We start from the raw sequence: 144,179 nt of genomic DNA, 5'->3' as shown, positions 1-144,179 counted from the left end.
TCCCTGGGCTGAGGTGGAAGGAGTTCCACAACAGCCTGGGCAACACAGTGAGACCCGGTCTCACAGAGTAAAAACAAAACACAGGTTTTCAGAACCCTAAAATTAACCAGACGCTTGCAACCACAGGAAGAGCCTTTCTTCAGCCCAAAAGGTGGAATCTCAACATGGCCAGCAAGCTCTGTGGTGTTTCAACTTGCCCCATCGCCATCCCCCACCCTCGCCTCCACAGAAGCCTTGAAACCAGCAATCTTACTCTGTGGGAGCTCAGGACTGGAGCATCTGTCTGCCACTGGAGGGGCGGCTGCCCTCAGATCTCTATTCCGACCCAATTGTCACTGCTCCACATGCAGGACGACCCCTGAAAAGCGCCATTCTCAAGGCTGTTCCAGAGAACTCGCTGGGTGGGAACAGCTTCACCTGCCACCTGCAGGTGCGAGCTGGGAACCCCTGGAGCATAGTGGTCCACACAAGAAAGACAGTGGCCGTCATCGTCTCACTTGGACCCTATTAGGATTGCTTCTAACATTGTGCCTGGGAATAATGCGTACCTTTGGTTCTGGGAAGCGTGCTTCCCAACAAGTCCTTTATTTTTTGAAGCCTCAGGTTTTTTTGTATCGTATTATTTATTTATTTATATGTGTGCCGGGGATCGAACCCAGTGCCTCGCACAGGCTCCACTAGTGCTGTAGCACTGAGCTACAATCCTAGAATCCCAGCCCCTCCCTTTTTTTTTTTTTTCCGTTTCAGGAATTGAATCCCAGGCTGCTTTCCCACTGGGCCACATCACCAGCCCCCTCCCCTTTAAGATTTTATCTGGAGACAGTTCTCCCTAACTACCTCTTGGCCTTGTTAAATTGGTGCAGCGGGCTTTGAATTTGCAATCCTCCTGCCTCAGCTTCCTGAGCCCCTGACATCACAGGTGTGCGCGATGCACCGGGCTCGCACAAATGCTTTATTTTTTTCCTCACGGGGAGTCGTGGGATTTGATCCTACGAATTTTTTACCCGGTAGGAAGATCCACCAGCGTCTTCCGTCAAGTCGGGTGGCACTTGCACTACCGGTCGGCTCCAAATTTACGCTTTTATCCCGCTCAGCTGAAGAGGTACTGGTTCCTTTGGAGATGTTTCTTGTGGCAGTTGTCAGGGAAGGTTGTGCCTGGAGGGCGCCAGAGACAGGGAAAGGGAAAGTGGCGCCCCCCCCCGTTTTCTGTGGCTGACACAGAGGGTCTGCTGGTCACCGCGTTTGTCCCCCACGGAGCTCTGGGCACTGCAGGCGGCTCCCCCAGGACCCGGCTGGGCAGGGCGCAGAGGCCAGCCACACTCTGGTTCCAGCGACTTCCCTGGGTCTCCCTTGGCAGGCATGTACCAGAGGCTTCCGGAAAAACACCCCCCATTGACCCGCAGATGCCCCAGGGGGCGCATTCTAGAAAGCCCACTGCGAGGGTGGGGGGGTGTGCCCCAACCTCACTGCCCTTTGGGGAGGTGCTTCATCCCAGGCTCCCTTACAAGGTCGGCATTTCAGCTGTGGAGCGGCCACTTTTCCTGGGGTGCTGTCCTTCAGCCCAGGAGGTGTGCTTATTACGGGGGTCTCAGTGCAGTCTGGGGTCCTATACCTGGGGAGGTTCTGCTCAGCCCTATATGGACGCCTGGTGAGGCGATGCGCTCAGTCCAGGAGGGCTTTCCCTTGGCACCCCTTTTCAGCTCTGCAGAGGTCCTCAGGAAGCCCCCACAGTTCTGGGAGGGACACTGTGCTGGTGACGCTCTCACTATCTCTCTCTACACACACACACACACACACACACACACACACACACACCCACCCACCCGTGTGGCAGTTCTCTGCAGGCGAGCAGCCATCCTTAAGGGGGCAGTGTTCCTGGCGTCCTGGGTGAGCCCCACGAGGGGACTCTTCCCTTCCTTCCGTGCTGCCTGGCCACCAGGGCTTCGCTCCTTACCTTGGGACTGCTCCCCGAAGTGTGGATCTCCACACAGAAGGGGCTTCTTTCCTGACGGCTCTTAGCCCCAGGTGAGGTGCATTCCTTGGCCAGTCCAGCTCCGCGGCATGGGGGTGGCGGCGTCATCTCGCCTGCCTTGGGTCTCAGCCACTGTCTGTCTGGTGGGGATTCCCGCCGCCCTTGCCCGGGGCACATTGTCGGCGAGCAATCCTGCACCTCTGGGCTGTGGCGAGGGGTTGCTGGGCCTCAGCCCCCACGGAGCTCTTCCACCGTGGCCTTGGGCGCCTGGGTGTGAATCTGGGTGTCGGAAGGTTCCAGTAGCCCCTCATACTGGAAGCTGCGCTGCCCAGTCAGTCACGCTGGAACATCCGCCACCCTGGCGGGTGTGCAGCCATCCCCTCTGTCTGCACTTGCATTTCTCTGCTGGTTGATGAGTTTGAGGAGGGTTTCAGTGTTCAGGACTTGTGCACAAACTCCATTGGCGTGTTTGTACTTGCAGGAGTGGCGAAATATGTAGCTCCACTATGTCAGGGTTCCACTCAGATTTTTTCACTTACATACTTTTATGTACGTAAGCACATCGACAAAAGCACAAGTTTGAGTTTTGATTCAAATCTTTGTTTTCGTCTTACAGTGTTTTTTTCCCTGGTACTGGAGATTCAATTCAGGAGTACCCTACCACCACTGAAGGACACCCTAAGTCCTCTCTTATGTGTTAACTTTAAGAGTTTGAGCCAGGCTGGTTGGTGCATGCCTGTAATCCCAGAGGCTCAGGAGGCTGAGACAGGAGGATGGCAAGTTCAAAGCTGGCCTCAGCAATGGCGAGGCGCTAAACAACTCAATGAGACCCCGTCTCTACATAAAATACAAAATAGGGCTGGGGATGTGGCTCAAGTGCCCCTGAGTTCAATCCCTGGTACCCAAAACAAACAACAACAACAACAACAAACCCGAGTTTGACACAGGCATTTGCTTAATTGCCCAGGCAGCCTGACTGGGATCAACCTGCCTCAGCCCCCTGGTGTGTGTGATTACAGGCGAGCGCCAACACGCCAACCATAAATGCTGTCTTTTACCGGCACAGAAACTACCCATGTAATTATTCAGACTAGTTTTTATGGTCGGTGATTGTATTCTTTAAAAATCTATCTTTGGCCCCCACCCCCATCAATGAGGGTAACCCCCTGCTTTGGCTTCCAGTGGGGTTGTGGGTGTGGTTTTGCTGGTCTCTACGAAGTGAGCTGGTTAAAAGGAGGGTGGTGGGCTGCAGGCGCAGCTCAGTGGTAGAGGCCCCCGCAAGCATGCGTGGGAGCCTGGCTTCGGCCCCGCACCTCAAATGAGTAGCCCGGGAAAAACACGCCTATTTGTCTCACAAGGGTTTTCTGGCCCCAGGGCAATAAATACAGCTATTTTTTATTCACAATCTTGTTGTGAGACTCTGTGCTGCTCTCTATATCTCTATCTATGCCTAACTTGCTCCAGGACCATGCGATTGGACTTACATTAGCTTTTATAGTAAATCTAGTATCTAGAAGTATGTGTCTTCCAACCGTTGTTTAATTTCTTAAAGACTGTTTGGATTGTTTCCATTTTTGTATTACCAGCTTGTCTGTGCAAAATGAGCATGGTGAGATTTTAGAGAAGATTGCCAGAATCATTCTGGGAAGAACAAGAAAGCTTGTTTGTTTGTTTGTTTTGGTTTTGGTTTTGGTTTTGGTTTTGGTTTTGGTAGAGGGGATTGAACTCGAATTCGATGGTGCTTGTTGCCCAGAGCCACATACCCAGCCTCCCCTATTTATATTTTATCTAGTGACAGGAATTGCAAAGTTTCTCAAGGCCTAGCTAAATTGCTGTAGCTGGCTTTGAATTTCCGATCCTCCTGCCTCAGGATCCTGAGCTGCTGGGATTCAGGCATGCATGACCACACTTGGTGACCGGAAAGTTTGAATAAGGATTGAACTCGGGCATGCTTTCCGACTGACCCATCTCCCCAGACCCCCCCTTTTCACATTTTATCTAGAAACCGGTCTTGGTAATTTTACCAAGGCCTCATTAATTTGCTGAGGCTGGTTTGCAATTGAGATCCTCTTGCCCCAACCGCCCAGGCTGCTGGGATTTGGGCATGCGCAGCGCCCCCTCCCCACCATTAGGCTTTAACAAGGACTCATCCCAAGCACAGAAAGACCACTTGTCTCCACTTAAGCAGCTCTTCAGTTTCTCTCGATGATCTTTTCTCTTCGTGGAATGCCCCAGCACATCATCATTACATGTGTGCCTACATTTTCAGTGATTTGGGCACTGTTTTCAGTGGGGCTTAAATTTTCTTTCTGGTGACTTGGTGCTCTTATACGGATGTGCTGGTGGTGTTTGAAGAGTGTTGCTGGATCCAGCAACTTCCTACAGTCACTTCCTACCTGCAGTGGCTTTGTATCCTTCCGAATATTCTCCCTACATAGAAGTGTCCTCAGAGAAAGATTGAAAGTTCCACTTGAAACATTATACGGTTCTGTTTATCTGGCTGTAGTGCACTTGGGGGACCTTCAACACCTTATTGACTATATGGTAGACACCCTCATCTTGTTGACGAATTTAGGGACAAAATGAACAATACTTCACCTGTAATTTGGGTGGTTCCATGTTTGTTTGTTTTTTTTTTTTAAATTTTCATTGAATTGTTTTGGGGTGTTTGTTTTTGGAGGTGGGGGAGAAGATTTTTCTTAGGTTAAGGAAGTTTCCTTCTATTATAAGATACTGATAGTTTTCAATCATGAATAGGAGTTGCAAATTAACCAAAATATAAAAATGATCATGTGAATTCCCTTATTTCCTTCTGCTTCTTGTTGTTAATGTGGTTAACTCTGACTGATTTGAGGATGTGGACAGGTCTTGCCTTCCTGCATTACAAGGTGCCATGCCTTGATGTATGTGTTTTTATCTATCATTGCACTGGGTTGGCTTTTATTTTACTTAGGATTTTCATCAGTGTTGTCAGGACAGATGTTGGCCCATGGTTTTCTTTCCTTCTAATGTCCTTGCTAGCTGTTGGCATCAAGTTGACATTGGCCTCACAAAGTGAGCCGAAAACTTGTTCCTTTTATCTACTCTACAAAGGAGTTTGTGTAAAACACATTTCTCACCTGAGTATTTGGAGGACTCATTAGGGAGCTGTCTGAACTGGAAGGTGTGCATTTTTTCTTTGTTAATAATTTTACCATCCCAGTGGCTCAGGGAGGCTGGAGCAGGAGGATCTCGAGTTCAAAGACAGCCTCGGCCACTTTGCAAGGCCCTAAGCAACTCATTGAGACCCTGTCTCAAAATTAAGAAATAAAAAGGCTTGGGGGTGTTGCTCAGTGGTTAAGCGCCCATGGGTTGAATCCCTGGTACCATGACAAAAATTTTACCAGACATGAGAGCATTCAGATTTCCTCTTTCACATGGGATTGAATTTTATTTTTTTTCTACAAGTGTTTTCTGCTCCATCTCATTTTTCAAATCTGAAGTCATAATTTTCACATTAATCCCAACCTCTTCTTTTCCTTCTCTTAGCATGCTTTATTTTCAGGTAAAATTTTCCTTTTTCTCTCTTCTCCTTAAAAATTTATGGAATGTTCCACAAATTTGCATGTCATCCTTGCTCAAGGGCCATGCTAATATTCTCTGAGTCGTTCCAATTTTAGCGTACGCACTGCCCCGGGAAGCACTAAGATTTTTGTTGCTTGGTGAAGTCAGACATGTCTACCTTTGGTGTGTGTTTTAAAAGATCAACTTTGCCAATGTTGGTCTTTGCTATTGTTGCTTTCTCATTCCATTTCATCAGCTTTGCTTCCCCTTAAATAGTAAAGTGGGGCTGGGTGTGTAAGTTAGTGGTGTTAGTGGTAGAGCCCCTGCCTGCCTGTGCTACAACCCCAGCTTCCCCCTCATACCCACCCCCCGCCAATAAAAGTAAAGCTCCTTCTCCTATTTTCTTTGCATTTGGATTTCCTGTACTCCTCTTTTACCTTACTGAAACTCACAGCTTAGGAATTTTCAGAATTTTTTTTTTCTTTTCTAATACTGCATTCCACGTGTTATGTTACGAGATATATTCCTCGGAGCTCGATTACTTCTGTTGATTTCAGTTTAATTTATATTTTTGAGATGGGGTTTCGACATGTTGGCCACGTGGGCCTCACACTCGCTGCTTAGGATGAATGGGGCTGGGGCTGGGGCGGGGTATGAGACAGCAAGAGGGAGAGGGAAGAAATGTGTGTCACTGTAAAGGCCCACGCCCAGTGACCCATGGCTTCCAACTCGGCTCCACCTCCTAAGGTTTCTAGCACCAACCAATAATGAACCCCACTGAGGACCAAGCCTTTAGCCCATGGCTTGGGATCAAACCATAACAGGCAGGAAGAACCCACGGGGTTGCCATGTTCCCTGGCTGCAGATGGAGTCACTTGGTGGTGGTGATGTCTCTAGGGGCTGCTCAGCTCTCACATCACCACCAGAGACTCGGGCTGATGTGCAGCCTTTTGGGTTCAAACTTCAGTCTAGCAGCTTCCTGGGGCTTGAGAATTCCAACAAGTGTTGATTCACACAGAAATGTCACAAGAGCTTTCCAGAGAGCCAAAATGCCCAGGGTGGAGTGAGAAGCCTGGTACTGCTGGGCAGACTGCATTGCTCTTTTGCTCTATCCTGCTTCCTAGGTGCCTGGCAACTGTCACTGAATGAAGCCCCTGGAGCCTCCTCCTGTGCAGTTCAGCAGTCCTCCATTTCCTTTCTTGCTGGCCTCAGGGCTGACCACCCCTGTCACTTATCTTCCTGTCTTCCCCAGATGTTCCTCCTTCACGTCCAGAGGGGTTTGCTTAGCAGGTGATTCTTGGGGCAGAGTTCTTGTGACTGGAACAGTTTACCTGTAGGACAAGCCATCCCTGCCAAGGGGGCTGAACCTTCCTAACCACTAAATCTTCTCTTCCCAGAATTGTGCTTTGCCAAATAGCCAGCTAAGACGTGGAAGGCATTGGAACAAGTTATGCTGTGTGCGTGGAGGAGGATATGAAAACGCACCTCATTCTTATGTATAATTCTAATCCACAAGGAAAAGTAATGACAAATAAAACAAGGAATTCCTGGCCGTTATTCAATGACCTCTGGAAAATTCTTCCCTCCTCTTTTGCACTCCTCTTCATGGGTAATACAGGAGGCTCACAAAACGTGTTGTACTGATTTTATTCCAGTAATGCTGGGGAGATTCTTGGGTTTCGCCTGGACAATAGGGCCTTACGTTAAGTCTTCTCTGTCACTGCCTCTCACCTTTACCTGCCACCAACACTGCATGGTGCACATGCAAGCTTTTCAGTGCCACCGTTGTGGTATGTAATGAACTCTCTCTCATGAGAACAGGAAAAGGAATTCCATCTCCAAACATGGGTAGCCACAGAATAGTGGGGAGTTACTCACTGAGGTCACTGTGTGTTCCAATGTGGTTGCTGATATCCGCTCATTCCACAAGTACTAATTAATCATGAGCCATGTCTGGGTGTGAGCAGCACCTTGCATGTCACCTTCCTCCACGATCCACCTAGACTGGCCTAACATTAGGTTAGTTTTCTGAGAACAGTGTTTGTGAGGTATGGCCAAACTTGGCCCACGGGTGAACTCACATGGGGACACAAGCACACAATTCTTTCTGCATGCAAAGTCTGCTGGCACTTATGTGATGGTCACATTTAGTAATGAGCAGAATGTATCCACTGGTGTGTTTCAGAAAACCATGGCTAACAAAGCAGATGAATTCTCGGGCGGACCTAGGCCGAGTCCTAGACCACACAAGCGGAGGCGCACTATGTCCCTGATGTCAGTGCCGGAGGAAGGAGAGGGCCACTCCTGTTGGAAGGACTCCACCAAGCCCCAGGGAGATGGTAATTGCGTCCTGGGTGGGTGGACAAGCCTGCAGTTGGCGTGTCAGATGCAGTACCTCCGAGAACAGGAACCTATTGGGAGAGGCTGCAGGAGGCCAGCATGAAGCAGCTTCCTGCAGGGCAGGATGGGGGCAGCAGCAAAGGAGGATGCATGGGAAGGCCCTCTCTGCCTGGCTCTTCTGTGGGTCAGGACACAGCGCGCCCTCAATCTGGCCTCTCCTCACACTGTCCAACAGGGGCTTCGCCTCCTGCCTCAGCACGCCACAGAAACCAGGGTGGAGAAGGCCAGCTTGGCAGCTGGCATTGCCAGTCATTTCTCAGCTGCATTTGACCCGTTGTTCACTGGCTCCGTGATGGGGACGTTCAGGGATTTCCATCTCTCCAGGCTTCTTTCTTCCTTGAGGTGGATCCTGATCTTTCGTTTATCTGCCTCTCCAATCTCACTATTGTGATGACTTTAAAATCACACCATGTTCCTCCTCGAGTCTTTGCTCCTACTCTGACATGATTGATTGCCACTATGTTCCAGTAACATTTTCCCGTCCTTGTGCTTCTCATTCCTCCCCTTTCACCCCTCCCCTCTCCCCCTGCATCCAGACTGATGGTGTCAGCAGGTAAGGAATGGGCCCGTTGTGTGTCCTTCCTGGAAGAGCATCGTCCTCTATGTTCCCAAGTACACAGAACACAACCTCAAGTCCTGGTCCTGATGGTGGACCACAGTCTCTGCGTGGTTCTGGGGGCCTCCTCCTCTGTCTCTCTGCTTCTCTCCTCCACTCCTTGGTCCTCAGCAGGTCCCCCTCTGACCCTCACCCTTACTGCAGCCTGAACTGTCCCTCTAAATCTGCACAAGCCTGCTCTGTCTCCTCCTCAGGCTCTGCTCAGAGGACACCACCCAGAAGGCCCTGCCACCACCCTCAGCCCTGGAGTCTCCTCTGCTGCTCCCTCCCACTCCCCTGCCCACATCTCCCCCAACAGGAGTCCAGCTGGGATGGCCTGTTGCTCTCCATGCACTTCCTCTCTGACTTCCCATCTCGGTGTAGGTTCCATCAGGGCAGGTGCAGTTTCTGTCTGCTTCACTGCTGGTGGCCAGCTCCTGGCACCAAGGGGGTGGCGTAATTAGAGGTGTCGCACTTGAGGGACATAAATGCCTTTTTCTGATACTCCAAACATGAGTGAGGAGGGTCTGTCCTCTTGACAGGGATCTCTGGTGACTAAGCGTGAATCCCATCAGGCATCTTGACACCACATGAACCTTCCAGCTTTTTGACACCTAAAGTACATCACAGGGCACAGACTCATGAGTGCCATGGCTCTGTGAATGTTTTACTGATAGATGTCCCGTCCCCTGTGTTTCTACATGCAGTCACAGAGCCACAACTTAGGAGGTGCTTTCCCTGTCCTCTGTGTCGCGATGTCCACTTTTGAGGTCCAAGAATTCTCTGGTGCTCCCAGCTGCTCTGAGAAAAGTAATCGCAGGACACGAGCTTGTAAATGTCCCGTGTAGGGCGTAGGGGGGTGAAGCCCACCTGCCTCATAGCTGAGCCTCTCCATTGGTTTCCAGATGCTACTGCCAGCCACGTTGTCCCTGAGGAGACAGTGCAAAGTGGTCCCACCACAGTGAGAGGCTCCTTGGCCACAAGCATGGCAGCTGGCAGCGTCCCCTTCTATCCGCTGGCTTCTCCACCTGATGCCTCCACTGGTCCCAGTCAAGGGGGGCTGCTTCTCCAGGCTGGTGGGGACCCCTTTGGGGCAGGATTCGTGAGCAGCGGCCCCTCTGCACGTGGCGCTGAAGTTCCTGCCATGCGCATGGTGGCGGTGGTGCCTGATCCATTTCCACAGAGTATTGAGGAAATCAACGTTGGTATCAAACATCAGCTCATGAAGGAAGTTCGACAGTTTGGACGAAGTAAGTGGCGGGAGGATGGTAGCGATGAAAACGCAGGAAGGCTCTCTCAACCTGTGGTTTAGAAGAGCTTGGAACTGCCCGAGTGGACTCGGCCTCGGCCAGAGTTGAGTCCTCGCTAATTTCAGACGGTTCCCCTCCCCTCTACTTTGCTTAGTGTGTCCCCCATACCTCTTTCCTTGTCTTGTCTTTGATGGTGGCTGTTTCCTAGAACTCTTTAGTGGCTGTGTGCAGAGGTCTCCATTTCAGCATTTCAGCCCCACACACTCTGTACCTTTGCAGCCCAGAGGGCATGGTTAGTGAGGGCCACAAACGGCAAGACTGAGTTCTGTTTCTTCCTCAATATTGAGGTGTTCTTAATACCTTCAGAATACGAAAAGATCTTCAAGTTGCTTGAAGAAGTGCGAGGCCCTGTGGAAGTCAAGAAGCAGTTTGTTGAGTTTACCATCAAGGAAGCAGCAAGGTGGGTGGCCGAGGAACTGGTGGAGTTCTTTCAGCAGTTGGGCTGGGGCAGTGTGGGGGCTGAGTGGTGGGGGCAGGGCCTGCCCCTGCTTGAGCATCCTGGGTCCTGCCCCCACTCACACTTAAGGCTTGCTCTGTGTTGTTCAGCCTGTGTCCTCTGAGTCTGACTCGCCCTCCCACACCCACTGGGCCTGGCCATCTCGCCATGGTCTGGGCTGGTTGCCGGCCCCCGTGGACACTCCTTGTGCACCTGAGCGTCTCTCCCCAGGTGTGTGTTCCTTTCCTTCCCGTGTAGACCGTGAGCTCCCTGCCTGTCTGCCACAGTGCCCCCCACTTCCTGGTGTCTTTGGGATTCCGCTGGGTAATGGCATGTCTCTTCATTTTCAGATTTAAACGCCGTGACTTAATTAAGCACCTTGAGAAGATCCTGGAGAAAACAGGTTCTGGCAACTAAGGTATCGGACCTGAACACAGTCCTGCTCTCACAATGATCAGATAGAAACCAGAACCCATTCGCTGTGCTTGAGAACGCAGCAAGATGTCACTGAAGCCTCGTGGCCTGTGTTGCTTAGGAGACTTGCCTTCCAGAGGCTGAGTCGAAGGGGCGGAGCATTTTGATGTTATGAATTTCCATTAGTAAAAGTTGGCTTTTGCCCTCATTGTTTGGAAAGAGTCGTTTTTTTGTTACTCATCTGAGCTGGGGATGTTTTTATCTCAGCAAGCCAGATGCACCTTAGTCCTCAAGTGTCAGTCAGCTTGTCATCATTGTGACCAAAGTACCTGGCAAGAACAACCTAGAGCAGAAATTTCGTTTGGGTTCACAGTTTCAGAATCTCAGTCCATGGACAGCTAGCACCGTCCCTCTGGGGCTGAAGTGAGGCAGAACATCATGGTGGACCGCCACGGTGGAGGAAAGTTGCTGTGTCCAGACAGCCGGGAAGCAGAGAGTGAGACAGACAGAGACAGAGAGAGCAAGGGGCCAGCAACAAATAGGGCCCAGAGCTCGTGCCTTTGAGGTCTATCTCCTCTAGCCACGCCCCACCTGCCTGTAGGTACTACCCAGTTAGTTGATTCAGTTCATCCACCAGATGGATCAGTCCGTGGCTTAGGTCACAGCTCTCATAATCATCTCACCTCTTGCATCAGCACAGGGCTTTTGGAGGGACTCCTCCTTCAAACCAGAACACCTCGTTTCTGTAGAAGGTCACAAGGTGATAGCTGCTATTTATAACCATCTTCTGCACTGCCTATTTCTTATTCCTTTTGCCCTGGGACAGCCCCACAGCAGGCCCTGGTGCTTGGGGTGGCAGGATGACATACAGAGTTCTTACTGAAGGCTCTGTGCCACTACATTTCCTGCTGAATTGGCTTCTTGCCCTATTCCATGGTCTCTAGTCACAGAACCCGTCAGTACTAAAAAGGGCTATGGATGTTCTACACACATTTCCTCCTTGGTCTCTGTTTGGCAGCATCCCATTCCCCTCTGATGGTCATTCCAGACATTAAGGAAGCCTTCCTTGGTATCTGTTGATTGACAGGGAGGAACAATCCACAGTGATGAACTTGCTCAATGCCTTAACTTCCATTTCAATGGAGTCATTTTTGTATCCCACTATGAAAAGGGATCCAATTTGCAATGACAAGATGTAGTCTACAGGAGCCAAGTTGTTGGTATGGGAAGTAAAAATTGTGCTCCTGGATACTCAGTAAGTAGAGGAGACTTTGCATTGCTTTCATTGCTGAAGACATGAATATACCAATGTGAGCAACAGCTTCTCATCCTGGATGGAAGAGTGGGGGTGGTAGTGGTGGGTGGAGACCCAAGAGAATATTATCTCCTATATTATTTGATCCAGCTCCAAAATCACTGCCATAAATCTAGAACTATAAGTGAAACTTTATAAGATTTTCCTATAGTTTAGAATGGTGAGAAATTTAGCCAGTCTAGTGAATAATCTGTTAGCACGAGCCCATTGCTGTACTTCATTTCCTATTAGCAAGTTCCATATTTAGATGTGGTGCACTGTCAAAAGACCATCATGGAGGATTTGCCCTTTCCTAAGAATGTATTTTGAAAGTACATTAGGTGTGAATGAAAATCCATATTTAGAGTGTGTGTCTACTCTAGTGAAAAAAAAAAAGCTACATTTTTCCTGATGGACATAGACCAAGCTAAGTTGTAATCTGATATCTCACTGACCACACTGGGCTATGGTGCCTATTGAGGGTTCAGTATTTGTTTCTGGTCCTGGTAAACTGGACAGTTGACAGTGGCTATGCCAACATCAATCTTGGTAAATAGAAATTCATTTTTATGGGCCTATGTATAACTTCTGTTCCTGACTCCATGAACATGATGCACCACTACTACTTAGAATATTCAGGGGTGTACGTAAGGAGATATAATCTTGGTTCTAGGAGCTTAGATTGGCCTCAGTAGAAATAACAATGAAATGGGGACCTTGATCTTATAACATTAAGAACCTAGACCTGCCAGTAATGCAAATGAGCTTTAAAACATTTGTGTGTGTGTGTGTGTGTGTGTGTGTGTGTGTGTTTGTCTTTTAGTCATGGTTCTCCAGAGACAGAAACAATAGGAAATATAGAAATGTGAAAATAAATTTATTAGGGGAAATTGCTCACTTGATTATGGAGACTGAAAAGTCCCACATTAGGCCAAGCTGAAACACTAGGAAACCCATTACCATGACTCAGTCTAAATCTGAAGGCCTTAGAACCAGGGATGCCAATGTGTATATTTGTCAGGCCAATGTTACAGATCCCAGAGCCTGGGCTGGAGGAGGCTGGTGTGGTTGTGGTGTGCAAAGGCAAAAGAATATGAAGTTCTAAAATCCAAGGGGAGGTGAAAGATGTCCTCATTTCAAAAACAGAGTTCACCCTTTTCTGTTTTCTTTCCCATCCAGGCCTCCAGCCAATTGCATGGTGCCTGCCCATATTCAGAGTGTATCTTCTCTCAATCCACAGACCCACAAGCCAATACCATCTGGAAATACCCTCTCACACATACCTGTGGTAGTCCATTCATTCTAATTCAATGTCAACCCCCCTGGATTTCTCTCAATAGAAGAGGGACAGGCTCAATGCCCACTGAAGCATTGAGAATCATTAATGCTTTACTAGCTATCTTGGTGTCATTTAATCCAGTCATTAACATCCAAAAATCAACATCGTACTGAGTACTCAGTCACAAACCTGATTAATGCCTTGATGTCGATTTTGTGAGACCCTAAGCAGTTTTTCCAGGAATTCTGACCTACAGAACTGTATATTTGTGGCTTTGTAAGCTGCTAAATTGGGGCTATTTTGTTATTCAGTAATAGAAACCTAATACAAGAGGTATGTGTGTATTTAGAAGAAATTGAAAATCAGGTGCAATGTGTTTTTATTTCCCAATTGACGGGTAATAGGGAACTCCCTGTGAGGCCACAGAGAATTTTTCTCTCAATCTGGACTCTACTCTAAGCTAGCAGGCTTTCAAGTGACTTTCCAATTTGTCAATGTAGCACAGAACATTAAATTTTATGTTACTACCAGCATCTAATACGCCAACTTATTGTTGCTTCCTTTTTTTTTTGCAATAAGAAGGTTCAGCTATATCAGTTTGCTCTTTAGCTTCTAACTATCTCGACATGCCCGTAGTCTACTAGGTCATCAAAAATTTCACTCATTCACAAGGCTCTGATGATGTGTGGAATTGATGTCCCAAATTCTCTTGCAAGCATGCTGTTGATGTGTGTGTGAATTAGTTGCTACTTTCTTCTTAATCAGAATCATGTCATTGATGTTGCAGAGTGATGTTATGTGTGGTATAAGGGAAAGATGATCAAAATCCCTAAGGAGTAGTTCATGACATATGTCTGGAGAGTTAATATCAATCTGAAGTAGTAAGTAATGGTGTATTGCTACCCTTTCCATGAGAAGCCAAACTCTTCCTTGTGAAAATTACTGAAAGGAAAACAAAAATCACATTTGTCCAATAAGTACATGTTTATCAGGTGTTCAGGGATGTGTTAATTGCCCAAGCATCAAAACCACAGGTAGAACAGCAGTGGTTACTGAAACAAATAGCAGATTTGATTTATAATTGCTTGTCATTCTCCATGATCCAACTGTTTCTGCATAGAAAAAATAGACAAGTTTAAATGGATGGTGTAGTAATAACTACCCTGCATATTTCAAATCCTTGATAATATCACAAACCATCACAGGGCAGATTTGGGGAAAACCTAGGCCTACTATAAGGCATAACTGAGGCAAAAGTCCTTGATCACCTGACTTCCATAAGCCTCTACTTCGACTGGGGGCCTACAGTGTCATATTGGCACCCTTGAAACTAGTGCCATTCAGATCCAGCATCTGTTACCCCTGAAAATTGGGATACTTAACTTTCTACCATGTACTGACACACTATTAATTGGTCACAGGTCCATTTGAGGAAGGTTGGGACAATTAATAGCATAAACATTTGGCAGTGCAGCATGGTATATTAGTCAGCTGCATATTATTATAAGGAGATACCTAAGGTTTTTAACTTATAAAGGAAAAAGTTATATTTTGTCTCATGGTTGCAGAGGTTCTAGTCCAAGATCAGGATTACCTGATCAGGTGATACCTTTGCTTTGGATGTCTGGTGAAGGTAGCACATCATGGCAGGCAGGCATAGTGGGGTAACTCTACTGACATCACAATCCAGGAAGCAAAAGACAAGATGGATTGGGGTCCTACATTCCCCTTCAGGAGCACATCCCCAAAGACCCAAACACTGCACTCAGGGCCTCACCTTCTAAAGGTGCCACCACATTTCACTCTGAAAAACCAAGCTTTTAACACATGAATTTTTAAAATTTTTTTTTAGTTGTAGATGGACACAATACCTTTATTTTATTTTTATGTGGTGCTGAGGATGGATCCCAGTGTCTTATGTGTGCCAGGTGAATACTCTACCACTGAGCCACAGCTCCAGCCCTAATGCATTGATCTTTGGGGGACACTCATACAAACCATCACACATGGTCCTTCCTGAAGGGCAGGACCACAGCAATGTATGACCAACAGAACAAAGCCACCACAGGGGTCACCACAGATACCTGAGATTGCCTTAGAAAATCATTTACCATAATGTTTCTGAAAGTCACGTCCTTTAGCCCTAGATGGATTAGTCCTGACCCTGAGGCTATAGGAGAAAATGTGTGTGTGTGTGTGTGTGTGTGGGAGGGGGGTTGGGGAGCATTTTAGGTTACTATTTCACAGCGATCACAGACTATTTCATTTCACTTATGTGGACACTTTGCTGGGAGTGTAAAGCCCTTGGCTCATCATTTTCTTCCTCCAGAGCTCCAGCACATCAGCGATAACCAGTCATCTCCATTAGTCTCCTCAGTTTAGCAATATCACAGGTATTACGCGCTGTTAGGACCTTCAGCTTTAAGAGAGACTTTGAAAACAGGAAGAGGCAAGGTAACTAGCCCCAGGTCATAGGTAAATACGGGCATACTTGGAGCAACACTTCAAAGCCAGATCTGCCTCAACCCAAAGTACTTTCCACTCCAACTATGTGGCCTTACCAGACTATAGACCCTCAGGCTTCCCCTGACCTACTGTCTCCTATGGGTTCTTATTCATCAAGTGACCCTGGATTCAGAACATTCTCTACTTATTTTCCCTCCTTGATAGGATCTTCCAGGAGAAGAAAGGGCAAGCACTCCCCTGTATCAGCTTCTGCCGCAGCCTGTCAGCTCTGATCTCCCAGGAAGCTGCCCCTGCCAGGATGGGCCCCACTATTCTCACTCAGTTTATCCTTGGCCATCCCAGCTGGCCTCTCTCTATTCCCTCAAACAGACACTTGAAATCAATCAGTGACCCACCTTGAATTCTCTGTCCCAGAACTTGCAGCCTCCACTAGGTACTTGACCATGACTCTTTTTTTGCATCAAGAATATTGAGAATCTTACTACACAGTAGGCAAGAGGCTATGTTCTACCACCCCTTGTGCTCCACAAATACTCAACTATCATATTAGCAGGAAAAATGTTTATTCAAAGCTATCTTTGAAGGAAGATAGAGGAAACTTGTTTCACATCACCATTATCAGAGAACTTAAGGGTAAGGGACGTTTTTATAGAAGAGATGGCAAATTGGGAGAAAAGACAGGAAATATATATGCAAAATTAGTTAACCCAGAACCTGTCAGTCTTAATTTCCTAGGTATTTGGAGTATGGTGTGCTCTTCAGCTTCCACTTTCAGTATGCAGAAGTATAGAAGTTAAAACCATGGAAGTTTCTCTTAATTTCAGAAGGAGTCTATTTCAGGAGGACATATTCCCATGTAACATGCAAAGCATGCCAGGCACTGGTCATCCCATTCTGCCATCATGTTCACTTTAAACCCTTATACAACCTTTTGAGGGAGGGGCTATGATTTCCCCTTAACAACTGAAGAAACTGAGAGATTCAGTCATCCCATAAGATCAGATGCCTGACTGGCAGTGGAACCCAGACTTAAACCCAGTCTTTCACTGCTGCCCATCTCTAAAGAACTTTACAACAATGTGACTGTACTACATAAAAGGAAGACTACATTCTTTACTAAACTGAGAGATTAAAAACTCAAAAGTGCAAAAGGTTTGCCTTACCAGGTGAAGTCCATGGCAAGAACCTTTTTCTTCTCAAAGCACAATGCAACTCTCTCCTGGGTATAAGAGAATACAATACAAGGGCAACATCGGCAATTTGGACCTTTTCAAGGAAGAAAGGAGGTTCTCATTACTAAAAACTTGCCCTTGGTATGTGTAACTTGCACTTACAACAAGTCTCCTCTCAACAGGAGGTACTCATAAAACCAATTCATACCATACAGCAGAAATTCCGCTTAAAGCTATGATGTAATATCTCAAATCTGGTCTGTTTTCCTGCCTCTAAAATGTATGGTCACCTGTCTCCTGGCTGCCCTTTGTGACAGACATCTCTACCCCCTTCCCCATTTCTCCTTCTGTGTTCAGACCTCACCAGAGTCTGCTGTCCTGTGATCATTACACAGCAATGAGGAGTCCAGGCACCCTGGGGCAGAAGAAAGGCATGACTATGGAGGAAATTGCAAGAGAACCTGTTTTTTTTGTTTTAGTTTTTAGCCTGTGGCCCCTACCTGCCTCCTTTGCACACATGACTTTCAGATTGTGCAAGTGAGATCCTGTCTTTATTTATAATTTAAATGTTTTGCTCATCGTGGGTGTTTTGACTTTTAAAAAATTACAATAAACTATTATTCATCTTAATTACCAAGTGCTAAATTTTGCACCTGAGGTGAGTGGCTCACTCCTCCCAACCTGGACCCTCCTGCCTGTCAGCCTACCTACCTCTCTGGGGACTTGTCAATGGTGAGCCCCTGAGAAACCCCAGGCAGACTGTTTGCTTATTACACCCAGCTGCACTCCTAAGTCACACCACTACTGAACTGTGGGATGAGAAAGCCAATCACCCAATATCTTTGTCACTATCTCCCCAGCATGTAGGAGAAAACCCAACCATAGAAGACTCTCCAGAAACATTTGCCTAGTAAAGGAAACACCATAACACATGTCTGAGGATTATTTAAGTTGCTCACTTGGATTGATTGCCAGTAAAGTGACTTTCAATCTTTAAAATAAAGGAATTACAGAGGAACACTACTCTTGTGAATAGGGGAAGCAAGGTCCCCAGACAGGAATATCAAGACTGCAAGGACTTTCAGACATTGTCTGTATTGGAGTCACCATCTTACAGAGCTACAAATGAGGTCCCAATAAGGAAAGGTTGCACCTAAGATAAAGGCATCTAGGGCCAGAGCAGAGTTTAGAAGCCAAATGCCAGAGTGTGTGCTCTACCACTGAGCTGCATCCCCAGAAATTTTTATTTATTTTTATTTTTTACTTTAAGAAAAGGTTTTGGTAACTTTCCCAAGCTGGCCTTGAACTTGCCATCCTCCTGTCTGAGCCTCCAGAGTTGCTGGGATTACTAGTGTGCACCATCACAACCAGATTCTTTCCCACCAGTTCTTACTCAATCTTTTAATGTCAAGAACACAGTACATTCACACTAAGTCTGTTAATATCAAGATCACAGTTTACTTGATCTTGACATTAACAGATTAATTATGGATGAGTGGGAAAGTATCTAGACTCCAGAGTCAGAATGCTATGGGTTCAATTCCTAGCTTTATCTCTTCTAAGCTATCACTCTGGCAAGCTGTTGACCACTGTGTGCTTTAATTTCTTTATTTTTCCACAATATCTTTATGTATCTTATCTGTTTATTTTTATGTGGTGCCAGAGATCAAACCCAGTGCCTCACACATGCTAGGGAAGCACTCTACCACTGAGTCACAACCCTGGCTGCCTTTAATTTCTTCTTATTGGAGAGAACAGAGTAAGTCCCACCTTGCAGAATGGTTCTGAGAATTAAATGTGATAGTTCAAAATGATACTAGGTATGTTATCAATGGCAGATACTATTTCATTCAACAACCACAATCTTGAATCAAAAGACTTGCACATTCCACATAAGCTCTCTTGTATCATATTTTACTTTTTAAATACAATGGACTGATGCAGGTGATGTCAGCAAGACTTCAGAATGGGAAGCTCTTAGAGCCTCTCTCCCCTGTCCTCCACAATTAACAATAGACAAAAAATTACCACTCTCAAAAATACAGAAACCAGTTAAGTTTCTGCACCCCAGGTGAGCATAAAACCAATCACATTTAAGACTAGCAAGAAAGTTTATGACATTCCCTCTCATCAGAGAAACTCTCCCTCGACCCTGGGGCAGTTCAGCAAATTTTGGAGGAAATCCTCAACTGCCATCTTCTCCCTAGACAGGGGAAAATGTGAAATATATGTTCGATGTTCTGACTCTTTGGGGGCTGCCCAAAGGACCAGTTTCAGTCTCGCCTGAATTCAAGCACTGATTACAACTGGGCTCCAGATTGGAGTTTGCTGAGGTCAGCATGCACCGGAGTCTACAATATCATAGATAGACACTAGGTGGAGGGCGTGTACCACGGAGTAGCGTGGCATCGGTGAGGCTGCAGTACCACGAATAGGCACAGGGGTACTTCAGAGTAGAAATCAGCAAAACAATTAGGATTCATCCACAGAAAGACTTAGGAGGGTCCCGCATTGATACCCAGAAAGAGTAGATAAAATCTTCTTTCTCTGAATGCAGACCACAAGGTCTGGGATAAATGGTTGATTTTTCAAAAGCTGAAATCCTAACAGAAGGCAATGAGAGACACAAAAATAAACAAGCAAACATGGCCCTCTTAGAGTAGTTGATTAAATCTCCAAAAACAAACTCTAAAAAAAACCAGGAATATATTAGTTGTCTGACAAAAATTCAAATAACAATCAGAAAGGATGTTTAATGAATTCAAGAGAATACAGAGGGACCCATAATAGGCAAAAGAATTAATGAACTTAAAGTTAAGACTTTTGAAATTACCAAAGTAGAGGATCAATATATATATATGAAGAAAAATGAAGAGATCCTAAGGGATTTATAAGACTACCATCAAGCAGAATAAAGTATCTGGAACAAGGTACTAGGGAGTCTCAGATTACGAAAAAAGAGTGAAAGGGGCAGAAAAACAATTTAAAGACCTATCAACAACACCAACAACAAAATAAAAACCAAATCTAAGGACAGACATGGACATACTAATAGAAGCCCAAAGAGTTCCAAATATAAAATTAATGTAAAGTGACCTATACTAGGACACATCATAATCATACTCTAAAAGTCAAATACAGAGAGCACCTTGAAAGCAGCAAAAGGAAAAGCAATTTGTCACATATAAGGAGGCTTTAATCAGATCATCTGCAGATTTCCCAGAAAACTCCTTGTAAGCTAGAAGGGAATGGGATGATATATTCAAAGTCTTCAATGAATAAAAGCTGCCAATCAAAAATACTGTATATGGCAAAACTGTCTTTCAAAAACAAAGGAGCAATGGGACTTTTGTCCTGGGTGAGCAAAAGCTGAGGGAGTTTGTCACCACTGGAACTGCCTCCCCCCATCCACACTACACACAAAATTCTGAAAAGCCCTTCAAGATTCAATGAGAATGTGACACACAGAAATACACAACCATATGAAAATATAAAATTTCCTGGTGAAGGTATATTAGAGAATTCTGTAATACTGTAACACAGGTACATGAGTCATATTTAAATTTGGCATAGACTTTAAAAACAAAAAACATAAAGCATAATTACCAATTTATGTTAATGGATGTACAATATAAAAAGAGGTTATTTGTGTCATCGATAACAGAAAGGGAAGAGTAAAAATTGGATTAGCATTTTCTTTTTATTTATTTATTCTAATTTATTGTATATGACAGAAGAATGCATTTCAATTCATATAGAGCACAATTTCTCATGTCTCTGGTGTTCACACAATAGAGTCACACCATTCGTGTCTTCATACATGTACTTGGGGTAATAATGTCCATCTCATTCCACCGTCTTTCCTACCCCCATTCCCCTTATTACCTTTCCCTCCCCTTTGCCCTATCTAAAGTTCTTCCATTCCTCCCCCTATCCCTATTATGGATCAGCATCCAAATATCAGAGAAAACATTCAACATTTGGTTTTTCAGATTGGCTTACTTAGCACAGTATTCTCCAACTCCATCCATTTACCTACAAATGCCATGATTTTATTCTCTCTTAATGCTGAGTAATATTCCATTATGTCTATATATCACAGTTTCATTATCCATTAATTTACTGAAGGGCATCTAGGTTGGTTCCACAATTTAGCTATTGGGAGTTGTGCTGCTATAAATATAGATGTGGCTGTGTCACTATAGTATGCTATTTTTAAGTCCTTTGGGTATAAACTGAGGAGTGGGATAGCTGGGTCAAATGGTGGTTCTATTCCCAGTTTTCCAAGGAATCTCCATACTGCTTTCCATACTGGCTGCACCAATTTGCAGTCCCACCAGCAATGTATGAGTGTACCTTTCCCCTCACATCCTCGCCAACACTTATTGTTGTTTGTCTTCATGATATCTGCCATTCTGACTGGAGTGAGATGAAATCTTAGAATAGTTCTGATTTGCATTTCTCTGATTGCTAGAGATGTTGAACATATTTTCATGTATTTGTTGATTGATTGTATATCATCTTCTGAGAATTGTCTGTTCAGCTCCTAAGCCCATTTACTAATTGGGTTATTTAGGCTTTTTTGCTTCTTTTTTGGTGTTAAGATTTTTTTATTTCTTTATATTATATATTGTATTTATATTTTATATTTATATTTTTTGATTAGTGTTCTATCTGAAGTGTGTGTGGTAAAAATTTGCTCCCATTCTGTAGGCTCTCTATTCACCTCACTGATTTTTTCTTTTGCTGAGAAGAAGCTTTTTAGTTTGAATCCATCCCATTTATTGATTCTTGGTTTTATTTCTTGTGCTATAAGAGTCTTATAAAGGAAGTTGGAACCTAATCTGATATGATGAAGGCCTGGGCCTACTCTTTCTTCTATTAGATGCAGGGTCTCTGGTTTAATTCTTAGATTATTGATCTACTTTGAGTTGAGTTTTGCGCATGGTGAGAGACAGGGGCTTAATTTCTTTTTATTGCATATGGATTTTGAGATTTCCCAACCCCATTTATTGAAGAGGCTATCCTTTCTCCAATATGTTTTTGACACCTTTGTCTAATAGGAGATAACTCTATTTATGTAGTTTTGTCTGTGTGTCTTCTATTCTGTACCATTGGTCAATAAGTCTACTTTGATGTTAATAATATCATGCTGCTTTTATTTCTACTGCTCTGTAGTATAGTTTAAGGTCTGGTATAGTGATGCCACCTGATTCACTCTTCTTGATAAGGATTGCTTTGGCTATTCTGGGTCTCTTATTTTTCCAGATGTGTTTCACGACTGCCTTTTTTACTTCTATGAGGAATGTCATTGGGATTTTGATGGGAATTGCATTAAATCTATATAGTGCTTTTGGTAGTATGGTTATTTGGACAATATTAATTCTGCCTATCCAAGAACAAAGGAGATATTTCCATCTTCTAAGGTCCTCTTTAATTTCTTTCTTTAGTGTACTGTAGTTTTCATTGTAGATGTATTCCCAAGTATTTTATTATTTTTTTGAAGCTGTTGTAAATGGGGTAGTTTTCCTAGTTTCTCTTTCAGTGGATTCGTCACTAAAAAAGAAAGTTAAAAGGAGCTAGGGGGAGGAACAGAGGAATGAATGAGTGTTCAGTAGGCATAGAATTTTAGTGTTGCTGATGAAAAAGTTCTAGAGATCTGTTGTACAATGATTTGAATAAACTTAACATTACTAAACTATTCACTTAAATATGATGGAGAGCCAGGTGCGGTGGTGCACACCTGTAATCCCGGCAGTTCAGGAGGCTGAGGCAGGCAGATCACAAGTCCTCGGCCAGCCAAAGCAGCTAAGCAGACCTTAAGCAACTTAGTAAGATCCTGTCTTTTAAAAAAAGCAAAAAGGCTGGGGATGTGGCTCAGTGGTTAAGCATCCCTGGGTTCAATCCCCAGTAACAATAAACAATGAATAAAGTGGTTAAGGTGGAAAATTAAATGTCATGTGTTTTTCACCAAAATAAAAATATGATGAACATGAGGCAAATGCACATGAAAGTTAGTTCCTTCATCCCCTGAGTGATCCTGACAGGGCAAGAATAGAGAATGTTCTGGACTATTGTGAGGTGGCCAGCAGCTCACCAGGGTAATTTTTCCTGCTCAGAAGGGGATCGTTGAACCCTGATGGAAAGAAAAGAGCACTGACTCCAATTTTAGATCAAATTAAAACAAGCTTGTATTTGTGTACACAAAGAGAGCTGAGTAGCAGCTGTCTCTCTTAATGCAGGGTAGAGATTAGCAACTCAGCTTTCCAGGAACAAAGTTTTATAGCACAAAATGTTGCAAAGGGGGGGGTGTCTTGAGAACTTACAGCTAACAGGAACTTGACAAGCATAATACAAAGGCAGATAGTAGGTTAATGATTTGCATGGCATGATATTTCAAGGTAGGGAGTAAATTCAGATCCCATCATCAGAACTTATGAGGCACCACTGAGGTTTTAGAGAGGGTTATTATCTGGTCAGGGGGAGCCAGGATTTATGAGGTGCCGCTAAGATTTTAGAGAGGGTTGTTATCTGGTCAGGGAAAGCCAGGCATGGGTGAGTTCAAGGCATGGGCAGGAATTCCAAACAAGTTTAGAAATCATAGTAATTTATAGTAAAACAGAAATTAACTTTTCATGACTTTGTGACAAGATGACTCCCAATCTTAAGCTGGAATTAGGCTGGGTTCAGAGTCAGAAAATTTGTTTTTAAGGGAAAAATGGAGCACCTGAAAGTTTCTTCCAGTTTTCATAGGAGCTGAAACAGAACAGCTAAAAAATAGCTCCAGTTCTTTAAGGGAGTACTTCAAAGGCAGGGATAAGGTTTTAGCAGGTGGAATCTCACTTTATGGTGTCTTGCAGTCAACAGGTTGATTGGCATCTTGTCAAGCCACCCATCTCTGAGAGGCTGTGTATCTATGTGGCTGTAGAAGGTCACCCCATCTCCGGCATTGTGTGGGACCTTTGGCAGAGCTGGGTGAGACCTTTGGCAGAGCTGAGTGGGAGTTCACTTGTATTTGGGCCATCTCAACAATAGGAGTGCTGCTGTGAGTTTTCAAACACCAGACTTTTCCATTCACTGGCTTCCATGCCGATCTGTTCCATGCACATTTCACAAATGACTCCTGACACTAGACTCAGGATCACTTGATGAGTAGAGACCAATAGGTGACAATGGGTTGGTGAGCAGGAGTCTATGCCTGTGTAGTCTGGTGAGGCCACATTGGATGAATGCAAAGTACTTTGGGTTCAAAACAGACCTTGTTGGAAGTGTTTTTCCAGGTATGCCTTTATTTACCTGTGACCTGGGGATAGTTACCTTACCTCTTTGTGCTTCCATACCCTCTTGTGTAAACTGATGGTGATGGAAGCTTCTACCGCTTAGTCCTATTATAAGAATTAAAAATCATTTATTCATTCTACATCTATTGAAGACCCAAGGGCCATGCAGTTATCTAGGCAGGAAGAAACAGTGAACAGACCACCATTTCCATGGACCTTGGGTTCCAACTGGGAGATAAGACACTGAGCCGCCAGAGCCAAAGTGAGATCAGGTGGGTGCACTGCAAGAAGGATGAAGTTGGGTGAGGAGCTGGGAAATGAGCAGATGGTGTGATACCAACAGGTGACTGGCAGCGAAGGAGACCTCCCTGAGAAGACAGCTACTGAGGAAGGAGAGGAGGGCCTTGGGCTCTTCGTGCTATTGTGAAATGCCTCCTGGGTTCAGAATACTCTTCCCTGAGGTCAGTGCAAAAGGAAAAGAGCCCGTGTCCTTTGGCGGGGGCTCCAGTTCGTGTGCATGGATTGTGGCCTGCTCCCTGTCTTTTCTTCTTAGAGTTCTGCCCTGCCACCGCATCAAGTGAGGGGATATCGACCAGACAAGGATTGCTTCTGCCATTGCACAAGGCCATTTCCCTGTGACAAATCCATAACACAAACACATGTGTATGCTGAGAGCCACGGCCGAGTCTGTATGGCCCCTGGCATTTTGCCAACAGTATTGATTGACAGGCGAGGCATTACTATCCGCCTCTGCCGCAACTTTTGAGTTCTCGCACTATTTTGGAGTTCTCGTGGGGATTTCCGGGGATTCCCCGAGAGTTCCCATTGGTTGGGGAAGTGCAGGAGGAGGGATTTCTGGGAGAGATATTTCCAGCTGGGGGTTCCTGGACAAGCCTCGTGGCGTTCGGGAGGATTCCCCGGGAGCTGTTTGAAGTGTTTTCCTGCAGTTTAAAAATAAAGTTTGTTCCTGCTTCAGTGGCTCGTGATTTGTGCCCAGCCAGACTGCGGCATGTGTACATGTATGCATGATCATATATGTAGTTATATACATATGGACACACATATTGTCTTCTGATATTGTTATCTACTGATTTCCCTTTTCTGATTAAAGCCTAACTAATAGAGACTCTGATACTGAAAGACATTTTAGAGAACAATATTAAGGATGAGTTTCCTGAAATTACTTTGGGTTTCTGGAAAACCTTCTATAATCTGATTTAAATTATATTTAAAGGCATTAGTGACCTAGTTCCCAATGGTAAAGGGGGGCTCTTAGTCTATGGCAGGATGTACCAAGAGAGATTCTCAAATAATCACATTTTAGATACCTATAGTCTATCACAAAATGCAAGGGTCTAGGTGATAAAGTAGGTGCTCCCTGGGAACACTGTAGTCACAATGAGAAAGATAATATAGATGACTTTTTGTCTCTTAATGTGCTGGAGTCTCAGCAGCAACCTGTGCTGACCAGATGAACTGGGCTCAAAAGATCTGGCTGCGACATTAAGCTAAGAAAACAGCAAGAAAGCACAGGACACAGAAGTAATTTCATATCAAGGGCGGGACTGCTCTGCAACCTTAAAAGTCAGCTTCCGTGCTGGAAAGAGCACTAGAAAAGAGCATGAACCCAGAATCTATTTTTATAGGGGGACCCACAAAGGAGTTTCCATAGAATGTTTTTCACCAAATAAGGCAGGGATAAGGTTTCAAGGGGGGTTGTCCAATCCCATTGGGTAACGCCCAAGTCCAGAGCTTCAGCAAACTTCTTTGCTGAGCGAAGGTGGAGGCCACTTGCATCGCACAGCACAAGGCGTGCAATGCCAGACCAATGCCCCCTTACTCAAGGCTGAGGGAGGCTGCTTAGCTTATGGGGGGGTGGCTTCCCAAACTGGAGAACCAGCTAAAGAAAAACATGTGTTCAGATATTTCATGTTCCATATCAAAATCTACATGAAGAGCCTGAACCTATTACCTCCTATAGCTGTGGTATTGAGATATGGGAAAACCAAACCCAAAGGCTAATCATGTGATTAGGTAAATTATAACACATATTGAATTTTTAACCTCAGGGGGTCCATTCTGTTAATCTTAGGGCACTTATTGGAAATAAACAGGATCATGAAAATTTATGGGTAGAACCACAATGAAATATCACCTCATTTCTGTCAGAACTGCTTTATTTAAAAAAAAAAAACCCAAAACAAAATAAGAAATAATAAATATTGCCAAGGATGTTCAAAGAAGAGAACCCTGTGGAAAGAAGGGCACACTGTTGATAATTTTGTGAATTAATACAGCTATATAAAAAACTAAAAATATCACTACTTATGATTTAGCAATCCCACTTCTGAGTATATATCCAAAGGAGATAAAATCTGGATCTTGAAGAGATGTCCACACTTTCATGTTCACTATGGCAGTTGTTTACAATACCCAATTTGTGGAACCATCCTACATGCCCGTCAACAAATGAATGGATAAAAAAATGTGGTATAGGGCTGGGGTTGTGTCTCAGTGGTAGAGCACTTGCCTAGTATGTATGAGGCACTAGGTTCAGTTCTCAGCACTGCATATAAATAAATAAAATAAAGGTCCATTGACAACTAAACAAAATTTTAAAATGTGGTATATACATAATGGAGTATTATTTATCCTTTAAAAAGAAGGAAATTTTGTCATTTGTCATAATATGGTTGTAACTGGAAGTCATTATGCTAGCTGAAAGACAAATACTGTATGATTTCACTCACATGGAGAGTCCAAAAAGTAAAATTCATAAAAGCAGACAGAATGGTGGTTGCCAGGGCCTGAGGGTTGGGGGGATTCAGAGATGTTGGTCAAAAATCAAAATTTTAGTTAGGAGCAATAAGTGCAAAATATCTATTGTACAACCTGATTATAGTTGATAATAATTTATTGCAATAGCAATGTATAGTATACTTAAAAATTGCTTAGAGATACCAAACGAAAAAAATATGTGAAGTGTTTTTGCCAGTAGAAAAACACCTTCTCCTTGTGTTTGATGTAGTTATTTCTCCATTATCTGAAGAACCTGTAATTAACTCACCTGAAGTAGTGTTCTTGCAGGGCACTACTGATCCTCTTTAGGACCAACACTCACCACCTCTTATTGTTTTGAAAATATTTAATGAGCCTCAGATTCCCAGAGACCAAACAAGTTGGAGGTAAAGTTTTGACCCTTGTGGAGGTATAGAATGCACTGAAGAGATCAATTATTTTTAAAACCAATGCATATAGACAACAAAGTCAGGAAAATTTGTGTGGGAATGGTTCTTGAGGGTTGAATATGAAGGTGGGAAGAAATTCATATCAAATGACACCGAATTTATTGTTATGGGCTCATATCAATGCTAAATATTATACATAATATCTGGATTCAATGGTTTAATTTCAGATGTTAGGGAAACTTCTCATAGTTCACTGGTTTGGTCAGCCCAAAGGTGTCCAAATTAAACTCAAATGTAAAAAATTGGTGTGCACAAGAAGAGATATGAATGCTTTAGGAGATCGCAATGCTAGAGGGAATTGATCATGCAAGAACTTTTCACCAACCTTGGTAGGCCTGGAAGACATGACTTTCAGCAAGGCAGTGGTGAATGACTTCACAGAGCCCAAGCATCTGTGAAGAACTCTGGTGGTTCTGCTCTGTTGGTAAGAAAATACTGTGTACTCGATTTTGAGGAAGAATTGCTACCAACATAGCTAAATAATTATGCTGTTTAAAACATAGAAAATTTTATTTATATATTATTGTGTTAATTTGTTTTAATTTGCGTGGATCAAAAAATAAAAAAATCCTGAGGCAAAGTGTTCATCTGTCTTTTGCATAACTCAGAACATGTGGGGAAAGTAGCAGTACTGGTTGCAAAAGCTATAAGGCATTTTGGAAACTTACAGATGCTTGTGGTATAAGATATTATGGATTGTGGTATAAGATATTATGGATTATGGTTGGAAACCCAATATTGTCTAAGGGAGAATATGGGATGGGACATTTTGAGAAATGAGAAATAATTATGCTGTTTATTGTCCCAACCTTCACCAAATGGAATTGTGACCAATTACTAGTGTAATGATGTATTTATTAAAAGGTAAGTGGACTCCTTAAGGTTATCCAGAGAAATAGAACCAATAAGATATATGACTATAAGATATATACATATATGGATATATCTTATTGGAGAGAGGGAGTTTTATATTCTTTGTACCAAAGAATGAACCCAGGGGTGCTTAACCACTGAGCTAAATTCCCATCCCTTTTCTTATATATTTTAGAGACAGGGTCTCACCAAGTTGCTTAAGGACTCACTAAGTTGCTGAGGCTGGCTTTGAACTCATGATCCTCTTTCCTCAGCCTCCTGAGCCTCTGGGATTACAGATGTGTACTGAGGGGAAGATTTTATTTTTTATGAAGAATTGGCTTATGCAGTTATGCAGGCTGAATAGTCCCACAAGCTGGAGACCCAGCACAGTTTGTGAGGTAATTCAGTCTGAGTCTGAAAACCTGAGAACCATGGGAGCTATACCAGTGTAAGAATATTGAAAGGTGGGACCTTGAACAGGTGATTACACCATGAGGTCTCTTTCCACAGAAACAGATTAATGTAATTATTGTGGAAGTGAGTTATCACCAGAATTGTTTTGTTACAAAAGCAAGTTTGGCTCTTCCTTGATTTCTCTAGCCATTTGATGCTATCTACCATGTCATGACACAGCAAGAAGGTCTTCATCAGATGTGAGCCACTTGACCTTGGACTTCCCAGCTTCCCAAACTGCAAGAAATAAATCTCTATTTTTAATAAACTACCTAGTCCCAGATATTCTGTTATAGCAGCACAAAATGGTCTAAGATGGAAGGGCAGTCTACTTTACTGAATGTACCAATTCAAATGCTAGTCTAAACCAGAATCATCATAAATTCATTCAGAAATAATGTTTTACCCATAGTACAGTCAGGTTGATGCACTATTATTACAGAAATAATCTGAATTCTCAGGGATTATTTGATACTGGCTCTGAAATAGTACTAATTTCTGAGGAGCCAAAATTTCACTATGGTTAATGGATCACTCTAGTAGCTTATGGAAGTCATGTGATCAACCTAGTTTTACCTCAGATCCATCTCACTGGTTGGTCCCTGAATTCACCCTCATATGTCCCCAGATTCAGAAGGTATCATTAGAGGAGATGTGTTCAGAAAATGGCAGATTTCATACTTTGGTTCACTCACCTATGGAGTGAAAGCTATTATGGTAGAAAAGGTCAAATGTGAACCACTAGAACAGCCTACCCATAATTACAGTAAACTAAAAGCAACACATCATTCTCAGAAGGAATGTAGTGATTGGTGACATCATCAAGGATTTCAAAGATGAAGGTTGGTGATCCTTATGCCATGTACAGAAAAACATGAATCATAGTGAATGATAATGATTATAATAATCTTGACCAGATGATTACTGAAATCACAGATGCCCTTCTATATGTGGTTTCCTTATTTTAGTTATCAATACACTCCTGTGTACCTAATTATAATAAAGGAAGAGTTTGGCTTCAGTTGGAAAGGGCAGCAATGCTCTATCACTACTTTTTCCATAGCTTTATTGAGGTAAAATTGAAGTACAATAAAACACACACATTTGAAGTACGCAATTTGATCAGTTTTGAGATGTATGTAACCAATGAAATAAATTTAAAATTTCCATTACTTTTTAAAATTTGAAATCATGCAGACTATTTCCTGCACGATTTATTACATTAGAAATCAATCACCTTAAGATATATAGAACCCCATCCCCACGTGTCAATTATTTCAAAATTAAATGGCACACTTATAAATATCTCAGTAGTCAAGGAAGAAAGCATAAGAAAAACAAATTAAAAAATGTTTTGAACTAAGCACTATCACTTTTTACCTCAGGGTTATATCAACTTTCTAGATTTACATACAAAAGTTCATTAGGGTCCTTGATCACTTTTCCCTTATACCATACATAACATCATTTCTTTTTTATTGATTTTTTAAAATAATGACACCAGAATGCATTACAATTCTTATTACATGTATACAGCAAAATTTTTTTCATATCTCTGGATGTATATATAGTATGTTGATACCAATTCATGTCTCCATACTTTGGATAATGATGTACATTACATTCCACCATCCTTGCTAATCCCCTGCCCCCTTCCATTCCCTCCTACCCCTCTGCCCTATCTAGAATTCATCTATTCCTCCCATGTTCCCCCTCCCTACCCCACTCTGAGTCACCCCCTTTATATCAGAGAAAACATTCACCATTTGGTTTTTTGGGATTGACTAAATTCACTTAGCATTATCTTCTCCAACGCCATCCATTTACCTGCAAATGCCATAATTTTGTTCTCTTTTATTGCTGAGTAAAATTCCATTGTGTGTATATGCCACATTTTTTATCCATTCATCCACTGAAAGATATCTAGATTGGCTCCACAGTTTAGCTATTGTGAATTGTGCTGCTGTAAACATTGATGTGGCTATGTCCCTGTAGTATGCAGTTTTTAAGTCTTTTGGGTATAGACTGAGGAGAGGGATAGCTGGGTCAAATGGTGGTTCCATTCCCAGATTACCAAGGAATCTCCTTACTGTTTTCCGTATTGACTGCACCAATTTGCAGTCCCACCAGTAGTGTATGAGTGTGCCTTTTTCCCCACATCCTCACCAACACTTATTGTTGTTTGTCTTCATAATAGCTGCCATTCTGACTGGAGTGAGGTGATATGTTAGAGTAGTTTTGATTTGCATTTCTCTAAAGATAGCATCTTCAACAAATGGTGCTGGGAAAACTGGAAATCCATATGCAACAAAATGAAATTAAGACCCTATCTCTCACCATGCACAAAACTCAACTCAAAGTGGATCAATAATCTAGGAATTAAACCAGAGACCCTGTACCTAATGGAAGAAAGAGTAGGCCCAAATCTTTATCATGTCAGATTAGGCCCTAAATTCCTTTATATGACTCCTATGGCACAAGAAATAAAATCATGAATCAATAAATGGGTTCAAACAAAAAAGCTTCTCCTCAGCAAAAGAAAAAAAATCAGTGAGGTGAATAGAGAGCTTACAGAATGGGAGCAAATTTATACCACACACACTTCAGATACAGCACTAATCTCTAGGATATATAAAGAAATAAAAAATCTTAACACCAAAAAAAAAAAAAAAAAAAAAAAACCAAAACCAAAACAACAACAAAAAACAACCCAATCAATAAATGGGCTAAGGAGCTGAACAGACAATTCTCAGAAGATGAAATACAATCAACAAATATATGAAAAAATGTTCAACATCTCTGGCAATCAGAGAAATTCAAATCAAAACTACTCTAAGATATCATCTCACTCCAGTCAGAATGGCAGTTATTAAAAATACAAACAATATGAGTTGGCAACAATGTGGGTACAAAGGCACACTCACACATTGCTAGTGGGACTACAAATTGGTGCAGCCAATATGGAAAGCAGTATGGAGATTCCTTGGAAAACTTGGAATGGAACCACCATTTGACCCAGCTATTCCACTCCTCAGTTTATACCCAAAGGTCTTAAAAACTGCATACTATAGTGACGGAGCCACATCAATGTTTATAGCAGTACAATTCACAATAGCTAAATTGTGGAACCAACCCAGATGCAGATGAATGAATAAAGAAACTGTGGTGTATATATACAATGGGATATTATTCAGCATTAAGAGAATAAAATCATGGCATTTGCAGGTAAATGGATGGAGTCTGAGAATATTACACTAAGTGAAGTAAGATAATCCCACAAAACCAAATGCCGAATGTTTTCTCTGATATGAGGATGCTGATCCATAATGGGAATGAGGGAGAGAGCGTGGGAGTAATAGATGATTTTTAGATAGGGAAAAGGGGAGGGAGTGGAATGGAGGGGGAAAGAGGGCAAGACAGACAGTGGAATGAGACAGACATCATTACCCCAAATACAAGTATGAATACACAAATGGTGTCACTCTACTTTGTGTACAACCAGAGAAGGAAAAATTAAGCTCTATATGTGAACTATGAATTGAAATGCATTCTGCTGTCATATATAACAAATTAGAATAGAAAATTTTTAACAAAAGATAATTCTTGCAAGGTAAAAAACAAGTTCCTACATTTTGCCTTTCTTATTACCACTAAAAGGGAATACCGCAATGAGTTGCCTAATAGTTCTGGTAGTAACATATACCCTATAGTTGTGCACTACTATGGCAAATTGATAAGTGTCCTGAAATCCTGCTAGAATGGGGTCCAGAAAAAAAAAGAGCTTTTCTGGCATTATCTGTGCTCTTATGTATAATTTCCTGTCATCAATTTACTAGAAAAACCAAGAAAAACAAACAACAACAACAACAAAAAGATCATGCCTGGTTTTCAGTTGTTACTTCATGTTTGCAGGCATCATCTGCATCATTTTCCTACTGCTACAAAACAAACTACCTGGAACAACAAAAGAGTACTACAACAAAATTACATAAACAGACATTTATGCGTGCCTCAGCTTCCATTATCACAGAATCAAAGTGAAGGTATCAATCAGGCTGATGATTAAGGGAGATTCAGAGATAAACAATATGCAAAATAATTCAGGGTACTGGTAAGTCTAATTTTTAAGGTTACAGGTATTAAAAAAACAGTCTAAATTACAGGGCCACACCTATACTTCCCTAAGTGCACATCTGAATCTTTCTCATATTGTATTTAGTGAATGGTGGCAAGGATGGAGGTTAATTAACTTCCATGCCAAGATCAATCCTACCACAGACACAGCTAACTATACAACCTACCACCATGAGTAATCAACACTGAGGAACCAATAATGAATTACCTTCCAGAGTGATTAATGGGCTTCCAGGAGGTAGGCTGATTATTTTGGAAGCTGACCAAAGAATTTTTGTACGTACTTCAATAGACATTTATGCAGTGCATAGAATTTCCTTCTCAAATGTGTATAGAGGAAATGTGTGTAGAACATCCATAGCCCTTTTTAGTACTGACGGGTTCTGTGACTAGAGACCATGGAATAGGGCAAGAAGCCAATTCAGCAGGAAATGTAGTGGCACAGAGCCTTCAGTAAGAACTCTGTATGTCATCCTGCCACCCCAAGCACCAGGGCCTGCTGTGGGGCTGTCCCAGGGCAAAAGGAATAAGAAATAGGCAGTGCAGAAGATGGTTATAAATAGCAGCTATCACCTTGTGACCTTCTACAGAAACGAGGTGTTCTGGTTTGAAGGAGGAGTCCCTCCAAAAGCCCTGTGCTGATGCAAGAGGTGAGATGATTATGAGAGCTGTGACCTAAGCCACGGACTGATCCATCTGGTGGATGAACTGAATCAACTAACTGGGTAGTACCTACAGGCAGGTGGGGCGTGGCTAGAGGAGATAGACCTCAAAGGCACGAGCTCTGGGCCCTATTTGTTGCTGGCCCCTTGCTCTCTCTGTCTCTGTCTGTCTCACTCTCTGCTTCCCGGCTGTCTGGACACAGCAACTTTCCTCCACCGTGGCGGTCCACCATGATGTTCTGCCTCACTTCAGCCCCAGAGGGACGGTGCTAGCTGTCCATGGACTGAGATTCTGAAACTGTGAACCCAAACGAAATTTCTGCTCTAGGTTGTTCTTGCCAGGTACTTTGGTCACAATGATGACAAGCTGACTGACACTTGAGGACTAAGGTGCATCTGGCTTGCTGAGATAAAAACATCCCCAGCTCAGATGAGTAACAAAAAAACGACTCTTTCCAAACAATGAGGGCAAAAGCCAACTTTTACTAATGGAAATTCATAACATCAAAATGCTCCGCCCCTTCGACTCAGCCTCTGGAAGGCAAGTCTCCTAAGCAACACAGGCCACGAGGCTTCAGTGACATCTTGCTGCGTTCTCAAGCACAGCGAATGGGTTCTGGTTTCTATCTGATCATTGTGAGAGCAGGACTGTGTTCAGGTCCGATACCTTAGTTGCCAGAACCTGTTTTCTCCAGGATCTTCTCAAGGTGCTTAATTAAGTCACGGCGTTTAAATCTGAAAATGAAGAGACATGCCATTACCCAGCGGAATCCCAAAGACACCAGGAAGTGGGGGGCACTGTGGCAGACAGGCAGGGAGCTCACGGTCTACACGGGAAGGAAAGGAACACACACCTGGGGAGAGACGCTCAGGTGCACAAGGAGTGTCCACGGGGGCCGGCAACCAGCCCAGACCATGGCGAGATGGCCAGGCCCAGTGGGTGTGGGAGGGCGAGTCAGACTCAGAGGACACAGGCTGAACAACACAGAGCAAGCCTTAAGTGTGAGTGGGGGCAGGACCCAGGATGCTCAAGCAGGGGCAGGCCCTGCCCCCACCACTCAGCCCCCACACTGCCCCAGCCCAACTGCTGAAAGAACTCCACCAGTTCCTCGGCCACCCACCTTGCTGCTTCCTTGATGGTAAACTCAACAAACTGCTTCTTGACTTCCACAGGGCCTCGCACTTCTTCAAGCAACTTGAAGATCTTTTCGTATTCTGAAGGTATTAAGAACACCTCAATATTGAGGAAGAAACAGAACTCAGTCTTGCCGTTTGTGGCCCTCACTAACCATGCCCTCTGGGCTGCAAAGGTACAGAGTGTGTGGGGCTGAAATGCTGAAATGGAGACCTCTGCACACAGCCACTAAAGAGTTCTAGGAAACAGCCACCATCAAAGACAAGACAAGGAAAGAGGTATGGGGGACACACTAAGCAAAGTAGAGGGGAGGGGAACCGTCTGAAATTAGCGAGGACTCAACTCTGGCCGAGGCCGAGTCCACTCGGGCAGTTCCAAGCTCTTCTAAACCACAGGTTGAGAGAGCCTTCCTGCGTTTTCATCGCTACCATCCTCCCGCCACTTACTTCGTCCAAACTGTCGAACTTCCTTCATGAGCTGATGTTTGATACCAACGTTGATTTCCTCAATACTCTGTGGAAATGGATCAGGCACCACCGCCACCATGCGCATGGCAGGAACTTCAGCGCCACGTGCAGAGGGGCCGCTGCTCACGAATCCTGCCCCAAAGGGGTCCCCACCAGCCTGGAGAAGCAGCCCCCCTTGACTGGGACCAGTGGAGGCATCAGGTGGAGAAGCCAGCGGATAGAAGGGGACGCTGCCAGCTGCCATGCTTGTGGCCAAGGAGCCTCTCACTGTGGTGGGACCACTTTGCACTGTCTCCTCAGGGACAACGTGGCTGGCAGTAGCATCTGGAAACCAATGGAGAGGCTCAGCTATGAGGCAGGTGGGCTTCACCCCCCTACGCCCTACACGGGACATTTACAAGCTCGTGTCCTGCGATTACTTTTCTCAGAGCAGCTGGGAGCACCAGAGAATTCTTGGACCTCAAAAGTGGACATCGCGACACAGAGGACAGGGAAAGCACCTCCTAAGTTGTGGCTCTGTGACTGCATGTAGAAACACAGGGGACGGGACATCTATCAGTAAAACATTCACAGAGCCATGGCACTCATGAGTCTGTGCCCTGTGATGTACTTTAGGTGTCAAAAAGCTGGAAGGTTCATGTGGTGTCAAGATGCCTGATGGGATTCACGCTTAGTCACCAGAGATCCCTGTCAAGAGGACAGACCCTCCTCACTCATGTTTGGAGTATCAGAAAAAGGCATTTATGTCCCTCAAGTGCGACACCTCTAATTACGCCACCCCCTTGGTGCCAGGAGCTGGCCACCAGCAGTGAAGCAGACAGAAACTGCACCTGCCCTGATGGAACCTACACCGAGATGGGAAGTCAGAGAGGAAGTGCATGGAGAGCAACAGGCCATCCCAGCTGGACTCCTGTTGGGGGAGATGTGGGCAGGGGAGTGGGAGGGAGCAGCAGAGGAGACTCCAGGGCTGAGGGTGGTGGCAGGGCCTTCTGGGTGGTGTCCTCTGAGCAGAGCCTGAGGAGGAGACAGAGCAGGCTTGTGCAGATTTAGAGGGACAGTTCAGGCTGCAGTAAGGGTGAGGGTCAGAGGGGGACCTGCTGAGGACCAAGGAGTGGAGGAGAGAAGCAGAGAGACAGAGGAGGAGGCCCCCAGAACCACGCAGAGACTGTGGTCCACCATCAGGACCAGGACTTGAGGTTGTGTTCTGTGTACTTGGGAACATAGAGGACGATGCTCTTCCAGGAAGGACACACAACGGGCCCATTCCTTACCTGCTGACACCATCAGTCTGGATGCAGGGGGAGAGGGGAGGGGTGAAAGGGGAGGAATGAGAAGCACAAGGACGGGAAAATGTTACTGGAACATAGTGGCAATCAATCATGTCAGAGTAGGAGCAAAGACTCGAGGAGGAACATGGTGTGATTTTAAAGTCATCACAATAGTGAGATTGGAGAGGCAGATAAACGAAAGATCAGGATCCACCTCAAGGAAGAAAGAAGCCTGGAGAGATGGAAATCCCTGAACGTCCCCATCACGGAGCCAGTGAACAACGGGTCAAATGCAGCTGAGAAATGACTGGCAATGCCAGCTGCCAAGCTGGCCTTCTCCACCCTGGTTTCTGTGGCGTGCTGAGGCAGGAGGCGAAGCCCCTGTTGGACAGTGTGAGGAGAGGCCAGATTGAGGGCGCGCTGTGTCCTGACCCACAGAAGAGCCAGGCAGAGAGGGCCTTCCCATGCATCCTCCTTTGCTGCTGCCCCCATCCTGCCCTGCAGGAAGCTGCTTCATGCTGGCCTCCTGCAGCCTCTCCCAATAGGTTCCTGTTCTCGGAGGTACTGCATCTGACACGCCAACTGCAGGCTTGTCCACCCACCCAGGACGCAATTACCATCTCCCTGGGGCTTGGTGGAGTCCTTCCAACAGGAGTGGCCCTCTCCTTCCTCCGGCACTGACATCAGGGACATAGTGCGCCTCCGCTTGTGTGGTCTAGGACTCGGCCTAGGTCCGCCCGAGAATTCATCTGCTTTGTTAGCCATGGTTTTCTGAAACACACCAGTGGATACATTCTGCTCATTACTAAATGTGACCATCACATAAGTGCCAGCAGACTTTGCATGCAGAAAGAATTGTGTGCTTGTGTCCCCATGTGAGTTCACCCGTGGGCCAAGTTTGGCCATACCTCACAAACACTGTTCTCAGAAAACTAACCTAATGTTAGGCCAGTCTAGGTGGATCGTGGAGGAAGGTGACATGCAAGGTGCTGCTCACACCCAGACATGGCTCATGATTAATTAGTACTTGTGGAATGAGCGGATATCAGCAACCACATTGGAACACACAGTGACCTCAGTGAGTAACTCCCCACTATTCTGTGGCTACCCATGTTTGGAGATGGAATTCCTTTTCCTGTTCTCATGAGAGAGAGTTCATTACATACCACAACGGTGGCACTGAAAAGCTTGCATGTGCACCATGCAGTGTTGGTGGCAGGTAAAGGTGAGAGGCAGTGACAGAGAAGACTTAACGTAAGGCCCTATTGTCCAGGCGAAACCCAAGAATCTCCCCAGCATTACTGGAATAAAATCAGTACAACACGTTTTGTGAGCCTCCTGTATTACCCATGAAGAGGAGTGCAAAAGAGGAGGGAAGAATTTTCCAGAGGTCATTGAATAACGGCCAGGAATTCCTTGTTTTATTTGTCATTACTTTTCCTTGTGGATTAGAATTATACATAAGAATGAGGTGCGTTTTCATATCCTCCTCCACGCACACAGCATAACTTGTTCCAATGCCTTCCACGTCTTAGCTGGCTATTTGGCAAAGCACAATTCTGGGAAGAGAAGATTTAGTGGTTAGGAAGGTTCAGCCCCCTTGGCAGGGATGGCTTGTCCTACAGGTAAACTGTTCCAGTCACAAGAACTCTGCCCCAAGAATCACCTGCTAAGCAAACCCCTCTGGACGTGAAGGAGGAACATCTGGGGAAGACAGGAAGATAAGTGACAGGGGTGGTCAGCCCTGAGGCCAGCAAGAAAGGAAATGGAGGACTGCTGAACTGCACAGGAGGAGGCTCCAGGGGCTTCATTCAGTGACAGTTGCCAGGCACCTAGGAAGCAGGATAGAGCAAAAGAGCAATGCAGTCTGCCCAGCAGTACCAGGCTTCTCACTCCACCCTGGGCATTTTGGCTCTCTGGAAAGCTCTTGTGACATTTCTGTGTGAATCAACACTTGTTGGAATTCTCAAGCCCCAGGAAGCTGCTAGACTGAAGTTTGAACCCAAAAGGCTGCACATCAGCCCGAGTCTCTGGTGGTGATGTGAGAGCTGAGCAGCCCCTAGAGACATCACCACCACCAAGTGACTCCATCTGCAGCCAGGGAACATGGCAACCCCGTGGGTTCTTCCTGCCTGTTATGGTTTGATCCCAAGCCATGGGCTAAAGGCTTGGTCCTCAGTGGGGTTCATTATTGGTTGGTGCTAGAAACCTTAGGAGGTGGAGCCGAGTTGGAAGCCATGGGTCACTGGGCGTGGGCCTTTACAGTGACACACATTTCTTCCCTCTCCCTCTTGCTGTCTCATACCCCGCCCCAGCCCCAGCCCCATTCATCCTAAGCAGCGAGTGTGAGGCCCACGTGGCCAACATGTCGAAACCCCATCTCAAAAATATAAATTAAACTGAAATCAACAGAAGTAATCGAGCTCCGAGGAATATATCTCGTAACATAACACGTGGAATGCAGTATTAGAAAAGAAAAAAAAAATTCTGAAAATTCCTAAGCTGTGAGTTTCAGTAAGGTAAAAGAGGAGTACAGGAAATCCAAATGCAAAGAAAATAGGAGAAGGAGCTTTACTTTTATTGGCGGGGGGTGGGTATGAGGGGGAAGCTGGGGTTGTAGCACAGGCAGGCAGGGGCTCTACCACTAACACCACTAACTTACACACCCAGCCCCACTTTACTATTTAAGGGGAAGCAAAGCTGATGAAATGGAATGAGAAAGCAACAATAGCAAAGACCAACATTGGCAAAGTTGATCTTTTAAAACACACACCAAAGGTAGACATGTCTGACTTCACCAAGCAACAAAAATCTTAGTGCTTCCCGGGGCAGTGCGTACGCTAAAATTGGAACGACTCAGAGAATATTAGCATGGCCCTTGAGCAAGGATGACATGCAAATTTGTGGAACATTCCATAAATTTTTAAGGAGAAGAGAGAAAAAGGAAAATTTTACCTGAAAATAAAGCATGCTAAGAGAAGGAAAAGAAGAGGTTGGGATTAATGTGAAAATTATGACTTCAGATTTGAAAAATGAGATGGAGCAGAAAACACTTGTAGAAAAAAAATAAAATTCAATCCCATGTGAAAGAGGAAATCTGAATGCTCTCATGTCTGGTAAAATTTTTGTCATGGTACCAGGGATTCAACCCATGGGCGCTTAACCACTGAGCAACACCCCCAAGCCTTTTTATTTCTTAATTTTGAGACAGGGTCTCAATGAGTTGCTTAGGGCCTTGCAAAGTGGCCGAGGCTGTCTTTGAACTCGAGATCCTCCTGCTCCAGCCTCCCTGAGCCACTGGGATGGTAAAATTATTAACAAAGAAAAAATGCACACCTTCCAGTTCAGACAGCTCCCTAATGAGTCCTCCAAATACTCAGGTGAGAAATGTGTTTTACACAAACTCCTTTGTAGAGTAGATAAAAGGAACAAGTTTTCGGCTCACTTTGTGAGGCCAATGTCAACTTGATGCCAACAGCTAGCAAGGACATTAGAAGGAAAGAAAACCATGGGCCAACATCTGTCCTGACAACACTGATGAAAATCCTAAGTAAAATAAAAGCCAACCCAGTGCAATGATAGATAAAAACACATACATCAAGGCATGGCACCTTGTAATGCAGGAAGGCAAGACCTGTCCACATCCTCAAATCAGTCAGAGTTAACCACATTAACAACAAGAAGCAGAAGGAAATAAGGGAATTCACATGATCATTTTTATATTTTGGTTAATTTGCAACTCCTATTCATGATTGAAAACTATCAGTATCTTATAATAGAAGGAAACTTCCTTAACCTAAGAAAAATCTTCTCCCCCACCTCCAAAAACAAACACCCCAAAACAATTCAATGAAAATTTAAAAAAAAAAAACAAACAAACATGGAACCACCCAAATTACAGGTGAAGTATTGTTCATTTTGTCCCTAAATTCGTCAACAAGATGAGGGTGTCTACCATATAGTCAATAAGGTGTTGAAGGTCCCCCAAGTGCACTACAGCCAGATAAACAGAACCGTATAATGTTTCAAGTGGAACTTTCAATCTTTCTCTGAGGACACTTCTATGTAGGGAGAATATTCGGAAGGATACAAAGCCACTGCAGGTAGGAAGTGACTGTAGGAAGTTGCTGGATCCAGCAACACTCTTCAAACACCACCAGCACATCCGTATAAGAGCACCAAGTCACCAGAAAGAAAATTTAAGCCCCACTGAAAACAGTGCCCAAATCACTGAAAATGTAGGCACACATGTAATGATGATGTGCTGGGGCATTCCACGAAGAGAAAAGATCATCGAGAGAAACTGAAGAGCTGCTTAAGTGGAGACAAGTGGTCTTTCTGTGCTTGGGATGAGTCCTTGTTAAAGCCTAATGGTGGGGAGGGGGCGCTGCGCATGCCCAAATCCCAGCAGCCTGGGCGGTTGGGGCAAGAGGATCTCAATTGCAAACCAGCCTCAGCAAATTAATGAGGCCTTGGTAAAATTACCAAGACCGGTTTCTAGATAAAATGTGAAAAGGGGGGGTCTGGGGAGATGGGTCAGTCGGAAAGCATGCCCGAGTTCAATCCTTATTCAAACTTTCCGGTCACCAAGTGTGGTCATGCATGCCTGAATCCCAGCAGCTCAGGATCCTGAGGCAGGAGGATCGGAAATTCAAAGCCAGCTACAGCAATTTAGCTAGGCCTTGAGAAACTTTGCAATTCCTGTCACTAGATAAAATATAAATAGGGGAGGCTGGGTATGTGGCTCTGGGCAACAAGCACCATCGAATTCGAGTTCAATCCCCTCTACCAAAACCAAAACCAAAACCAAAACCAAAACCAAAACAAACAAACAAACAAGCTTTCTTGTTCTTCCCAGAATGATTCTGGCAATCTTCTCTAAAATCTCACCATGCTCATTTTGCACAGACAAGCTGGTAATACAAAAATGGAAACAATCCAAACAGTCTTTAAGAAATTAAACAACGGTTGGAAGACACATACTTCTAGATACTAGATTTACTATAAAAGCTAATGTAAGTCCAATCGCATGGTCCTGGAGCAAGTTAGGCATAGATAGAGATATAGAGAGCAGCACAGAGTCTCACAACAAGATTGTGAATAAAAAATAGCTGTATTTATTGCCCTGGGGCCAGAAAACCCTTGTGAGACAAATAGGCGTGTTTTTCCCGGGCTACTCATTTGAGGTGCGGGGCCGAAGCCAGGCTCCCACGCATGCTTGCGGGGGCCTCTACCACTGAGCTGCGCCTGCAGCCCACCACCCTCCTTTTAACCAGCTCACTTCGTAGAGACCAGCAAAACCACACCCACAACCCCACTGGAAGCCAAAGCAGGGGGTTACCCTCATTGATGGGGGTGGGGGCCAAAGATAGATTTTTAAAGAATACAATCACCGACCATAAAAACTAGTCTGAATAATTACATGGGTAGTTTCTGTGCCGGTAAAAGACAGCATTTATGGTTGGCGTGTTGGCGCTCGCCTGTAATCACACACACCAGGGGGCTGAGGCAGGTTGATCCCAGTCAGGCTGCCTGGGCAATTAAGCAAATGCCTGTGTCAAACTCGGGTTTGTTGTTGTTGTTGTTGTTTGTTTTGGGTACCAGGGATTGAACTCAGGGGCACTTGAGCCACATCCCCAGCCCTATTTTGTATTTTATGTAGAGACGGGGTCTCATTGAGTTGTTTAGCGCCTCGCCATTGCTGAGGCCAGCTTTGAACTTGCCATCCTCCTGTCTCAGCCTCCTGAGCCTCTGGGATTACAGGCATGCACCAACCAGCCTGGCTCAAACTCTTAAAGTTAACACATAAGAGAGGACTTAGGGTGTCCTTCAGTGGTGGTAGGGTACTCCTGAATTGAATCTCCAGTACCAGGGAAAAAAACACTGTAAGACGAAAACAAAGATTTGAATCAAAACTCAAACTTGTGCTTTTGTCGATGTGCTTACGTACATAAAAGTATGTAAGTGAAAAAATCTGAGTGGAACCCTGACATAGTGGAGCTACATATTTCGCCACTCCTGCAAGTACAAACACGCCAATGGAGTTTGTGCACAAGTCCTGAACACTGAAACCCTCCTCAAACTCATCAACCAGCAGAGAAATGCAAGTGCAGACAGAGGGGATGGCTGCACACCCGCCAGGGTGGCGGATGTTCCAGCGTGACTGACTGGGCAGCGCAGCTTCCAGTATGAGGGGCTACTGGAACCTTCCGACACCCAGATTCACACCCAGGCGCCCAAGGCCACGGTGGAAGAGCTCCGTGGGGGCTGAGGCCCAGCAACCCCTCGCCACAGCCCAGAGGTGCAGGATTGCTCGCCGACAATGTGCCCCGGGCAAGGGCGGCGGGAATCCCCACCAGACAGACAGTGGCTGAGACCCAAGGCAGGCGAGATGACGCCGCCACCCCCATGCCGCGGAGCTGGACTGGCCAAGGAATGCACCTCACCTGGGGCTAAGAGCCGTCAGGAAAGAAGCCCCTTCTGTGTGGAGATCCACACTTCGGGGAGCAGTCCCAAGGTAAGGAGCGAAGCCCTGGTGGCCAGGCAGCACGGAAGGAAGGGAAGAGTCCCCTCGTGGGGCTCACCCAGGACGCCAGGAACACTGCCCCCTTAAGGATGGCTGCTCGCCTGCAGAGAACTGCCACACGGGTGGGTGGGTGTGTGTGTGTGTGTGTGTGTGTGTGTGTGTGTAGAGAGAGATAGTGAGAGCGTCACCAGCACAGTGTCCCTCCCAGAACTGTGGGGGCTTCCTGAGGACCTCTGCAGAGCTGAAAAGGGGTGCCAAGGGAAAGCCCTCCTGGACTGAGCGCATCGCCTCACCAGGCGTCCATATAGGGCTGAGCAGAACCTCCCCAGGTATAGGACCCCAGACTGCACTGAGACCCCCGTAATAAGCACACCTCCTGGGCTGAAGGACAGCACCCCAGGAAAAGTGGCCGCTCCACAGCTGAAATGCCGACCTTGTAAGGGAGCCTGGGATGAAGCACCTCCCCAAAGGGCAGTGAGGTTGGGGCACACCCCCCCACCCTCGCAGTGGGCTTTCTAGAATGCGCCCCCTGGGGCATCTGCGGGTCAATGGGGGGTGTTTTTCCGGAAGCCTCTGGTACATGCCTGCCAAGGGAGACCCAGGGAAGTCGCTGGAACCAGAGTGTGGCTGGCCTCTGTGCCCTGCCCAGCCGGGTCCTGGGGGAGCCGCCTGCAGTGCCCAGAGCTCCGTGGGGGACAAACGCGGTGACCAGCAGACCCTCTGTGTCAGCCACAGAAAACGGGGGGGGGGGGGCGCCACTTTCCCTTTCCCTGTCTCTGGCGCCCTCCAGGCACAACCTTCCCTGACAACTGCCACAAGAAACATCTCCAAAGGAACCAGTACCTCTTCAGCTGAGCGGGATAAAAGCGTAAATTTGGAGCCGACCGGTAGTGCAAGTGCCACCCGACTTGACGGAAGACGCTGGTGGATCTTCCTACCGGGTAAAAAATTCGTAGGATCAAATCCCACGACTCCCCGTGAGGAAAAAAATAAAGCATTTGTGCGAGCCCGGTGCATCGCGCACACCTGTGATGTCAGGGGCTCAGGAAGCTGAGGCAGGAGGATTGCAAATTCAAAGCCCGCTGCACCAATTTAACAAGGCCAAGAGGTAGTTAGGGAGAACTGTCTCCAGATAAAATCTTAAAGGGGAGGGGGCTGGTGATGTGGCCCAGTGGGAAAGCAGCCTGGGATTCAATTCCTGAAACGGAAAAAAAAAAAAAAAAGGGAGGGGCTGGGATTCTAGGATTGTAGCTCAGTGCTACAGCACTAGTGGAGCCTGTGCGAGGCACTGGGTTCGATCCCCGGCACACATATAAATAAATAAATAAATAAATAAATAAATAAATAAATAAATAAATAAATAATACGATACAAAAAAACCTGAGGCTTCAAAAAATAAAGGACTTGTTGGGAAGCACGCTTCCCAGAACCAAAGGTACGCATTATTCCCAGGCACAATGTTAGAAGCAATCCTAATAGGGTCCAAGTGAGACGATGACGGCCACTGTCTTTCTTGTGTGGACCACTATGCTCCAGGGGTTCCCAGCTCGCACCTGCAGGTGGCAGGTGAAGCTGTTCCCACCCAGCGAGTTCTCTGGAACAGCCTTGAGAATGGCGCTTTTCAGGGGTCGTCCTGCATGTGGAGCAGTGACAATTGGGTCGGAATAGAGATCTGAGGGCAGCCGCCCCTCCAGTGGCAGACAGATGCTCCAGTCCTGAGCTCCCACAGAGTAAGATTGCTGGTTTCAAGGCTTCTGTGGAGGCGAGGGTGGGGGATGGCGATGGGGCAAGTTGAAACACCACAGAGCTTGCTGGCCATGTTGAGATTCCACCTTTTGGGCTGAAGAAAGGCTCTTCCTGTGGTTGCAAGCGTCTGGTTAATTTTAGGGTTCTGAAAACCTGTGTTTTGTTTTTACTCTGTGAGACCGGGTCTCACTGTGTTGCCCAGGCTGTTGTGGAACTCCTTCCACCTCAGCCCAGGGAGAAGCTGGGACCACAGGAGGGCGCCCGTCCCTGGGGAAAACATTTACTCAGCTGATATTTACCAGTATTTTTACCAGTGATATTTACGACTGATATATGCCAGTTTTTGCCTTGTTTTTATGCAACAGTGGCTCCCCGTCCACCATCCCTCCCACTTTCTCTGTAGATTTGCCAATTCTTTATATTTTAACACAAATGGAATCACAACTTGTGCCCTATTTTGATTGTCTTCTTTTACTAGCATAATATATTTAATATTCACCTACTTTGTGGCATGTATAAATACTTTATTTCCTTTTATGACCACGTGCTATCCCGTTGTAAGTATATATCACATTATGTTTATCTAATCACCCATTGCAAGACATTTGTACTGTTTCTACCTTTTTGATTTTGTGAAGAGCGCTATTATCAATTGTGAAAAGAATTTTGTGTGCACCTGTTTTTCAAGTCTTTAGAAAACATATGTTGTAATAGAATTTCTGGGTCATACAGGGAACCTATGTATAACTTAAAACTAAGTATCAAAATTTTTGTCCCAGGGGGCTTTACCATTTATTTTCTCAGCAGGAGTGTATGAGGATTCCAATTGGGGCTGGGGCTGTAGCTCAGAGGTAGAGCACTTGCCTAGCATATGTGAGGCACTGGGTTCTATTCTCAGCACCACATATAAATAAATAAAATAAAGGTACATTAACAACAACAAAATTTTTTTAAAAAATTATGGTCATTATATGTGAGCTTCTACCTTGTTGTAATTTTGATATGATTATCCCTAATTACTAAAGATTTTGTGCGTCTTTCATGTTTGTCAATTTTATATATTCACTGCGGTTTTCTTCATCTTCTTTGCCTGTGATACATTGGGTCATCTTTTTGTTGTGAGTTGGGAGAGTTTTTTAAATATTATGAATGCTTGATCCTTATCATATGTATGCATTGCAAGTATTTTCTCCCATCCTGTGGGTTGTCTTTCACTCTCTTGATACAAAAAAAAAAAAAAAAAAAAAAAAACCTAACATTTTTTTGATGCAAAAATGTTTCTACCTTTGTTAAAATCAAATTATCTCCATTTTTCTTTTTTTGCTTGGGCTTTGATGTCCTATTTGAGAAATCATTGCCAAATTCAAGGGTATTAACATTTACTCCAAAGTTTTCATCCTAAGAGTTTTATGGTTTTAGTTCTAATGTTTAGGTATTGGTATTGATCCATTTTGAGTTATTTTTTTTGTATGATGAGGTAAGTGTCCAACTGCTCTTGATTTTTAGTTTGACTCTCTTTTAATCAAATAAGGTACTTTTTCAATATTTTAAAATTTGTTTTTACTTGTTTTGTGGCCTAATATATCAATCCTAAAGAATACTCCATGAGTTTAGAAAAATGAGTAATTGATTTTTGTTGGGTGGATTGTTTTACAGGTATCTGTTAGATATAATTGGTTATACTATTATTCAAGTCTTCTATTTCTTTATTTGTCTTTTCACTAGTTGTTCTATCTATTCTTGAAGTCCCAACAATATTATAGAACAGTGTATTTCTCTCTTCAATCTGTCAATTTTTGCTTCATTTATTCTGACACTCTCTTTTGAGTAGATGTTTATAATTTTTACATTTTCTTGATGGATTAACCTGTTTATCAATATATAACATCCCTTTTTGTCTCTTATAGCAATTTTTTACTTCAAGGTTTTTTTTTTTCTGATATTAGTATAGCCACCCATCTCATTTTCAGTTATTTGTGTGGATTTTTTTTAATCCTTTCAGTTTCTCTCTACTTGAGGCTTCAAATCTACAGTGAGTCTCTTTTACATAGCATGTAGTTGAATCATATCCTTTTTAACCATTTTACTAATCTTTAGCAAACAACTTTTTTGAGACATGATTCACATCCAGTAATTCAGCCATTTAAAGTATATGATTCAATGCCTTTTGGTAGATTACCTAGTTAATGTTTTAAAAAATTGGTTGAAATATATAATCTAAAATTTGCTATTTTAACCAATTTTAAGCATACAATTCAGTGCCTTTGATTACATTCACAATGCTATGCAAACATCACCAATGCCTATTTCCAAAACTTTTTCATCACTCAAGCATAAACTATGTAACCATCAGCAACAACTCTACATTATCTCCTCCCCACAGCCCTAATCAAAATCCCTTTCTCGTAGGGAAAGTCCACTAGTAATGAACTACCTTTGTTTTTCTGATAATGTCTTAATTTCTCCTTCCTCTTTGAAGTTTACTTTGGCCCAGGACAGACAACTTGGTTGAGGTTTTCTTTTTTTTTTCTTTTTTTTGTTTGTGTGTGTTTGTTTTTTTTTTGTTTGTTTGTTTTGTTTTCAGTGCTAGGAATCAATCCTGGGTCTCATTCTTGCTAGGCAAGTGCTCTACCACTGAGCTACACCCTCAGCCCCATTTTTAGAATTTTAAACATCATTATATTGCCTTCTGACCTCCCATGCTTCTGATAAGAAATTAGCTGTTAATCTTGGTGTTGATCTCTTGTTATGACAGGTGTTTTCTCTCTGGCTGCCTTCAGGAGTCTCTTTGTCTTTGAGCATTTTGATTATAATATCTCTCAGTTTGTCTCCAATGCAGTTCTTTGAGCTCCTTGGGTATATGGATTCATGTATATTATTAAACCTGGGAGTTCGAGGCCAACATTTACTTAAAATTATTTCCCCCCATCTTTCATTCCATGCTTGATGATGTTATTTGGGCTAAGTTTCTTAGGTTCTATTTGTTGTTGAATTTCTGTTTTCTTTATGCTCCTCATGCTGGATAATTTCTGAGTCTTTCTTCTGTCTGCTCATATCTGCTATAGAACCCTCTGAGAGAATTTTCCATCTCAATTATTGTATATTCCAGGTCCATAATTTTTATTTGGTTCCCTTTATTCATTTTGCTTTGTTCATCATTCTCCTGGTTGTTTGGTGTTTATGCAGGGTTTCCCTTAGCTCTTCAATCATATTGAAGACAGTAAAGACATTTGTTTAAAGTATTTGTTTATTGAGTTCAATTCCCATGCCTTCTGAGGGATACTTTGTGTTAATTTCTTCCTCTCCCCCATTGTTTTTAAAATATTTTTAGTTGTTGATGGACCTTTATTTTATTTATTTGTATGTGGTGCTAAGAATCGAACCCAGTGCCTCACAGATACTAGGCAAGCATGCTACCACTGAGCCACAATCCCAGCCCCTTATCTCCCTCATTATTGGTCCATACTTTTTTTCTCTGCAAACCTCACATTTTTTTTTTATTAAAAACTGGCCTTTTTTAATATTATGATATAATGACCCTGGAAATTCTGACTCCTCCCAGGGTTTATTGTTTACTTGTGGGTTATTTTGTCTTATTTCTTGCCGCAGTCTGGCTGAGCACAAAATAACCGAGCCACCACGAGTCACTTGTAGGTTCAAAACAGAAACTCCTTTATTATCCGAACTCCCTCAAACGCCACCCACACAGCCCATCCAGGAACCACCAACCGGAAATCCCTCCTCCGCACTTCCCCAACCAACTCGAACTCTCCAGGAATCCCCGGGAGAACTCCAAAGTAGCGTGAGAACTCCAAAGTAGGCGGACAGCAGGGGTCTAATATACAATTGAATACACAGCTTAACATAACCATCATCATCTCAATGGCTCGCTGGCATCACCTCTCAACCACTCACTTCTGGCAAAAATGCCATGCATCATTCCGACTCGGCTGTGGCTCTCAGCAATTTTTTAAAATATTTTTTTAGTTGTAGTTGGACACAATATCTTTATTTTTTATGTGGTGCTAAGGATCGAACCCAGTGCCTCACATGTGCGAGGCAGGCACTCTACCAATGAGCCACAGCCCCATCCCTATTTTGTCAATTATTTATTAACTTTTCTAAACTCTTTTTAAGGACTATATTCTTTGTCATGTATAGTCTCTGAAGTCTTTGTTCCTATAACTTGGAGGTCATCTAGTAGTTCAAAAGGTTTTCTCATGAACCTGGAATAAAAAGAAAAAAAATATTCTCCAAGTGATAGTATATTAGCTGTCTATTGGGATGCTTCTTCAACACTTAAACAGGTTGTTTACAACTTTGCCTTATTTTACCCTTCATTTCCTGCTTGAACTGGGTCTAAAGATCAGACAGAGGTGAAATCTGTGCTCTCAGGTCTTTTATAGATAGGAGTTCTAACTTTGGGTATGTATATGGTTTCCTAGATTTCCAGGTATATGTGGGAGAATTTTAAAGCCCTAATTCTCTAAAGTGTCATATAACCCCCAATTTCCTCCCAGCCTTTTTCCATATTATTTTCTGCAGCTTATTCGTCTGCCTTGAAATATTTTTGAGAAATATCCTCCACATAGATGCTGAGAGACTTTGGAGTTATGTAAAACAAAGGCAATTAATCCCTTTTCGTCAGTTTAGGGAGTCCTCCAGACAGGTGCAAACATACACTCCCTCCAGAAACGGGAGCCCAATACTTGGAATGCAGGCTGCCATCTTCAAAATCACTGCCATGCCATGGTGGGGGGGGGGAGGGGGAGGCATGGACAAGGGTAAACTGAAATGCATCAAAGTTCTTATCATACTCAATGGTTTTTCTCATGATATAGCATTTGCTTGGTTGCTATAAACTTTTTACTTATATTCTAGAAATTCAATAAACTTGATTCTGACAGTTTTTCCTCTTCAGTGTTTCTTAGGAGAGACTGGCCTCCCCAGTACTTTCACTAACATCACTCAGTCCTGTGAGTGATATTTGGAAGCTTAAAGCCTATGTTAATATCTTAATCATTGAATAGTAAGCACTTTTCTGAAAATGACACAAGAATTACACCACTAGAAATTTCTCTATCATCAATAAACTGTGAAAATCAATAAAATGATTTATTTTTTATATGCAAAGTCAAAAATCTCTTTGAATACTTAAATTTTTACAAATAATACAAACATAACAATACTGTTCCATATAAACTTTTATATAAACATTAAAGGACACATACACATTTTTTTTTCTTTTAGTGCTTCCAAAGCACTTAAGTCCACCTGAAGATGTTCTGTTATCACATGCAAGAACAAAAGCCAGAGCATAGGGCAGCCTCAGGTGCACTTTGTAATGTCTTTAGACAAAATACAAGAGAGTTGGAGGTAGATTGTTTGGTGACTCTCCCTGCCCCTTCCCACAGAGAAATAAGTTACCCAAATAGCAGCTTCTTACTCTTTGATTCAAACTTTCCAAAATATTGCATGGTTTAAAAGGCACAACTAGGAATTGTTGAAAGTTCTGTTTAGCACACACATGACTAATACTTGGATTCTGTAAGCTTATTCTTTCTAAAAGACATTGTAAGAACATCAAGTGGTGTTCCACTTGCAGGTAGCCCCTCATTACTTTGAAAATGCCTGAAATGGCAGTTTAAATGAGTGATTCCCTTATTGCCTGTGGTAGGGACAGCAGGGTTTTATGAAGTTAGCCTACTGAATTAACACCACCACTTTCCTTTAATTTGGGAAAATAAACAAGAAAATTTTAAAAAATGATGCTTTTCACAAAAATTTTTAAGGCAAAAGTCCAACATTTACTGCCAGATAATCATAAAATTTAAAGCTCTACCACTTTCTCTTAGACTCTTTGAGGCTTCAACAATATCCTGACCAGTCCTACAGTTCAGAAATCTTATCTTTTTTTTCACTTGTCTCTGCATTAACTTGATGATCTGCTGTTGATGTGATTCACATTGTTGAGAAGGTGATGAGAATCTATTTTTTCTAGCACCTTCTCAAGTTGCTGAATTAAGACTCGTCTTTTAAACCTGAAAAAAAAGAAAATTTTATTAACTAAATGATACTTAGAGCACTTATGGTGTGGAAGGTACCAAATGGGATACAAAGCAGAACTTTCCACCTACAGGGGGATATACAATTTGTCCTTACAGGAAGATATGATTTACCAAATACAATGAGTGCCAGCTGAAGGCCCAAGCTCACATTAGTCTAGAGTAATGAATGAGTTGGATGCAGATAACATCAATCTAAATACCTCTAGAGACAGCCTTAACTATGACTTAGGACCAGAGTTTGCGAAAATCAAGGCAGAGCCTATTCTTCTCTGTCTTGCATTGGGCCATGCTGCTAAAACAAAACAAAACAAAACATACTCTGAAGAGCTTGTTTATACTCACCTTGCAGCTTCCTTGATGGTAAATTCAACAAACTGCTTCTTTATCTCCAGAGGTCCTTGAACTTTTTCAAGCAAAATGAAGATTCTTTCATACTCTGAAGAGATTTAAAAAACTTTAGTATTTTTAAAAATATGAATAATATATAGTATTGAATCATGATTCATCCTCAGTAATCATTCTTCATGGGTATTTTAAACACTCAAATGAAAATATTTGCTTGTATCTACTAAAGAAACTCTTGCAAACACTACCAAATGTGGAAGGCTAAAAAATGGCTCCCTCAAATTGCCCTAATCCCTGGAGCCTGTGAAAGTGTTACTTTTAATGTTACCTAATAAACGTTATTTGCAGATAAAATTAAGTCAAGGATGTTGAGATGGGGAAATCATCCAGGTTTTTATGTGCAGGTCCAATGTAATCACAAAAATATCCTTATAAGGTGGGACAGTAAATGCCAGAGAGAAGAAAGATGGAAGGACAGAAGTAGTGGTTAGAGAGAAGAAAAAGTGATAATTCTGTTGACTCAAAGATGAGGAAAAGGGCTAAGAACCAAGGAATACAGGCAGCCTTTGGAAGTTGGAAAAGATTCTTGCCAGAGCCCTCAGAACACTGGCCTACCAATACCTTCATATTAGCCTAGTGAAAGTATCTTCAGAATTCTAACTTCTTAAACTATCAGATAATAAATTTGTGTTGTTTTAAATAACTCAATGATACATGATGTAATAAACAAAATAATTTGTTATAGCAGCAAAAGGGAACTATTACAAGAAGCAGGAAGAAAGGTGATTATATCTTTTTAGTTAAAGTCAGAAAGAACCGCATTAAATTATGTGAGAACCCAATATTGCCCAAAAATGCACATCAAGAGGTGGTTTGGATCTTTTCAGAATCATAGAATTAGAGGTACCGCCTGTTTTACTGTTACATTATTGATAGATAGTCCTACTTACTTCGTCCAAACTTTCGAACTTCTTTCATTAATTGATGTTTGATATCAGCATTGATTCCTTGTGCCATTGCAGGAGTGATCTGCAATGCATTTGGTGCAGTTCCCAAAGTAGATACTACTGCAATTTTTTGGTCATCCACGGAGAGATTGCAGTTTGGGGCTCCTCCTCTAAGTACGTTATTACCAAGTTTGTGAAATGGTCCATCTCTCTTGAGACTAGTGAAGTCATCAGACAGAGAATCTAATTGGCTGGGTGGGACACCATCTCCTGTTGTGTTCATAAGCTCTGCTGGAGCAGATTTTGACAAGAAGCCATCAGGTGGGGTTTGCCCATTTTCCATCTTCTCTTCATGCACATCATGAATGACAGTGGCATCTGGAAAGCAATTTAAGAAGCTGAGCTATGAGGTAGTTGCATTATGTCAATCCCACAGGTACATCCCTGTGCTTCTAAGTTTCAAGGAAGTTATTTACTTCACAGAGCAGAAATATGTACCAGGTGGAAATCTGAAACCCCTCACACTGAGCTCAGGAAAATAATACTACATGATCACCTTTTTCCCTCTTGCTACTATGAAAACATGTAGAAACTGAGATAGCACAACAAACATTGGGAAGTCTCTGGTACTCATGATTTAGTGTCATCCTATTACTCTTTACAAAGCAAAAAGTACCAAGTCTCATTTGATGACATGATTTCTCAAAGTCATATATAAACTACCATGCATTGCCTGAGCTAGCTGTTACCTGAGCTTTAAGCCAGGTAACATGAATAGACAATTCTGCGTCACTTCTATCTAAAATATTCTGAGAAAATACATTGGGGCTGAATATGCTCTCTCTACTCCATCACCCCAAATCAATCTATCTATCTATGTCTGTCTGTCTATCTATCTATCTGTCTATCTCATTGTCCTCATCCTTCGCCCCTTCTGTGTCAAAGTGGGTTTCTTTTTACTCCAAGCCTGACATATCTTTTACTCATCTTTTGCTATCCCAAGAGATGGATCATCACTGAAGCAGACAGAAACTGCACCTGCCCTGATGGAACCTACACCAAGATGGGAAGTCAGAGAGGAAGTGCATGGAGAGCAACAGGCCATCCCAGCTGGACTCCTGTTGGGGGAGATGTGGGCAGGGGAGTGGGAGGGAGCAGCAGAGGGGCCTCCAGGGCTGAGGGTGGTGGCAGGGCCTTCTGGGTGGTGTCCTCTGAGCAGAGCCTGAGGAGGAGACAGAGCAGGCTTGTGCAGATTTAGGGGGACAGTTCAGGCTGCAGTAAGGGTGAGGGTCAGAGGGGGACCTGCTGAGGACCATGGAGTAGAGGAAGAGGCTGCCTGCCTCCAGGCGAAGCTGTGCAGAGCCTGTGACCCACAGTCAGGAGTTCAGGGTGTGTTCTAAGTGCTTGGGAAAGTGGAGGATGCACTTCCAGAATAGGCATGGCATGGACCCATTTACCTGCTGACACTATCACTCTGGATTCAGGGCCAGGAGTGAGTTAGGAGCAAGAATGTGAATCAGAACCTGAGTGCCACTGTGGTGCACACCTATAATCCCAGCGACTCAGGAGACTGAGTCAGAAATATCACGAGTTCAAAGTCAGCCTCAGCAACTTTGTGAGGCCCTAAGCAAGGTAGCAAGATCCTGTCTCTAAATAAAATACAAAAAAGGGTTGAGGATGTGGCTCAGTGGTTAAGCATCCCTGGGTTCCATCCCAAGTACAAACAGGGATGCCCTCTCTCATCACTTCTATCTAAGATAGTTCTTGAAACACTGGCCAGAGCAATTAGATGAAAAAAATTAAAGGGATACATATAGGAAAATAAGAACTTAATTTAGCACTATTTGCTGATGATATGATTCTACACCTAGAAGACCCAAAAAGCTCCACCAGAAAACTTCTAGAACTAGTAAATGAATTCAGCAAAGTAGCAGAATATAAAATCAACACCCATAAATCAAAGGCATTTCTTATATCAATGACATATCCTATGACAGGGAAATGAGGAAAACTACCCTATTTACAATAGCCTAAAAAAAAAAAAAATTTGGGAATCAACTTAACAAAAGAGATGAAAGATCTATACAATGAAAACTACAGAACCCTAAAGAAAGAAATCAAAGAAAATCTTAGAAGATGGAAAGATCTACCTTGCTCTTGGATAGGCAGAATATTATCAAAATGACCATACTACCAAAAGCACAAACAATAAGAAATAAAAGAACAGGAATCAGGGAGATCAGAAAAGAAGCTATCATAGTAGCATGGTGAGAGATCATGGTAGTGTAGAGTCATGGAATAGAAAAAATGGTAGAGTACAGGGATTATATTAAATGTCAAGTTCCTGGATTTGATAAATTGATGGAAGTAAGAGAAGAATAAAATAATAAATCAGACTGACTCTAAAGTTTGTAACCTGAACTACTGAGTAAATAACAATGCCAGGGGTATGAATGAGCCAGTTTTCTACTGCTCTTGAGAGGGAATTGCACCCAATTCTTCCTGACTCTAATTCAATAGTCTCAGATTGCTATTCTGGCATTAATACTATTAGCATTATTTACTCTAGAGAAATCTGAAAATGCTATATAGAGTTTCTCTGCCATCTCAGTCCCCACAGGTGCTGTAGCTTTACCAGCATGTCACTGGATGAAGTCATTAATTGCTATGCATAAGGATGTCAGCAGAGTTATTTTGAAGAGGGGCAAGGTTGGGAGCCTAGTTGAAACACATGCAACCTATTGAGTTTTATATGTCTATTAGATACCTAAGTGGAGAACCCATGTCCATGGTAAAATAAGATTCTGGAGCTAAGGAGCAAGCTCTCATCTAGAGGTATAAATATTGAAGTTGTTGAAATCTAAATCAATTTAATAGCCACCAGACTGCATGGGATCACCCAGGGAGAAAACACAGTGAAGAGAAGATGCCCTGGAATTGAGCTTTGAGGCCCTCCAATTTCTAGAGGTAGGAAAGGGGGAAAACACAGAAAAAGGATGGAAAGAGCCATTTTTAAAGGGAAAAGAAAACGAGGTATCTGGGAACTCATGAAGGTCTTCACGGAGAAGGGAATGGACAACGGTGTCCAAATGCTGTTGAGAGGTAATGGCAAGGTGCAGCAGACACTGGTGAGCCTGAGAAGGGTTTTAGTGGGGTCAAGGTGGCAGACACCATGCTGTACTTGGCTAGAGCATGAACAGGAGGTGACAGCACAGGGAGCAAGTGTAGATTCACGCTCTAGCCAATTCACTCCGACTGCCTTGGAAACCTACTTTGTCCCAACCCTTGAAGCTGCTCCAAATGGCTACAATGAACAAGCCCATAACTCTCCATCTCTCTATTAATTACTGTTATTTATTTACTTACTAAGTTATGAATTAATTAGTAATTACTATGTCCATGCCATGTGTTAATTGCTGTGTTATTATGAATCTCTTCTCCTCATATATACTAAGATCCTTGAAACAGGTTGTCTGCTCCCCATGGGGTCTTTTGCACCTACCACATAGATGGTTTAATAAATGACTTATTTAATAAACAACAACTAAACATAAAAAAAGGAATACAAAAGAAAATAAAACTGTTTAGCGTCTTAGTCCTCTAGGAGCCATAAGGAAATCACAACCACTACTCTATACCTGGATGTACAAGGGTGGGTTTTATGAGGTTTGGATAAGATGGGAACCACGAGGCTGAGAGTGGTCCCTTTCCGCCCACATGGTTAGTTACAGTAGGCGGTGTTTGTGGTTTCCTCAACTGCAGGGACATACTCCGCCTTCTCTTAGATGACATAGGACTGTTGAGTTCTCCAGGACGTTTCACTTTGTTCTGTGGCCCTGCTACAAACTCATCTGCTTCATCAATCATCATTCCCTAAAAGACATTAACAAACATATTCTATTGAAAACAAAGATTCCACTATCGAAAAACTGCAAACACTTGTCTTATACATATACAATCAATCAATTACACATTACATTACTTTACATAAGTATAAACACAGGCCAAATATTTATCAACTCTATTCTCAGAAAATGACTCAATTTTAATCCAGTCTAAGTGGAACGAAGAAGAAACTAACATACAAGGTGTTGTCCAAGGCCAAACATGCTATAATAATAATTAGAAAGCTTCAGGAATGAGCAGTTCTGACCAAACAAAATGGGATAAACTCATAGTTACCTTTTTGGAGAAGTATAAACCACTTTGCATACCTGCCCACCCCTACCCCAGTAAGTTCTCCTTTTGGTGCTTTTTGTGCTTAAAACTAATCATTAAGAAACACTGATTATCATTGTACAGTTAGATTATGCTACAGTTAGATTAGGAAAGGCAGATAGATGGAAAAAGTGATTTTTCCAACCAGAACTTCCAATATGAATTCAAATATGTTCACCTTGGTGCTAGCAAAGTAGCAAGGAGACTTTTTGCTCTTGAGGGTAGATGAAGGATGAGAGCCAGAAATATAGAAGAATAACCTAAGAGTATGTACCCTATAATTTGAACAAAATCATGAAAAATGACTTTTCCAGAGGAACCCCCCATATACTATACTGGAAGGGGAAAACATTTTCACGGAGCATTTATTACATGCCCAGTAATGTTCTAAACAGTGTGCATGTACTAACTTGCTTAATATTTCACAGAGCTCTGCCTGTTAGGTGCAATTATTATCCCCAATGTTATGTAAGGACACTAAGGTACAGAAAGATAAAACATACTTTAATTAGTTAACCTTTGCGGTGAGGTGAAATACTTTTAAGTTCAGAGATATAAAAGAGATTACTGCCTGGTCTGTGCCTTAATAGCAATGGTCTCCTCCATGAGGACATATATAATCTCATTTGTTTTCATGCTAAAATGGTCAAGTTGATATATCACACATGTACCACATTGAGAGCTCTAGATGATAATTCCAAAAAATTGACATCACCCCAAAAAAAGTTCACATCACCTAGTATTCCATATTTCAAGGGAGACACTCATCACCATCTAGCTAGAGCCTGCTACCTGATTCATGGAAGTAGATGAAATAAAATAATTGGTGAAATTAATGTGTGGTGGTAGGACTGAATATAGACTCTGGAGCCAGAAAGATGTGGGTTCAAATCCTGGTTCTTATTACTTATGTCACAGAACTTTGAAACTTGCTCAATATAAGCCTTGCAAAACAGTTGTAAGCATTAAAATGTAATCATTAAAGTCACCAGCTCCTACCAGGTACTTAAAAAATGGCAGGTATTATTTTACTCATTCAACACATTCTTGCATCGGGAGGCTCCCATTTCCATCCACAAAGAGCCCTGGGATCACATTTTATCTCTCATTTGTATTCCTCTTACCAAAAAAGAAGAGAATCAAAGGGGTATCACAATTTAGACAGAAATAGAAATAGGCATCCTACCTTCTTATCTTGTTTAAATGGATTGCCAAAAGTATGCAGTCGTTTTGGTTGGTCTGGATCAATCTCTCGTAATGGGGAGGCCACTGTCTTTAGATATTCCTGATAGTTACCCATTTGTGCAACTGGAACACTATGAAGGGAATCTGTAAAAATCACCAGCAATTAAATTGATGCTCTACAATTGGAGTGCATGTCCCTTTTGAGATGACTTGATCATCATTGGGTTTAACAATGTGCATCTTGGCATCCAATAAAGTAAAAAATCTTGAATCTGGCATTCTGGGATCTTGAATCATTTCTCTCTTCATCCCAATCATTATTTAGTCTACCATTACTACTGCCTTCAGGCTCATATCCCTAGGATGAGAACAACTCCCTTACCTTCAAGCCAGGTTTAAGAATGGGCTGACCTTCTATTCTTCCAGTGGATTAGACAAAGGGGAATGAAGAGAAGGGAGAGAGGATGGGGATGGGAAAGACAGTAGAATGAATTGGACATAACTTTCCTATATTTGTATATGAATACACCAGTGAAACTCCACATCATGTACAGCCACAAGAATGGGATCCTAATTAGAATAAGTTCTACTCCATGTAGGTACGATATGTAAAAATACACTTTACTGTCATGTATACCTAAAAGGAACAAATTAATAATAAAAAAGAATGGATGACCTGCTTCATACCTTTCATCTTAACCCAAAACACCATGAATCTGCTACATTTGAAAGAGCTGAGGTTCCATGGCATTCTCTTATTATACAGAGAATCTTGGTTAGTGGGCCATAACCTGTGAGGATTTAATTAAATGTGTATGCTATCTTTCTAGCTAAGTCCCCTTACACAAAATTTTGCGAGGGGTTTCTAAGGATTGTCCAATTTAAGATTTGCTGATTTTTCTAGATGGATGAACCCATTTAAAATGAACAAAATTGAGTAAGGGGAAATTGCAAACGATCATGATTCTCCAGTTCATTACTATCCAGTTCATTACTATTCTAGAAATGAGGTATTCTCTTTATCACAGTAAGCTGGGTGGTAGAGTGGGTAGTAGAGTTCTGGGTGTGCAGATTGGAGAATCTGACAGACCTAAGTTCTGTTACTTTGGGCTATACCTGGGAAAACTACAAAAATGCTCATTGTCAATTTTAATGCCCATTTTATGAGCATAAACACACTATCTGTCTAATGGGGTTGTTTGAGGCAAAGTATGGTGAGTGTGGTGTATGTGTTGATGAATGCACACTTGCCTTTAAACTTGAGAAAAATAAATTATGTCTGAGCAGATGTAGGGATTCCATGAAAACAGGCACTTGGAAACATTAAACTATTACAACATAAACTACTCATAATGAGATAGAAAATTTCATGAAAGTCATGCCTGGCATTTTCCTAGTGAAAATTACTCTCCTGTTCAATTTACCTTCATCTTGTCCAACAATAAACTTGTGAGTTTTCAGCAGATTGGATCTCATTCTGGTCAACTGGTCCAAAAGACCTCTTCGTGGAATATCATAAGCATTTCTGTATGTCTGAGGCTTCAAATCCTGTTTGAAATGAAACAATTTCAATTACTCCTGAGGCTTCTAATCTAGAAATGTAATACCTGACCTCTTAAACTCTTTGAAAAGAGCTATATTTACTTTAACTAACTATGGTAGAATTTTCACAGTGAAAAATTTCCATTTGTTGTTCTGATTATTCTAAGACACCCACAACACTATTAAAGTCACTAGGAATATCCCTTTTCTTTTTCTTTTTTAAATTTTTTAAATAAATATTTAATTTTTAGTTTTAGGTGGACACAATATCTTAATTTTACATTTATGTGGTGCTGAGGATCGAACCCAGTGCCTCATGCATGCTAGACAAGCACTCTACCACTGAGCCACAAACCCAGCCCCGGAATATCCCTTTTCAAGTATATCATTTTAAATTCAAAATCCTGAGATTTATTCCTGTGGTCACCTTGCATGACCACTGCTTGTAATCTAGACATAGTCTTTTGGCAGCTATAGAGGTGGGCTGCTGGAATCTCCCCATAGGACAGCAATGGTTGACTCCAAAGGGAGTACAGTGAGCTGCGTCCAGCTGTAGGGACTTAGGCAACTGCTATAGAACTGAGCTGAGGTCCCGCTCCTTCTAAGAATGGAGAAAATGGTAGAGCCTGGCCAGTTCTGCCAGTGGATCTTCTCCATGGGAAAAGCTCATACCAGATGTCCCCACTGGGCTGGCCCAGACTTTCTCCAAGCTGCACCAACATCTGCGTCTCTTCATTCTCAATCCTCCTTCCTGCCTGCTCTCTCACAGATGCTAGATTAGCATGGCAGCCTGGAGGCTCTCTCCATTACCTATCACAGGTGCTGTTTCCCAAACATTCCTTGTACATTTAATTCCATCTTGGCATCACTAGCAGGAGAATTCCTAAACTGTTCCATTAATAACTACTAACTCCAAAATAGGACTGTCATTATCTCAAAACTAAAGCCATATGAATAACATAAATGTATCAGACAAGTTCAAACGTATACAATCTCTTTATGTCACCATTTACCTTGTTTAAGAGCCCTACTTGGAAGCCAGCAAATTCTTTGGTATTCAATTCTGTCAGTCTCAGTGCAGTTTCCCCTGTAATCTCTTTCAATAGTTTTCTAAAATTCTTATTGTGAACCAAGGACACACCACCTCCAGAATGATTTTTCACTTTGATACCAGTTTCCTGGGGAGGTTTCTTCCCCACTGATGCTAGTATTCGTTCTGATTCTAGTTTGGTCTAAAATGAAAGTACATAGTATGTTATGAAAACATCTACCTTACTGCTGTCCATTTTTACTACTTAAGAAAGATAATACTTTAAGAACCTCAAAGAACAACTTCAATTGCAAATTACAGAAAAACAGATAATTAAACATTTTCCTGTGCTTCTCTGTACTATCACAGCAAACAAAGAGGGGGCTGGAAAGGCAAATAATATATTTTGTCTCTTGTCTATTGTCAAAACTATGGCTGAATTGTGGAAAGAATGGAAACCATGGGGAAGAATTTCATTCATAGTCATTTTAAAGCATCTAGTCTACATCAACATATTTGTTTCAGAAACAGACATAAAGGTTTAGACTCTATTTACACATGTAAATTAGTGCTAAAATTCAGATTATATAGACTGGCGTTATATATAAAAAATTAAACTGTTTATTTTTAACATTGGACTACATAAAAAGCCTTATATTGTAATGCTTAATTTAACAAATGTTACCAAACCAATAATTTGTAATGTGTACTCAATAAGTTTTTCACTAATTTATGATGAAAAATCCTTTTAATAGACATTTTATACTATCTTGATTAATTTTGCTTGAGAATGCATTGTAGCAAGATATTTAACATATTTTGTGTTCTATATACATCTGAGATGGTTTAAGGAGCACTGATGACATAGTTATTCAAGTAGTAATTAAGTTAGTAATTAGAAATATTATAAATTATTTATGATATCTTTCTCTCTAAAAGGTAAAATTCCACCAATGTTCATTAAGTCCCCCCAAAACTTTGGATTTATTTTGGTTTGGTCATGGATATTTATTGATCTTCCCTAATAGTTGGAACTGAGTCTATGTTTATTAGCTCTAAAAAATTCTTAAATATGACTTAAGAGCAAATGAGTGGTCTACTTCATTAAATTTTCTTGAAAGCTCATTTATAAAACTATATATAATCAATGTGCCCCAGAAAGTCCAAGAACTTGCATTAGTTTCAAATCTGTTCATTATTCTTCCTTGTGGCCATACCCTGCTGACACAGCCTTAAAGGCCTAAGGTAAACATCATGTTAAAAAAAAATAAATGGACCAATAGATAGATAAATAAATAACCAAATCAAAACATTTACAACAAAAACAAAAAAACTTAGCAGAGAGGAAAAGGGGTTGGGGGGACACTTGGCAGATAAGATTTCTGGGTTTGCTTTTACTTTCTTTTTTCATTTTGGGGCACACTGGACCAGTAGGAACCAGTAAGCTCTTAACAGTATTGAAGTTTTTGCCAGTTCCTAGCGAGATGTGTCAGCATGCCAGTTGTGGACTCCTTTCGGTCCTTTAGTAAAATGACACTTTGCTTACTATTCTTGGTTTTTGCAAAGGCCAAACATCCAAATCTATTTGTTTTGAAGCATTGTAGCCACTGCAAATGCTACTACTGTTCCCTACCTGGGCATACAATTTGCACAAGACAGTAAAACTGCTGCCTGGATTTGTCACATAATATAGAACAATTGTATGGTAGTAGAGTGCTAACTCAATAGTTCCTAAACATTTCCATCCTATAAGAATGGGCTAGGTAGAGGTGAGAAATATGGTAAGGAGGGGTGAGTGGAGGATGAGGTACTAATAGAGAGGGGCATCCAAGGGACAAAGTGAATAATGGCACATGAGGTGGGGTCTAAAGGAACAGATGGAGTTCGAGGGCAAGAAGAGAGGAGGCTGAATCCCACTCTTCAGGTTGAGGAACACTGGTCTCATCTTCCCCTTCTCCAGGGTAAAGCAGATAGCTGTTTATCCAAGGGCTAGTAGCATGTGAGAGTGTAAGTCCTTTATATGCTGCCTAAAAATGAATTTCAAGCAAGTCATTTCACCATACCAGGCCTCAGTGTGCTGACCTACAAAAGGGGGATGCTCTAGCCCAAAGTGATTCAAGGAGAAACTAGGTTGAGGATAGACAAAATGTGACCCAGGAGAGAATTCTTTTAAGCCTCTGTCCCTCTTAGGCCACAAAATATCAGCCAGTTGTGAATAGGACAAACCAGCAGGCAGAAGGAAAAATGGCACAGCATCAAACGATACTGACAGACCCTTAACTGCAGTTTAAATGGTGAAGCTAGAAGCCATAGAAAATCACATTATTACTAGCCAATAAAGTGTAGAGATATATATATATATATACATTTAATTGGAAAAATTACAATTATACTAAAGAATAAGGAAATGCACTTCTGAGGGCAAAGGATTTTTGTTTGTTTGTTTTTACCAATACTACCTGTTGGCTGAGTTTTTTAAGGTAAGAGATAACACTGTAACTAAGTCCACAATCTAAATTATCTGATATCAGATTTGGAGCTCCCATCATCCTTAGTGCTTTCTTTAATGGCTATAAGGAAACAAAATACACAACAGTAAGAATAGAATAAATCTTAAAATACTCAAAGTTCAGTTATAAGGGGCAAAGGGACATGATTAATTTTTTAGAAGTCAAGGCGCTGCACATAAAACCAAACATGGAACATTAAAAAGTGGCAATGAAAATAGCAGAGAGGTAAGGAGCAGAAAGTAAAAAAAAAAAAAATCAGAAGAGAGTGGGATAAGAAGAGCAAGTAACAGCAAATTCAAATAAGTAAATTGCTTTCAGTCTTAATTCCAAAGTCATAAAATCATTTCACATTGCATTTTATTGTGGACCCCATTCCTGCCATGGTCAATACTAACACACCCCAATTTCTCCTCCCAGTGACACCAATGAAGATTCTGCCTTTTCACCTCTAGAAAATTGGTTTTAAGTTACCACATCAACCTCTGAAATAGGTTTGAGAATCTGGATTTAGATTACATTACAAGTTCAAAGTCATTGTGAGTGTTTGTCTCCAACTATAATACCCAAAATGAGGCCAAGTAATGTTTACAGTGCCTCTACTTCTTGCTGTGCCTAGAACATAAACAACTACAATGTCTTCAGCATTTTGTTTTCAGAGGGAGTCCCCAAGATTGAGAATTTCTAGAGTTAAAAAGGGAAGTTGGTATAACACATGAATCAATGCCTATTTATTCTTCATTCCAAAATTATAATTTCATAAGATCAGTTTTATAAGAGAAACATGGATGTGTTTCATAAAAATAGCCATGGCAGTTAAAAGAAACAAAAAAGAGAAAACAGTGCTCTTTTATGCTATCATGACATCTCTAAACTCTTACATGGTTTGAGAAGACAGTGATGACACAAATGTTCATAAAATAAATAAAAAAGATAACTATCTTATAGCAAGGTAAAGCTTTTGATTCATTGACATTTCTTATGACAAGAATCATCATTGACACAGTTAATACATATACACATCAATACATACTAATAAATAGTATGGAGGCAGAGTTTTTAAGTAGCTGTCAAAAGCCTGTCGCCACTTCAGATTTGGCTTAAGCTTGTGAACTTTGAACAAGTCATCTGTAACAGAAAAACAAATAAAATACTACATTATTTTAATATAATAAATCCCAACATCTGAATTCCAATATCTAAATCAAGCAGTTAGTAACTTGCATCCATAAATGTCAGATTTTAATTACTGAGATGAATATTCCATCATTTATATTATTGTGTTTTTTTGGTGGTTGTATTTTTCAAAATTATATAGAGATGACCCAAGCTCACAACAGTTCAACTCATGATTTTTCAACTTTACAACAGTGTGAAAACAATATGCATTTGGTAGAAACCAAGCTTCAAATTTTGATCTTTTCCCAGCCTAGAAATATGCAGCACAATCAACTCTCTCTCACAATGCTGGGTAGCAACTGTGGGCTGCAGCTCCCAGTCAACCATGCAATCATCAGGGGAAACAATTGACACTCTACAGTGTACTGTGTTGCTAAGCTATGGTGGGGTGGTTAGTAGATTAGGGCATTTACCACCTAAAGATGGTTTATCTGACTTGACTCCATCACAAGTTGGAAAGCATCTGTATTGTAGAATTTTTCTAGAAAATGAAACAAATTATTGAGAAACACACTCCTCTTCCATCTACAAAGCTACATGTTGACTCTGATTCACTTGAAATATTTTTCCTGATCTATTACATATGATGATTCCACTGTAGTAAATTTTCATCAGAGGGTAGCTCCATAGTCAGTGGTGGATGGAATAATATTTCTTTCATTTAAACATAGAATGTTATTGGTTTTGCTGAAAGGTTAAGGTAAAGAGATTTTACAGCGGCTGGGGTTGTGGCTCAGCGGTAGAGCACTCGCCTAGCATGCGCGGGGCTCTGTGTTCGATCCTCAGCATCACATAAAAATAAATGAATGGAATAAAGGTATTGTGTCCAACTACAACTAAAAAATAATATTTTTTAAAAGAGAGAGATTTTACAAAACATCTGAGAAGAAAAGCTCAGCCTCTAGTTTCAAGGCAGTGAAGGGCAAGCTCAAAGTTATATTTTGGATTCTCCTTAATTGGCTCCTATTTGTTCATCCATATTTCCCTTCCTCTTCATTGCTTCGTTTTCTGTGTTCAAGCATTTTGAGCCAAACTTTGTGTCACTTAAATTTTAGTTATTGGGTGATAGTAAAAGCACATAGAGATGTTAGGATAAAGTTGAAAATTCGGTACAGATGAACATGTTTCATATATATATATATATATATATATATATATATATATATATATTTATTTTATTTACTTATTTTTATGTGATGCTGATGATCAAACCCCAGGCCTCATGTGTGCTAGGTGAGTGCTCTACCGCTGAGCCACAACCCCAGCCCTGAATATGTTTCTTAAGTACCATGTATATCAATGTAACTGAAGATATTTAACTTAAATATGCAGACATTCCCTACCTTTTCACACTTTAATTATTCTGATAATCTAAATATATTTTATATACTGTAAGAAAATTTCCAAAACATCTCATTATTTCCTTCATACTTTATTATTTACTTTCAAGGGTAAGAAGCATATATAATAATTCAAAATTGGCATCCCCAGACATCAAAATGAATCTGACACACATACTACAAATATAAAATATACCATGAATTCATTCTCTACTCTGTTTCTTCAGGTTTTATTAATTTTTACTTTTAAAAAAGCAAATATTTACTTCCAGAAATAAAACCATGCTTAATTTCTCTACAAATAGGCTTTTCTTTGAAATTCTGAATTACTTTAGTTAAGAAAAGCAACTATAGGGCTGGGGCTGTAGCTCAGTGGTACAGCGCTTGCCTCGCATGTGTGAGGCACTGGGTTCGATCCTCAGCACCACATAAAAATAAATAAAGACACAGTATCCAAGTACAACTAAAAATATATTTTTAAAAAATATAAGCTGGATATGGTGGTGCACACCTGAAATCTCAGCAATTTGGGAGGCTGAGGCAGGAGGATTGTTGGTTCAAAGCCAGCCTTGGCAATTTAAGAAGGCCCTAAGCAACTTAGCAAGGCCCTGTCTCAAAATAAAAATAAATAAAATAAAAAAAGGGCTGGGGATGTGGCTCAGTGGTTAAGTACCCCTGGGTTCAATCCTCAGTACCTAAATAAATAAAAAGCAACTACACATTTTCTTCCTTTTAGTGCTATAACAAATTATTCACTCCTGCTGAAATGAATTTACAGAGCCATAAAATGTAGGTCTTTCATTCTTTGGTATAGGCTTAAAAACAAAAACAAAAAAGATCTGAAGAGATTTCTGGTTCATTGCAGCATGCCAGTCCTTTAAAGACCATTCAGATCTTCATTCATATCTTGATACCATGAGACACCATGGAAATATCCCATCATACTGTGTCTTTACATGGAATCTGTTTGGAATTAGGCAGATTTTTGAAAACTGACAAATAAAAACACTGAAGAGACTTTTAGATACAAATAGATTAGATAATCAGAGTCAGTAATACACTTAGTAGTTCTAACAAGGCCAAGTGCAATGATTCTGCCCAGAAGTTGGCTGAGTCTAAATATTTCTTGTCCAATTTTTTAAATGAGGGTCAGGGGAAGGAAGAAAATGTTCCATAGTCTAGAATAATAGTAGGAATACTGCATTAGTTGCTACCTCTGTGGCTCAGAAAATGGTTTCTATGCTATTAGATGTCTATTTGCATGGGGTCTCTAGGATGGTACAGTAAAGACTTCATCAACAATTAGCTGATTCATATTTGAAAGAATAGGAGATAAAAGTGTAGAATAAAGTAAAATAATACAGGCAATACCTCAAAAGCTACTGATATTTTTTCTTCCAGTTTCTTTCTTTCTACTCCACTCTCCTACAGAGAGTAGACCTGTTTTGGAGTGCAAGCTCAGTCACTTCCCTAGCTAAGTTGAGTCTGGATAAGTCAATTCACCTTTTTGAGCACCCATTTCAGCTATAAAATGGTTTAAGTGATAACTGCCTTACCACAATAACATTCTAAGGAACTGAATTAGTATGGAATGTAAACTATCAAGCATGAGATATATAGAAACTTATACAAATTATTCTTCTTTAGTCTTTTTTTCTGACACATCTTTCTTTCTTCTTCCTGATCATAACTGAAGTATTCTTTTCTTTTTGAGGTGCTGGGGATTGAACTCACTGCCTAGTGCAGGCTAGGCAAGTGCTCTACCACTGAGCTACAGCCCCACCTCCCATAACTGATCTTAATATAAAACAGAATTTTATTTTTTACATAAGTCCCCAGACTTCAATTTAAAAAAGGAAAAACAGAAACCTACAAGCCAGGCATAAGTGTCACTCGCCTGTAATTCCAGTGACTCGGGAGGCTGACAGGAGGATTACAAGTTGGAGGCCAACCTGAGCAACTTAGGAAGACCCAGGCTCAAGATAAAAAAAAAAAAAAATTAAAAGGGGCTTGGGATGCAGCTTATTGGTGGAGCACTTGCATAGCATGTATGAGGCCCCAGGTTCCATTCCTAGTACTGCCAAAAAATAAAAAAATAGAAATCCAGAGACCCATAATATTGAAAATGTATAGATTTCAACTGGGAAAAAAATCACTCATCATACCAGAAGCCAGAAAGATATCAAAATAAATTTTAAAACACAAAAGATGGGGCTGGGGTTGTGGCTCAGTAGTAGCGCACTTGCCTAGCAGGCGTGAGGCACTAGGTTCGATTCTCAGCACCACATACAAATAAATAAAAATAAAGGTCCATCAACAACTAAAAATATTTTAAAATATTTAAAAAAAAACAAAAGATGCCAACAACAAGGTATCAATATTAGAAATATTTATAAGAATTTTAAAGAAGCCATTATAAAATTTGTTTCAATAAATAATGATGAATAGGCTTGTTAAAACATGGACAGCCTCAGCAAGCAGATGGAAAATAAGTAGAAGATATAAAGAAGAAGCAAATGCACATTTTAGGACTGAAAGGTACAATAACCAAAATTTTAAAAGCTCAGTGAATAGTCTCAACAGCGGAATGAAGGGGACAGAAGAAGTAATCAGTGAACTGGAAAACAGAATTATAGAAATAATCTAATCTGAAGAACAGAGAAAGTAGAATGGAAAAAAATGAACAGAGCCTCAGAAATCCATGAGATTATAGGGGTTATGGAAGGAGAGGAGAAAGAAGGTGGTTTGAAAAAGTATTCAAGATAATAATAACTGAAAATGTCCAAATTTGGAAAGACACATAAATAGATTCTTGAAGCTAAATGAATTCCAAACAGAACAAACTCAAAGAAATGCATGCCAAGACACATCCTAATTATACTTTTAAAAACTAAAGACAGAAATATGTCTTAAAAGCAAAGAAAATCAACACCTCACCTATAGTGGTAAAACAATCAGGATAAAAGTGGATTTGTTTCTATAAACCAAAGAGTAGAAGGAAGTAGCACAGAAATTTCAGGTGTTGAAATACAAATGCTGTCAACCCAGAGTCCTATATCCAACAAAAACATCTTTTTCACAAAAACATTCTTTTGTGTGTTTTTCCCCAAGTATTGGGGTTCAAACCCAGTAGCATTCTACCACTGAGCTCCATCTTCAGTCCTTTTTATCTTTGAGACAGGGTCTTACTAAGTTGCTGAGGCTGGCCTTGAACTTGTTACCTTCCTGCCTCGCCTCTTGAGTCATGGTGATTACAGGTATGCACCACCAGGCCTGGCTAAAATTAGGACATTCTTAGATAAAAGGAAACTAAGAGAATTTGTCAATAGCAGACTGCCCCCGCCCCCGCAAACAAACAAACAAACAAAAAAACAGCTATAGAAGTTCTTGAAACAGAAATTAAACAATAAAAAAATGAACCTTAGAGCATCAGGAAGGAAGAAATAATATGATAAGCAAAAATAAGAGTCAAAACAATAGGCTTTCTTTTTCCTGTTTGACAGTTGAAACAAAAGTTGTGCCTCACATGTTTCTAAATATTTAGGGAATAGCTAGGCTAATTTTATCATAAATGGAAAAGGATAAAGTAATGTAAAGATTCTATATTTCCCTCGAATTTATACAATAATGACACTGGTATACTGCCTAAGTTATGTATATATAACATCTAGAAAAGTTCCTTACAGATCTATCCAAACAGATATACTCAAAAACACTACAGAAAAATGAAGATGGAATCTTTAAAAATGTCCAAATAACCCAAAACAAGTCAGGAAGATGAAAATAGAGAAATGAAAACCAGAGAAAACAAAGAATAAAAATATCAAAATGCAGATTTAAGCCCTAACATATAACAATAATTATATCAAATTATATATTATATATAATATTATATTAGATGTGTAAACATACCAATTAAAAGGCTAAGATTTGCAGAATGGATGAAAAAACATGAATTCAAACATGTTTACAAGAAATTCATTAAAACTTAGTGGTCATAGTCATGTTAAAAATAAAATATTGGGCCAGATCTGGTGGTACATGCCTGTAATCCCAGCAGCTCAGAAGGCTGAGCAGGAGGATAAAGCTAGCCTCAGAAACTAGCAACTCAGTGAGACCCTGCCTCTAGATGAAAGTCAAGAGGACTGGGGATGTGGCTCAGTAGTTAAATGCCACTAGGTTCAATCCCCAGTACCAATAGATAGATAGATAGATAGATGAAATAATGGAAAAGGAAATCCTACAAACATTAAAGAATAGCAGAATTGGCTATATTAATATCTGATAAAGTGCACTTAAGAGCAAAGAAAATTAGAAGAGATTCATTACAGGAAGAATACACAGCACTTCCAAATGTGTAGGCACCAAATAACAAGCAGAGTTGCAAAGTATTTGAAGGAAAACTTGATGGAAGTGAAAAAGAAACTGACAAATCCATAATTATAGTTGGGGACTTTAACATTTCTGTCTCAACAAATGCAAGAGCAAGTAGAAAAAGAACAAAAACATAGCAGAACACTAACCAACAGGAACAATTTAACAGCTATAAAATACTCCATCCAGCAACAGTGTACCACACATTATTCTTAAGCATCCATGGAACGTATACCAAGACAGACAATAGCATTTGCCATAAAACAAATGTCAACATATTTAGAAGAATGGATGTCATGCAGTGTGTGTTCTGATCACGATGGTATCAAGCTAGAAACTGCTAATAGAAAAGTAACAGGAAAATTTCAAAATACTTGGAAATCCAACAATACACTTCTAAGTAATATTTGAGTCAAAGAGTGTCAAGAGACATCAAAAGATATTGAAGTGAATGAAAATGAAATATAGCATATTAAAATTTGACAATTTTCATGTTAAGATTACATCAGTGCTGAGAGAGAAATTTTAAAAATGAAAAGATTCAAACCAATAATCTAAGATTCTATCCAGAGAATAAAAAAATATAACAAACCCAAAGAAAGGAAATAGCAACAACAAAAAAGACACCAATGAAACTGAACAAAAGAAAAATGATAAAATTAAGACACAAAATAGCTGTTTCTTTGATAAGACCAATTAAAGGGACAATCCTCTAATGAGACTGACAAAAAAGACATGAGACTCTATTATCAATACCATGAATGAAATAAGTGATATCCTCATAGAACCACATACCAAAAGAATAGTAAAGGATTACTAAGAACTATCCTCTATACTTAAATGTGACAATTTAGATGAAATGGTCAAATTCCACAGAAGCACAACTAACCATTATTCACCCCCCAAATTGAAAGACATCCTGTGTTCATGAATTTGAAGAATTAATATTGTTAAAGTGCCTACACTACTCAAATAATCTACAGATTCACTGCAATCCCTATCAACACACCAATGACATTCTTCACAGAATTAGAGAAAAATAATCTTAAAAATTTGTACGTAATCCCTTAAATTCCTGAATAGCAAAATGAATCTTAAGCAAAAAGAGCAAAGAATGAATGAGGCATTATGCTATCTGACTTCAAAATATACAACAAAGCTATAGTAATCAAATGAGCATGGTATTGGCATAAAAACAAACCAAAGGAATCTGAATAGAGACCTGCACATAAACTCACACATCTACAGCCAATTGATTTTCCATAAGGGTGCTAGAACATTCACACAGCAGAGAAAAGGCAATCTGTTCAATAAATGGTGCTGGGAAATTTGGATATCCACATGCAGAAGAATGCAACTAGATTCCTTTCATCAGTTATAAACATCAAACCAAAATCTAATTAAAGACTTAAATATGAGATCTGAAACTATGAAACTACTAGTAGAAGATATATGGAAAACACTACAGGACATTGGTATGGGCAAGGATTTTTTGGACAAGACCCCAAAGCACAAGAACCAAAAGCAAAAAACTAGACAAATAAATGGACAAATACATTAAACTAAAATGTTTTTGCACAGTCAAAATGACAATCAACACAATGAAGACACAACCTGCAGAAGGGGAGGGAGCAAATATTTGCAAATTGTATATCTGATATCCAGAATATATAAGGAACTGCAAACAAACAGCCCAATTAAAAATGGGCAACAGACCTGATAAACACTTCACAAAAGAGATATAGATGACCAACAGGTATTTGAGAAAATTCCCAACAGCACTAATCATCAGAGAAATGCAAAGCCAAACCACATTGAGATAACACCTCATTGCAGTAAGAATGACTCATGTCAAAAAGACAAGCAATACAAGTGCTGATGAGGATGTGGAGAAAAGGGAACCTTTGCAAATTGTGGGGGGAGAATGTAAATTGTTATAGTCATTTTAAAAAAGAGTATAAAGGTTCCTCAAAAAATTTTCTTTTAAATTAAAATAGAACTACCATATGATCCAGCAATCTTACTACTGGATATACATCTAAAGGAAATGAAATCAATATATTGAAGAGACACCTGCACTCCCATGTTTATTGCAGCAGTATTCACAGTTGCCAAGAAATCAAAAGTTACTTACATGTCCATCAACTGATGAATAGATAAAAAAATGAATCTGGAATTCCTGAAGATGGCAAAGTAAAGGAGGTTGCTTTCCAAGCTGCTCCATGGCATGAGACCAGGAAAACAGGTAAACAGATTCTCAGTGAGGTAAGTGAGAGGGATTATACTGGGATTTAGACAGTAGACTCCCAGAACAGCTTAGGGACTTAGAAGGTTAGATATAATAAAATAGAAGAAGAAAACCCACCACTGGCAGCAGTGGCCACCAGAGCTGATCCACCACAGGTAAAGCAGGGAGGGAGACTAAGAGAACCTGCATTTCAGGTGACATGTTGGCATGTCTTGATACAGAAAAAGAGATCAAGGACACTGCCTGACTGATCCAGAGAGTGAGCTAAACCATATGCTGGTGCAGGAAAGATGCTCCTTATCTCCTGGCTGTCCATGGAGATGAGGCAGATGTCATTTTTCCCACCATGCTATGGTAGCTGGTGGTTATGGGAACAAGTCCAAGAGCCCAGGTCTGTGTCATCCAAGCTGGGTCCAAGAATCAGACTGGGCAGATGCCTACCACATGATTCACAGTGTGCACAGTTGACCAGGATAAATTCAGGACTGGAAAGTGTTTTACCCAGGAAAATACAGGTCATTGAGACTTGAGAGATCCCAGGTCCTTTCCACCCTTTGGGTTTGGTGGCTAGCTGGAATGGGCTGAGAATTCGATCAAGCAGGTAGGTATGCTTGGGGACCGGACCCAGGAGACCAGGAAGGACGGCATCCACAGGTGGCAGAGGGGATGAAAGATTACCTACTCTGCCACACAAATGGAACCTAGTGGGGACTCCTGGGACCAGGATCCCAGAATGGGTTTCTATCCTCATATCCGATAAAGTAGACTTCAAGCCAAAGTTAATCAGAAGGGACAAAGAAGGTCATTTCATACTGCTTAAGGGAATTATACATCAATAAGATAAAACAGTCATAAATATTTATGCCCCTACATACATCAAACAAACTCTAGTGAATATCAAGAATCTAAGAGACCACAACACAATAATACTGGGTGACTTTAACACCCCTCTCTCATCCCTGCATGGATCTTTGAAACAAAAACTAAATAAAGAAGCTATACAACCAAAATATAATTAATGATTTAGATTTAACAGACATATATAAAATATTTCATGCATCAATGACTGAATACACTTTCTTCTTAGGAGTGCCTGGATCATTTTCTAAAATAGATCACATCTTAGGCCACAAAGCAACTCTTAGCAAATACAAAAAATAGGGATAATACCTTGCATTCTATCAGATTGTAATGGAAAAAAATAGAAATCAATGACAAAGTTAAAAAGGTTAAATGAGAACTCTGATATGTAGAAGCTCACCCACAACAAGGGGGTAAAAATAGAAGTTCACTGGATTAGACAAAGGGGAATTAAGGGAAAGGAAGGGTGATAGGAATAGGAAAGACAGAGGAAGGAATCTGACACAGCTTTCCTATGTATATATATGAATACATCAAAGTGAATCTCAACATTGTGTATATTGACAAGACTGGGATACTAATTAGAATAAGATATATTACATGTTCGTATGAATATATCAAAATAGATTCTACTGTCATGTGTAACTAAAAAGAACAAAAATATGTGGTACTTCAACACAATGGAATATTATTCATTCCTGAAAAAGAATGAAATCCTGTTATGCTAAATGAAATAAACCAGGCACAGAATGCCAAGTATGATATAATCTCCCTCATGTGGAATCTAAATGTTGACTTCATAGAAGTTGAGAGTAGAATGGTAGTTTCAAGACACTTGGGAAAGCAAGGGCAGGGGGGATAGAGAGCTGGGGAGAAATCGATCAACAGGTACCAAGTTATAGTGAGAGTAAGAAGCTGTGCTGTGCTATTGCACAGTAGGGTGAATACAGATAACTATAATGTACTATATATTTCAAAAAGTTAGAAGAAAGGATTTTGAATGTGTTTTACCAAAAAGAAATAATAAATGTCTGAGGACATGTTTGCCCTGATTTATACAATATACAATGCATACATGCATGGAAACATCACATAATGCCCCAAATTATGTATTATTTTTGTTTTTATTTATCAGTCATATAAGTAGACTATAAAAACAAAATAAAGTGCATGGGATGATATGTGTAGGTTACATGTACTTTACTACTATACACCAGGGACTTGAGTATCTATAGATTTTAGTATTTGTGTGTGTGTTGGGGGGTGGGGGATAGTGAAAGATGCTTGTATCATTCAATACCTAAACCAAAACAATACAAAATAATAAAGAAAACTATAGACTAGTATCTCTCATGAATATAAATACAAAAATACTTAATAAAAATGTAACCAAATAGAACTCAATAAGATTTAAAAGAATGATATGCCATGACCAATGGGGTTTATTTCAGGAATACAAATCTGGTTCAATATTCCAAAACCAATCAGTATAATCACGTGGTCATGTTAATTGATAAATAAAAGACATTTGAAAGAACTTCAACACTTATTCGTGATTTTAAAAAAATATTTATTTTTTAGTTGTAGTTGGACACAGTACCTTTATTTATTCTTTTTTTTTAAAGAGAGAGAGAGAGAGAGAGAGAGAGAGAGAGAGAGAGAGAGAGAATCTTTTTTGTAGATGGACACAACACAATGCCTTTATTTTTATGTGGTGCTGAGAATGGAACCCAGGTCCCGCCCGTGCTAGGCGAGCACTCTAACCGCTGAGCCACAATCCCAGCCCTATTTATTTATTCTTCTGTGGTGCTGAGGATTGAACCCAGGGCTTCATGCAGGCTAGGCAAGCACTCCACTGCTAAGCCACAACCCCAGCCCCCTTATTCATGATTTTTAAAACTCAAAAAATAAGACTGGAGGTTAACATCTACAACCTGATTACGAGCATTTACAAAAACATATTTCACAATGAACAAAATGAATGCTTTCCCCCATAAGACTGGGAACAAGGCATGGCTGCCTGTTCTTACCATTGCTATTTCAGAGTTCAATACAGCAAGAAAAGGAAATAAATGGTAAATAGATCAGATGGGATGAGGTAAAATTGTCTCCATTTGCAGATGACATGAATGTCTCCATTGAAAACTCCCAGGGATCTACAAAATGCTCCTACAACTTGAAAGTGAGTTAAGGGAGGTTCCAGGATACAATATACACATTAAAAAGTCAATTGCATTTCTATATACCACAAATGAACATGTGGATGCCAACATTCAAAATACAATACCATTTGTAAGCGCTCAAAAAACTGAAATACTTTGATGTAAATCTAACAGAATATGCACGGTACCTGAATGCCAAACACTGCCCAAAGAAGATCCACGTCAATCTTTGCAAGCCACATATCTGACCACAGACTGATATCTCCATCATATGGAGATCTCTACAAACTCTGCACTAATGAAAGCAAACTACCCAAGTAAATATAAGCAAAAGTCAGTTCACCAAATAGGATATATAGATGGTATATAAACATATTGTAGAGATGATCAATATAATTAGCCATTAGAAAAATGCAAATTAAAATCACAATTTGTATCAACATACACCTATTGGAATGGCTTAAAACAACAAGAAATAAGTAAATAAATTACCACCAACAAAGTTTGGTGAGGATGCAGAGAAATTGGATCATTCATACACTGATCATGGAAATATAATCTGGTAGAGGTGCTTTGAAAACACTTAGGCAGTTTCTTAAATAACTAAACATACAACTACCATTAGATTGTAGTCCTGCATATTTATGCTGTAGAAATAAAGATGCTCAAGTTCACAGAAAAACTGTACATAAATGTTTATAGTAGCTTCATTCACCACAACACTTCATTCAAAAGTGTAGACAGCTAAGATGCCCTTCAATGGCTACTATACAAAATGTGATATACCCATGACATGATTTATTATTCAGCATTAAAAAGAAACAAACTACTGGTTCATGTAATAACCTGGATTAATCTCTAGAAAATAATGTTGAGTGAAAAAAATCCAGTCCTATAAGATCACATACTAACTGATTCTATTTATATACCATTCTTGATATGATAAAATTATAGCAATGTAGAATATATTAGTGGTTGCCAGTAGTTAAGGAGGGGTGGGGACAAGAGGAAGGGTAGAACTACAAAAGGGCCACATGAGGGCGCCTTGTGGTGATGAAAATGTTCTGCATCTTGACTTTATCAATGCAGTATCATGGTTGTGATAATGTACTATAGTTTTGCAAGTAATCTAATTGGAAAATCTGGGTAAAGAATATATGAGGGTCTTTATATAATTTAAGTTATTTTTAAAATTGTTTTAAAACCATGAAATATTTACTATCTTAACCATTTTAAGTATACAATTCAGTAGGGTTAACTATTTTCACACTGTTGTGCAACAGATCTGTAGAGTTTTTATATCTTACAAAACTGAAACCCTACACCCACTGAACAACTCCTCATTCCTCCCTCCCCAGCCTGTTTTTAAGAATGTGATACCTCATATAAGTGGAATCACACAGTATGTCTTTTTGTGAATGTCATTTTGCATAAGTTCATCCAGGTTCATCTATGTTGTAGCATGTGATTTATTTTTCCTTTTTCAAATTTGAATAATAGGCTATTGTATGTATACATCAAATTTTCTTTCTTTCTGTGCTGGGGATCAAAGGCACAGCCTCTGTTTGTGCTCTACCTCTAAGCTACACTACATCCCCAGCCTACCATATTTCCTTTATCCATTCATCCATCAACAGACACTTGGGTTGCTTCCACTTCCTGGCTATTGTGAATAATGATGCAATGAATGCAGATGAATAACTGTATCTTCAAAATCCTGGATTAAATCTTTTTTGGATATATACCCAGAAATAGGAATGCTACATCATATGATAATTCAATTTTTAATAGTCTGAGGAATCTACCTACTGTTGTCCATAATAGTTCTGTCATTTTACATTCCTAGGGACAGTGCACAAGGATTCTAATTTCTCCACATCCTCACCAGCACTTTTTTTTAATCATAGTAACTTTAATGAGGTAATAGCTTATGGTAGCTTTTATTTGTATTTCTCCAGTGATTAGTGATGTTGAGTGCTTTTTCATATGCTTGTTGGCCATTTGTATACATCTTTGTAGAAATGCCTATTTTTCATTGGGATATTTGTTGTTCTTATTGTTGAGCTGTAGGAGTTCTTTATATAGTTTGGATATTAAACCCTTATGAGATATATGATTTGCAAATATTTCCCCATTCCATAGGCTACCTTTTCAAAGTATTGATTGTGTCCTTTGATATAGAGTTTTTAGACGAAACTTTTGGAAGTGATGGATAGGTTTACATCATAAACTGTGGTATGGTTTCATGGTTGTACACCTATCTCCAAACTCATTAAGTTGTATACTTTAAATATGCACAGCTTTTGTATGTCAATCAACAATCAATAGCATGGATCAAAAAAGTACGCTTAAAAATAGAAAAAAATACAATTAACAGTTAACAGTGTAAGTGAAGATTAACTGGTCTAATCTCTTTAATAATGGAAACTTAAGAAAAAGGAAAAATGAATATAAAAGATAGATTATCTTATTGGCAGTTTTATGCATCTCCAATACATAACCTACATTTTGAATTACTGACAACAACTCTTGGAAAGAAGTTTTTTTTTTTTTTTTTTTTTTTTTCAGATTGGACTAAGAAATAATGTCGCTAGACTGTGCAAAACAATCATGCTACTATATTTATGATGACCCATTCTTAAACTTCTTAACATTTTAAAGTACTACTTTTTCAGTACTCAATGTGTACTATTTATAGTATGTAAAGTCTTATACTTGTAATGATCAAACTTAGTAAAGATTTGACCCTTTGTATAAAAACTTTATAACGATTGATCCTTTTCACAAAATTGAAAAATCCCACCAAACAAAATTTCTTACAACTTTATGACTAAACAGACACCATGAAGTGTCTATAACTCTAAATAGATATAGCTCTTCAAATGAGAAAAAAAATCTCCACACATTTTCATTAGTCTCTGAGTAACAAGTGCTTGAAAAATTTCAGAACTTTTCCATGGAAACCATAGCTCTATAACCACAGTGACTGCAGAATTCACTCTTGTTATCTAACTTCCTGCCTTGCCTAAAACAGAGACCTCAAGAGCACTTAATATTCTGAGGAGAAAGGAGTGTAAGCCAATACCCTAAAGGAAGCCCATTTTTTTTCATTTATTAATTTACTATCAAATACATATTTTACTGATGGACTTGAATTATACACAATAATATGAATCAATATGCCATTATTTGTACATGCACATAACATAATTTGATAAATTTCATTCCTGTGTACCTTTCTTTTCTGTTCCCTCCCCCCTCCCCCTCATCCACTAGCTCTACTGTATGAATTCCCCTTCTATTTCTATTATTATTATTATTTTAATTGGCACATTGTAATTATATATAAAACTTCATTCATTGTGATATATTTGTACATGGACAAAGTGTAATTTGTTCAATTTCATTCTCCAGTACTTCCCATTCCCTCCCTTTCTCCCTCCCTATTGATTCCCTTCTTCAACTCTCCTGGTCTCTCCTCTATTTTCAGTAGATCATTCTTTTTACTCCTTTTCTTTCTTTCTTCCTCTCACCTCTACCCCTCCCACACCTAGCTTCCACATATGAGAAAAACATTTGACCCTTAACTTTCTGAGTCTGGCTTTATTTCAACCAGCATGATGTTTTCCAGTTTCATCCACTTGTCAGCAATTAACATAAGTTAGTTCTTTATGGCTCAGTAAAACTCCATTGTGTATATATACCACATATATATGCCACTTTTTCTCAATGCATTTATCTGTTGAGAGGCACTTTTCCATTTTTGGCTATTGAGAATTGTGCTGCTATAAATATTGTTGTGGATGTATCCCTGCAGTATGCTGATTTTAGATCTTGTGGTATATATACCGAGGAGTGGGATAACTATGTCATATGGTGGCTCAATCCTAGTCTTTTGAGTAACCTCCTTACTGATTTCCAGAGTGGTTGTACTAATTTGCAACCCTACCCCACATCCTTGCCAGCAATTACTATTTTGTGTTCATGATGATTGCCATTCTGACTATAGTGAGAAGAAATTTCAGGGTAGTTTCCGTTTGTATTTCCTTGATTGCTAAAGATGTTGAACATTTTTTCATATATTTGTTGGCCATTTGTAGTTCTTCTCCAAAATGTCTGTTTAGGTCATTTGCCCATTTATTTATTGGGTTATTTGATTTCCATTGTTAAGGTTTTCTTAATTCTTTATATATTCTTTATATTATAGTATATATAGTTCATATTCTTTATATATATTCTAGATATTGATCCCCTGGAGGAATAGTATCTGGCAAACACTTTCTCCCGATCTGTAGGCTCTCTCTTGACCCTCTTAATCTTTTCCTTTACTGTGTGGAAGCTTTTTAATTTGATGCTATCCTACATAGTGAATCTGGTTTTGTTTTGGTTTTTTTCTTGAGCTTTAGGAGTCTTACTAAGGAAGTCAGTGCCTGGGCCAATTTGACAGAGGGTTGACCCTATGTTTTCTTCTAGCAATTGTAGTGTTTCTATTCTAATTCCTTTGTCTTCAATCCACTTTGAGTTGGCTTTTGTGAAGAGTGAGAGATAGGGATCTAGTTTCATTCTTATACATGTGAATATCCAGTTTTCCAGCACTATTGTTAAAAATATCCAGCACTATTGTTAAAAAAACTATGTTTTTTTCCAACATATGCTGTTGGTACCTTTCTTTTTGAGTATCAAATGACTATCTAGTCGATTTGTCCTGTGTCTTCTATTCTATTCCATTGGCCTTTATATCGGTTTTGATGCCAGACCATGCTGTTTTTGTTACTATAGCTCTGTAGTATAATTTGAGATCAGGTATTATGATGCATCCAGCACCATTTTCTTACTCAGGAATTGAAAACCCTATTTTCTGAAGAAAACTACCAATTCTTAGAAGGTCAACCACAATAAAGCCCTTATTTTTTGGCCCAAACCTGTTTACAAAAAAGGCCAGGTACATTTTAAAAATGAAGAGGGGGATTTCATTGGGGCTTGCTACCTTAAGAACAGCATAATAATCACACAGCAGAGGTCAGGTATCTCTTCTATTTGACGTACAATCAATAAAAAGAAAAAAACATCCAGAAAATATGCAAATTCTATCCTTTCAAATCAATTTTTATACTTTTATTTATTCTGGTATCAAGTATTATCTGGTTAATTTGAAATACTTAATTAATATCTACTTTTTGCTGTATTTTAAAGATGATTAAATGACATATTTTACTTACCTAAAAGAGGAAGTAAAACTGGGTAGTTGTAAGGCATCACAAAGAGGTTCACACAAGTTAAAGTTGTACTGGCTTTTAAATAACCAAATGGATATCCAAGTTCATTGTATTTTCCACTACTAGTAACAAACACCTAAAAGAACATGAATTAATGTACAGTTAGTACAATAATGATTTTATGTAAAGCCAAACTCATAGCAACATTTCATGGCAACATCTGTGGTACAGTTTAATTCAAGTTTAAAAATAGTATAGTGCTTTTAGCCTATGGTTAAGTCATAATATATGACACTAAATATGAATGTTGAGATTATAATTTTTCCATATATTACATTAAGAAATGAAACAATGGGCAGGGGTTGTAGCTCAGCAGTAGAGTGCTCGCTTTGCATATGTGAGGCCCTAGGTTCAATCCTCAGGACCACATAAAAATTAAATAAAAATAAAAATATCATGTCCATCTACAAAGAATTTAAAAAAATAAAAAGAAAAAAATGAAACAAAACTATGCAATAACCATTCAGAGACCACAGGCCACATCAACAATATACAAATATTTACTTGATTAGTACAACGGAAAATAAGGCTGAAATACTATTAAATGATAATAGCCATTAAAACAAATTAACTACTCAAAAGAACAAGTAGTGATTAGGGTAGACTTCTAGGAAAATGGAACATGGTTCCATGCCTAAAGCAGCAACTACAAAAACAAAGCCCATTTAAAAGATGTGTGAACAGTCCTCATATGTACTACTATTAACTTGCTCTATTTCCCTTCACTGTACCATTCCGCTACCCATGTATTCACTTTTCACTTGATAAGCATTTTTTTAGTAACCTACTATAAGGCAGGCACTGTTGCAGATAATTATGAGGCAGCAAGGAGATGCTTTGATTCAATCTGGAAGGCATTTTTTCCTATAAGGTACACTGCTAGAGCAAACATTCAATAAAGATTAAAACATTAATCTTATCCTACATGACTATCTTCTTATTCCTTATTGATATCTTTGTGATATATATTATCATCCCCTGTACACTTCATTGTGCTGTGCCAGAATCCTCTAGCTACTATGCTTTCTGTATTCCATGTTCATATTCTTTGGTCCAAATCAGGACACCAGTATATACTTGTAGTGACACCAAGTTTTTTTTCCAAAGTCCTTTGGCAGGATCACTTAAGACAAAGTCAAAACCTGATGTTAGTAACATCCATTTATCTTGCTAGCTCTTGGTACCAGCAATATCACCTACCAGTTCACTAAATTCTTGTTTTATTTAGTAATTACAAAGAATATATCTTTTTCCATGTGACTTAAAGCTCCACAAAGCATGAGCTGTGCTAAATCACAATTCAAGATTTTGTGTTATGTTTTGAACCTCAATATAAATGTACAACTGTAATTAACCATGCTAGATTTTATTCCCTGTGTGTGTATACATTAGAAGAAGGGGAAAATTCATCATGAAAGATAAAAAAAATTATATACACATAGCAGTCAGGGGCCAGACCAGTGATTACCATGAAAGGAAAAGCACTGTTTTGGGGTTCTTTCTCTTCTACCCTTACTTTCTCCATCCCTTTCTTTCCTTTGTATAAAACCCTTAACTTTTTCTAAATTTATTATCACTCACAAATTTAGATTGCTAGAAGAAAACAGGGTCTTTAGAGGCTATCTATTTCAGAGAAAGTAAGTGCCCAGTACAAGGCCACATAGTTGGTGGCAGAGCTAGGGTTAGAATCCACTCTCACGATGGTTTTGCCAAACATCCTGGCTCCTGATTTATTTTATTCTTTTTCACTCCTAATAATTCATCACATTAAAAATACTCTAAAACAAAGTAACATAACATCAGGATAAAGGACTAAGGTATATTTGAGGTGCTGTGCAGTAATGAATACTGGATTTCTTAAGTTTCATGGGAGAAGGTGTACAAGGAATGTACTATATAGAAAAAATGTTTTATTTTAAGGGAAAAGTGTCATTTGTAACTTTATTTGCATTTGTTGCAAAAATGCTTTACAACCTATGAATTCAAGCTTCACATATTTATTTTAAGCAATCTATTATCCATATCTCTACCTTTCTAACATTTTGGAGGATAAATTATAAGTGTATGATTAAATGGATGTTTATAAAGTGGATGTATATATGCAAACAGCAGCCAGGTAAAGAAACATAACACAACTAGAAACATCCTCCTGTCCTTTTCCAGTTACTACCCTGCTGCCCCCAACAAGAACCACTATCCTGACTTATAACAGAGTAAGGCAATTTTAACTCTTTTTGAATATTAAGTGGAATTATATAATAATATGTAATAATTTTTGTCTGGCTTCTTTTGCTCAATATTATGTTTCTGATATTGTTCTGTTTCTTGCACTCTTAAATCTTTGCTTCAACCCTGTTCCCTTTTTGCTGTTTTAAGCATCTTGGTGAATTCAGTAAGCTTACAGACAGAGAACTAGTAATAATAATGTCATATTTTAGGATGAAACAGATGGAAATCTGAAAGTGCTCTTGCACCAACAGAACTTAAAAATCAGTGATTGCTATATGGCCCTGTAATTTAGAAATAGAACAAACATCTTTACAGTGCAGAATTTTTGTTGAATACAAATAAAAAGAGTATGTGACTACTATGTCCAGATTTTTACAAATCAAACTCTACAGGTGACTATTAACCAATCAGCAAGTCTTTCCAACTGAACCATAATACTCAGAAGAGCCAGAGTATGACATCTGTCTCATCCACACAAAATCCCAAAACATACAGTGTGGTTTGTATTATAAGAAGAGTTTATTATATTATACTAATATAGTCTTATGGTTTTCTGCCCCAAATATCCTGCACTTCTAATCTTTCAAGTTCAAACCAAGAGCTGAAAACCTCATTTCAACTGCAGAGGCCATACCATAATAGAATTACAATCTTTAAGTTAGGGTTTTTTAACCTGGGGTTCATGGATAAGCTTTAGGGCCGCCTGAAGTTTTCAAATATATAGATTTCATCAGATTATATGGCCTTAAATGGCAATGTACAGAAGGCTAATGATTCATATCAGTCTAAAATTATTGGGTTGGTTCTATTGCCTATTTGTTAGCATTTCAGAGAAAAAAAAAACTTAGTCTAATATTTCCAGATTAACCTTTGAAACTTCTTAAGACAATTCCCATATCTCAGAGTGGTTAAAGACATTTGGCTAATTGACAAGGATAAATACCTGCCAGCAGGTATGGGGAGATTTTCGTTCCAAGATGTACTGAGTCAAGGGAGAGGGTTCAAGTTCATATTTGTCGAAGGGCAGTTTGTCTATTACCATTGGCTCACAGTCTATACAGGAGAACCTCACAACAGGATGAGATGTTCGTGGAGGCTTAAAAAATTTAAAAATAAGAAGAAAACATTAAAAAAAAGAAGAAGAAAACATGATCAGATATCAAGCAAGCTTACATTTCTGACAATTCTTCAAGCCCTTTTATATTCTATTACCCATCACTGAAATATAAACTAGTGTTTTGAGAAAACACTACATGTGGACATGAGCAAAAAGCTACAAGATCTATAGGAATCATCAGAGGCTTCTACAGCGGGAGGGGACTCAGATTCTTTATCTCTACCACCTACTTAGCACTGGGAAGAAGAAAGGTATATTACAACACTCATAACTAGAATTTTAGTGAAGTAAAAACCCAGCTTTAAATATGTTTAAGCCATTATGATCCATAGGATAAACCCTTAATTACATTTACAACCTCTAAGCATTGCTTGCTCTTCATTTCTTTGTGTCATGAGGTTAGATAATCCAGATACCACTGGGGAAGAAAAAAATCTATGAAACTTTCTAATGAGGTAATTAAGGGCAAAGCTACAGCCAATTATAAGCAAAATTCAAAACAGCAAAGATACGAGAAAGGGCAAGATAGCGACCGAAAAGGAGCCAGTTGCAACTAGAGGGTCCAGGTGGAGTTCTGTAGTATTGCTCATGTCCACATACTTGCCTCAAATAGCTAGAGCTGTGTATGATTTTGGTAGGGTTGCAAAGGCCTGTGTGACTGGGGTAGCCCAGCAGGTTTAATGGAGAAGTCATGATATTTTGGTTTAACTTGTATGACTAGAAAGCACCAGAGAGAGAAAAGGGGACAGCAAGGGCACAGAGATCTGGAAGGTTAACAGAAATACAATAAAATACTAATACCCTTTATAAAAAGGAAAAATACATTCATTTGCTCCTATCATTTACAATCCTACAAGATGTTTGAGGGTTGAGAAAAATAGCCCTCAAATGAGTTTTAAATTAAATTTAATGTTTTTGGTAGTGGGGATTGAATCTTCTTTCTTCATCCTCCCTCACAAGTCACTTATATTAAGGAAGTGAGTCATCACTCCCAGCTCCAATGAGCTTTTAAAGATAGAAGAATGGAAACACGATTTAACTGCAGATTATTTGGAAGTTCTTTTATTCTAGATTTTCCTGAGTTCAGTTTCAATTCATCTTATGAAACATTTGAGTTCCTAGATTTGTAAAAGGGCAATAAAGATATGAGTGAAGCCCTATCATTAGCAACTATGAGTAAATTTGCCACTGAAACATTCACTTGGGTGTTTGAAGTAGCTGAGATTTAACACATGTGCCTCCTTGGAGCACCAGGGTGAGGAGGGAGACACTCTCACTCAGAGCAAGGACCAAAGAGCTCTTTAGTTTTACAAGCAAACCTTCCATGGATACTCCTGAAAAGAAATGCAGGGGCTTCAAAATAGTAATCTAGGAGAAAATGAAGTTTTCTAGGAATTTCTAGAATTTATAATACAGATAAGCTGAACAAGGAAGGTGTTAAACTAGAGTAACAGTATGTTTGTGTCCCCCCCATCCACTCCTCAGCCCAAACAAGAGTTATTACTCAGGCTTTCTTACACTGGGGGCTGGGGAGAGAGTATACTTCACAGTCTTCCTCATTATAGACCATCCACTTGGTACTAGGAATAACAATAGTATCAAGCCCTATTATACCAATTGAAGTGATCAAAAAGACAAGTCTTAAATATCATTTAAAAATATTACTTAATTATTCATCACTTAAAAGTGCACTGCTACAGAACAGAAGATCATTGATTTAAAAAGATTCTGGCACTGAAAAAATAAAAATGATGAAAGTAGGTCTACCACATTCCAGTAGGGATTAAGGACTCCTTTAGTAGAACTTTGAAGATACTTTGAATATGCTTCTAGAACCTATATAAGGTGTAAACTACGTTCAAAATTTCCTGAGGCTATTAGACATTTTAATTACAAGTAAATCAAGTCAGCCCCTCTAAAATGAAAACCAAGTCACAGATTTTGACAATATTAAAAACAATAATGCTTTAACATCCAAAGAGGGCAGTTTAAGCAGCAAAGGCAAATGAAAGAATGGAAAGCGCCAGAAAATAAAGGAAGCCCTTCTCTCTTGCTTTAAGGCACAAGCTACACATTCAGGAAGAGACAGAAGGCAAAGGAGAAAAGGTCCATTTGGGGGCTAGGGTTGTGGTTCAGTGGCAGAGTGATTGCCTTGCACATGTGAGGCACTGGGTTCAATCCTCAGTACCACATAAAAATAAATAAAAAATAAAGATATTAAAAAATAGATCCATTTGCCTGTGGTACAGCTCAAAAGTCTCAAAGATATTTTTTAAAAGTTCACTGTAATCAGCAAATTGAAAAATCCACAATGATGTTTACCTTTTTGCTTATGATACTTACTAGTGAAGGTAAATTCTGATCTGGCCAAAAAGATTCTGGAATTGGCCAATGTCCAACAGGAACACCGGTTTTAGAGTTAGGTCGCACATAAATGAGTTTATGACAACTATGCCACGGTTGAGCAGCAAATGAATTGCTTGGCCTAAATGAATCCATAAGTCCATCTAAAAATTAAACAAAAGATAGATGGAGGCATGAATTTATTTTCATAATTGCTGATCGTCTTATACAAATTTTCCAGCTAAAAGCAATGAACAAAGCAAAACAAAAAGCTATTCATGAAAAATGGAAGAAAAGACAATATTACTAAGATTTCCAAATGTCCTCTCTAGCAACTCTTCCTCTAATCCATCCCCTCTAGTTCAACACCTCTGGCTATCCTTCAACTATTATGAGAATATATAGATGTGTGGAAAAATATTATAAAATCAGTTTTAAATTTTATGAGACTTGGACACATAAATTAAACATACCAATACACTATAGTTGTTTTTCAAGAAGTCAATTACTAAATTAAGCAAATGAAATCATTTGTTTCCCAGCAGAGTTTTTATATTTTTGGAATGTGATAAAATAGATCATAAATTCCATTTATATACTCTTTCTATGCTAATTAGATGAAAAAAGTATTCTTTACGGAACAGTTAGAGCTAATGTCCACATAGCAAAATAAAATCTATCCAAGTTCACTTGAAGGTAGAAGGCATGCTGAAGATATCATCTATGTGTGTCATTAGGGGTGATAAACAAAAAGCAAATGCATCAAAGTTATTTTGGGTTAATTCACTATTGTTTTCCCACTCACCATTAAAATTCCATGGAAACTGAGCATTGTATGACACTGAGTAACGTGCATGTCCTGAATGAATTTTAATTATTTAAACTAGCCTATTTCATTTGCCCCCACCCAGTAGGTGGAGTGACATAACCTTTTATCCCATGATTCATTAGTCTAAATTATATTTTTTAAAAATATGTTTTAATGATTTAAGTCTCATTTTTCTTAAATTACATCCATTTGATATTCTTATTTCAGTATTACTTTAACAAGTAATTACTTCAGATCAGATTTTCTGGGGTCCCTTGTGTTCTAGGGAGAACATATAATGGCTTCAGAGGACCCCTGTGAAATTGAGATCACAATTCTGGGGATGTGCATTTTCCTAAGAAAAGAGTTCTTTGCTTTCATCAGAGTGTGAAAGGTTAAGAACTCTGGTCAAAGGGGAACTGGAGCTAGAAAGAAAATGTGAGCCATTTATATGACATCAATTCCCACTAGGATTTCCACATGAAAGTTTTCAGTTCACATCAAAGCAGTAAACACAAAATTATGGCCTGGGCAGTCAGTTGCTAGCAATATAGCATGCCCCTCCAATATGATTGATTTAAAATAGGCTGAGAGGCCTCAGTATTCTATGGAAGCTATTTTTAATTTCAGAGTTCAAGAAACTCCTAAAATTACACATAAAATTGTGTTTGATATATATACACAATGGAGTAATACTCAGCCTGAAGAATGAGATTATGGCATTTGCAGGTAGATGGATGAAACTGGTGAGTATCATGCTAAGTGAAACAAGCCAGTCCCAAAAAGTTAAAGGTGGAATGTTTTCTCAGATATGCAGAAGCTAATCCAAAATAAGGAGGAGGGAGTTTAAAAGAAAGAGAGAGAAAAATGAAAAAAAGGGAGAGAGAATTTCATTAATATAGAGGAACAATCTGTAGAGTAGATGAAGAGGATCGAGGAGGAGGAAGGAACTGATTTAGGAGGAGGAAGGAACAGGAAAAGGGAAGAACAGTGGAATGAATCTGATCAACCTTTTATATGTGCATGCATGGATGTGGTTCAGTGAGTCTTGGCATCAGGTGTATCCTTAGGACACTAATTTAAAAAAAAAAAAGAAGTAAATGGATTGAAGAGGGACCAGTAGAGGGAGGTGAGTGGGGGATGGGAGGGAGAAATCCTGGTAGAAAAACTTGTTTATGAGCTGTCATTTTTTTGTAGGGAAAAGACTCCACATTTTTCCAACATCTTCTCAAAAGGATCCAAGAACTAAAGAGAAAAAAAGTCAAGAACCACAGAATGGACTACTTCAGATAGAAATGTGTAACTTCCTGTTTTATCACTTTAGCCTTGGCCAAGGCAATTAAAATGTATGGATCAGATCAGATAAGCACCATGGTTAACAATGGAACCTATATATGCATATGTATATATGTGTTTGAACTGACACATGAGGAAAAATAATAACCTAGATCAGAAGTCTAAGGAAGTCCTGCAATTACTATAGTATGGTTTAGTTCCCTGGTCCCTTTGAAATCCACACATATTCAATAGTTACAAACATCCATTCACAAAGCATCTGAAGAATGACTATGGCCAACTTCCCCCATGCAAAAGTAGCTTTACTTTTATCTATTTCTAGATGTCAAAACTTTTTGTAAAATCTCATTTGAAAAGGTTCTGCAGTTAAAAAGTGATAAGGAAAATACCAGCATAGGACCTTATGGAATATTATAAGTTCCTAGATAAACATTCACAATCTCTTGTTTCAGTGAGGTTAACTAACAAATATCATAAAGACAGGCACCTTTAAATATAGTGCTCACAATCCCCAAAACAGACTGCTACTGAAGTACCATACCATAGTGAATATCCGGATATTTTGGGAATAGAGAGGTAAATGAATTAGTGTCATCTCCACAGTGGGACCAGGGAATATAAAAGAGGTCAGGAAAAGGAGGAATTTTCTTAGAAACATTCATGTGAAAAATTAAGGTTATTAGAATTTGGCTACCTGATATGCATACATAGGCAATTATTTGAAGGATATTGTAACTATTCAAATGCATATGGATAATAAAAGCTATCTCTATTACTAATTCCTGAATATCTTCTGAATCTCAAGTCATTCTCCTATGAAACACTTAAGGGTTAAAAATAAGTTGATTTACCTTACCTTCTCCAACAGGAAGTGGATCTGGTCCCGTCTTTTCAAAATTAATAACTACACCACTCTGAACTTTTTGAACTAGAGATTCTAAACACTGATTCAACATTCTTTGTGTCCTAACACAGTAGGAGCGACCTATATCAAAGAGAAAAACAAAGTGCACAAGTTTGATAGAACAAAATACTATTTCATGGGCTGGGGTTGTGGCTCAGTGGTAAAGCACGTGCCTAGCATGTATGAGGCACTGGGTTTGATCCTCAGCACCACATATAAACAAATAAAAAATAAAGGTCCATCGACAACTAAAAAAATATTTTTTTAAAAATACTATTTCATAATACAAGCATTTGAAATCCTAAAATAAAGCTTGGAATGATCATAACTACATTGACTGCAAATATAATGAGCTTAAGCAGTAGAGTTAAAAGGTTTTGAAGGAAAACAAGCCAAGTCTATATATGGCACTATATAGACACTCTGCTGCCCTAATTTCTTCCTTCAGAAATAGGAAATATTGCCAATACCTCCTGTGACTTCACACATCTGTGTGATGGCCGATTCATCTGTGGGTACACTCCCTAGTTGCTCTGGTTCAGTAGAAGCCACTCCAGGCAAACGTAACACCAGGGCAAATAACCTTTGATCCCAACGAAAAGGTTCTTTGGTTAGTTCACTTCCAGGCAGAGGAGAATTTAAAGGAAGATGAAGCTATAAGGCAAAATTTGAAAAGGTTCATCATAACAACCCATATAAAAATGAGGAAAGAGTTAAAAGGTTCACTTTTCTTTCATGGAACTCAATAAAATTAAGCAATCTCTCAAGGATTACCAAGACAGGAGGTTTGTCCAAACTTGATTCTTAACTGGAAATACATGCCTCCCACACAAATAGCTGCATGTTCTCTGCCATGTAAGTGAAATGTAAAAAAAAAAAAAAAAAATTAAATCTCACCTCTTCTTGAACGCTAGCAGTACTTGTTAACTTGTTTCCATCTGTGATGGTAATTAAAATAGATGGTTCTAAAAAAAATGGATTTCTTCCCTAAAATACAGTTAAAAAGCATTAGAGCTATATAAAGTAATAAAATTGTATTTCAAGTTTTACATTTGCCCTGCTAATGACCTCTCAAATAAATGATAAAATCTGCTTGGATAAATAAGAAGAAAAGATTAGAGACCAAAATATGTGAGAATCAAAATAACAATACCTCCTGTGGAGAGGTAATACTTGTATAAACTGAGAAATTCTTACAATTCAGAAACTCCCTAATCCCTAATATTCAAAATACTTTTTTCCTCTCTCTTCTTTTCAAGTAATGACAAAATAATGATATTAAAGGGATCATAATGGTAGTATCATCTATATTCATTAATCAATTCACCTGAGTCAAAATCTTGGTAGATTCACTCTGCAACCTTAAGAGTGACTCTGGAGACTATGGGCATTTTTTAGAGTAGAAAAGGACAATGGTAGAAGCAACAAATGCTTTTCAGCCTTCTTATTCTAGAGCTTTTTCATCAGACTGGGAGGAGCAAGGTGGATTAAGGACAGAGTTTCTCTCCAACTATCTTGTTCCAATATTTCTCAGCAATTTATTCATTCCATTCTCTGATGATCTGATGGTAGGTGATTTTAACTATTTTGTCATCAAACAATATACAAGAACCAAACAAGAGGATTTCTTTTTGCAAAGTACATTCTTAAAAGGCATGTGAACCTCTTTTTTGGAGGATGTGAAAAGTAACAGAAATCTTGGTAACCATGCCCAAGTTTGAATTCTTACCCCAAGTCATCAAAATAAATTAGCTGTACTCACTCAAATTTTTTTTACCTGTCCATAATTGTCTATTCCAGATATTAATCTATTGAGATTTAACAAATCAAATGAGGATCTTAGAGCCTGACCAAGAGTAGTCAGTCCAGAAGCCTGAAGATTTTTTAGTTCGCTCATGAATGTTGCGTGATTTTCCTTCCAACCAGCCTGAAAACCAAACATTTACAAAGAAATTCCCGATTATACAATGAACAATATAAAAAGTATGAACAAGAACTAAACAGCAAGTATCGAGCCTCTGTCTGGGAAATTAATCACTCCTTAACCTAATTCTATTTTATATTTTGCCTGCTTGAGTTGAACTAAAGTAAGCAGTTTGAGAAAGATCTGCTAACTTTAATGATCAACAGCAAAAATCTCAAGCAAATATATTCAGTTACTAGGGCAGGAGAGCTTTGACTCAAGAAGTCTATTTTTGTATTTAGGCTCAACCAAACTGACCAAGACACTTCTGTTACCTTATCTTGACACTGAAGAACAAGGAGCAGTTTTTAAACACATTATTCTCAATAGAGACAAATGGTTAGCTACTAAGTGTCTGATCTTCATGAATTTTGCTAGTCAGGATTCTTCCTCCCAAGAAAATTACTTTGACTTTTCAATCAGAGTAAAGGGAATTATAATAGAGCCACACTTCTTGGGAGATAACCCTTCTAGTCTCTCAAGCATTCAGAAAGCACCAACTCTAGAATAAGGGAAAAAGAAAAGAAACAAAAAGTTTTGGCAAAGGAACAGCATTCTCTAGGCACCCCATGAACAGTAGCAAAGAACCAATGACCTCAGGTCAACAGTCAACATGATTTCATTGACTGGTCTGTAGAAAAAAAGGAAGGAAAGGATGGTGCTGACTGGTCAGGGATGGATATAAAAACAAATCAGTACAAAATGTCAAGAAGAGAAGCCAAAAGAAATAGACCAACAGAAACAGATGCAATTACGAGTAAGTCCCAGGAGTGGAGCAGCAAGGATGACAGCCAATAGCACATCTTGGCAACATGGTGGACCTGAGCATGGTAGTCCTAAAGACAGCAGGGTGATATCCTGAATGCTACAATTATGCCAAGCAGGCCAGTATAGCTGGAGGTAGAAAGCAAGAGCAAATAATACTGAGATGAATTAAATTATTTGGATTTCATATTCAATTGTCCATTATTCATATAACTACAGTACTCTTTTCCAATTTCATGGTCTTTCATAGCACTAGGAAGTATGGAGGCAATATGAAGGCTGAAAGAACAGATGATGAGAGTGAGAGAATAAGCCTGAAGATCATGAGACTCAAGGGGTGGAGGGGGCTACCCAAGGGAAGAGAGTTCACAAAAGGATAGGACTCACTGGAGAAACAGGAGTAACCTGATTATCATTGTTCTGGGTACATGGCAGGAGGCACAACAGATCCAATAATTTGGGCTCTGACTTACAGTGATTTTTATACCATGTTTAATAGTTTAGATTGTATCTGTCAGCCCTGGGAAGAGCTTGGTGTTTTTAATTAGGGGAGTAGCATGATCAGATCTGCATTCTAGCCAGATAATTCTGTTGCGAGTTGGAGGCTAAATTGCGGGGTGGAGAGGAGGCTGAAGCTTAGGGCTGGGAAACTGGTTTAGAGACTGTTGCAATAGGGTATGAAAAGAGTAATGAAAGCCTGTCTAGGGCAGTGAGGACAGAGAAGAAGTTGCAGATTAAAGAAGGATTTCAAAAGGTGGAGTTGTACGGATTAGGCAGCTAATTACAGGGATAGGTGAGGGAGAAAGGGTTATACATTAGGTTAGTGTTTCTGGCTTGGGCAAACTTAGGAATGGTAGGGTTCTTTACCAAGAAGCTGCCTTATAAAGTTAACTATTTGGGATGTTACTTCATTTAGCAATCTTCCTTCCACACTGTAACCTTATGGCAATATCTATATTAAGTGTCGAATTCCTAAAGGACCATGTGACAGTTCAGGGTATGACTAAAGAAAAATGGACTATTTGGCTTGACAAAGCCCTAGGATAAGATTTGGGTGTCACTTTATAACTCATCAATATTTTTAAAAAATGTCCTAATTCTTCTTATTCAATCTGTCAGAATAATTACTATTTAAATATTCTTCTGTACTATGATTTTAAAGCATTTTTACATTTTCTGCCATCTGAAACTCTGACATTCTGTTTTTAGGTCAATTCTGATCCTTTGCAATAAACTGGACAATATGAGCAAATTGTAATCCTCCTACCTCATTACTAAAAAGTGTGTGCACTGCATTACCAAAGACAATGAATTTCTTGCTAACGGTCCCCCTCCCATTTCAAGAGAAAAACTAAATGCTCCTATATCCATTTTTCAAAATGCCAAAGGAAACACAATAAAAGAACCACAGATTAAAATATTTAGAGAACTTTAATAATGTGACAAATCTCTTTATAATAGTCTATTATAAAGAGATAGCAAGAGAAAGTGCGTGTTATAGTCTCTATTCATTGCTTGAAGTGAAGTTTTTCAGAAATGAATTTAGGACAGCTAATTTGCCATGTTTTTTTGTGTGTTATGCTTGGAATTTGAACCCAAGGCCTCTCGCAAGCTAAGCAAATGCTAAATGAGCTATATTCCCCAGACCCTAATTTGCCATCTTAATATGGTCTTTCTTTCAAATTACTTTATTTCAAAGATATCTTCCTCTCAGGATGGTGAAATTTGTACATTCTTGCAAAATTGTAGCTTACAAAGCACCTTCATACTTTACAGTGGTTTAGAACAACCTATACAACAGCACATTACAAACTCTATTTTTTAAAATGAGGAAGAAAGGAGACTTAGGTATATCTTATTTGTGGGAGTGACAGTGGTGACAAGTCACATTTTGGAACTGTAGTATCTGATTCAGAAGCCCTCAGCCACAAGTAGCCAGGGAACACTTCAAATATGACTAGTCTAAATGAAGATTTGATGTAGGTATAGAATACGTGTGTGTGTGTGTGTGTGTGTGTTTGTGTTACTGGTGATTTAACCTAGGGTCTCATGCAGGCCAGGCAAGCATTCTACCACAAGCTATATTGCTAGACCTAAACATGGGGATTTTGAGAATGTAGATCCCCAAACTGTAAAATATCTCATTATTCCTTTTTATATTGCCTGTTAAAAATGATACTACTTTGGATATTTTAAGTTACATATATTAATAGAAAGAAGTTTCATGTTTTCTTTTTACTTTTTAATGTGACAACTAGAATACTTTGTGTTGATGGCTGCCATTATATTCCTATTGGACACTGGTTTTTTAGAAGGACTGAAGACAGGCAGAAGAGCTTGGCATTGAGGCAGCAGACAATGGATTCATTACAGGTTCCAAGGCAGGGCAAATAGAATAAAAGCAGGGTCTCAGGGAGATAAGTCTGGTTCTAACATAGAAGACAGACTGAGGAAGGAGAAACTAGTCAGAAAAAGAAGTGAGGAGATTTAAATAGTAATCCAGGCCTGTGGGAATCAGGGTGTGACTTAGGATGAGAATAGAGAAGGGGTTAATTGAGAAACATTTGAAACAACAAGATAGGATTTAGTGACAGAGCAGGTACCATAATGTGGGGTGAGAGGAAAAAAGATGATTATAAAGTTTCTATCCTGAGAGACATAAATAAGGGAGGTTTAGGACAAAGGAGGATCTTAGCATGGGTAGAATCCTAAGTTAAGGATTTATTGTCTTTGCAGATCAAGTTTTAAAAGTCTCTCAGAGGTAAATGAAAATGGTGATGAATGATGACAGATTATATTTATAAGTGCCTACATGCTAGGAACTCACTTATGCCAAGCACAGTAACTTATATAAACCCTTCTCATCTGAGTCTCCTTACCACCCTCCAGGTGGGTGCTATTACGATATCCATTTTAATAGATGAGGATACTGAGTCTCAGCAAGGTGAAGGAACTTGTACAGGTCAGACAACTATAATTGGTGCAGCCAGAATTTGATCCCAGGTAGCCTAAACTCTGAGCCACCCTCCTCCCATTTAAACCACTATATTACACACTCACATATTTCATATAGAACTATTTGTCTAACAGTTCTTAAACTTAATGGATTTTCCAAATTTCATTTAATTTAAGCCTACTTTCCCTGATGACTAAATACAGAACAATTGGGTGTAGGGCAGACATTAAGTTTGGAATTAGAAGACCCTGGTCTATTCCGGGCTGTCACTAGCTTGACAAGTGAGTGGTCCATAGTAATTCACTTAGCCCTCTGGGCTTCTGTTTTCTCATTCAAGGAACAAAAGGGCTAAAAAAAAAAAAAAAGGAAAGAAAGAAAAAAAAAACCCTATTCTAAGCTCTCTTCCAGTTTTCATATCCTGTAATTTGATACCTCAAAGCAATCCTTTATATAAATTGGACTTATGTGTCCTATTATTCTACACCTTATAACAGCCCTTTAAATAAATCAGAAAGAAAACACCTCCTGCTTTAGAAAATGTAGTGCAGACCTGGTTTAAATTTGCATAGTCAACTAAAAATGACCTTCCATACTAAAAAAGCATGGGCCTTTCAGTCTATTGATGGCCCGGGTTCTGGTCTCAGCTCTATCTGGCTAGCCACTAGCTATTTATTCCCCACCCATATCACCACAGAACAGAGAAAATTTGCACTTTTTTGCTCAGAAAGGCAAAAACCAAAAGAAATCCTTTCCTACTACCATCTTGCACCCTTGTTTCCATTTTCTAACCTGACTGCTGTGTTTGGGAACAGGAAACCAGGATATTCTCTCTAGGCCTGTTGCTAAAGCTCTTTTTCATTTTCTGTATATTCTCTGACGTGTGTGTGTCTGTGTGTGTGTATATATATATTGTCGATAGACCTTCCTTCCTTCCTTTCTTCTTCCTTTCCCCTTCCTTCCTTCCTTCTTTCCACTGAGAATGAAACCCAGTGCTTCACACACATGCTTGGCGACTGCTCTATCACTGAACCACAATCCCAGCCCTGACATGTGGTTCTTAGTTATACATATATTACAACAGACCTACAGGGAGGTCTGCCAATATGTAAGCCATTTGGACGCTTTGGTGAACATACATCTAGGCTATGTCCTCAGCTCTAGCTTTTATCAGGAATAAAACTGGTACTTAGAACTCAGGCTGGTTCTTGGGACATATTTCTCCATTGATTTCAAATGAAAGAAGAAAAGGAGGGGGTATTACTTAGTGTCTTCCTCAAACCTCAGCTTCCTAATCCTTATCCTTCCTGAACTTCATCCCATTTTGGCCAGACTATTTCTCATTGATTTTTATTTTTTTTTAAATGAGGAACTCTTTCCTTCATCAAAATCTTGACAGGAACTATAAACAAGTAAAAGAGAAAAAAGCAAATCAACTGTCCTTGAAGAGGATGTGAGAACAGTGTTAGAGCCCTTTCTGAAAACTGTCACTCTATCTCCAAAGGTCATTTGTAATCATTTTCCAAAATACTGGTGACATTGCTTGAGTATAATGCAAAGGTTTCATAAACATACTATTAATTTCCCCTCCAAGTTAACTTATAAAAGAAATTTCGGCCAGCTGCGCCTAACTTTCCACACAAGAAATCCTCCTTACAAAATGTACGTAAATTGAGCATATGTAAATAAAAAAAAACTGAATAACTAAGATTCTCTAAGGTGGTAGCTATTTAAAGGGACTGGAAGTGGATTTTTACCAAAATATAAATAAGTAAAATAGAATCCCATATATTACATCAGGGAGAGAACTCCCTGGAAGGCACCACTTGCTGTGTCCCAAACTTGGTGCTGAGCCACTACACAGACGATTTGGGGCACACTTCTCCCCTAAGCCTATTTGGATGTCCCCCTAAAGAATGGTGCAGTGCATCCCAAATCTTCCCAGCTTGTCAACAAGCCTTTTGCAATAAAGAAATAACATGTGTCACTGACATGCACAGGTAATCCATGTAGCTTTCCCTTCTCAACAGACATTTTATCTTTTATTAAAGGAAATGAAATCAGCCCAATACTATTTGCCCTTTATAAGACCATCTTAGAGCTATTCTGGACTTTGGGCTTCTTTCTAGATAGTTACAAACTAGATGAGTAACAGATTGGAGTGTTTTCCCAGATGTCCCAAGTTAAAGCTGGTTAGTCTAAATTTAGCTGGGCCATCAATTCTCTTGGTGAAAGATAAACTATTTTCCTTTTGCTCTCTGTAAGTTTAGGGGAAACTTGCTCTGCAAAAACCCAGACAATTGGAATAAATCAATTTCAACAGTGTTTCTTAACCAACTTTCTTCTTCAATTTAACATTCTATCATCTTTGTCATTACAAAATGTTCCTATGTTGGTAAACTGACTAGTAAAATGGAATGAAGTGAACAATAAGAAGTCCTGCTTTTCCAATCAACTCTGTCTCCCAAGGAGACACATGGCTTTTCTCTTTGTCTCTGTTCTTAGCCTTATATTGAACATTTATGCAAGTTAAAACTTTTCTATGGCAAGGATTTTCTTCTTGCAATTAAAATGGATTCCAATTCTGATAGATACAAGACAAGATTTACCTGCTCTCTTAATAAAACACTGACAGCTGAATCACCTTAAAAAATTAAAATATCCTTTATTATGTTTACACCTTTAAAGGAGGTTGTTAAAATCATGAAGGACATGTTAGGAAGAAGCTTTACCGTTACAAGAATAGACTTATCTTTCTTCTTGTACCTCCTTTTCAGACTCATTTTTGCATTATATTTTCTGACCCTGTCTGACACATTTTTCCCCTTAATACTCTAGCAATTTGGCCTGATTTGATTTCCCATTTTTTGTGATTTTCTCACTTACTCAAGTACCAATCAATTATCTCAAGGTATTGATACACTTTTGGGCACAAAGGAGGCATTTCACTATTCTTTAATTTATATGTACTTTTAATTTCTTTTGTTAATTTCTTATAAAATTCTTGTTTTAAGACTATCTAGTTCTCTTGGATTCCCTTTTGTCAAAGTCACCTCCCAAAGTCCCTTCTTGGTGTCCTGAACTTGCTAAAATGTATGTGCAAAGTCCATTTTACTTGATTAAATGAGTTCTCTCCCAGTGAGTTCTAAATGCTATCATTCTGGGGTTCAATCTACCAATTTCTATCCACATCCTTCAGGAAATATTACCAATCAAGATCACATAAAAGAAGTCTACCTTATTTGAGTCTTCTACGTTAAAACTATTCTTAAGAAGTTACCTAATATAACAGAAACTTGTTTGACAGTCTAGGACCACTGAATTGCTTTTCAGCAGATGGTTAAAGACTCTTAGAGGGCTGCGGCTGTAGCTCAGTGGCACAGCACTTGTCTAGCATGTGTGAGGCACTGGGTTCAATCCTCAGAACCACATAAAAATAAACAAATAAAATAAAGGCATTTATTTTTTAAAGACTCATAGGACTACATATTTTAAGTGAACCTGGCAAAGAAATGATGCACATTTTGATTCCATTGATACAGTTCACCATCACACATTGTCTATATAATATCTATGAATTTTTTTAGTGGCTGAATGATCATAAAGATTAATAAAGCAAATTTTCAAAATACTTTTGTAAAGTTTTCCAATTCCTACCCTAGGAATTTGGATAAAAGTAGGAAGCACCACATCTCTCCAGAGTTTAATGGAGGACTGGGGGTGCAGCTCAGTGGTAGAGCACTTGTCTAATATATGCAAGGCCTTGGGTTCCATCCCCAGTCCTACAAAAAAAAAAAAGTGCACTGGAAAATATAAGATGAAAAGAAAATTTATCTTCACTAGTGGATGTTAACACATAGAAACAAATAGGTTTTAGAAACTTTTCTCCTCTGTGCAAGAGTCAATTGCAGTGCTGTTGCAACAGAAATGTCTTAGAATTTAGAAAGCTTGGTAGGATATAATTGTTAAATTTCCTTTACCCTGGGGCTGTGGATGTAGAGTGCTTGCCCAGCATGCTTGAGACCCTGGGTTAAATCACTGTGTGTGTGTGTGTGTGTGTGAGGGGGTTCCTTTTCCACGCTCAGACTGTTTCAATTGTAGCTATTATCAGGGAAAAAATAGTACTGTGCAGATCACATGCATGTTTACTTAAGTTTTGGCTTCTAAAATGAGACTTTTTTTATGAACACACACAAGATAAAAATTAACAAAGGTAGTTTTAGGGGAAAAAACACATGGGCAGGAATATGTTTAGCTAACTAAACACTGCAAAAAGAGTTGAAAATAAATAACAGAATGGCCATTTATGAATTTCTAAAGATTAGATAGCATCTCTTTCCCCTAGACTAATTTTTTTTAAAGCCTGAAATAATTTTATGAGCTATTTATTACATGATAAAAGGAACTCAAATTAATTTTTGAAAATCTCAACAGAAAAACAAAATTAGTCACTCTGTCCATCATTTCAAAGTAACCATCAGTAGGACTCTGCCCTGAACATTTAACTATTTATTAGTGGCAAAGGGAAACAACATCAATAAGACAGGGTGACAATTACAGATTTAACTGCTAAGTGTGTGATATTGCACATTAAGCACATCTAGGAACTGTTTTCTAAAGTTTAAAGTAATTTTGAAATCACCTTAAATTCCAATTCTCAATTATTCCACTTCCTGCCTTTCAGTTATACAATCTCTCCTGTACTTTTTTTCCAGAAAGACCCCTTGAAACAATCCAGTCTACTCTGTTCATTTAATAGATGGGGAAACTGACACCATAAAAGGTTAAATGACTTGCCTGAGGTCATGTGTATAATTCTACTGCCTTCCAGTCTAGTACTCTTTACAGAGCTGCCAAAGTAGCACAGCTTGCCATATAACATGGCAGTGGATGGTGTGATCTACCTGAAAGGATTACTATGACCACTTTTTATAAGTACCCAGCGATGGTGTAAATCTGCTTCTAATATACAGCTCAAAAGCATCACTATGGAGTATTTCATGTCTATGCATCTATGTAAGATTTCAAGAGAAATGGAAATTTTGCTTTGTATATCACCAGCATTCTCATTCAAGAAAGAATACAAGGGAATGCAGCTAAGTGGTTAAGTGCCCCTGGATTCAATCCCTGGTAGAAAAAAAAGAAGAAGAAAGAAGGAAGAAGAAAGAGGAGGAGAAGTGGGGAAGGGAGAGATGGAGGGCGAGGAAGAGGAAGAAGAAGAAGAGGAGGAGGAGGAGGAGGAAGAGGAGGAAGAAGGAGAAGGAGGAAGAGGAGGAGGAGGAAGAAAAAAAGAATGAATGAACAAATACAGGAAGGAGCCCTAACTTTTCAGTGCCAAATCTGTATTAAATGCTAGATATTCCCTAGAATCCTTTAGTCCACTGCCTAGTTCTATGGGCCCTCTTCCTATGATACAGAAATGCAAAGAGAAATGGGTTTCTTATTAAATAGCAGTGCCAATTTAAATCAAACCATCTTGGTCTAGTTCAGGCTAATCAACCACTAAAGGTCATACTCCAGCTCCCTCCCCCATTCCTTCTGCAACTTCTAATCATTATAATAGCACTTTAAAGCATCTTCCATCACAGCTTTCCCCTCAAGTCACACCCTTAATGGGATGCTGTCAGTTCATTTCCTTTCCTCACCCAGGCCTTCAACTCCTGGCTCTGGATCTCTTTTTCTTTTGTTGACTGTTGTTCTAAGGGCTGTCATCAGGAGTGGGTAGAAAAGACAGGTCTGTCTAAAGTGTATGTCCATAAATGATGGGAATAAGTTTATACAAACACATGGAGCAGATTCCAAAGCTCTGAATGCCAAGCTGAGCAATTTAGACTTAACTCCATTGGCGTGGGGAGTCTTTGAAGGTTTGTTGGGAGGGTGATATGAGGGAACCAGCTTTAGTGGAAAGTGAGCAGTTGATTACTATGACCACTTTTTATAAGTACCCAGCAATGGTGTAAATGTGCTTCTATTATACAGCTCAAAAGCTTCTTTTTTGTCAGTTGGTGTGAGTGGGGAGTAGGAATTTGGGAAATACTTGAGAGATCAGTTAGAAGGTTGATAGAGTGGTCAAAACATTAAAACATAAGGACCTGGATTAAAGTAATGGCAGTAGAAATTGAGTTGAATGAATGTAGGAGACATTTCATAGGGAAGACAGATGGTCCTTAGAAGATGGAAGAAAAGAATCACAGCTGAATAATGACTTTGCTTTTAATCCTGAGTGAATAAAAGATGAGGAATGTAGAAGAGATGGTAAGATTATAGAGACATAGGAGGTCTAACTGTGAGCTGATAGTAGGACAGAGAGCCAGGGGAGATGACCTGGAGTCAGTTGAGAAACCTGGGTGAAAAGTTGGAAATGTTGAGGCATCAGTGTAGATGAAATATTTGAAACTATTAGTAAGGTGGGGTGCACTTATCAGGGGGAATAATTTAGAAGATAAAACAAGAATAAAAAGAGAGAGGTAGGGAAACAGAATAAAGGAGGTTACAAGTTTCTGGAAGGAAGGAGTAGCTACTTTCAAATGCAGTCAAGAGTAAGTAGAAGAAACAGTAAATTTGCCCAAGAAGCCCTATAGTAAATCCTAAGACCTTAATAAATCATATTTACTTTTCTCAATAGGACTGTTCCTCAGTTGTACAAACAAAAACAATAATGTTCAGAGGCTTTGTTTCTATAGCATTCAAATCCAGAGCTTGGCTCTTGGTATTTAATTCACTGAACTATTCAAACTAAAGGGGGAAATCTACACAATGAAAACAGCAACAGGCATCAATGAGTAGTATCATCAAGTGAATAAGGCTTGAGATACAGTACATTACTTTTTCTAAAAACATGTTACACATCACACCAAAAGCCTTCATGTAATGTTTCCCTAGTTAGGACCCCAATGGTTGAGTTGACAGCATCTCTGTTTCTTTTCTGAATCCGCCCCTCTATGGTAGGCCATCTGACTAAACAGTAGAGTGGAAAGCCATCTAGCTATGACAGATTTTGCTGGAGAAGACAGTGGGAGATCTGGGTGAAATGAGGATCACACCAGAAAATGAGGCATATAAAACTCTAAGACGCAGTATGGTACATCCAGGCCTTAAAAAATAAATGTCTTCCTCAGTCACAGTCTGTGAGTTAAAAGAAGCCAAGTAGCTACCAAAGAAAGCGTGGACTGTCTTTCTTTTCTACACAGAAAAAAAACATTTATCAGGAGATTAGTAAAGTGGTAATGGCATTTCAATTTTTGGTGCCACTAGACAGTCAAGGACTACCTAGATACTTTTAGAAGCCTACCACCCTTCCTATAGGGCCCACTCAGCCCAGTCACCAGATCACTCCAACTTTCACCAACATATACACTCAATCTGAAGCTCCATCAACTCAGAATCTCAACAACTCCTTGTAAGGGCATATCTGTGGAACATCAAAGGCAGAAGTGTAGCAGGGCATGGTGGTACCAGCTATAATCCCTGCTACCCGAGAGGCTGAGGCAGGAGGATTGCAAGTTTGAGGCAGCCTCAGCAACTCAGCATGGCCCTGTATCAGAATACAAAGTAAAAAGGGTTGGGGTTGTAGCTCAGTGGTAGAGTGCTTCTGGGTTCAATTCTCAGTATCCTCCCAAACAAATTTATGCAAACAAATGCATAATGATATTCACCCAGAAATAGCCAGAGAAATAATAAAAATAATGCTAGTACTAATAATTTTCATCCATTGAATGTTTGCTATATTATCAAACAGTTATATTAAATGCAGATATAAATAATAGCATTCTGACTCTGAAAAATGATGGTTTTGGGACATATGGTAATAAAAAATACCTATGAGAAGTTATCAAAACAAAACTCCTATCACAATTTATAGAAAAAGTGAAGTGGTTAATTACTTAAGTCTTTGGAATAGGTCTAGACCTATGTTGCTATCGGTTTTGTTTCTTAACCTCTCCAGGCCCCAGATAAAACCTCTTCCTTATCTATTAAATGGTGATAATAATAGTACCTATGACAACATAAGCTGACGGGGAAGATAAGCTAAATAATACTTTATGTTCATTGGCACACTGCCCTGTACATAAGCATTACTCAATAAATGTCAGCTACTATTATTAGAAACCAATTATATGATCATTCATGATTACAAGGAAGCAGATATAAGTTATCTCATAGATGAAATACAGGGTATGCTATAAAAGCTAGATAACACCTTTGACTGCAAGATAGGACTTAGAGGGATCCAAAACTAGGGCTATAAAATGGTCCCACCTCTTTGGCACTGGGAATTGAGTCCAGCATCTTAGGAATGCTAGACAAACTCTCTCCCACTGAGCTATAGCCCTGTCCTCCTCTCTCACCTCTTATATGTGGCTACTCATTACTCTATCTGTATTTCCATTCAGCTTCACAATCAAATATTCCTTAAATAGGGGCAATTATAGTGATAAAAATACAAAGAAACACTCTTGGAAATGCCACTAGGAAGTTGACTAACACCAGCAGTAAGAATCCTGGGAGCCTTCCTGTCCAGTGGACCTCCCCTGTCATTTTAATGCTACTGATGACTTCCTATGATACGACAAAGAGGCTCTGCTAGGAACATCAAAAAAGGCTTCAGTAAGAACAATGATACAAACTCCTCTTTGTTTCCTAGGTTTAACATTATGCCAAGGTGGAGAATTTATTCTTTATCCTACTTTTTCCCGAAAAAGGGTTGTTCTGGAGAAATTTTAGGCAAGGTGGCTAAGTAAATCTAAAAAGGGACATGATATATATTTGTAATAATACCCAAAGCTTGAAAAATGTACTACTACCAATGACCATGTTTTATGAACAGAATTCTTAACTACTACAGTTAGATTAGTTCACATATATACTCTTGCCATATTTAACCCAGAGGCGGGGGGACTTCTAACCCAACCAGTTGGATCAGCAACTGGATCCAAAAGTCTAAGCAACAAACCGGCTCTCAATACAAATAAGAATAGGATGCTTTCATATTCTGCCCCAGGGCAAAGGGTTATCAAGCTATCAACTCTGAACTGTATGATAACCTTTAGTGCTTAAATGAGTCCTTTATGGCATTATTCATTTTAAATAGAACTTCGAAAGGATCCTCCCTCAGAAACAAATTTTAGGGCATGAATATCAGAAAATACCTTCTGAAAGAATACAGACCAACACTGCTATCTAACAGAAATACAGTGCAAGTCATGTATGTAATTTTATATTTTCAAGCAATCACATTAAAACAGTAAAAGGTGGGCATGATGGAGCATGCCTATAGTCCCAGCTACTTGGGACACTGAGGCAAGAGGTTTGCTTGAGCTCAGGAGACCATGGCCAGTCTGGGCAACAGAGGGAGACCCTGGATCAAAAAAAAAAAAAAAAGTAAAAGAAACAAGCAATATTAATAACATAATTTATTGCCAAGCGTGGTGGCATATGCCCATAATCCTAGAGGCTCCGGAAGCTGAGGCAGGAGGATCACGAGTTCAAAGCCAGCCTCAGCAACTTAGTGAAGCCCTAAGCAACTTAGTGAGACCCTGTCTCTAAGTAAAATATAAAAAGGGGCTGGGGATGGGGCTCAGTGGTTAAGCAACCCTGGGTTCAATCCTCAGTACTAAAACAAACAAACAAAAGACATAGTTTATTTAGCTTCATATATTCAAAATATTAAATTTTCCATTATTCGGTACAGCATCTACTTACAGACTAGCAACTTTTCAAGTGCTCAATAACCACACATAGCTCATAGATACTGTGCTGAAGAGTATAGATAAAGTCAATCTACACATATGAAAAACTGCCACATTGGAAGAGCCATGCCAACCTCCTCTGCCATTTCAGCCCCTCACTGTCTCTGATGGAAGTTGTGAGGAAGAAGCTGGGAGGATGTGCTTTTAACAAATCAAGTTGGAAACCCAAACCCATTTATCAATAGTAGAAACAAAAATACACACAATACTTGTGGTTTTGGGTTTGGTTTTTTTTTTTTTTTGCTTTTTGCAGGTGCTGGGGACCAAATCCAGGGCCTCTGAGTATGCTAGGCCAGTTCTCTACCACTGAGTACACCCGCTACCAGTAAGCTGTACCCCCAACCCATAAACACAATAGTTCTATGGCTAAGTGACCACTAAGGGTTAAAAAGGCTTTCCTAAGGAGGAAGTTCTGGAAAGTTAATCATCATTTCCAACCTTGTACTCAGGAGATAATGTGTTCTAAGCTCCCAGTACACGTACCAAGGATCTGCCTGGATCTCTCATTTACACTCTATTGGTCAAAGGGAACTGGCCATGTTTACAAAGTTTCAGGTTCCTTTCTTCACATCCTCTACTCCAAACAGAGGGTCCTTCAATCTGGCCTTTCCCCAGAAAGCAATTTCTCCATGAGACATGAAGCAGCTGCCTGATTTGGTCACTCTGTTGAAACTGAGAACCCTGTGTTCCAAGCATTTCAAATTAGCTTCCTGACGCAAAGGCAAACTGAAAAGGAAAGCATTTGCCCTCTCCTTTTCTGCTCCCCACTGCCTGCTACCACTCCCATCCCGATGCCAAGGCCAAACACTTTCAAGCAACCATCTTATTAATGCAAAACTAGGCAACGTCAACTACATCTTCTGGGTTTCCCTCACCTTTCAATTTCCCCTCTCATCATCCCATTTCAAGGAATGCTGTATAATAATAATCAAACAAGCACAGAGACAGATAACAACCTTGCCCCATTTTTCTTCAAATCCGCTGAATAGCTCTTCATCTCAAAATAAATATACACACTCTAGCCTGTAGGCTTCAAAGTCCTTTTGCTGTCTAGCCTGAACTAGTTACAATCTTGACCAGATGAACTGAATTCTCGCAAAGGCCTGTGCATCCTCCCTCCATCCTTCCTCTCTAATTCTTTGGTTAAGAGTCCACTAGTCTTGACAGCACCCATACCCTCACCTACCTTCTCCAGTCACCTTTTCCCAACAACTATTCTCAAGACCCCTGATGAGTAGAGCCATATCTTTTACTATTCTGATCCCTTTAGGGCACATGTTTCTTGGTGTCACTTTAAGTCCTTATAACAAAGTCTGGTGCACAGGGGATGCTCAATAATCTTATGGTAAATAAATAGCTAGACTGCTGTAGCAGCAAACCACCTTCAGACTATACCTTGGAATACAGGCCAAGGTATTCAGACTATCCATGGAAAAAAAACATTTTAATCATATCACTGCAATATTTATATAAGCCAGACCCATATTTACCTGCAAGGGGGGGAGGGAGGCATTGTAGAAGATGCAAGAGACATTTTCTGGGTTGATGGAAACGATCTCTATCTTGGCATGGGGAGGTGGTTGCATGAATGTATAAATATAAAAATGCATCAAGTCATTAGGATTCCTGTATTTTACTGTATATAAAATATACTTTGATAAGCAAAAGAGAGAAAAAGGAGGTGTATACACTCATTTTATAAAAATATAATTCTATCATATCATAAACTGAACCCATATGAAAATGTTAACTGTAATAAACAATAAACATATTAAACTGTTAACAGTGGTCACCTTCTGGTGAATAGTTGTAGCAATGAGAGGGGAAGGGGGGTAAGTAGCTTTCACTCATACATATTGCCTCAAATTTTTTCTCCACTTATTGAGTATCTACTAAAATCGAGGCACTCCCATAGGTATCAGAGGTACAAATATAGCAATGTTCCAATGTATGCCCTTAAAAAGATTGCATTTTTAGGCCAATATGAATTCTAACATTCACCATCTAATGCATATGCTGGGACTGGGGATGTAGCTCGGTGGTAGAATGCTTGCGTGGCATTCATGAGGACATGGGTTTGAACCTCAGCATCACACACACATAAAATAACATGCTAAATGTGTATGTGTTCAGATACACACACACAGAGATGTGGATATATAGTTAAGGTATGTGGAAAGTGTTAAGGGATCACAGAAGGAATTGTTATACTGTTTGGAGTAGGGGTGGGGAAGAGGAGCCAGGTAAGTTTTGATAATTGTGGAATGAAGAGCTAAGATGTCAGGCTAACTAGTATGTCCCAGACAGAGAGAACAAGGTATGAAATAGCAAAAGGTACAGTAAGTTTGGAAAAGGGGGCTTAATTTCTCCTTGTGATTGGATCCTGATGCCCATTAGAAGAGAACAACGTGGAAAGAAATTGTTGGAAAGGTAACACAGGGCCAGATCGCAAAGGGCCTTGGAAGTCAGGCCAAGGTATTTGGACTTTATTCTGAAATGTAATGAGGAGCCACTGGAAGATTTTTTTTTCATAGAGGAATGATGATTTTATTGCACTTCATTGTGTTTTATTAAATTTATCAGGCAGTGTGGTACATGCCTGTAACCCTAGTCACTCGAGAGGCTGAGGCAGGAGGACTGCCAAGGTTGAAGCCAACCTCAGCAACTTAGCAAAACCCTGTACCAAAATAAATAAACATAAAAATGGCTAGGGATGTGGCTCAGTGGTAGAGCACTCCTGGGTTCAGTCCCCAGTAGAAGAAGGAGGAGGAGGAGGAGAAGGAGGAGGAGGAGAGAAGAAGAAAGGAGGACAAGAAAGAAGGAGGAGAAGAGAAGGAGGAGAAGAGCAATCTGTTGGCAATGAAGGGGGAAATTTGTTGAAAAGCAAGACTATCAATTGAGTGGCTGATGTGACAATGGTCCAGGGAAGAAATGATGAAGGTTAAAACGTGGAGCAAATAAGAGTGAATGGATACAAGAGAGGTTGAAGATACAAAATAGAGAGGCATCCATAATTTTGTCAATGTCCCCTAGTTATCTTAGAGTTTGGACCCTAGTCTGAAAATTGTACTTACTCCCTTGCCCAGAGATCTAGTCTCCTACATTAACCCTTCCCTTTTCTTTTTGATTTTTTTTTATTTTTTGATGGACTTTTATTTTATTCATTTATTTATATGCAGTGCTTAAAATTAAACCCAGTGTCTTAAAACATGCTAGCAAGTACTCTACCCCTAAGCCTCAACCCAAGCCCCAACCGTTCCCTTTTCTTATCTCAAAATAACTACTGCCAAATGCCTCCAATGGCCAGTGAGGAAGGTGAAAAATAAAGCAAAATCACAAGTGAAACAATCCATCATGAAAATCATTGCACTGCCTTCCAGCATTTTGTATTAAAATCACCTTGCATTTTCTAAGATGTCACCCAAAGCACTTCCTCAGCTTCCTAGACAATGAAGGGCACCCTTCAAAGTCGTCCCTTTTCCAAATAAGGGCCATGGAATATATTCATGGGTATATGTAAAAGGTATGTCTTAGTTAAAATTCCAATAAATGTCTATAACACATGTCATTTTAAAAGCTTAAGTTAACTTCCTTAATCTGTAAGGCAAAATTCTGCTTTTTTCTGATACATGCAGACACCAGGAAGCCAAGCTAGCTACAGAACGTGAAAAAAAGCAACCTTCAAGGGAAATTTCCCCCTTTTCAAATGTTTCAGGTTTTCAAATTGCTGGATTAGGATATATCTTTGAAACAGTATCTCTTCCTATTTATATATATATTTTTAAAATTCTGTACACTATTTTTATACATGTGTTTCAACTATTTCTAGAAAAATGACTCCATTTTATGTTAAAAATAATTTCCCTCAGGCTGGGGCTGTAGCTCAGTGGTAGAGTGTTTGCCTCATACATGCTAGGCACTGGGTTGATCCTCAGCACCACATAAAAATAAATACATAAAAGATACTGTATCTATTTACAACTAAAAAAACTTTTTAAAAAATCCCTTAATAAAATAGAAATAATTTTAAGAAACTAGCTTCAAATATAAAAGTATTTTGATTACTTATGCTAATATAAATCCCAGGCTAGTGGCTTACATTCTTTCAACAAGCATTCCTCTCCTCATCACTGAATAAAAGGAACTTGTAATTCATAACAAAACATACAAGACAGCAGAACCTCAGCCAAGATGATTAAGGATTATTATGCACATACACACACATTTTTTAAAGCCACATTCTGTATTAGTCTTATAAGGATGTATTGGTAATTTCAAAGTATTAAATAGGGTTTCATCCTAGCTGTGAACACCAAAGATGCATTGTATAAATAAATGTTAACAGTTGTGATACTATTTATAAAACTTGTTTACAGAGTAACACTTAAAACAGATGTGGCACACTATGCTTACATTCCATATGCTTTTTTATATGATCCCCAAATCAAGTTTAATTCCATCCATGCAAAGCTAAGTGCAAATAAAAGGTATGACTAATTTTAAAAGAACACACAGCTATTTGCCAAGAGGTATGCAATAAAAAGTTACTATGTCTTTGGCGAAATACTATATTTACATACTCAACAGTATACATCAGGAAAAATTCCAGTCACAGTAACTTTTCACAAGATTTATTATCAGAACTTGTAAGTAGATATACTGGGAATAGTGGCATGCCTGTTAGGGAAAAATCTCCCAACCAAATGCACAACTCATGCCTGTTACAATACCAATAGAAATGGCTCCTCTAGTAGAAAATAAAATTCATTTTACAGTATTTACAGTTGGATATAACCAAAACCTGAGAAAAACAGTTACAATGGTTCTCTAACCTTAGAGAAATTTAAAAAACACACAGAGATTATTCTTCAAAGAATAATCTACTAATAAAACCATAACATCACTTTGCTCAAAGGACCTCAGACTCCTAATGAAGAATGAACCTTTTTAAGTAGGAACTAAAATACCTGCTGACAATCAAAGAAAGGCCTGTTTCATAAACAGTGAGATGACGGAAATCAGATCTATGACTCCTAACTGTTAGCAAGTAAAAGACTAGAGTAAATCTTAAGAAAAAAAAATCACCAGATGTTCTAAAATATCTAACCTTCCAAGCAGACTAGATCCTAAAAGCAAAAGAACAGAATGATGGGGTAGGGGGCGGTTAGGAGTGAATGATCAAAAAGAGGCTCAGAAGAGGAAAATATTACCAAAATATGACCTATGATTTTTGAATTTGTAGTATGAAAAACAAAATGAAAAGAACATCATGAGATCATTAACCTTTTTCTAGAACATGTAGTTATCACCTAAGAGTAAAGTTGAAGCCCTTAAAAACTGTGGAAAAGCAAAAAGACTAAGATAATCAATGATCAATAACAAAACACATAATCAAAGTAGCTTACCATATTTGACCTAATGAGGAAAAAAATCAAATGTTTTTTGCTTTTGAAAAAATAAATATAGTATATAAGGTAACAGGATAAAAAGAGCCAACAGATGAAATTTCTACTGAACTAACATCCATCTTTTTCCCCTTCTGTTCCATCTGGAGCTTCTTTAAAACCACAGTTAAGATATATAAGCACTAAAAAAAATTAAGTATTGAAAACTATGTGGCAGCTGGAGTTAAAAGAGTAGGATAAAACTTTCTTTTTCCTTTCCAAAGAAAATGATTCTATAAACATTGCCATGCAAGTTTTATAGATAATATATATGTGTGTATGTGTGTATATATGTGTGTACATCTCTCTCTCTCTCTCTCTCTCTCTCTCTCTCTCTCTCTATATATATATATATATATATATATATATATATATATATATATATGTCTTAGCATTTTTTTAAATGTAAGTAAGCTGTTCCTTTAAAGGAAAAACACAGGTACACTACTTTGTAGTTTATCCTTTTTACTTTTCCACATTGAGGAGCATGCCTTCAAACGTTCACAGTACAAATGATGTGTTCTCATCTGTATTAGTAGTCAAAAAGGTGTGGCCATTTAAACCCAGGATGTACAAATATGTGCTTTAGTAGGTGTAAAAAAAATTGTCAGAAAACTGACATTTTTCAAAAAGCTAATGGCATTTTGAAAGATATATACTTTGTAAAAAGATATATTAAAAAACTGAAAACAAAGCAATGAAACCAGAACAGTGTCAAGAGGGACCTATTAATGAAATTGTTAACGGAAGCTACAGGTTACCAAATTAGCTTCCCTTTGGTTTTGTTATGTCTGAAGGGAACTCTTTGACCAACTATTCAGTCTGGTAGATTCCAGTCATTAAAACACCTCAGTCTGCTGAAAAGGATTACAACACCTGCAGACCGCACCTCTGCAGCACTATGGAGATAATTCCGAGGGGGAAAAAGTCTAGTGAAAGACGTCAAGGATTATAGTAATAACTTTAAATTGACAATATATTCAAGCATGCCTCTTACACAGGTTGATTTACCAGTTTGAGTTTTATTTTATCTGGCAACTTCAGGCGAAGAAGTTCTTTATCTCCTCACCATGAGAGCATAAATGAACTATCCCACATAGGCTAAGTCCTCCCTACTTTCCTCCGGTGGATCAGAACCCTGAGAATCTACTCATCGAATTGGGTGGGTATAACTGCTCACATTTTAGTCTTCCCTTCCTTTCTTGCTTGTCCCTGGACAAATCCCTACGTGGCTGGCAGAAACCTAATTTCTGATGCAAATAGGTAGGCCAGGTCCCTAAAAAGTTCTGCCCCTTGCGGGTTGTGCATGGGCATCTCTCCCACGTTGTTGCTTCGCTGGAATCTCAGATGAAACACTAACAGTAGCTAAGGTAACAGAATGGGGCTGAACCTGACCGAGTCCCCAGCAGAAACTGAGTCTCTGGGCCTGGGGGTTGGGAGTTGGCTGGGCGGACAGATTTCCGATTGGGCGGGGGTAGGTTTGAGGCTGCAGAGTGCAAAAGCAGTGTGTGGCCTTTGAAGGCCAGCGGCTGGCGCTGCCAAGCTTTGGCAGGAAGGGGAGGGGAGCGAGAGGAAGAGGAGGAGAAGGAGAAGCAGCGAAAAGTCTGAGGAGGGGGAGGAAGACTGGGCAGGCCGGCGGAGGGGAGGAAGGAGGAACCTGAGGAGGAGCTGGGGCTCCAGGAAAGCCCGCGCGCCCAGTCCGCAGCACCTCCCGGTGGAGTTTCAGGCTCCGCCCGCCCGCCCGGGCCAGGGCCGCGCGTGGAGCTCTCCGAAGGGGCGGGCCCGCCTTACAGCCTCCCTCCCGGGCTCGGCCCTCCTTCCTCCTTCTTCTCCTCCCTCCCCTCCTCCTTTCCATCTCCGCAGTGCCCTCAAACTCGCTCTCTCTGCCTCATACAAAAGCAAAATGTCCGCCATCTTCCGAGGCGGCTGCCGTCGTCGCGCCAAGACCTCTGCCCTCCCGCTGTTTCTCGGGGGGGGGGGGGGGCGCAGGGGGGGCTCCCCTATCCCGGATCCCGGGCGCCTTGGCTCCTCGGAAGTGGCTGACTGCACTGCTCCGCCCGCCCTCTGCGTCCCCCACCCACGCCCGCACGCCCGCTGGGGACGCAGGACCGTGGCGGGAGGGGGCCGAGGCGCCGGCAGCCCCAGCCGACTTGCTGCTGCTTCTCACCCACCACTCCCTGGATGGCCCGCTTACCTTGATGCAGTATGGGGGCTCGTCGTAGGTGACCAGCATGTACCTGTCTCCGCGGCTGGCCGGGTCCCGGGCACGCAGCTGCGGAACGAGGGATGACGGAGGGGGTCGCGTAGAAAAGGAGGGGAATGACAAGAGCGTTACAGAAGCACCTAAATCCACCTCCCAATCCCTCAGGAACGAGACCCATCACTCCCCTCCCCTCCCATTACCTTCAAAAATAACTCCACAGCGCCTTTGGCAATGTCCAAATAGGAGGTGCCCAGGTCAGTGCGCTGGTTCATGGAGGCGGACGTGTCTATGAGGAACAGCAGGATGGGCATCTTGCCCCGCACCCCTGGCTCTGCTCCCCACTCTCCTGGCCCTCTTGCCCTCACTGCCACGTACGGCCACCCGAACTCTGAACTCTGGCAGAGCCAGGGGGCAGGGAGAAAGAGGAAGAGGGGGAGACGGGACGGGACAGATGGGACAGCTCCTGGAGTCCTCTTTTAGCAGCCCCACCTCCTTTCCCTGCACGGGAACTTGAAAATGTGAGCGTGTGTAGCCCTCGGGGGCCTGCCCCCTCCCCTCTCCTCCTGCCACCACAACTGCCGCCGCTGCCGCTGCCAGGACTACTGCCTAAGCATCCGTCTGCACTGACTAGAGTGCTCGCCCCAGACTGAGAGCTCTCTCTGTTCACCGACACACAACTTCTGTCTGCTCACCTACCATCAGTACCATGTGACCACAATCCACGCCATTGGCTGCCAATTATCTTGAATTTGCATATTCATCAGATGACAGGACACGGGGAGGGACTTGGGCGAACCCAGGGTGTTGAAATTAGAACCAAGACAGGAGGTAAAGGGAAATGTAAAGGACCCTTGGTAGGCTCAGATTCTCTGTTAAAGGACTTGGAAGACTTTAGGATGATTCGTGCGGGTGGCTTGGATAGATTTTCTCTTGCTCCTCAAAGATGGTAATTCGAAAGGAATAGTGAGTTGAGCAACAGTTGTACAGAAGCAGATGCTTGGACGGGCCGCACAGAGAATGCTTTACTAACTGCAATCGATCAATCCTGCCAGTGGCTAAAACCAAAACATTTCAGAAGCGGCAAAGTTTCCTGGTCAGAATTACTCGCATTCCTTTGGATTCAGCACTGGCTTGATCGGTATTTGTGCATTATTTGCTGACCTTGTATTCCATATATATCTAGTTAGAAAGGAAACTAAATCTTTAACAGATACGGAAACTGGCGTTTTGTATACACAGACTTCTTCAGTTTTATTCAGCTCTTTGAAGCATTGGCAAGCCTGTGATAATTCCACCACTGTGTGTCTGCACAGCCTTTACACATGGGAGGTTTGCCAACCTAAATTCAGCTTCAATTCACAATTGAGCACCCATGAAGTGCCAGGCACCCATGGTAGACTTATTTAATTTTTGAAATAATTATGGTAGATGACATCATACTCAATTTTCAGAATAGGAAATTGCAGCTCCAGAGATTAGGGTAACAATGGGGATGCGGTCAGGTCTGTCTCTGTGGAAGGGGTCAGTAAGTAAGTGGTCAACTAGACATGGTGGTGATCATGTGACACAATTTTTAAATACAGAGTATTTCTAGCAACATGCTATGCACACATGATGTAGAATCCTGAGCCTCAATGAGTTCACACTTTTGGTGAGTAGAGATGATCTCTCTCACACACACATGTATAATCTTTTAAATGTTCTATGTAGACATCCTATGCATTTATTCTATGTGTTATATATATTCCATATACATATTCAATAGTATTTTCAGGGAAATAAGATTTCAAAAGAGGTCATGTGGCAGTGTATGAATCAGGGACAAACAGTGATGCAAATAAAAAGTGCAATGGAAGCAATGGTCCAGTGTTCTAGAAGTTCAGAAAGTTTCAAGGTCAAGGCACAAAGAGGGAACGGAGGGACTCTAGGTTGGAAGGAATGGTATGAACGAAAATTCAGTCAGAGACTGTACTATGCATGGTGTATTTCAGGCCAGTGTGGTGGAATGTTAGGAAACTGATGGAGAAATAAAGATGAAAAAGATACAATATTTGTATCCTGCTGATACAAATATTATGGAGGACAATAGCTTTATGGACTAGGGTACTAAAAGTATGGGAATGATGGGGGCCTGTGTATTAGTTTTGTATTTCTTTGTAACAAGTTAGCACAAATTCAGCAGCTTAAAATGGCACATGCATCTATTACCTATCTCATGGTTTCAAGAAGTCAGGGGTCTGGGTTTAGCTGGCTGATTCTCAGTCTCACAAGGCTACAGTGAAGGCCTGGTCAGGCCATTTTCTTCTGGAGGCTCAACTGGAAAAAGAATCATTTTCTGAGCTCATGCAGACTCTTGGCAGAACTCATTTCCTTGAGGCTGTATGTATGCAAGCTAGATGCCTCCGTCAGGCCCACCTACTATTGCAGTTCCCAGCCATGGGGGTATGGCCTCTTCTTCAGGGCCAGCAGGGAAATCTCTCACTCAGATCTGCTAATGTGGAACCTCATATAACATAATCATTACCTTTGTCATGTTCTATTCACTAGAAGAAAGCCACAGGTCCTGCAGGAGATTACATTGGATGTAATAATACTAGTAGATGTAGATAATGGGAACCATCTAAGAATTCAGCCTATCATTAGGTAGGGAGAAGATCATTACCTGGAAACACCTAGCTCAATTTTTGTTAAAGTCAATTCTGAGTAATAATATGACATGTTCAGCCTGCCAAAATACATGCATTGGGTTAGTTGATTGCTTAGACTATCCTTTTGTTGAAGAATTATAGAATTTCTTATTGTAAGTTTATATTTTATTGTGATTGATATATATGTAGGTATATATACATATATACCTACATATACATATATACATATATTTATATACATATATGTGTGTGTATATATATATATATATATATATATATATATATATATATGAAAAGGCTGCTAAGCCATGATATGCCCCAGTTCACAAGTGGCATTTTAAGATGACATTTTAAAAAAACTCCTCTACACTTTCAATTTTTTTCCAACTAGCGTGCCTTGCTTTAATAATCAGAAAAGACGCTATGTTAAAAATCACGTACAAAGAACTTGAAAAAGTCCCTCCCAGGTGAATAATATGGAAACTCTTTTCAAACATGATTGCCGCAGTCTGGCTGGACACAAAATAACCAAGCCGCCACAAAGCCTTGTAGGTTCAAACATCAACTCTTTATTCCCCAACTCTCACCGGCACTCAACACACACTTCCCGGGAACACACTCCCTCCACCGGGCTCCGCCCGCCAATTCTCCAAGAACCCGCGAGAACTCAACTGGGAACGCCAAAGTAGTGGGTGCCTGAGGCAGCAGGATCCGCCCTAATCCCAGCTGGATCCGCCCTAATCCCAGAGCCACCCTAATCTTGGAGCCACCCTAATCCCAGAGCAGGGTCACCTTTCAACCATTCCCTCTAGCAAAATGCCAGGCGTCATTCCGACTAAACTGTGGCTCTCAACACATGATTTACCAGCATTAGTGAACAAATAGTTTCATTTACACAATTCTGCAGTGGCTGAGGACATGCAGCTCTCACAGTGTGGACCTCTGAAAAAAGGTATTCTTTCCAGGCAGGCAAATGCCTTTTAATATATTTGTGTGTGTTTTTTTTTTCTAACAAGGCATGTTGTTTATTCTTTGTGGCATGAGCTCAAATGTAATTGAAATAATGAAAACATAGAATCTGAAAAATACCACGTCTCATAAAATACAAAAATGGTGACAATATACAAAAAATAACAATTTACTGAATGTATTATTTATTCACATTAAACCAAAACCCAAGCCCTCAGTGTGCAACCACTCTTCCTTTTCTGAAGGAAAATAAACTTTCTATTATAGTAGAGGGTATATAGACCTCTATAGCATGTTTCTTTGGCATACATCAACACTAAAATTCCAGAGCTCTTTTGACATATTTTTGCTACAGAATATCAACCCCCTTGTATTGGGGTTATTTGTGCCTTGAATGGACTTATCTGTCCCACCAGAACACAAACTCCTTGAGCTCAGTCAGTACCTGAGTCAGTACCAAAAATATTTGCTTAATAAATGTTTGTTGGGCTGGGGATGTAGCTTAGTGGTAGGGCCCTCATCTAGCTTGTTTGAGGCCACAGGTTCAATTCCAAGTACTTCAAAAATAAATAAATACATAATAAAACAAAAATACATGGCTGCAGAAAGAAATTGTCAACTATGCTGTGGTTCTCATTCTTTCCCTGTTTTCCTACTTGGGTATTATCCTGTGGCTCTTTTCCTGGGGCTACTCAGCCCTGCTGTGTTGCTCCTGCCTGCCAGCCACTATCAAAGTTGGCTTGTAGGACCAAGTCCTTGTCCCTAGGGATCAACATCCTTTGAATTTGGGGCACCAGTAGGCCCCTTCAGACTAAGACCTTGAATTGACATCCTTCCCCTCCCAACTCTGGCAGCATCCCTTATGTTCCAATCATCCTACTTTATAAAGTGACTCTTTGGGGGGGGCACTGCTCACTGTCACCCTCAGTCAAATCTTCTTCCCAACTGTTACCTAACTTCAGGCTCATTTTTCACTGTCAGGCCTCTGGCCAGTAAACTGATTCTTTTTTTTTTTTTTTTTCATTGTAGTTCTAACCATCCTGTCTTCTGTCTAGTCATCTCATGTTTTTTGAACTTGTGGGCTCTTGAAAATAGTTTCCTCTTTCTTCTGTATGTCTCTGGTCTTTATCTGCTTTTCATTCACTAGGAGCCCCTAAATCAATTTGCTTTTCTACCTTATCACACTCCCCTATTCCAAAACTCTCTGTCTCATGTCTGAGGGCCCATTTGCTTCTTGGGAATGAATTTTCTACAAAGTACTACTCTCCTGGCTTCTGTTCCCTTCACACAAATGTTAGCAGACTTTCCCCTTGTTTACCCTTCATATGGCTGGCCACCATGTGGTCCACCACCATGTAGGAGACCGACACTTTGCTTTGGTGAAGGCCTCTTTGACTTCTCCCTCTGAAGATTTCTTCCCTCTTGACTTCAAGCAGCTCCTAATCACCTCATCTTGACAAAAACACCTTACTTAACCTCCTCCCCAAACCTGCCTTTCATGGCTCAGAGGGGAATTCAACCTCCCGCCTGCTTTCTCCACCACCCACTCACTCCTCAACCACGCACAATCTGGTTTCTCTCCCCAGCACTCCATGGAAACCGCTCAGAGGTCCCCAGTGGCCTGCCCCTGGCCAAGTCCAATGGTCTGTTCTATATTTTCCTTTGTTGATTGCAGAGCTGTTTGTCACTTGCCTTCCTGAGCTCCCCCCACCCCCATCTACCTTGCTTTTCATCACCTGCCATTTCTCCTGGAGTCTTTTGACCCCTTGGACTTTTTCCCCCAACATTTGCTAATTCCTAGCTTAATCTCTTTCCCATTCTGTAGCTACTTATTTCTTCCCTCTGCCCTCACAAAGGACTGTGTTATTTCCACAGTCTGTTCATTTAGTCATCCTTTCTTTGTTTTTTTTTTTCAAATATTTCTTGGGTAGGCCTTGCAGATGACAGGCAATGACAATACATAGGGGAATAAGGGAACCAGCACACTTTAGTGATTAAATCCTTGGATTTGGGGGGTTGAATTCCAGCTCTGCCATTTATCAGATTGTGACCTTAGGCAAGTTATTTAACCTCTCCCTGTCCCAGCTTTATCATCTAAATAACAGTAATAATAATAGCATCTCAGGATTGTTTTGAAGATTATATGAATTAATACTTATAAAGCTCCTATAGAAGTGCTTAGTAGAGAGTAAGCTCTTCATATGTATTAAATAAAAGGAATAATAGACATAGTCCAGGACTGAGGCTGTGGCTCAGTGGTAGAGCGCTTGCCTAGCATGTGTGAGACACTGGGTTCATTTCTCAGCACCACATATAAATAAATAAATAAATAAATAAATAAATAAATAAAGGTCCATCAACAACTAGAATATTTAAAAAATAGACATAGTCCACTGGGCACGGCAGTGCATTTCTGTAATCCCAGCTACTTGGGAGGATGAGGCATGAGGATCATAAATTCAAGGCTAGCCTGGGCAATTCAGCAAGACCTCATCTCAAAATAAGTTTAAAAATAGTTGAACCAGTAGCTCACTGGTAGAACACTTGCCTAGCATATGCAAGGTCCTGGGTTTAATCTCCATCACTGCAAAAAAAGTTATAGTTCATACCCTCATAAAGCTTATATTCTAGAAGGAAAATAAGCAAAAGAGCAGATGCAATAACATATTAAATGCTGTCAGACAGGAAATACAGGAAGTTATGGCAGCAACAAGAATGAGGACATATTCTAAAAGGAGTAGAGAGTTTAGGGATGCATACACAGGTTTCCTGAAGGATCTGACTTTGTAACTCTCTATTATTATCTTGATCTGAGGTGTCCTTCAAAAATTCATGTGTGAGATAATGCAAGAATGTTCAGAGGTGAAAATATGAGAGCTGTGTCTTTAATTTAAACTCCCTTAGGATTTTCCCACGTAGCCAAACCGTTCACACCGACTGCGCTGGCTGCAGACTAAAGGTAATTCTGTGTGCAGGGGGACAAGGTGAGTTTGAATTGCCTGTGGGCCACCCAAGTAGAAATAACCAGGAAGCAATCTGGTGTGGTGAAGTATAAACATAAACCTCAGAAGGAGGAGAAGCTGCACAGGCAGCTTTTTTTTTTTTTTTAATATAGTAGAGTTTTCAATGCTTCATTGCTTACATTTTACTATGTGCAAGGCAAGGACCTTGCACTTTGCACACCTTATCTTGGGGCCATAGTCCGGTGAGATAGGGACTATTCTTCCGAGAGAAGGTGAGGAAACCTAGGTCCCTCTGCTGGTCAGTTACCTGACCCTAAGTCCAAGCTCACCTTCCCCACTGGGCAGAAATAATATCACAATGAAAGAGTGTGTGCTGGGTGCCTGAGAGCCCAGATATATGAGAGCAGTTCAGCATGGAACCAGGTTGCCAACAGAGAAGCCCAGGGAGCCAGGACAGCAGGATGCAGATGGCCCACAGAGAGGAGGGCAGAAGTCAACCAGCTTCAAGCAGCAACACACTCTAGAGACTGCCCTCCTGCATTCCCCAAAAGACTGGCCTTGGGTAATCCATCTTGTGGGACTGTATGGAGCCTCAATTTGCTGTGATCTACCTACTGATAACTTCTGATCAACTTGTGCTGGGGGTGGGGCTGGGGTTGTGGCTCAGTGGTAGAGCACTTGCCTAGCATGTGTGAGGCAGTGGGTTCGAGTCTCAGCACCACATATAAGCAAATAAATAAAGATTCATGAATAACTAATAAAATATTTTTAAAAACCTTTTGTGCGCAGGGAACCCTCTTTCTGAAACCCAATGGGAGGAGAGCTGCTGAGGGATGGTGATGATAGTGAGACACCCAGAAAGTCAAAGTGAAATCCAGGCATCTGTCAATCAAAGGCAGCCAAGTGCCCAGCAGAAGGCCAAATACAATTCTTTTTTATTAGCTGTTCCCTTCTGCCAAGTTCCAGGCACAGCTAACTGTATGGATGTTTATAGACCTGGTTGCTCTGAGAGGTGGTGTAGGCTAAAAATAAAATAGCTGGTGAAGAAACTAGGCCCAGGGCAGTCCCCACAAAGATCCCCAGCGGGTTATGCCACTTGAGTAACTTCCTGCCACAAGTCAGGGTGCATGAGTGTCTGCACTGAGGCCTCAGAATCTCCATCTTTCCTCTTCATAAATTCTGTGGAGCCCTCCTCCTTCTACTTTACTTCCCTGAGGCCACCACCCCATACCCGCTGTAGTATGGAATGATAGGAACTCACCAGGCAAGAGAATCATTATTCTGTTTGTGAAGCCCCGGGGTTGCACGACACACAGAGTGATTCTAAACACAGTGGCGAGGGAGGCCTGTCACAACCAGTCTTATCCTCTCCTGTCTCTAGAAACCTAGAATCTTTTTCCATCTCTTGTTTCCATTACATCCAGCAGGCCACCAAGTACTGTGGAGTTATTACTTTTTGGATATCACTTGAATCCCCCTCTCTGCTGCCTTTCTTTTGGTTTAGGCCCTTTGCATGTTATTTAGCCCATAGTGCCAATATATTTTAGTTTTCCATTTAACTTCATAGGAGGATCTGTGATATGAAGAATTCTAAACCAGCTTTTACACAAACCATTTCCACTAATTAAAAAAACAAACATTTTGATTCCTGCTAAAGTATAGGCTTCTTTGTTCTTCTCTCTCCCCTTCCAAGGCTATTTTTAAAAATTGACAACATGGAATCAATGTTAGAATGTGTCCTTTAAAATGTATCCATAGGGCTGAGTGTAGTTCACTGGTAGAGTGCTTACCTATCATGCTGGAGCCCTGGGTTCCATCCATAGTACTGCAAAGAAAAAAAAAAAGGATAGTAGAATCATACTTTTACTTTAATATAGTGAGAACCCTTAGTTTTTATATCATAAATCACTTAATTCATCCTAAGAATATTGCTAGTCTCTGATTTTCCCTCATCCCACATGGAAGAGTTCTTGGCAGCAGAGCCAGCTGGACTTACGTGGCCACAGAAGCCATTTACTTGGTGTTCAGTTCATCAGATATTTACTTAGGTTCTGCTTGGCCCTTTTGCTACATGCCTGAGGTCGAAAGACAAACAGGACATGGTTCCTGCCTTGGTAAGCTGCTACTCCACTGTAAAAGCCTGATATAGAGACAGATGTTTTTAATATGGTGCAGTAAATGCTCACAGACAGAGAGGTACACAATGTTCTACATGAATATAGATGAAGAGGATGTAGCTGAAGAGTTATCATGGAAAGCTTCCTGGAAGAGGTGCACCTGAACTTCACCTGAGATGAAGAAGAGCTATTGATAAGAGAGGCAATTATCTCCCAGAATAAGGAAATAATAGGAACCATAGACTGAAGCCTTGAAACTGGTTCATTTGTGTGATGCCCCCACAGGTAGCCTTCCCAGGTTCCCAAGTTCCCAGCTTCCCTTTACTGGCCAGAGTTCCAATCCTACAGCTGCCTCATTTGAAAACTACTCCCATTTCTCCAGAATACTGCCCTTAGGAGTGGAAGCCACCTTGGATGGAGGCTAGGCCCTATCATATCAGCAGCCTGCCATGACCCCTTCCCCAACCTGCAGCCAATGACTGCCTGACACTTGCCTCAGAATGGCATTACCTTTGTGGTGTCCCTCCGGACCTACACTCGACTGTAAATCAGCCCACATTCTTGCTTTGCTCTGTCCCCTGCCCCATCCTGCTTCTATCACTCCCTTCTTCCTGCGTGGTCTCCATCAGTAAATTACAAGGGCCCAAATCCCTGCCTCACACTCTGCTTCTATAGAAGCTGACTTAAGAGAGTTTATTTGATAAGCTTCTAGGCATTTGGCATGCATTGAAGTTAAGATGTAAATTAAGGAATAGATGTGCTGAGAGCCATAGCCAAGTAGGAATGATGCATGGCATTTTTGGTTGAAAGGTGACGCCAGCAAGCCATTGAGATTATATGATTATGTTAAGATCTGCATTCAATTGGATATTAGACCCCTGCTGTCCGCCTCGGCCTGCTACTTTGGAGCTCTAGCGGGACTCCCCGAGAGTTCCCATTGGTTGGGGAAGTGCGGTAGGAGGGAATTCCGGAGGAGGGATTACCTGTTGGGGTAGTGTGGCCCGGGAGAACACCGAGTGTGTGGTTCGGCATATTTCCCGAGTGTGTGGTTCGGCATATTTCCCGGGAGCGTGCGTGGCATTGGCAGGAGTTTTAGAAATAAAGTTTGTTCCTGCTTGAGTGGCTCGTGATTTTGTGCCCAGCCAGACTGCGGCATTCCTACTTGGCTATGGCTCTCAGCAATGAAGTATGACAGATTTGTTTTCCAAAGATGGACACAACTATACATTTATTTCAACCCACATGCTCTTAAAATATAACACTCTCCAATCTGGGAGGTGGGGTCTATTTTTCTCACCCTTGAATCTGAAGAAGAGGGCTTGTGACTGCTATGGCCAGTGGCATACAGCAGAGCAGTGTGTTGTGATGACCAAGGCAAGGTCCTAAAAGGCAATATGATTGTCACCTGGATCTCTCTCTGTATTTCCCTCATCAGAATGCTCTCTCAATTAGAACCCAGCCACAAAGTTGTATGGAAGCCAGGCCACATGAAGAGGCCACTTACTGGTGTATTGGTCAATAGTCCCTGCCAGGCTCCCAACTGGCACCAATCACCAGTTGCATCAATCATTAGACATGCAAGTAAAAGGATCATCAGAGATTCTAGTCCCCAGTTTTGGGATCTTCCAACTTAGGCACAGAGATCATGGGTAGAAACAAGTTTTTTAGCCACTAAGTTTAGGAGAAATTTATTTGGTAGCAATAAACTAATACATATGTCTAGACCCTGAAGTCGTGATTTCCCCCTCAAGATCAGCTCCTCTAGCTTCACCACACAGGTTAATGCTATCTCCAAATTTCTTTCAGTGTCTTAACTCACCCCCATCTCTCCACTTATATATAATTCATTGTCAGGTCATATAGATTTTCCTTTCCACAATGGCTCTGCTATCTGTCCTTTGGTACTTGCCTTTCTGCCCATTAAACTAAAGCCAAGCTGTAATTGTTCATATTTATTCCTGCTCTAAAACTGTCAATTTTCTCAGAAACAACTTCCAGATGGAAATTCCCATACACACACACACACACACACACACACACACACACATATATATATATATATATATATATATATATATATATATATAATCCTAAATGTATATTCTAAATAATTATCTTTTATATATATCTTTGCAAAAATAACACTTGGATTTTTCATTGTAACAAATCATATTTGTTAAAATAAAGAGAAATGTCTCATCACCAGAGGTAGTTACTATTAACATTTGGTGTTATGGTCCAGACATTTTTCTAGTGTGAGTGTGTGCCTATTCTAAGTATATACACATGTATGTGCATGTGCTTGTGTCACAAATACACAGAAATGCATATATAAATACATATACTATAGATACAGTTAAGAAACTTTTTTTAAAAAAATAGGATAACAGCATGAATATTATTGTGCAATTTAGGTGTGTTTTTTTTTTTACCTAAAATTATTTCCTGTATATTTTTTCATGATAATACATGAATATTTACTTCATTCATGGAAAGTTTCAGAGTATTGCACCATCATTTATTTAACCATTTCCCTATTGGAAAATTACTGGTTGGTTCCACATTTTGCTCCCAAATATTGCTGCAATATGTGGAATTGTTCATATTTCTTTATGCACTCATTCATTTCTATAGGTTAGAGTCCTAGAAATGCAACCATTGTATCATAGGGTATAGATGTTTTAAATATCAAAATGGAAGGCAAAATTGTCCTTTTGATGTGGTTGTGCCTATTTTCACACTCGTAACAGTGAAGGAAGCTCTGCTTTCCCACACTCAAAGCTAATAGGCAAAAGTACTATTGCATTGTTGTTTTAATTTTTATTTAATTAGTGCAATTGAACAGCATTTCACAAGATTATGGGCCACTTGTATTTCACTTAATATGAATTGACTAATATCACTTATCCCATGTTCCTACTTAATTTTGAACTTTTCTTACTACTTTCTGTGAGCTGAGCTTGTTGCACAGCAACACTATGACTTCTGTCATGTGTTGTGATAATTTAATCCAATCTGTTAATACATGTTTTAACTTTGTTAACTGTATCAGTTAAATTTTTTTAAGTATTCTGCCATCAGGGTTGATTGGCATATTCTTTATAGTTTCTGGGGGTTTTTGCCATGGTTTAAGAAGCTCTTCCTAATTCATGGTGATAAGTATACTGTACTTTTTCACCTAGTATATTTATTGTTTTATTTTTAAATGTTTAAATCTTTATTTCAAAGGCAAAGAACACAGTAGCAACAAAATGGATTACAACAGCTTTTAAGTATACTGATGACATAAGTTGCTATACACACACACACATACAAGACACACATATCCACACGCAATGAAATGGCACACTGTTATTAAGAAAGATAAGCTTTTTAAAATGTTTTTCTTAGTGCTTTATAGTTATACATAATAGCAGGGTTCATTTTGACCTATTCTTACATGTGTGGAATATAATTTGATACATTTCAATACCCAATACTTCCATTTTCCCTCCCCTCCTCCCTCCCCTGTACCCCTTCCCCTACTCTAGTGGTCTTCCTTCTATTTATTTGTTGTTTTTTAGTTGGTGGATAAGAAAAAAAAATAAAATATTGAAATAAAAAATTTTCACCACATTAAGTGAAAAAATACAAGTTATATTATAATTCCACTTTTGTATATACACATCAGATGTCTGAAAGTAAATACACTACAGTGTTAACAGAAGTTATTTCTGGGAAGTAGACACGTATACAGAAACCTTAACTTTTTACTTTATTGCTTGATTATTTTTAAAAAGTACTGTCAGAAGGGAAAGAAATTTTTCATTTTGAAAAACATTGTATAAATGATGTAATTTTTAGAATGTGCTACATATGAGTTGAAGGAAAAAGGAACAAGACAGGGCAAACTATGAGAAAGTATATAGAAATCTACAGTTGACACAAATTAACATCTGTTAACTGTGGGAACAAACTATGGAGACATAATTAGACTTAACATCAAATGAACTTTACAAATACAGAGAACATTTCTCATTGTTTAAAACAGCTCAATTATATGAAGACTTCATTTCTCTTGGACAAACATATGTGGTAAATTAAAATTCTGATTAAATTAAGTGACTTCTACCAAAACAATGAGACATTTTAGAAAATAACATAATTTTCTTTTATTTGGTACTGGGGTTCTAACCCAGGGGTGCTTTACCACTGAGCCACATCCCCAGCCCTATTTTGTATTTTATTTAGAGACAAGTTCTCACTCTGTTGCTTAGGGCCTCACTAAGTTGCTAAGGCTGACCTCGAACTTGTGATCCTTCTTCCTTCCTCAATTCCCGAGTCACTACACCAGGCTTAATATAATCTTCAATTGCAAGAGAAAAAGCTTTTGATGGCTCCCCATTACCTAAGTCTATTTTTTAAGTTCTACATTACAGCAGAATGCATTTTGACACAGTGTACGCAAATGGAGCACAACTTCTCATTCCTATGACTGAACATGGTGCTGAGTCACACCAGTAGTATAATCATACATGTATATAGGGTAATAATGTCCATCTCATTCCACTGTCTGCCGCAGTCTGTCTGGGCACAAAATAACCGATCCGCCACACAGCCTTGTAGGTTCAAACAGCAACCTTTATTCCCGAACTCTCACCAGCACTCTACACACACTTCCTGGGAACACACTCCCTCCACCAGGCTCTGGCGCGCGTCATTCCAACTAAACTGTGGCTCTCAACAACAGTCCTTTTAATCCCCACAACCCCTCCCCTCCCCTCACTCCCCTCTGCACAATACAATGTTCCTGTATTCTTCCCCACCCACCCACTCCCATTATGGATTACCATCTGCTTATCAGAGAAAACATTTGGTCTTTGGTTTTTTGGGTTTGGCTTATTTCACATAGCATGATATTCTCCAGCTGCATCCATTTATCTTCAAATACCATAATTTCATTCTTCTTTAAGGCTGAGTAATATTCCATTGTGTATATATACCACATTTTCTTTATCCATTCATCTTTTGAAGGGCTTTTCAAACTTGCTTGAAAAATCAAAATCACTCCAGGTAAATGTTAAAAGAACAGATTACAGGTACCATTATAGACCTAAATCTGATTATAATCCAAAAATCTAGACCATTACTGAAGGAGTTTAAGACTCTGTATTTTCAACAAGATCTCAGTTTATTCTTCTTTTCTTTTAAAATTTTTTTAGATATTGATGGACCTTTATTTTATTCATTTATTTATATGTCATGATGAGAATTGAACCCAGTGCCTCACACATGCTAGGCAAGCGCTCTACCACTGAGTCACAACCCCAGCCCTCAGTTTATTCTTTTAATCAGGTAAGTTTAGAAAATTCTGACCTACATAAATAGAAACAGACCCTTTACCTGGATATTAGTTAGCACTTGTGACTTCTTGTGAAGTATTATGTTATATTGTTGTAGTTATTGGAATATATTGGATGTCATTTGGCAAGAATTTTTTATTGCTATAAAGTTCCCGTACCAGAATATTCACCCTTTTAAAGAGTATAATTCAGTGATGTTTAGTATATTCAGAAGGTTATATAATGCTCACAACTATCTAATTCCAGAACATTTCATCATTCCAAAAAGAAATTCTACAGCAACTAGATTTCTTCCAATCTCACCAACTCTTACAACCACTAAGTTTTAACTATAAAGATTTTCCATTTCTAGACATTTCGATAAGTACAACCATATAATGTGGCCTTTTGTAATTGACTTCTTTCACTTTATGTAATATTTATAAGGTTTATTCATATTGTAGCTGGTATCAGTATTTCACTTCTTTTATTGGATGAATATTATCACATTTTATGGATATTTTATTTGTATTTCTATATTTTGTTTGATGGTATATTTGATATTTGATTGTATGAATTTGATCATGTATTCATTTATATATATTTAGTTTACTTCCACTTTGGGGTTATTATGAATAATGCTGCTATGAACATTCATATCTGGGAAACTTTTTTTTCTTCAACCCTATTGTCTTATTTTTATGGATGCATTCAAATTATACATAATAGTTGGTTTCATTTGTACATACCCATACATGCACATTGCATAATTTGGTCAATTTTATTCCTCAGTACTTCCCCTTTCCCTCCTCTTCTCTCTTCCTCTGGTCCCTGTCCTCTACTAGTCTCTCTTCTATTTTAATGAGATGCCCCCCTCTTCATCCCCCTTTTTCTCTCTAGCTTCCACATATGAGAGGAAACATATGACTGTTGACTTTCTGAGTTTAGCTTATTTTGCTTAACATAATGTTCTCAAGTCCCATTCATTTTCCTTAAAATTCCATAATTTCATTCTTTATTGCTAAATAAAACTCTATTGTATGAATATATTTTGTATATTCTCTTGTCATTCATCTGTTGAAAAATACCTAGGCTGGTTCCATAATGTGGATACTGTCAATTGCATTGCTATAAATTGGGCATGAATGTATTGCTATAGTATAATGGCTGTAATTCTTTAGGATAAATACCAAGAAGTAGTATAAATGGGTCATATGGTGGTTCCGTTCTTGGTCTTTTGAGGAACCTCCATATGGATTTCCATAGTGATTGTACTAATTTAATAATAATTTAAAATCCCACCAAGAATGTATGAGTGCACCTTTTTCTTTGGGAAACTTTCAAAACTATTCAATTTCCAGGTCTAGTTCCAAACCAATAGAATCAAAATATCTGTAGAGCAGAGGTAGGGATGCCTGGGCACCCCCCCCCCTTTTTTAAATTAAGCGCACCACAATCTTTGCCACCTGCACCTCAGATAGAGCATTAATTTCCAGAATGTATCGAGAACTCAAAACACTTAACACCAGAAAAAATATAACCCAATCAATAAATGGGCAAAAGGAACTGAAGAAACATTTCAGACAGAAAAAGAAATACAATTGATCAACAAATGTATGAAAAAAAGTTCAACATCTCTAGCAATAAGAGAAATGCAAATTAAAACTACACTGAGATTTCATCACACTCTAGTCAGAATGGGAATTATCAAGAATACAAACAATAATAAGTGTTGGCGAGAATTTGGAGGAAAATGTATACACATACAGTGCTGGTGGGACTGCAAATTGGTGCATCCAATATAGAAAGCAGTATGGAGATTCCTCAGAAAACTTGGAATGGAACCATCATTTGACCCAGTTATCCCACTCCTCACTATATACCCAAAGGACTTAAAATCAGCATACTACAGGGACACAGACACATCAATGTTTATAGCAGCTCAATTCACAATAGCTAAATTATGGGATCAACCTAGGTGCCCTGCAACAGATGAATAGATAAAGAAAATGTGGCATATATATACAATGGAATATTACTCAGCATTAAAGGTGTACAATTATATATTGGATACTTGTAAATTATTTTTAATTTTACAGGAGCTTACAATGTGAGATTGCCTTCAGCCTCAGAGAAATCTTGGATTCTAACTCTGAGCAATCTCAGAATTGTAGAGACAATGGGGACTTTGGAAAAAAACTAAATGTATTTTGCATTATCAGATGAATGCAAGCTTTTGGGGGCCAGGTCAGAATGTTATGGTTTGGATGTGAAGTGTTCCCCAAAAGGACACATGTGAGACAATGCAAGCAGGTTTGGAGGAGAAATGATCGAGTTATTTATAGTCTAATTGGGTTATAGCCCTAATCAGTGAATTACTCCTCACCTAATCAGTAGATTAATCACCTGATAGGTATTAATTGGGTGGTAACTGAAGGCAGGTAGGGTGGGTCTGAGAAGGTAGGTCACTGGGCTGTGCCTTTGGGGTTTATATTTTGTTTCTGGAGACCAGAGCTCGCTCCTGCGCTCGCTCTCTCTCTCTCTCTCTCTCTCTCTCTCTCTCTCATTCCTGGTTGCCATGTCCTAAGCTGCTTTCCTTCTCTACATCCTTCCACTATGATGTTCTGCCCTACCTTGGACCCAGAACAATGAAGTTGGCTATCTATAGACTGAGGCCTCTGAAACAATGAGCCCCCAAAGAAACTTTTCCTTCAATTGTTCTTGCCAGGACTTTTGGGTACAGCAACAAAAAGCTGACTAAAACAAGCCACTGGGACTTACCAGTTTGGAATTTTCTTTAAAACTAAACATATGCTTTTTATATGACCCACAAGAAGTGCCATTTCTGGGCATTTGCTCCGGAGAAATGAAAACTGATCTCAACACTAAAACCTGGCACTGTTGAGACCCAGTCCCCCAGAACAGAAATAGGAGCTAGTATGAGCCTGCCTTTCTATAGCCCTATTTCCACCTATTAAATTTTTGCTTATCCTTAAAAATATTTGAATATAAGCAACTTCATACTTCTCTACCTAAATACTTATGCTATGGCACCCTGTTCAGTGATCACGCTATGACTTTCAGTTATTGACATACAGCTTTCCTCTCCCCTACTAGGCTATGAGATCCCCGATTTACTGTTTCTTTTTGTAACCCACCATTTCACCAGGCCCAGGGCTTTGCATCTACAGTTGGTGGGAGTGGCCACTCCCTAGGACCTGAAGTTCTCTGTGCCTCAGAACGATGGCAGATGCTTGTTCCAATGCAGATTCATGGGCCTCATCTCAGACCTGTGGGATAAATACCTGTGAGTTTGGTATTCAGAATTCAGGATTTAACAAGCTCCCCAACAGATTCAGACACTTAGAGGATTGCACGTTGAGAACCTCTGGTTAGGGCTGAAGTGTTCCAGCTAAAGATAAGGTCTTGTTCAAAATCACAAATGTCCAAAGCCTTATTGGGTCTTTTAGTATTCTTTGTAATGCAGCATCTAAACCTTGGCTACATATGAGAATCACCTTGAAAGCTTAAAAAAAAATCCATATGCCTAGACCACATGCCAGAGCAATTAAATCAGAATCTCTTGGGGGAGGAGAAAGCCCTGGATATCAGTATTTTTTTTTTTTTTTTGATAGGACTAGGGATTGAACCTGGCCTAGCATGGTACTGGTGTTCTTATAAGTTCTCTGAGCAATTTCACTGTACAGCCATGGTCAGGAACCACAGTGAAAACAGAAATGGTAGGGTGAGAATTCATTCTAAAATAGTGAAAAAGCAAAAAGAAGAAAAGTGACCAGGTCAGGGTGGTACTTTTTGGTACTTGCTGGGTGTTTAAATGTGGAAATGGACATAGAGTAAGTAGAGCCACTTCTACAGATCAAGCCTTAGATTATCATTACAAATTTAAAACTATTAGATATAGTACTTTTGGTTATTGTTTCTTGCCTTCCACTAGAATATGAATTCTCTGAGGGAAGGAACTGCCTCTCTTGTTCCCTGCTCTCTGCTAGCATCCAGCACTAATTAAGCACTTGTGGCATGAACTGAAAAAAGAGTCCCATTTTGGAACCATGTACCATGAAATCACTTAGGATTCTCAAACAGCAGATGCCCTTCACTTTTGCAATATTGCTCTTCTTTATACTCTGTCCAGTTCCACTAATGTTCCCTTTTCTTTTTCATCAGGCCAGTCTACAACATCCTCCAAAATATTCCATTATGCAATCCTTTTCAAGCTAATTAGCAAGATAAACACATTCATTCATTCACTTGCCAAATATTTATTGACAAGTGCTAAACACTGGAGATGCTGTATGTTAGCAGTGAACACATGCAATAAACAAATGAAATCACCAACTAATATAAGACTATAAATTGTGCTATATTCCATGAAAGATATAACAAGATGCACCATAAGAATGATGTATGGGAAACTCTAACAGACTGAAGAAGTTGGGAAGGACTCTTAAAGAAATAGCATTCCAATGTATTTACAAAATGTGTGCAAGTTTATCAGTAAAAGAGGGTCAGGGAAGAGTTCTCTGGGAAGAAAAACAGTTGGAGTCCAGAGCCATGAAAGAGCTTGGTGTTTTGAACTGAAAGAAGGCCAGAGAAGCTACAGAACAGGAATAAGTGGCAGGGTGGCTGGAGGCTAGGAGGGCAGGACATGTCTTTGCAGGACTTCCTAGGAGAGAGAAAAAAAAAATCTTCCATTTCTTTCTAAATGTGCTGGGAAAGCATTAAAAGGCTTAAGCAGGAGTGCATCCTGATCTGATTAAAATAACCCCTGCGCAGAGAAAGGATTGCAGTGGGGCAGGATTGGAAGAAGGGTGTCCACATAGGAGGTTATAAGTAAAGTAAGTACTGGAGGTGTGAAATATTGTATGGATTCAGGAGGTTTTTGCTCAAGAAATGACTCTTTTTTATGACAGATAGCGGTGAAAGCCTCATTTCAGAGATTTCAGTTAGAAGGAAACAGGCATGTTAGGTTAAATCAATGACAAGTAGATTAAAAGTAAAATTAATCCATTGGTTCATTCACTTTTTTGAGGTATGATTTAATTGAGTTAAAGGTCTCCTTGTGCCTCCTTCCACACCCTCATAGGCTCCAATTCTGTTCTGAATTACATCACCATTGGTTATTTTTGTCTGTGTTTGAACTTGGTATAAATGGAATCAGTTTTTTTTTTCTTTTCTTTCTCTTTTTTTTTTCCTTTAATTTTTGGCAGTGCTGGGGATTGAACCTAGGCCCTTGTACATGCTAAATAAGTGCTGTTTCACTGAGTTACATCCCCAGCCCCAGTGGAACCGTATTGTATATATTCTTTTGAGTCTGACTTTTTTCATTTCCCATGGTGTTGCCGAGATTCATCTACTGCTGTGTATTATCAACAATCCATTCCTTTCTATTATTGGATAGCACTCCATAGTAAAAATACCCCAGAATTTGTTTGTCCAGCTTTCTGTTAATGGACATTTGAATAACCTTCCACTGGTTAACTTTCAGTCTAACTCATTTCATTAATAGACTAAGATATAGTTTCAAGTTACTTTTCACTTTTTAACCATATCTCATGGCATTTTCAACTCCAAATTTCCACCTATGCTTACATATTTACCCTTCTATACACCAATTTCATTCCTTAAATTTTTTTATTCTTGTCTATGGGAACTCTTTTGTTTTTATTCCAAACAAATCCATTTATACATTTTTCAGGGTCCTCATATTTGTACTCTTGTTGTGTCTATCTCTAGAAAAAAAAGATGAAAAAAAAGCTAGATTCTTACTTAAAATATATTTTCTTTCAGAATGGTGATTCATAGGTGTGATAGAAAGCCAGATAGATGATGAGGGCTGTGTCCCATTTAGAATTTTAATTCCATATTGATTTCAGGTATTTCCCCAAACTGGCAAAATAAAATTTTAAAACCTTATGTTTCCCAAGCAAATAAATTAATGAGAAAAGTGGCATTGTTCTGCATTTTTGCAAATCTCTTTAATGCCTGGTATAATAAAAGACAGCTGGATCCTCATATCTGCTTCTGTGTTCAATCAGTTGCCATATGTTTTTCTGGTTAGAGTGTGTGAAAGACAATCAGGGCTCACATAGATATGTAGTTGGAAAAAAGGAGTATTTTAATAACTTTTGCAGATATATTCCTTATAATTTATTGAAGTATAACTGATGTATGATAAACTGCATGTACTTAAATAGACTATTTTAAAAATTTATATAGACATAAATTTTGATAATATAAACAAACTCAGTCATCATATAAAACATATGGAGATTCCTCAAAAATACAAAATAGAACTACCATATGATCCATCAACTCCACTACTAGGTATATATCCAAAACAAATGAAATCAGTATGTTGAAGGGACATCTATACTACTATGTTTATTGCAGCTCTGTTTTCAATACCCAAGAAATAATGTCTATCAAGTGATAAATAGATAAAGAAAATGTGGTACATATACATAACAGAACATTATTTAACCATAAAAAAGAATAAAGTTCTGTCATTTGCAACAACATGGATAGAACTGGAGATCTTTTGTCTTTTTTTTTTTTTTTGATACCAGGTATTGAACTTGGGGCACTCACCACTGAGCCACAATCCCTATTTTGTATTTTATTTAGAGACAGGGTGTCACTGAGTTGCTAAGCGCCTCACCATCTCTAAGGCTGGCTTTGAACTCATGATTCTCCTGACTCAGCCTCCTGAGTTGCTAGGATTACAGGCATGCACTACTGCACCCGCTATGGAACTGGAGATCTTTATGTTAAGTAAAATAAGCCAGCAGAGAAAAACAAGTATGGAATGATCTCACTTACATGTGGAGTCTAAAAAATTGATATTATAGAAGTTGAAAATAGAATGATGATTATCAAAGGCTAGGGAGAGTAGAGGGGAGAAGCAGGTGGGAAGAAGTTGATCCATGGGTACTATGTTACAGTTAGATAGAAGTAAGAAATTCTGGTGTGCGATTGCACCATAGTGTAATTATAGATAACTATAATTTACTGTATATTTTAAAAAGCTAGAAGAATTTTTTAATGTTTCCACCATAAAAATGATAAATGAGGAAAGATATTATTACCTGATTATACAATGTATACATGTATCAAAACATCACTTGGACTGGCCCTGCCACCTGTGTGGGAGTCCAGGCCTAGTTTAGGCCCAGGACCACCTCCACCAACAGACAGACCCACACCAGAGCCCAGACCTGGCCATCATCATATCTCTCCCCATGCCATATCCTCCACCTTGCAACAGCAGACAGGGCCTAAAAGCACCTGCATCTTCAAACAGGCATCCCAAAACCAGTGTAAGGCCCACCATTCCAGCCCCATCTCTGAAAGAGGTTTCATCCATCTTGGGGCACCTCCACTGCTATCACAAGTTACCTCCACTATTGCTGCCACCACCTTTAGTTTCAGTAGCATCCATGGTGGGACACGGGCAGGGTATGGAAGTCCAACACCAAGGTGAGGTACAGATAATCTGCACAGATAGTACAAGATTATAGGGTAGAAACTGTAATATCTCAGATCCACAGTGCAAGAAAGGAAGACACATAGGCAACATGAAGAAACAAGGGAGGAAAGTGCCCCAAACAAACCAGGATACTATAATAAGAGAACCCATGGACAGTGAAGTTGATGAAATGTCAGAGAAGGAGTTCAGAAGGTTCATAATTAAAATGATCTGGGAAATAAAGAATGACCTAAATGAGCAAATACAGGCAAAAATTGATCACTCCAACAATGAGATAAGAGAACAAATACAGGCAACCATTGATTACACCAATAAACAGATACAGGAGCAAATACAGGCAAACATTTATCACACCAACAAGGCAATAAGGAAGCAAATACAGGTAGCAAAAGACTACTTCAAGAAAGAGAGATTCTGAAGAAAACCAATCAGAAATCCTTGAAATGATGGATACAATAAATCAAATTAAAAAAACTCAATAGAAAGTATCACCAACAGACTAGATCGCTTGGAAGACAGAACATCAGATAATAAAGACAAAGTATACAATCTGGAAAATAAAGTTGATCACACAGTGAAGATGGTAAGAAACCATGAACAGAACATCTAAGAACTATGGGACAGCATCAAAAGACCAAATCTAAGAGTTATTGGGATAGAGGAAGGCACAGAGATTCAAAGCAAAGGAATGAACAATCTCTTCAATGAAATAATATTGGAAAATTTTTTGAACATAAATAATGACCTGGAAAATCAAATAAAGAGGCTTACAGGACACTAAATGTACAAAATCACAACAGACCCACAGCAAGGCACATTATAATGTACCACTCACATAGACTGCAGATATAAGCAAGGGTTTCCATCCTCATATCAAATAAAGTAGACTTCAAGCCAGCGTTAATCAAAAGGGATAAAGATATTTTGTACTGCTTAAGGGATTCATATATCAACAAAACATAACAATCATAAATGCCTAGCATACAGAATAAGGACAGAATCTTAAAGGCCACAGGAGAGAGGAATCAAATCACATATAGGGGGAGACTAATTTGTATCTCAGCAGATTTTTTAACCCAGACCCTCAAAGCCAGGAACAACATATACCAAACTCTGAAAGAAAGTGGACGCCAATCAAGAATCTTACATCCAGCAAAATGAAGTTTCAGATTTGATGACAAAATAAAAACCTTTCATGATAAACAAAAGTTAAAAGAATTTACAGTGAGGAAGCCTGCACTACAGAGCATCCTCAGCAAAATAGTCCATGAGGAGGAAATGAAAAACAACAATGAAAAGGGAGGAACTACACTAAAGGAAAGGCCAATCAAAGGAGAATCCAAGTCAAGTTAAAAAGCAAGAATAAACCAAAATGTCCGGGAATACAAATCATATTTCAATAATAATCCTGAAAGTGAATGGCCTAAATTCATCATTTAAAAGACACAGACTGACAGATTGGAGTAAAAAAGAGACGGAACAATATGTTGCCTTCAAGAGACTCATCTCACAGGAAAAAACATCCACAGAGTGAAGGTGAAAGGGTGGGAAAAAACGTACCACTCACATGGACTGCAGATATAAGCAAGGGTTTCCATCCTCATATCAACTAAAGTAGACTTCAAGTCAGAGTTAATCAAAAGGGATAAAGATGGACATTACATACTGCTTAAGGGATTCATTCATACATCAACAAAACATAACAATCATAAATACCTATACCCCAAACAATGGGGCATGTATGTCAAACAAACCCTTCTCAAATACAAGAACCAAATAGACCACAACACACTCCATTAACGTCTTGTTAAGAAAGTCAGGTCCTATGTAGCAAAATGAAAATAAACCCCTATCTCTCAACATGCACAAAACTCAACTCAAAGTGGATCAAGGACCTAGGAATTAGTTCAGAGACCCTGCGCCTAAAAAAGGAAAAAGTAGGCCCAAATCTCCATCATGTGGGATTAGGCCCCAACTTCCTTAACAAAGACTCCTATAGTTCACGAAATAAAATCAAGAATTAATAAATAGGATGGACTCAAACTAAAAAGCTTCTTCTCAGCAAAAAAAAAAAAAAATCAATGAGGTTAATGGAGAGCATACATTTGGGAGCAATTTTTTGCCACATGCACATCAGATAGAGCACTAATCTCTAGCATATATAAAGGACTTTAAAAACTTAACACCAAAAAAAAAAAAAAACCAATCTGTAAATGGACTAAGGAGCTAAACAGACATTTCTCAGAAGAAGATGTATATTCAATCAACAAATATATGAAACAATGTTCAATATCTCTAGCAATTAGAGAAATGCAAATCAAAACTACTCTAAGATATCATCTCACTCCAGTCAGAATGGCAGCTATTAAGAATACAAACAACAATAAGTGTTGGTGAGGATGTGGGGACAAAGGCACACACATTGATGGTGAGACTGCAAATTGGTGCAACCAATATGGAAAGCAGTATGGAGATTCTTTGGAAAACTGGGAATGGAACCACCAATTTGACCCAGTTATCCAACTCCTCAGTCTATACCCAAAGGACTTAAAAACAGCATACTACAGTGTCACAGCCACATCATATAGCACAATTCACAATAGCTGAACTGTGGAAGCAACCTAGATGCCCTTCAGTAGATGAATGGATAAAGAAACTGTGGTATATATACACAATGGAATATTACTCAGCATTAAAAGAGAATAAAATCATGGCATTTTCAGGTAAATGGATGGAGTTGGAGAATATCATGCTAAGCAAAGTACTCCAATCCCCATAAAACAAATGCTGAATGTTCTCTCTGATAAGTGGATGCTGATCCATAATGGGATGGGGGAGGCATGGGAAAAATGGAGGAACTTTGATTGGGTAAAGAGGAGGGAGGGGAGGGGAGGGTATATGGGGGAAGGAAAGATGGTGGAATGAGATGGACATCATTACCCTAGGTACATGTATGACTGCACGTATGGTGCAACAGTACATCATATACAATCAGAGAAATGAAAAGTTGTGCTGCAATTGTGTACAATGAATCAAAATGCATTCTTCTGTCATGTATACCTAATTAAAATAAATTAATTAATAAAAAATCACCTGATGCCCTATTAATATGTATAATTTTTGTTTTTATATTTTTATATTCTTATATTTATTTGTTTTGTTTTTTGTTTTATATATCAGTTAATATTTTTAAAAAACAGAGGATACTCAGGTCTGTTATATGAAATGGGGTAGTATTTGCATATAAATTATTCAAATCCTCCTATGTACTTTAAATCATCTCTAGATTGCTTATAATACCTAATATAATGTAAATGCCATGTAAGTAGATATTACACTATATATATATATTTTTTTTTAGGGAATAAAGACAAGAAAAACAGTCTTGGACTGGGGATGTGGCTTAATGGTAGAGCAGCTGCATAGTGTGTATAAGCCCCTGGGTCAAATCTCGAACATCACACATTAAAAAAAAGTCTATATGTATTTAAACAGATACAATTTTTTAATAAATTCTATCTGGGAATAATAGAATCTACCATACAGATCCCACGGATGGGAGGCAAGTACTGATTATATATCCATGAAATAATTTCCACAATCAAGATAATGAATATGTCTATCATACACCAAAGTTTCCATATGCCCCTCTGTATTCACTAACTCTTGCCCCTGAGAGTTCCCCACCTGGGCCAGGCAACCACTGAAATCCTGTCACTATAGAATCATTTGCATTTTATTCAATGTTCTATAAGTTAAATCATAATGTCTGAACTTTTTTGTCTATTTTTTTCCACTCAGCATATTTGTTTTGAGATTCATCTATGGTTTCATGTCTTAAAAGTTAATTCCTTTTTATTCTGAGTAGTAGTCAATTGTGAAGATAAACAATGTTTTGCTTATTCTGTCACCTATTGATAGATAATTGTGTGGTTTTCTATTTGAGTATCTTGCAAATAAAGTTATAAAGAAGAACTGCATCTGCAAGTTTTTGTGTGGACATAGACTATCCTTCTCAAGCAAATACCTAAGAGTGAAATGGTTAAATCATATGGTAGGTGTGTGGTGAAGTTTTTTTAATTGTTCTTTTTTTTAAAAAAAATGTTTATTTTTTAGTTGTAGTTGGACAAAATACCTTTATTTTATTTATTTTTTAATGTGGTGATAATGCTCGAACCCAGGGCCTTCCATGTGCCAGGTGAGTGCTCTACCACTGAGCCACAACCCCAGCCCATTTTTTTCTTCTTTTTAATTACACATGACAGTAGAATGAATTTTGACATATCATACATACATGGAGTAAACTTCCCATTCTTGTAGTTGTACATGATGTGGAGTTACACTGTTGTGTATTCATATGTGAACACAGGAAAGTTATATCTGATTCATTCCACTGTCTTTCCTATTCTCATCCCCCTCCCTTCCCTTTATTCCCCTTTGTCTAATCCAATGAACTTCTATTCTTCCTCTCCCTCTACCCCGTGTTGAACTTTTTAACTACAAAACTGTTCTCCAAAGTAGTTATTTTTAAATTTTAAATTCTCACCAGCAGTGTTTGACAATTGTAATTATCTTACATCTTCACCAACACTTGGAATGGCCATCCTTTTCAAATTAGCTATTCTCACTAATTTGCTGAAACTGGCTTCAAACTTGGACTCCTCCTGCCTCAGCCTCCCCAGCTGCTGGTATTATAGGCATGCTCCGCCATGCCCAGCTGTATTATTAATCTTTAAGTGAGTGACAGAATATACCAGTGAAGCCATGTGACTTGGTAGTTTATTTTGTTTAAAATATTTTTTGTTGTTGTACATGAACACAATACCTTTATTTTATTTTTATGTGGTTGTAAGGATCGAACCTAGTGCCTCACACATGGTAGGCAAGGACTCTACCACTGAGCTACAACCCCAGCCTGACTTGGTAATTTATTTCTTTTTTACTTCTTTTTTTAGTTGTAGATGGACACAATATCTTTTTTATTTATTTATTTATTTATTTTTTATGTGGTGCTGAGGATTGAACCCAGTGCCTCAAGCATGTGAGGCAAGTGCTCAACTACTGAGCTACAACCCCAGCCCCATGACTTGATAATTTCTTAAAGGTAAGTTGCATTGTGAAATGCAAAAGCTTATCAATGAATTTTTTCATATTCAGCTTTCAACTCAAACAACTGGACAAGAGCTTTCCATTGAAACAAACTTCAGACTTCAGTATGAAGTGTAAGTACTTTATAAACTTTTCATTTTATCAGTGCAGAATATAAAAGGATTAGGATTTAATATAGCCAACAATTTTTGCTCTTTTACCAAAGCCATTCCTTTTTTTTTTTTTTTTTTGGTCTCTTCAGGAAGCATTTTATTGTTGCTCCATGTTTAAGAATTTTCACTGATAGAAAATCAACACTTTTAGATACTCTCCCACATAGCCCAGCTCAGCTTCTGAATCTTGGTTTTTGCAGACATATCAACATATTTCTCTCCAATACAGATAATCATTCCACCCATGATTGCTGGATCAGTCTTAACATCTAATTTCAATACTTGTCCTTGACTTAGGAAGCTCTTTAGGACTGTCTTTAACTCAGAAGGAGAAGCTTCATGTAAAGGAGAACTGGTGGTCACTGTGCAAGGTACTTCTGCCACTCATAATGGTAGAAAAGGCAGAAATGATGTTAAGGGCATTGTCTAGGCAACCATTTTCAGCAAGCAAGTTGATCAGGTTAGATTTTGGGGAAAACCTCTCTTTTGCTGTCATGTCATTTATGCTTTTTATTTTGTTTTATATGGATGAACTTTTATTTATTTTTAAAATTTTTTTAAATTAATTTTTTAAAATTTGTGTATGACAGCAGAATGCATTACAACTCATATTACACATATAGAGCACAATTTTTTATATCTCTGATTAGGCTTTTCATTTTTTTAATATTTATTTTTTAGTTGTAGTTGGATACAATATCTTTATTTTATTTATTTATTTTATGTGGTGCTGAGGATCGAACCCAAGGCCTCACACATGCTAGGCAAGCGCTCTACCACTGAGCCCCAGGCCCAGCCCAAGGCTTTTCATTTTTATGGTATGCTTACTTTAGGGATTCAGAATAGAAGCAACCACCTTGGGTTCTTTCAGTAGTTGTGCTACAATCAACAACTCCTTTTCTACTTGTTCCAGCTTATTCTGTTTAGATGCAGCAGAATAAAGAGCATAGCGACCTTCAATGCCATATATCTGAACAGGTGACCTCACAAGCTTGGTAAACGGTCTGACCACAGATGTACTGAAGCATTGCACCTGGAGCGGGAGCCGGGATGCTGCTGGGGCGGCCATCTTCTCCTGACCAAAGGCATTGTTAAATGATACTGCTTTTTTCTTTTGCTCTGAGCATGTGGCATGAAGGATACAACGACTACTAGTGATTTCACTGCCTCGATTTTTTTTTTTTTTAAGAGAGAGAGGAGAGAGAGGGGGAGAGAGAGAGAATTTTTTAATGTTTATTTTTTAGTTTTCGGCAGACACAACATCTTTGTTTGTATGTGGTGCTGAGGATCGAACCCGGGCCGCACGCATGCCAGGCAAGCACGCTACCGCTTGAGCCACATCCCCAGCCCACACTGCCTCGATTTTTAAGTGGCAGCGGTTTTACTTACCATTGCTTTGTGCTATTAGTGCAAACTTCAATATAATTAAAAAGGCAGATAATATTTGATATTATCATATTAGTTTTAACTTTATGGACTTCCTGAAAGCATCTCAGGGAATCTTAGGGGTCCACAGGTCACTCTTTGAGAACCACTGCATTTTAGTATGAAGCATTCAAATGTTTAATTCAAATGATTTAATATCCTAATTCCATTCCATGGTGCCTGCACTCATGACTCTCAAGTGAATATATAGAAATATAAAAATAATGAGAAATTCAAAAAGAGTTTCTCTTTACTCAAAATAAGATCTTAAAACAAGTAAATCACAACTAGAGAAACACAGCCCTTTGAAATTATACTAAACCATTCAAATCTGTCTCTCCCAATTGAATTATACCATATAACAGTTATTTTCCTTTGGTTGACAAAAATAAACTCTAAAGTTTCAAGATCTTGAGTACTTGTATGCTACCTGATTTCTTTGACTTCCATTTTCCTTATCTATAAAATGGGGGTGGGGGGCAGGTGATCATAATAAGAACTACTTCACAATGCTATAAGAAACAAATGTAATACTCAATATAAAGCACAAGAATGATGAACAGATGTTAGCTATTATGCTAATGCTCCATTTCATTCCCTTTATGGCTGCATTGTATTTTGTAGTATGAAGGATCAAAATTACTTTGCCTTTGTCATATATTCTTATAGCTCTGAGAACTTTGGAAAATAAGAACTGTGTGGTTACATAATCCAATTTGGGAGATGTTAAAGGAGCTGTATACTTTCCAAGAGATTCTGAGCCAGGATTCAACCAAGACAGGTGTGCTCAGTGTTGACTTTATTGATATTTCAAATTGTATGATTCTTTTTATTGTTATTGTTGTTGTTTTGTGGTACCAGGGATTGAACTTGGGGGTACTCGGCCACTGAGCCACATCCCCAGTCCTATTTTGTATTATATTTAGAGACAGGATCTCACTGTGTTGCTTAGTGCTTTGCTTTTGCTGAGGCTGGTTTTGAATTCACAATCCTCCTGCCTCAGCCTCCCAATACACTCAGATTACAGGCATGTGTCACTGCGCCCTGCCTATATGATTCTTTGATGTGTATGTGTACTATACATTGTAGGATGTGTAGAATCTTTCCTTGGTCTCTACCCACCAGATGCTTGTAGTGTTCTTCCCCTGGGAATGACCAAAAATGTTTCCAGACATAGTCAAATACTGCCTAATAAGAAAGGTTGCTCCAAATTGAGAGTGGCTGAACCAGGCAACCAGGAAAGATCCTTCTGGGTGGACTGAATAGTATAGGAACAGAGTTGTATAAGGAAGATATATTGTAGGTAATTTTAATTAAATGTCTGTGTTGGAAAGTACAACAACAATAACAGCTATCGTTTGCTAAGTGTTGTTAGTATTTTGCAAGCATGAATCCTCACAGCAACACCATGAGGTAGGTATTAATAATCCTATTTTTTTTAGATGAGGAAAACAATACTCAGAAAGGCCAAATGACATGCCCAAGAGAGGAGCAGAGCTAGGATTAGTATCTGATCTAATTGACTCCCAAGCTCATGCTCTGAACCAACACAGTTTTATTGTTGTTCAAAATGCAGTTTCCTCCATGGGATATTAATATCTGGAACACATTGTATAATCCTGTCTTGTGACCCTATTGGGATAAGTTAGTTATGCATAATTTTAGATGAGAAATAGTATAGGGGGTGACTTCTTGATCTACTACCTGGGTAGATTTGGGATAAACTTAATTGAAGTACTGCTTTGATGGATTACAGAGACTTCTGAGGCAACATCAAAGAGATATTTGCATAGGCCTCGAAGGACAAAATTATCCATCTCATTGGTTCTAGAAGCCATGGCAATAATTAGTCAAGCAGCCTTGTGAAGGGTTTGGCTGATACCTCTGATTATCTTTCTGGAGGGGGAACAATACCACCTTTGATTCACCCCATGCCTCACTGTTAAGCCCTTTGGTTTAATAGAGGAGAAAATCATTTGGGGGAATGTTAACCATGCATTCTAACCTCTAGGGCACTGTTCTCCCAACTGCTTGTCACAGCTCATTAGGGGTCATGAAATCAATTTGGTGGATCATGAACAACATTTAAACTCAGAGAAGACCAGAGCAGAAAGTATCAAGGATCTCACACATTATAAGCAGGACTTGCTACATGATTTGCAGGTCCAGTGCAAAATGGAAATGTGAGAGTACTTGACCAAAAAGCAGGAAGAGTGTTGCCAAAGGTACTCAAATACAAAGATTTTCCTTTTTTTTCCTCCTGCAGTTTCTCTCTATTTGTCATGGTATTTTTTATTTGCTATTTATTTTCATGTTAATTAAAAAGTATTGACATTTATAATTGTTAACATGAATCTTACCATTCATTTATATGTTTTGCAAGGGTAGTTTAAAGGGCAAATGCAAAATCATTTAATTAACCTGTGGAATTGCCCATTACACAATTAGTATTTTGTAGCTCTTACTAGAACAATGGGAATGATGCACAAAACTAATTTGTTTTTAATTTCGCTATGGATACACATTCCACTAACATTTTCTGCTTTCAGTTTGCTAGTAAGGAAGGACAAAAGGAAAAGACTTGCTGTATCTTTTCCATTTCCTTCTATGTCATTGTTTCCAGCATACTATAGTCTCCCCTTATCCCCAGGGGATATGCTCCAAGACCCCCAGTGGAAGTCTGAAACTCAGAATACTACCGAACCATATGTGTGTGCATGTGTAGTGTGTGTGTGTGTGTGTGTGTGTGTGTATGTGTGTGTGTTTTGTTGTTCACACTTACCTATTACAAAATTTATTTATAAACTAGGCATAGTAAGAGATTAACAATAATAAAGTAAAACAATTATAACAACATACTATATATAGTAAAGTTGCCAGCATCATTGCTTTTGTGTTTTGGGGTTATGATTAAGTAAAATAAGGGTGACTCGAATGAACATAAGCACTACAATACTATGACAGTCCACCTGATATCCTAGAAGATTCCTAAGTGTCTAATGGGTGAGCACCTGGACAAAGGGATGATTAACATTCCAGGAGGACCAAGCAGAATGATAAAGGATTTTATCACACTACTCAGAGTGGCACATGATTTGAAATATGAATTGCTTACTTTTGGAAATTTCTACTTAATATTTTGTGGTTACTGCTAATAGTGGGTAACTGAAACCATGGTAAGTGAAACTATGGATAAAGGGACACTAGTGTGATTGTTTGATTGTCATGTTTCTCAGAACTGCATTGCATTCTTTCTGTGTTGGAAACAAGTTCAAGTTCAAAAGGAAAATGTGGTCTCTGGTGTGTCACTATCACTACTGCCCCCTGTCCCCTCCATACTCAGTGGTAGCTTATATTCCTTTCAAGTGTGGATGAACTGACAAGCAATGGGAACACTGGAGCTCAGCACTCCTGGGGCATCACAAACACATACAAACACGAAAGTAAGAACAGGCAGTACACACACTAACACATACACACATGCATGCAAGTGTACATGCTCAACTACTGCTTTTAACTCCACTTACAAAATGTGAGTTCAAAATTGTTTTTAAAATCATACCAGGGCTGGGGATGTGGTTCAAGCGGTAGCATGCTTGCCTGGCGTGCGTGCGGCCCGGGTTCGATCCTCAGCACCACATACAAACAAAGATGTTGTGAGCAGAAAACTAAAAAATAAATATTTTAAAAATTCTCATTCTCTCTCTCTCTCTCTCTCTCTCTCTCTCTCTCTCTCTCTCTCTCTCTCTCTCTCATATCTCATCTCCCTCTCTTAAAAAAAAGAAAGTTATAAGTTTATAACTTAAAAAAAAATCATACCAGGTGGTTCTAATTGACAGCCAGGGTTGAGAAGCACTGGTTTTCCCTATAGAGAATCTAATTATATTGGGCTCTGTTTGCAAGTATCAGAACAGAATACTTCAATACTTAATAATTGATTATATTTCTTCATAATATCTTTAGGAATAAAAGGTACTTGGCATTTCTTAATTGGAAAGTAAAAAATAAAATTGTTAACAATTTCTATGCAGCAAGAACAGAACTTTAAATCAAGAATAGGCTCTTCTGAGCACAGAGCCCTGTGCTATCTACGGGTCACAAACCTAGGAAAAAGGCCCTGATGATAGGGTATTGTTTGTGGAACTTTTGTTTCAGATGTGTGCCAGAGTATGTGGTGTGTGTTTACTGGAGTTGTCAAAGTTGGAGAGCCCCTGCCTTAAGGGAATATCAGGCTTGTTCCCTTTTTCTTCCCTACTA

At 39.7% G+C, this 144,179-nt stretch overlaps 3 protein-coding genes, 2 non-coding genes and 1 pseudogene across 15 annotated transcripts; 2 read left to right on the top strand and 4 right to left on the bottom strand.

Annotated features, from left to right (window-relative positions):
- Positions 1-5,548: 5,548 nt before the first annotated feature.
- Positions 5,549-5,655, bottom strand: LOC139703377 (U6 spliceosomal RNA). Its single transcript, XR_011705753.1, has one exon. It is a non-coding gene; the product is annotated as a U6 spliceosomal RNA (small nuclear RNA).
- Positions 5,656-9,265: 3,610 nt separating this feature from the next.
- LOC139703166 (integrator complex subunit 6-like) lies at positions 9,266-10,673 on the top strand. The gene is made up of 4 exons (XM_071606095.1): positions 9,266-9,320; positions 9,416-9,760; positions 10,127-10,220; positions 10,607-10,673. The coding sequence occupies exons 1-4, from the start codon at positions 9,266-9,268 to the stop codon at positions 10,671-10,673; spliced, it is 561 nt and encodes a 186-aa protein (XP_071462196.1).
- Positions 10,674-34,181: 23,508 nt separating this feature from the next.
- LOC139703164 (integrator complex subunit 6-like) lies at positions 34,182-35,589 on the bottom strand. Its single transcript, XM_071606094.1, has 4 exons — positions 35,535-35,589; positions 35,095-35,439; positions 34,635-34,728; positions 34,182-34,248 (listed from the first exon to the last, which is right to left on the bottom strand). The coding sequence occupies exons 1-4, from the start codon at positions 35,587-35,589 to the stop codon at positions 34,182-34,184; spliced, it is 561 nt and encodes a 186-aa protein (XP_071462195.1).
- A 3,610-nt stretch (positions 35,590-39,199) lies between these two features.
- Positions 39,200-39,306, top strand: LOC114082552 (U6 spliceosomal RNA). Its single transcript, XR_003580993.1, has one exon. It is a non-coding gene; the product is annotated as a U6 spliceosomal RNA (small nuclear RNA).
- Positions 39,307-48,303: 8,997 nt separating this feature from the next.
- On the bottom strand, positions 48,304-112,371 carry LOC114096632 (integrator complex subunit 6-like). Of its 11 annotated transcripts, XM_071606776.1 has the most exons (19): positions 112,201-112,371; positions 111,912-111,997; positions 111,703-111,780; positions 90,412-90,561; positions 89,532-89,621; positions 89,105-89,288; positions 88,587-88,715; positions 85,627-85,790; positions 83,110-83,262; positions 79,881-80,013; positions 63,531-63,625; positions 62,450-62,560; positions 59,974-60,192; positions 58,843-58,966; positions 57,420-57,562; positions 55,654-55,888; positions 52,019-52,393; positions 51,066-51,159; positions 48,304-50,696 (listed from the first exon to the last, which is right to left on the bottom strand). In XM_071606776.1, the coding sequence occupies exons 2-19, from the start codon at positions 111,981-111,983 to the stop codon at positions 50,588-50,590; spliced, it is 2,658 nt and encodes an 885-aa protein (XP_071462877.1). In that variant the 5' UTR covers positions 111,984-111,997; positions 112,201-112,371; the 3' UTR covers positions 48,304-50,587. The 11 variants fall into 11 exon arrangements, 10 of the variants coding, with proteins under 10 accessions (XP_071462877.1, XP_027795979.3, XP_027795981.3 ...); XM_027940178.3 differs by having other exon boundaries at positions 111,912-112,371; XM_027940180.3 differs by having other exon boundaries at positions 55,786-55,888; positions 111,912-112,371.
- A 26,273-nt stretch (positions 112,372-138,644) lies between these two features.
- LOC114096618 (ATP synthase subunit O, mitochondrial-like) lies at positions 138,645-139,566 on the bottom strand (annotated as a pseudogene).
- Between the last annotated feature and the right edge of the window lie 4,613 nt (positions 139,567-144,179).

This window comes from Marmota flaviventris, chromosome X (assembly GCF_047511675.1).
Source record: "Marmota flaviventris isolate mMarFla1 chromosome X, mMarFla1.hap1, whole genome shotgun sequence".
Taxonomy (NCBI): Eukaryota; Metazoa; Chordata; class Mammalia; order Rodentia; family Sciuridae; genus Marmota; species Marmota flaviventris.
The sequence above is the reverse complement of the archived record's forward strand: the minus strand, read 5'-3'. Positions and strand labels throughout refer to the sequence as shown.

Coding starts and splice junctions, on each gene's coding strand:
- LOC139703166 (XM_071606095.1), top strand. CDS start 9,266: ATGTCCACTTTTGAGGTCCAAGAATTCTCTGGTGCTCCCAGCTGCTCT. Junction 9,321..9,415: donor TCCCAGCTGCTCTGAGAAAA/GTAATCGCAGGA, acceptor ATTGGTTTCCAG/ATGCTACTGCCAGCCACGTT. Junction 10,221..10,606: donor ACCATCAAGGAAGCAGCAAG/GTGGGTGGCCGA, acceptor CTTCATTTTCAG/ATTTAAACGCCGTGACTTAA.
- LOC139703164 (XM_071606094.1), bottom strand. CDS start 35,589: ATGTCCACTTTTGAGGTCCAAGAATTCTCTGGTGCTCCCAGCTGCTCT. Junction 34,729..35,094: donor AGTTCGACAGTTTGGACGAA/GTAAGTGGCGGG, acceptor TAATACCTTCAG/AATACGAAAAGATCTTCAAG. Junction 34,249..34,634: donor ACCATCAAGGAAGCAGCAAG/GTGGGTGGCCGA, acceptor CTTCATTTTCAG/ATTTAAACGCCGTGACTTAA.
- LOC114096632 (XM_027940178.3), bottom strand. CDS start 112,022: ATGCCCATCCTGCTGTTCCTCATAGACACGTCCGCCTCCATGAACCAG. Junction 88,716..89,104: donor GATGTGTGAAGTCACAGGAG/GTATTGGCAATA, acceptor TCTTTGATATAG/GTCGCTCCTACTGTGTTAGG. Junction 58,967..59,973: donor AAGTAGGGCTCTTAAACAAG/GTAAATGGTGAC, acceptor CATTTCAAACAG/GATTTGAAGCCTCAGACATA.